This window comes from Hyaena hyaena, unplaced genomic scaffold (assembly GCF_003009895.1).
Source record: "Hyaena hyaena isolate Hyena2069 unplaced genomic scaffold, ASM300989v1 scaffold_509, whole genome shotgun sequence".
Lineage (NCBI taxonomy): Eukaryota > Metazoa > Chordata > Mammalia > Carnivora > Hyaenidae > Hyaena > Hyaena hyaena.
Genome location: NW_024081142.1, coordinates 1,216,676 through 1,360,854, shown reverse-complemented (window position 1 = coordinate 1,360,854; position 144,179 = coordinate 1,216,676). Strand labels below are relative to the sequence as shown.

Below are 144,179 nucleotides of genomic sequence, written 5' to 3'. Positions count from 1 at the left end.
GGCTCTGAGCTATTAGCACAGAGCCCGATGTGGGGCTTGAACCCATGAAATGTGAGAACATGACCTGAGCCAAAGTTGGATGCTTAGCTGACTGAGCCACCCAGGCACCCCAGAAGTGATTTTTAAAAAGCATGTATTTCTTCCCACCCAAATCTGTTATTTAATTCGTTTTCCTGAACATGGGTATTTGGTGAAGAAAATACATTGTCACTTTTAGGAACATAATTTTTTATATTACATTATTCTCAGTAATGTGCTGTCTTGATCTTGAGACAAGTGTCAGAACACAAGATGAACCTAACAATAATAATAATGATAATAATGATAATGAAAATAGTAATATTTTTATTTTCTCCTTTTACCTCACTCTCTTAATGTGAAACCATGTCAGTACTGTTCTGTTTTTCCATTTTAATAATACAGAGGAATCTCAGAAGTCAATTAAACGTCCAAGAAGTCATTTTGTAATATCTGCTTGCCCTGATGGCAGGCGACTGAAATATTGGACAGGTGTTTTTCTTTCTATTAAGTACCATGGCCTAAGACTATATGCATCTAATCTTAAACAATTTTCTCTCATTGTTTTTGTGTTCCTTAGAGCACAAACCAGAAACAGTCTAATACTGTGGGTGAGAGTATCAGTTGATAAATTTGGAGGTTGATTTAACAATTTTTATCAACATTTTAAATGTGCATACTCTCTAATCCTGCAATGTCACTTTTAAGGATTTCCCCTGAAGCAGTATTTGCACACATACCCGAAACATATATACTAGGTTGTTCACTGTAATGAATGGAATAACACTATCCCCATCTCAAAAGCCAATTAGGAGAAGGGCTGGTTAAGTAAAATATAATACATTCAGAGAATAGACTACTATACAATTGTTAAAAACACAAGCTAAATATGCATGAAGAAATATTGAAGAATGGACACAAAACCACTAAAAGTGGTTATTTCTCTAGCAAAGCCATTATGGAGGATCTTTATTTTCTCCATTATATATTTTAGTAACAGTTGAATTTTCAAAATAACAATAAAGTGTTTCGTTAGCAAAAATGCACTCTCACCTAAGTATATCATAAATACATATAAAAGCTCAAAAGACAGTGGCAGGCAAACCACAGTGGTTCATTGAGGTAAAGCAGGAAGGGCATTGTGCCTCTAGACTTCAAGTCTAGTGTGCTTTTTAAAAAATAACACCACTTACATCTTTGTGCAAGCCACATGTGGCATCGGTGTGTATACCTATGAAAGGAGGAGGGCCATGAGATCTAGCCAACTCTGTTCTTTTAAAATTTGGCATTCTGTATGATCCCAGGATGACTCCTTCCTGTGCTCCTCCTGGTGCCTGCTTAGTGAGTCACTCCCTGGCCTCCAGCCTCTGGGCACCCTTGAGTAGCCTAAGGTGAATGAGCTTGTTCTCTTGAGGCAGATCCAAATGAAAGTTAGTGCTGCCTATAGAACTGCACTGAAAAGGATCCTGAGGACAAGTCCAGGACATAGCGACATGATCAAGTAGAGATGTTGGCCATGAGTGAGTGTGATACCACACATGTGGTATCTTGTGGTGGTACCTTGCATTTGCTAAATCAGACCATGAATACCACAATGAGTATCATCCAGAGAGCTACTACCACTTCCACAGCTTTTCCCCAGACTTAATGACTCAGGACATTAAGAAGTTGTTATTGTTGTTTTTTTTTAATGTTTATTCATTTTTGAGATACAGAGAGAGACAGAGACAGAGAGGCAGAGCGTGAGCTGAGAGCGAGGGAGACACAGAACTTGAAGCAGGCTCCAGGCTCTGAGCTGGCAGCAAGAGCCCAATGTGGGGTTCGAACTCATGAATCGTGAGATCATGACCTGAGCCGAAGTCAGACGCTTAACTGACTGAGCCACTCAGGCATCCCATTAAGAAGTTTTTGAAGGGCGCTTGGGTGGCTCAGTCAGTTGAGCATCCAACTTCTACTTTGGCTCAGATTATGATCTCATGGGAGTTTGAGCCCATCATTAGGCTCTCTGCTGTCAGTGCAGAGACGGTCTTCAGATCCTCTGTTTTCCTCTCTCTCTCTCTCTTTCTCTCTGCCCCTGCCCTGCCCCTCCTGCCTTCAGACTCTTGCGAGCTCATTTTCTCTCTCAAAAATGAATAAACATTAAAGAAGAAAAACAAAGAAGTTTTTGAAACCTGCCAAAACTGAAAGCAATCCTCCACATGTCATGTTCTGAGTAATCATTTGAGTTGCTGCCTATTTGGTTTCTCTGAGTGGCTTTGAAAAGTATGGGAGGATTATCAATTGCCCAGAATTGTTCTACTTTCTTTGAGTGGTTCATTTTTCCTTGGGTGTCAAGAATCTTTATAAGCTTATTTTCTGTATTGTCAAAATGTCTTGGAATAATAGAATCCTAGATCTATTTCATTCTCTTGCCACTGAGCATAACTATACTCAGAGCGACCCTGTTCTTACTCTTTTATCTTCAGGGGGCTCTATTGCTTTAAAATTTGTCACCCTTTCTTTCTATGCTTACTTCTCTCATAGGTGGATCTACTAACTTACTCAGTATTCCCTTATTTTAAAGTCTATCACACATCTTATTGAAGTTATCTTCCAAATTTAATTTCTGCATATTTTATCTTCTCAGTTGAATAAGTAAATGTTAAATGGTAATCAATCAGAAAGTATTAACATTCAGTATTACACTGAATCTAACTATTGATAAATATTGTCCTTTTAAAGATTCCTGAAAATGTGAATCTTATTTGCCCACGTCCTTATAACCAATGGAAATAGCTTTAAATAACTTCTTTCTTTCCTTCTTTCCTTTTTTCTTCCTTCCTTCCTCCCTCCCTCCCTCCCTCCTTTCCTTCCTTCCTTCCTTCCTTCCTTCCTTCCTTCCTTCCTTCCTTCCTTCCTTCCTTCCTTCCTTTTCTTAAGTAATCTCTATGCCCAACATGGAGCTTGAAATCATGGGGTGCCTGGGTGGCTCAGTCAGTTAAGCGCCAACTTCGGCTCAGGTCATGATCTCATGGTTCGTGGGTTTGAGCCCGGTGTCAGGCTCTGTGCTGACAGCCAGCTCAGAGCCTGGAGCCTGTTTCCAATTCTGTGTTTTCCTCTCTCTCTGACCTTCCCCTGCTCACGCTGTCTCTCTCAGAAATAAATAAAACATTAAAAAACATCAAAAAAAAAAAAGAAATCACAACCCCAAGGTCAAGAGTCGCATGCTCTACCAAGTAAGACAGCCAGACACCCCTTTACTTCAAATTTTTTACTAGGAGATTCTTACAAGTCTGCTCTTAAAAGTCTGATTCTTACAAACACTGTTTTGGGTTGATCTGGATCAATAAAAGACAAGACTTACCCATAAGGTTTCTGAACTTTCACTTGAACTGGTCCAAATCTGAAGCAGAAAGCTAGAAATGATTCCAAGGATTCTAGGGCACAAAGGCGAGGATGTTTGTGATAACACAGAGTGCTGCCCGTTTGAGGAACTGGTAAATTTACTGGATCCTAACCAATTATGTCCTAACCTATGTCATTCCCAATTAATGAACCCATGACTTCTAATCCAGTTCCTTACTCTTGGGGACTAGAACACTTTGTACAAGTCAAAGATTACTTGACATTTACTAATGCAGAAATGTGAAAAGATCACTCCCTTTAAAATTCACTTCACACAGGCCAGATTGTGCATAATGCCAAATTTACTAAGAATTAAGAACATTCATCTAACATTTTGCTTAACCTCACTCTAGGTCCAATGGAACCTTAAGAAATTCTAATTCTTTCTATTGCACACACGCGTGCACACACACACACACAGTGTGTGTATAAACTGAAGTTGCAAGGTATTTTTCATTTGACTTGAGTAAAATTATTCAATATTTTTACACGTCCCTAAAGGGAAATCCTTTTTCAAGAAGCTAATCCCATTTATGTCTGTGGGATTAGTAAAACCTTGAAGTACCTACAGTGGAGATGTCATAAATGCTACTCATTGCTGTTTCCCAAGGAATCCAAGCTCAAACCACAAGGTTGGTACACGGTCAAATCCCTGTACATTGTTGCCTTTGTTCAAAACTCCAAACTCCAAGCTTCACTGTGAAATATTTCTAAAGCAAACTGAGGCATGAAGTTACATGTGCTATTGCTGTCCTTATTACACTGAGGCCAGTGGTGTTTGATATGTTTTGGGGTGAAAAGGAACAGGAACTGTACTCTTAAGATTTTATCGTAAATCTGTCTAGCTCACTTTTTTTTTAATGTTTATTTATTTTTGAAGGAGAGAGAGAGAGGGAGAGCATGAGTGGGGGGTGGGGCAGAGAGAGAGGGAGACACAGAACTCAAAGCAGGCTCCAGGCTTCGAACTGTCAGCGCAGAGCCCGATGCAGGGCTTGAACCCATAAACTGTGAGATGATGACTTCAGCTGAAGTTGGATGCTTCACTGACGGAGCCACCCAGGCACCCCTGTCTAGCTCATTTCAAAAATTTTTAACACTGACATAAAATTAATATACCATAAAACTCACCCTTTTAACAAATAATTTGGTAGATTTGTGTATGTTCAGAGTTGTGCAACCATTACCACTATTTGGTTCTAAAACATTTTAATTCCCCCAAAAGGAAATCCCCAACCCATTGGCCATCACTGTCCCTCTCCTCTGAGTCCCTGGCAGCCACTAATCTGTTTTCTGTCTCTATAGATTTGCCTATTCTGGACATTTCACATATGCGGAATCATAGACTATGTGGCCTTTGATGTTTGGCTTATTTCACTTTGCACAATGTTTTCAAGGTTCATCCGTGTTGCTGGAGGTATTGGTACTTCTTCCTTTTGTAGTTAAATTTCATTGTATGGACATACCATATTTTGTTTATGCATTCATCCATTGATGGGCGTTTGGATTGTTTCCACCTGTTGGCTATTGTAAATAGTGCTGCTATGAATATTCATGTACAAGCACTTATTTGAGCGCTTGTATATACCTAGAAGTGGTATGGTAATTCTATGTTTAACTTTTTTATTTTAGTTTATTATTTATTTTTGAGAGTGGGGAGGGGCAGAGAGAGAGGGAGAGGAAGAATCTCAAGCAGGCTCTGTACTGTCAGCACAGAGCCCGATGTGGAGCTCTAACTCACAAACCATGAGATCATGACATGAGCCAAAACCAAGAGTCAGACACTTAACTGACTGAGCCACCCGGCCACCCCTCTATATTTAACTTTTTGAGGAACTAGTAAACTGTTTCCCACAGGGACTATACCATTTACCATCCATACTAGCAATGTGTGAAGATTTTAAGTTCCCCACATTCTTGCCAATACTTGTTAATTGTCTGTCTTTTTGAATACAACTATCCTAATGGGTAAGAAATCATATGTCTTTGTGATTTTGATTTCCATTTCTCTGATGACTAATGATGTTGACAATCTGTCCGTGTGTTTGTTGGCTATTTGCGTATCTTTTTTTTTTAATTTTAAATGTTTTTATTTATTTATGAGAGAGAGACAGCGTGGGCAGGGGAAGGTCAGAGAGAGAGGGAGATACAGAATCTGAAGCAGGCTCCAGGCTCTGAGCTGGCTGTCAGCACAGAGCCTGACGCGGGGCTCGAACCCACCAACCATGAGATCATGACCTTAGCCGAAGTCGGACGCTTAACCGACTGAGCCACCCAGGCGCCCCATTTGTATATCTTTTGAGAGAAATATTTATCCACATCCTTTGCTGTTTTTTTTTAACTTGTCTTTTTCATTGTTCTGATTTCTTTTTATGGGCTTGTCAAGAGCCAGTCATACAGACATACCCACCATCAATAGCTAAGAATAAAGGGAAACTACTATCAGATTTCAATAGGGGAAAAAACCCATATTTTCTTTGCTTCTATCATGGAAAGAGATACACTTAATAGATTTCCTCTTTAAACATGTAGTAAAAGGATCAAAGTATTAATAATTTTCTGTGGGTTAAACATATTTGGATAGTACAATTTTATTTGTAATATGTGAATTAACAATATCTAGCTTCCAGGGTTGTTGTAAGAATTAAATACATATTTAGTTCACCCTTATATCCCCTAGGCTTAGTGCAGTGCATGGTATATAATAGGAACTCAATAAATACATACTGAATGAATTAATAAAGTACTCAATGGAGTCCCACAAACATATCAATATGTATGAATTCACCCCCATCCTCTTCAGGAGACTCGAAGGAGCGAAGAATAGCCACACTCTCAGAACTAGAACCCTTTGAACTATGTGGATTATGCTACATTATGAAATACTACAAGATTTATGGACCCTCATGGTTTAAAGGCTGTGAATGCTAGAACTCCACCTGTCTTCAATGAAAAATGGGAGTTTGAAGGTGTTAGAAAGTGCTTGCGTTTGGGAAGGTAAAAAGACCCCCATAGTGTTCCTAGCTTTGTGATACTGAGTTGCTTCTGTCTGTATTTTTTGATTTGAGGTTCGGTATGTGAACCCCCAGCGAATTAGACCCCCAGTGACAAGGTACCCACCATCACGGTGCCATACATGGAGAGTGGAGAAGCTAGCATGTCAAGCAACTCAAGACAGTTAGGTGGCTTGAAGGCAAGGATGTTGTCCGACTTTTGGCAATGCTTGCAAAGCTGCTATCACAACTGATATTTCATAATTGAAATTTCAAATGCTAATTAAAATGTCAGATAATCTCTGTCTCCCAACCCCACTCATACAGCTGGTTTTATCTTCCAGATATATTGTGCATAAATCAGGAAATTTCATTACTCACCTTCTAATATTATTGTCAATGTGCATAGTCCAACATTACCAAAAGAAATCCTGCTTACGTACTTTATAAATAGTATTTGATATTCGACCTGAGAAAAAAAGCTACTTATTGTGAATTGAAATTTTCTTTCTCTGTGATATAAAATTGCCTGTTAGGGGCAAGACAGTTTGTAATACCTGGAAAGTAGAAATGACTTACTCATACAATTTAAATTAATGTAACATAAATAACTGAAGGCACAGATTAAGAAGCACTAGTTATTTTATATTTAAAATTAATTCAAAACATATTCTGATATATCAACAAACTTAATTTGCACTTTTTAAAAGAAGATCTTATGTTTTGAAAAGACTTAACATTGCTAAACACTTGAATAATAATCTTTGGAACAAAAGGAAATTTATCTCTTAAAACTTTTAGACACAGAGAAAACACTGTGAATCTACAAATCTCTTTTAGTTCCAAACGTAAACTGTAGTTAAGTTTTTTTAACATTTATTTATTTTTGAGAGAGAGATGGAGTGTGAGTGGAGAAGGGGCAGAGAGAGAGGGAGACAGAATCCAAATCAGGCTCAGGCTCTGAGCTGTCAGCAAAGGGCCCGATGCGGGGCTCGATCTCATGAACCGTGAGATCATGACCTGAGCTGAAATCAAGAGTCAGATGCTTAACCAACTGAGCCACCCAGGCACCCCTGTAGTTAATTTCTTTTCTTGAAGGTACACCAGGCAGAACTGAAAGATCAATATATTCTGGTAGTTTGGATGAGCTCCCCAAGGAATACATCTTCTAGCAATGACCCGAGGCTTAACTTCTGCTAATTCTAATGCTATTGGAAGAAAGTTCTTACCTTCTTGGGTCTGGAGAGCAGAATTTCCTTGCAACGTCTGGTATTTTTTAGCAGTTGCTGCCTGTGGTAGAATCACCCAATGATGCACTTTTAACCAGCGGTGTGTCTTCATTGGGCTTTGTCTGTCTTAAAAAGCATTCAAAGAAGAGGAATGGCTAGTTACATATTGGTGACTTTTTCTCGTGACCCAGAGATCAAGAGTCACATGGTCTACCTACTGAGCCAGTCAGGTACCCCTTATTGGCAATCTTGCTAGCTGAGATTTCAGGCAGATATAGAGCTAATGGAAAAGGATGTGCCTTGTGGAGTAGAAATAGATGTAATAATCTGAAAATCATTAGAAATAATAACATTGAAAATAATTTTTTATGAGAACAGTTAGGTGAATGGTTCTTTTAGCTAGTGGTCAAATTCTTGGAAACTGAAGCTAAGGATAATTACATGGCTTTGCAAGCACTCCATTACTCTGAAGTAGCAGAGGGTTTTGTCTAATAGGCTGTAGGTGCTGTGAGATGGTAGATGATGGCCATGGAAGGTCGTCCCTGGAAGAACTGGGGGCTGTAAGGGGCAGCCTGCATAGGCAGGCAGAAGCTGGCCATTGTTTAAACATGACTGGTCACACCATGGCTCCCAACATAGCTCATCCTAAATTGGATTTTGTGGGGCACCTGGGTGGCTCAGTCTGATAGGCATCCGACTTCGGCTCAGGTCATAATCTCACAGCTTGGGAGTTCCAGCACCACATCTGGCTCTGTGCGGACAGCTCAGCGCCTGGCGCCTGCTTCAGATTCTGTGTTTCCTTCTCTCTCTGCTGTTCTCCACTCGTATTTTGTCTCTCACTCAAAAATAAATAAACATTAAAAAATATATAAATAAAATAAGTTGGATTTTGTTTCTTGGTTATGTTTCTCACTTGGGAAATTCAAAACAAGATAAGCCAGGGAATTTATGGAATCAACATATTTTGAATACTATGCGGAATGAATAGAGTCCTAGGATTCAGGCATTTAAATTAATTCATCTGCTTTATTTTTCAAGCTCTATTATTATTATTATTATTATTACTACTATTATTATTATTTAAAGATTTATTTTATAAGGGCTCCCAGGTTGATTGTTTCCCACTCTTGGTTTTAGATCAAGTCATGATCACACGGCTCGTAGGTTTGAGCCCCATTGTGTGCTTTGAACCAATGGTGCAGAGCCTGAATGACTCTCTCTCCCTCTCTCTCTGCCCCTTCCCTGCTCATGCCAACTCTTTAAATAAACTTTAAGTTGTTTATTTAATTTATTTTGAAAGAGAGGGAAAGAGCAAGCAGAGAGAGGGAGAGAGAATCCCAAGCAGGCTCCCCACTATCAGCACACATCCTGATGCCGGGTCTCAAACTCAGGAACTGTGACATCATGATCTGGGCCAAAATCAAGAGTTGGATGCTTACCTGACTGTGCTTCCCAGGCACCCTAACTATTGTTATTTTATTTGAAGCCCATTCTGGGTTTGATTTCATGTACTGGGTTCTTCTGAAATTGTATGAGAATGTTACTCACATGGAGAGCACATGGATACTATAATAGTATCTTTCCTTTCGTATAGTGGATACCTAAGAATCTAGAAACATTTTTCCAAAAACCATGTTCTTAAAAATCATAGCATCCAGCAAGGATGATTATGCTTATTACACTTACAAGAGGCAGAAATGCAATTGTTGTTGAAACAATTTGTTCAAATGATATAACAACTTCACCATTGAGCTATAATTTATCCTGAATTGCTAAGGTCCTATCTTAATGATTCATGCTGCTGTTTGTTCAAATAGAAGGATATTGATTTTAAAGCAATCACAACTGAGATGTAGCTCATATTTCTAATAATTTTCTCAGCAATACTGTTTCATTTCTCAACCGGAAGTAGAAACAGGTATAAATGTATTGAAATTGTATATTTTGGTAGTACAGCCTCTACTTTTTCATAAATTAAAAAAAAAGTATAAGAGGAGCGCCTGGGTGGCTTAGTCGGTTAAGCGTCCGACTTTCCGACTTTCGCTTAGGTCATGATCTCGCGGTTTGTGGGTTCGAGCCCCGCGTCGGGCTCTGTGCTGACTGCCAGCTCGGAGCCTGGAGCCTGTTTCAGTCTGTGACTCCCTCTCTCTCTGACCCTCCCCTGCTCACGCTGTCTCTCTCTCCTAGAAATAAATAAAACATTAAAAAAAAAAAAAGTATAAGATGGGGGCTTAGTCAAGAGACAAAATAAGAAATGTAAGATAAGTTAATATATAATATCCTTCTTATACTTTTTATTTCTTGGAGAAATGGCAAGGTGAAGAAATCACAGAGTCTCAAAGAGGTAAAATATGTAATGATATTAAGGCTGAGATTGAAAGTAAAACAATACCTGTGTCTCTAGTAAATAAACAAAAACAATGGGATTTATTTAACTGGTTACTGAATTTTTAAACCCTGAATTTCCAGATGACATCTCCATGAGCTAGTTCCTTTGCTTCAGCTAACGCACTATTTATAGGCATAGATTATTATAGTGAATAATTACCTCATATTGATTTTCCTAAGATAAAGAGAGGATATAATAAATTATGCTCAATAACCTCCCTGGAATAATATAAAAATTACCAAAATTGTGGTCATAGGCTTTCATTTTTATGAAGCAAGTTGAAACAATTTTAAAAAATGACTAATTGAAATTAACACATCTTCTGAGACAAAAGTGAAACTGAGCACATTATTAAGCATGTATTATACAAAGAAGGGCTATCTTATTTAAGAATTCTAGGGGCACCCAGGTGGCTCTGCCGGTTAAGTGTCTGACTTCAGCTCAGGTCATGGTCTTGCAGTCTGTGGGTTCAAGCCCCACATTAGGCTCTGCGCTGACAGCCTGGATCCTGCTTCAGATTGTGTCTCTCCCTCTCTCTGCCTCTCCCCCACTTGTGCTCTGTCTCTCTGTGTCTCTAAAAAATAAATAAATGTTAAAAAAAAGAACTATAATAGAACAAGTAAACTTACATTGACTTTAATAGCAATGCCAGACATCTGTTTAAATATGTATTGCTGGGAGCCTGGGTGCCTCAGTTGGTTAAGCATCTGACTTTGGCTCAGGTCATGATCTCACAGCTCGTAAACTTGAGCCCCGTGTCGGGCTCTGTGCTAACAGCTCTGAGCCTGGCGTCTGCTTCAGATTCTCCCTCTCCCCTCTCTCTCTGCACCTCGCCCACTCTCACTCTGTCTCTCTCTCTCTCAAAAATAAATAAACATCCAAAAAATGTAAAATAAATACATAAATACGCATTGCTTATTATTGTCAGTAACCTACAACATCACATTAATGCTGACAGTTATGAATGATAGCCAGACGCGCATCCCAATGAAGGCAAAATACGTGGAAATGCACTTTGCAGTTGTATAGTTCTTTTTTTTTTATCATAGCGTCTCACATTTATTATACTATTTTATTCTCAACATGAACTATTTTGTACATTACACCTACTCGCATAATTAAAAATCTCTTTTCATTGAAGAAAGCCAACCAAATATCCGCCAACTCTTTCACCAGTTTCTTTTAACCTAAGTTGTTTTTCAAATGTTACTTTCTTTTTACTAAGTCCAGTTTCACTGTATCTACCTTCCCTTGTTTTATTCCATGGAATACTGCTACCTCAGGAAAATCTTCATCTTCATGATCAGGACTGTTTGTGTTTTCTTTCCTTTTCCCACTGAGTAGGACCACTTGAAGTCTTCTTTGGTAACTATGGCATATTCTTCTGTGTATTATAACATTATTCATTTGTTTTGTCACAGGATGTATTATACTACCCAAGCTAATTTGCACATTTTATTCAGAACATAACAATAGAACAGAGATAATAAAGATTAAAGGCTGTATTTTAAGACACCAGAAATACCATATTCCATGTTTTTGTGGTTTTATTACAAGCTCTCCTTGGTTGAAACAGCTATAAATGCATAACAGTATGCACTTAACAACTATTTGTTAGCATAGAAATGTCTTTAAGATATTATCTGAACTGTATTCACAACGTATCACCTGTCTACATGAAACTAGAGACTTACTAAGAAAACTTGTCTTATTTTTATGCTTCTTCATTTAACTTTTGCCTCTGCCAATACTGGTCTACTTATCTTTGTGATATTTTTATTGAGACAGTGGTATCAATGACTTTTCCAAAAATTATTGGCTCTATAAAATCTTAGAACATTTGTGTTGAGTCTGTTGGCTTACCGCTGTACAAGTTATCAGAACGTAAAATCTCATCAGTACTGTAATACTTGTATATTTTCTATTTGTATGTTCATTGTTAAGTTGTACTCAGAAATCAGATCTACTAGTTTATTCTCGAGGTCATCTTGTCTGGGAATTATTCACTTGTGAATTTCCATAGAAATTATTATTTTTTAATGTTTATTTTTTGAGAGAGAGACACACACAGAGGGTAGGGGCAGAGAGAGAAGGAGATACAGAAGAGTCCAAAGCAGACTCCAGGCTCTGAGCTGTTAGCACAGAGCCTGACACAGGGCTTGAACTCATAGACCACAATATCATGACTTGAGCTGAAGTCAGACCCCTAACCTAGGTGAGCCACCCAGGAACCCTTCCATAGAAATTATTTTTGGCGGCGCCTGGGTGGCTCAGTCAGTTAAACGTCTGACTTCGGCTCAGGTCATGATCTCACAGTTCATGGGTTCAAGCCCCTCATCGGGCTCTGTGCTGACAGCCAGCTCAGAGCTGGAGCCTGTTCCGGATTCTGTGTCTCCCTCTCTCTCTGGCCCTCCCCTATTCACACTGTCTCTCTCTCTCTCTCAGAAATAAATAAAACATTAAAAAAAAAAAGGAATTATTTTTGGCAAGTGATCAACTTATATCTTCTAGAGACTTTTGCTTCTACTGCCCCTGGTAGCACTTGCGTGTCTCATGATGGCGGTCATGTCCACGCCGAAGAATTGTGTGAATGGCCGTGAATGAAACAATCCCAGTGTCATTTTTAATTGTTTTGTTTTTTTAATTTGGACTCTGAATGAATCGCTAAACATATGTGGATTGCTAGCTAGACTGTCAGAAGTTACGTTGTTGACCCTTTCACACTGAATTTTCTTAACAAGCTGTAGGAGTAGGCTAGGGGATGATTTTTAAGAGATAGTAATAGTTGCAAGGGTAGCCTTCACAGTATTATAAACTTCTTGCATGTCTTTATATGCTACAGTAAGAGACTATATTTGAACTTAATCCATCACCATTTCCATCTGGCTCGAATAAGAAAATGGCTCTCGTGGGAATTCTTTTGACTCTGTCCACCTGCTACGGGGTATTAGCAGATTAGAACAACATTGGGAAGAGCCTCGTGTCATCTAAGTGAACAACAACACATTTGTTTGTCTTTCCACCTTCAAGGATATCTGAAGGTCGAATTTTGAAGAGAGTGTTTTGTGAACATAAAGTAGCCATGTGCTTGTGTAGAAGAAGACCGATGCTTGATTACAAGGAGGGTCTTCCAACTACATAGCTACGGATAAGAAAGAAAGCCCAAAATGGCAGACCAGTCTTCCTTGTGCCCACTGTTCCAGAATGCTGAGGGTTTCATTCACCCCTAGACATCCCCTGCTCAGGGGGTCCCTGTCTTCAAGATGACCACAATCACACCAGAGTGTAAACAGTGATCAGCAGTCCTGTGCTATGTTAGCCCAGGAGAATACCCAAAGGGGAGGTGGTGAGAGAGGTGTTTTTCCTTTCCACAATGTCCATTCCATAAAGGATCGAAATGTGCAGATTTCTTGATGCTATTCCTGCACTGAAAGAGAACAGTGTAAGAGCAGTTAAATCCCCTGTGGGGTAGTATTGCAGGAATTTCTCATATCCCCACTGCAGGGTAGGAGTCCCAGGAATCAAGCAACTGGCCTTTATTTCCTTTTCTATAAAATAGAGTAATGGGTGCCTCATTCTTATGTAGTAGGATGTTTTATACGTACTTAAGAAATGTTCATTTGAGAAATAAACTCTATGAGCAGACTGTTTTTAAGATCCAGTAAGTATCTTATTATTTTTGACATCTGTAGTGGTAAATGAAAGAAAATGCTTTTCTGTTTTACTTCTGATTTAAGAAAACAATGGTATTTTTAAAAGGTTGATATGCCATGACAAGGGGCAGAAGACATTCAAAACAGTGGTCTGTGAGGATTAGTATCGCAGTACACAGTCAGCAGAAAATTGAAAGAGTGATTAGTCTGGCTTGTCAACAGGTAATGTGGGAGATAGAAGAACTAATATCCAAGGCATGTGGCTAATTCCATATGCCTCCGGAAAAGGGAAACCGCACTGGGCTTCAGTTATTGAAGGAGAAATTATTTTTAACAGTGTGTCGTGCCTCATTTTATAGTTCATTTAAAAAAAGCTCAAGCTGAAAACTGGCGAAGCCTGAGGAATAAAATCTCCATCTGTACGCGCATTCGAACACGTGCAGACACAAGGGACTCTGGTGACCAGCGTCGTGCATTCTCATCAAGGAGAGTTTTCCAGAGGTCGGAGAGGAGATGCGGCCACGTGTCACCCGGACGCAGGTGCAGGTGCAGCCCCTCTTCTGCAGAGAAGACACAGTGTCTGGAGTCAGCCGGTACTGGTTTGTCGTCTCCTGTGGCGCCTGCCAGTCGTTCGCAGGCTTTTGTCTATGCTTTGTGTACTCCTTGACTCAGCTTGAGCCCAAAGAATCAGCAGCCGAGGCCGGAGTCTACCTTTCCGCAGAGAGCGCGATGTTTGATGTTTCTGGACATTTTTGCAAACACGCAACCCCCACCCTGAGCTCCTGCAGCCTTACAAGCTCTTCTCACATGAAAGTACAAGACTCCAAAACGGCACCTTCCCCACACTCTCCTCCCATTTAGGAGGCAAGCACACGGTGTGTTCTGACAGCTGGCTGTCCATCTGCTGTTTGATGTGTGGCAGAAAAGCACCGTGGGGGTAATAAGGGAGATGGATGTTTCTCTAGGTGACTACCGGGCATTCCTGAGAGCTGACTCCCCTGGGCTCTCTGCCCTTGTGCCTTGAACACCGCCTCTCCCCACAGGACCACAGGCCCTGCCTTCTTGTGCAGTGCAGCTCAGCTCGCCCTACGTACCTCCCTGGCGTTTCATTGATTCGCAATATCCTGATCACAACAAACATGTCTAGCGCTTCGTTCCGGGGCTGCCAGCAGGAATGCATTGGTAGAGGTTTGCAACAGCTTCCATTCTGTTCTTTTTCAATTCGTATTCACGCCTGAAATTCTCCTTCATTGTTATCCATTCGTGAACCTTTCCTCGTCTCTGTTCTATAACAGGAGGAGGAACATTTAGGCCAGACAAAAAGCTATCACCTTGCAAACTGTATCAAGCCAAAGATAATTTTTTTTTTATGTGGCTAATCTTCAGTTTGCTATGTTTGAAGTTTATAAATAGTTTAAATGTCTGTATACACGTTGCTGCAGTATGCGTATCCAGTTTAAGAATTATTTGGACAGTTAGCTCCCAAAACGACTCCATTTTTTAAAAATTGCACTTGGTGTCTACAAAGATGTCTTGCACTTTTCACAGATAAATGCCTTACAAGTAATACAATGTAAAAAAAGGAAGCATGAATTGTTTAAATGTCAGAACTGTCTCAATTCCCTTGTTAACAGATAAAAGGACTGCTTTTTAAAACAACATAAATAGCACACTTGGAAAAACCAATCGTGTACACAGTTTAAAGCATAGAAAATATTTAAAAATTCATTCTCAGTCTCAGTATTATCTTTAAAACAATTTTTTTAAACATTTATTCGTTTCTGAGAGACAGAGACAGAGTGCAAGTGGGGGAGGGCAGAGAGAGAGGGAGACACAGAATCCAAAGCAGTGAGAATGAGGCCGTCATGATTAGCCTGGCATCTAGTCTCAGGAATCCTTTAGTTCACGAGATGGGAGAAAACAGCCCAGGGATGGCCGCAGTCAGCCAGGCCCATCTGGGCATTGCTCCCACCTCCTGGATTGGAAAGCCAAGTGTTTCTGTCCTCCCCTAGGAGACAGAAGAAAACAATGGATTGAATTTTCTCGCTGGTTGTGGGGCCAGGTTGGCTGGATGTAGAGCATAACACAAATGGAAATCTTTGCTATGAAATTTAGGGTTTCAAATAAGTGAATCAAGGAGTTCTTCTGAGGATTAGGACATAGTTCTTTGTCTTATTTAAAATGGAAAAGAAAATCTCTTTTAAAATAACATTTATTTATTTTTGAGGGAGAGAGACTGAGTGCGAGCTGGAGAGGGGCCGAGAGAGAGGGAGACACAGAATCCGAAGCAGGCTCCAGGCTCTGAGCTGTCAACCCAGAGCCCGATGCGGGGCTTGAACCCACGAGTCGTGAGATTATGACCTGAGCTGAAGTTGGATGCTTAACCAATTGAGCCACCCAGGTACTCAAGAAAAATCTCTTGTTTTAAGGAGCCTAAGGAGGTATCAACATTTGCAGTTAAGTGGACTAAAACTAGTACCATACTGTCTTGAAGGTGGACTAAAAGGTAAATCAAGAAGAGGCAAAGAATAAAAAGATGCCAAAACAATGTAACAACAAAATTTGTTTCAAGAAATGTATAATCGGTATTCCCAGTTTTGTAGTTTCTGTTCTTCAAGCAAAATGAAAAGATAGAAAGAAAGAAAAAGCAAAAAAAGAGAAACTCTTTAGTGAAAGGGAAAAAAAATGTTTGGAAACCTAAGCTTGGTTTTAGATATTATATTTTTTAATCTAAAACATGATATTTTAATATGCTTTCAGATTTTAATTTTTTTCTGAGCTGGCCATCCTGCAGAAAATGTTGCTCACTCCTATCTAGAGACAAAGACAGAAGGAGAGAGAGTAAACAGCAGGAAATGGCAAGGTCAGGGGAAAGACAGTGTAATCAGAAGTGAAGACACAGGAGGGCCTCTGTCTCGCTCTCACCAAAGCTGAGGTAGGACCTTGTTTCCCTGGAGCAAGTACATGCCACAAAGCATCAGAGAGTTTTACAGTTTGCATTGAATTTCACGCAATATGGAGGTGGGGGCTCTTTTGTAAGACCGCAGATTTTATTCACAATTAGTCAGTGAATGCCTCGTTTTCATCTTTCTATTTAGCCATCAACTGGCAGATATCAAAACTCCTTCTCCTCCATGGCCTCTTCCACCATCTTTACCTTTGGTTTTCTGCGTTTGGGATGATGTCTGGACATGGTTTTCTTTGAATTTATCCTGTTTTGCATTCACTGAGCTTCTTGAAATCTGTAAATCTGTATCCTTCACCAAATTTGGGAACTCTTCAGCCGTTATATCTTCAAGTACTTTTTCTGCACCAATCACTTTCTCCTTTCCTTCAGCAACTCCAATACCATGAGTGTTGCGCCTTCCATTTTGTCCCTCAGGTCCCTGAAGCTTGGTTTTGTTTTGTTATTTTATCTCTTTCAAATGGATCATTTATATTGATCTATCTTCAGGCATATTGACTCTTTGCTCTACCATCTCTATTCTGCTACAGAACTCATCCAGTGAGGTTATTTTTTTTTTTAATTTCAGATATTTTTTCAGTTTCAAAATTTCCACTTGGTTCCTTTTTTTTTTTATACTTTCTATTTCTCTGCTAAAATAATTTATCCTTCCATTCATGATTTCAGTAATCTTTACTTTGTCTCCTAGACATTCATTACAAAATTTCTTTAAAGTCTTTGTATTTTAATTCCAACATCTGAATGATTTTGGAGATGCATTGATTGATTGTCTTTCTCTTGTGAATTGGTCAGAGTTCAAGGTTCTTTATATGTTAAATACTTTAGGATTGTATCCTAGATGAACACCTAAAATATTGCACTGTGATTCTCTGGGTCCTGTTAAAATGTCTAGAAAGTGTTGAACTTATTTTTCCAGCAGGTGATCAGCTTGCCTAGTTTGAATCATAAGTTCTAGCCCACCTGTGGGCAATGGTTCCAATGTCAGTTCAGTTCTCAAAGCCTTCACTATGCTCGTAGGAGAGCCTGGGATTTGTGTCCGTTCACTTACACAGTTCATTCCTCAGATCTCTTTTCTCGGAGATTTTCTTCATACTCTTCAGTTCCCATGAGTCTTTTCTCCAGGCTTCTCTGGGCATTGGGATGGTTTTCTTTCAGAGTTTTAGCCTTCTGGGGCACCTGGGTGGCTTACACAACTCTAGATTTTGGCTCAGGTCAATGATCTCACAGTCTGTGAGATGGAGCCTCAAGTCAGGGTCCATGTTGACAGCATGAAACCTGCTTGAGATTTTCTCTCTCCCTCTCTCTGCCCTTTTGCTGTTTGCGCTCTCTCTCTCTCAAAATAAATAAGTAAACATTTAAAAAAATGATTCAAAAAAGAGTTTCAGCCTCCTGTGTTAAAGGAGATCCCAGGTCCACACAACTGACCCATCTTCAGAGTGAAGCAGTGAGAAAAAAATGAGAGAAAAATAATGGGGCTTTCTCTATACCTTTTACATAACAGGAGCCCCTTTTCCTGCAATGACAGTGCCTCAGATTACAGCTGGCGGAGGAAATAGAAAAATAAGACTCCTCCCTGTCCTGCAGCTTGCTAGGATCCTTCTTCCCAGTCCTCTGGTCTGAAAGTGTTTGCTGTCTGTATCTACTCAGCATTTCCCTGATTTGGCCCACCCTCCAGGAAACGCTAAGAGATTAAGAAGCAAGAAAGCCAAAAACCAAAAAATGGCTTCAACCCCCACAAAAATCTCAGTAGAAAAACTGCCACCACCACAGTGGGTATTTTTTCCCTTCTGAAGTTTGAATTCCTGCTTTAATCTGCCCTGTTTCGTTTTGTTTTATTTTTCAGAGTCTCCACGTGGTTGCTTCTTGTCCTTTGTCCAGTGATTTTTTTTTTTATATTCAATGAGAGGGAAAATTAAATATATAGTTTGATTACATTATGTAAAAATATATGTGATAATATGTAAAACTTTTTAAAAAAATGTTTATTTTGAGAGATAGAGTGTGTGTGGGAGGAGCAGAGAGAGAGAGGGAGAGAGAGAATGCCAAGCAGGCTCAGCACTGTCAGTGCAGAGCCCAATATGGGACTTGAATCCAGAACCATGAGAATCATGACCTGAGTCAAAATCAAGAGTCGGATGCTTAACTGACTGAGACACCTAGGTGCCTTTTTTTTTTTAAAAGACCAGAAGGTCAAAATTATGATCTTGGTCATTTTGTACTGGTAAGATTATGGTTTATTCCCCTCATTTTATATTTTCTAAATGTTTTATAACACACCTTTCTCAACTTTTCATATTTAATTCTGTTTCTCCCAAATATTTGGTTAGCTAAGTCTTTGCTGAAGGAGCCTGTAGCTTACAATCATTAGAAACCATTAAACTCTGTACCAGCTAGATTGCTTTCAGCTTCAAGAACCAGATCACCAACTCAGTGACTTAAACAATAATGAGAATATTTTCTCACACAATAGAAAATCCACAGGAATGGTTGGAGGGTTGGTTGACTCTGTAGCTCTGTCTTACCACCTGCCATTCTTATGTTTGGCCTAGGCTTCAGGCTTAGTTCCTTCATGGTTGCACAATGGCTGCAGTGGCTCCAGACATCACATCTAGACATGACAACATTTAGAGGCTGAAAATAGGCCATCTTTCTTTTTTAAGTTAAAAACATTTTTGTTCTATTTAGAGAGAAAGAGAGAGTACAAGTGGAGGAGAGGGGCAGAGGGAGAAAAAGAGTATTTTAAACAGGCTCCACACAGCTCAGAGCCAACTGTGGGGCTCGATCCTATGACCCTGAGATCATGACCTGAGCTGAAATCAAGAGTCAGATGTTCAACCCACTGAGCCACCTAGGCGCCCCTGTCTCTTTCTTTGAATTAGTATGTGATTTTATTGTAAATGACAGAACACCCAAAATAACAGTGGCTTAGGTGTGGCTTCTTTTTTTGCTGCTGTTGTTCTTCTTCTCATGGTCTCCATCCCCAAGGTTGTCCACAGTCCCTAGTGATTGTTTTACCTCCAGCAATCATATCTACATTCCATACAGGCCAAAGAAAGGAGAAAAGAAGATAAAGGGCACATGTCAGTGTCTAATAAGGAAGATTCTCAGGAGTTGCCACACCTCACTTCTGCTTTTATCCTATTGGTCAGAACTTATCAGGCCACAATGAGCTGCAAAAGAGGGTCAGGAATGTATTCTTCAATCTGGATGTCCGTGTCCTCAGCTAGCATTCAACTACTACGGACTAAGTGAAGCATGCATAGGGGCAACAAAAAGCGACACTGCCACTTTCTTGTACCTCTCAGCTACCTTTCTCACAAGCCACCAGCAGACTTCCCCTTATGTCTTATTGGACAGAAAAGCATTGCAAGACCATGCCTAGGTCAATCCTGGCAAAGGAAGAGTACCATCATAATTAGCTGTATAGTCAGGATTCACCACCTAAGTTTGGGGCTAGGGTTATCGTCTCCCAAAAGATATGGCTTCCAGAAAGAGAGCAGACACCTGACAGAAGTTAGAACTCATAAGAGGTTGGAAGAGGCACAGGAAAAGGAGGGGCCCAGGGTGGATGTGGTAGGCAAGGTCACCTTCACACTCTTCTCCTTCTTCTTCTCCTCCTCCTCCTCCTTTAACATTTATTTATTTTTGAGACAGAGAAAATGCAGGTAGGGGGAAGGGTCAGAGACAGGGGAACAGAGAATCCAAAGCAGGTTCTGCACTGACAACAGCAAGCCCAACGCAGGGCTAGAACTCACAAACTGTGAGATCATGACCTGATTGGAAGTCGGACACTCAACCGACTAAGCCACCCAGGTGTCCCCCTTCTGTATGTAGTACAACAGTGTTCACATTTCTGATTTTAAGTGCAGTGGAAATATCTATCTGTGATGGCTCTTATTACAGTTTCATCTCTTCACAGCTTCCCAAATAAAGAGTGAATTTATTGTGTATTTGTGGGGAGAGGAACAAAGTTCAATCAAACCCAGTTACTGCTAACAGCTCCCCCATATGTATTCTCTCCTTCTACTTAAGAGTTAATTTGAGGGGTACCTGGGTGGCTCAGTCAGTTGAGCGTCCAACTTCGGCTCAGGTCATGATCTCACAGTTTGTGGGTTCGAGCCCTGCGTCGGGCTCTGTGCTGACAGCTCAGAGCCTGAAGCCTGTTTCGGATTCTGTGTCTCCCTCTCTCTCTCTGCTCCTCCCCCACTCATGCTGTGTTTCTCTCTGTCTCAATAATAATAAACATTAAAACAATTTAAAAAAAGAGTTAATTTGAATTAAATTCTGAATATTAAAACTATTTCCATTAGATAGGCTTCCCAGGAAAAATATAGAATGTTCCTTACTTAGGGTTAATGAGGAGGATCCCTGCAGAATATAAAACAGAGAAAACAAAGTTGGCATTTAGAATTTAGGGCATTTTGATTAGTCACATGGACTCTTTTTATTTTGCCATACATAAACTTTTTGGGGAAGAAGGAACCAATATATGAAAAAGGGTGAAAAAAAATGATGGAAGAAAATGGCAATGAATGAAAGTAGATGAGAAAGAAACAATAAGAAGGCACATATGTGAGAGGGAGAGAAAGGGCTGTGTGCTTTTGTCACAATTATGTTGCTATGGCAATGAAGCAAAATTGGGCTGATGTCGCTCTGTTGGTTCTGTTTTGAATGAAGGACCAAATATGTGCAGGCAGAATGACAAATTAAGTCTTCAGTAAACCGAAGAGATAGTCTAACTGTATTTTCTCTAAAAATTCAACATAAGAGCTTCTACATTCTCAAAATAATAAAATCTAAAGAAGATTCTGTAGACTTAATACAATAATATTGAAGTCTCTTCTTAGGAATTAATAGGGAAAGAAAATGTCTCAATTATAAAATATATGTTCTCCGTAGAAAAAATTTAAATGCTTCAAAGAACAAAGCAGATTATTAAAAAAGACACCTGATTCTGTCTGTTGTTGTGTGGATGCAGAGCTCTTCAGTCTCTTCATTTATGTTTTTACCACCTGGGGTCACATTCTATTATTGCATGTTGAATGTCTAAGTTAAGTTCTTCACTGTCTTAGTTAGCTTGGGCTGCTATAATAAATTACCAAAGACTTAACAAATATTATTTCTCACAGTTGTGGGAGTTGGGACGTCCACTATCAAAATGTCCACAGACCAAGCGTCTGGTGAGAGCCTAGTCCTTTCTCACAAGGACTCCATCCTTATGACCTATTCACCTCCCAGAGGCTCCACCTCCAAATACCATTGCACCCCTGATTAGGGTTTCAACATTAGAATTTTGGAAAGACAAACATTCAGTTTGTCAAACAGCACATTGTTACAAATAACATTTCATGGAATTTTGCATACATTTTTTTTTTTGTACCTCCATGAAGTACTTAGAGCTACTCTTGACACACATCGCCACATTAATACAAAATTTCTGATTGGCAACGAGAAATATAACTGCTAGGAAGATGGTGGGTTTTTAGCTACAAAACTAGTACATTCTCTTCTAATAGTCAAATGAGCAGGTAAAATGTAAGTGTGTATGGAGCCTTGGTATTCACAGAGGTCACTTTCTTTCCTAAACAGTTGATACACTCTATTTCCAGTTCTGATACCATATAATGAATTCACTGTACAAGTTTATCCCTTCCAAACACAATTTCCAGATGACCTTGATTGGAATTGTAGTGGTTCCTAACTGTGGGGATTTAGGTCACATATTTACAATACCTTGGTTTATTTCCTTCGATAGCTGTTCATGTTCATTTTATGTAGATGTGACGTACTTAACTCTAGGAGTAACTGGGTCACTTCATCATCACCATCTTCTTCAATGGTCCCTGTTGGTTGGGCATTTTGTCAAGAGAGGATTAAAAGGTTTCAGTCTATTTATTAAAATGCTTACAGAAAGAGAATTTAAAGGCTATGGATGTCTGTTGAAAATATCATTTGCCTGACAAATATTTATTGAATACTAAATCAGTGGACTGGGGAACATTTGTTGCAACATTTGTTGCTTTGCACAGTACTCTTATACCCTTTGGGAAATAATCCTTCCAAGGAAATGGCCCCAATAGAGGCTGTCAATCAAGTCAACCTACCCTCTTGGGCATAGGGTTGGACTATGGCCAATCAGAATCCTTCCACAAGATTTTTCAGTATTTAATTGGGCAAGTGGGTGGCGGAAGGACGAAAACAGATACATTATGCTGGACAAAGCTTCAGACAACTCCCAAATCTTTATCTCTGACTCTAATCTCTTCTTTATCCCATAGAAGTTTTATAGACATCTCCATCTGAATTCGTCATCAACCAGTGGCCCAGATAGAATTCTTCACCCCCCCCATCCCACTTACCTCCTGCCCAAATCGATTATTCAGCATTGTTGTTGGTGTTCAGCCATCCAAGCCAGAAATATGGAAGTCATCCTCAACACCTCCCTCTCTCTCACCCCCAACACAATCGGTCACTAAACCCTATTAATTCTACTTTATAAAGACTTGCAAATTTCTTCTCTTCTATTTCTGTTGCTGTGGCCTTGGGGCAATTCTTTATCACAAACTCTTAACTGGTCTTCTTGCAGCCAGTCTTAAAAGAGCCTCCAATCTGTTCCATCCAGTCCCTATGCCCACCCTCACCCCAGGCGGAATGAGCTTTCTCCTTCAGCACCTTAGGGACATTTCCACTCCCTCTGCAGCCCCTTCTCTGAACACATTCTTGCCTCCAGCCACATTGAACAGCCTGCAGTTGCCTGAACTGTGTTCTCTCCATGCTCTAGGCTGTTCATTTTGCTTAAAATACCTTTAAATACTTCCCCACCCCCACCCCATGGCTAACGCCTGTTCACAGTTTAAGGTGGGAATTGGGTGTTGTTGCTCCACACATCCTTGGGTGACCGTTTTCACCCATGACTGCCCGGTTGAGAGCCCCCAGACACGTTCTCACAGCACTGTGGTCTATGGTAGTGAAGGACTCGCCATGCTATGCTGTGAAAATACATCTATTTGTCTTTTTTCCTTACTAAGCTGCAAGTTCTTTGAGGAAAGAGATGGGATCTTGTTCAGATTTGTATTCCATTCCCTGATTTGGAGTCTGACACATAGTAGACCCTTAAAAAATACCTATTGAAGAATAAATAAATGAAGGAGTGAACCCAGGGAAGACGCACCATTAACTGTAGTTCTTCGATGCTGTGAACCGATTGTCTTCTTGACCGATGATGAGTCTATGAAGTGCTGCTAGATCAAGTCTTGTGTGAATGAACACTGTACCCTCATGAAAATTTCTTTTGCAATGAAAGCTGGGAAACAGAGGTCTTCATTTTGACAGATGAAGAAACTAAGGCACAGAGAGGTTAAACGACACTCAAGGGCACACAGCAGGGCCAAGCTGGGTTAGGATTCTGGGCTCCTCTGTCCTGACTCCTGTTTTTTTCCAACTACTAAGCTGCTTCCCTCAGTCACCTGTAATTTCATATACTTCTGATTTTGTGTTTTTGAGAAATGTGTTGAGTGCCTCTTGCCTCAGAAAATGAACATTCCCATCTGCAGATAACTCCCAATTGACACTTAACTCCTTTCTGAAACGAATTTACTCCATATTTCAGGCAGGAAAATTAAACGGAGCACCTTCCACGTCAGCTGCCCCTGGCCTCCTCCACACACTTCAAAAATTCTGAGGAGAGCAAAGTCACCTCGTTTGTCTGGGGGCATGAACACGGTCTCTGAGATAGGATCGCTTTGGTTGGGGTATGCGCCTCTCTGATAGGTTTTTATAAACAGAATTCACAGGTTAGTCATGGAACTAAAGCATTTGGTTCTGGAGGTGGTGGGGTGGGTGTTCAAAAAATAAAATGCAAAGATGAGAGTTGTTTCCATGATCATTTTTCATAATACTTTAGGCTTCTTTTCAAGCCAAACCTGGTGTTAGTGCTCGCTTCTGTTTCCTTTTTTTCCCTAGTTACTCTGTGTATCTGCTCCCATCTGCTAACATGATTTCCCCTGATTTGTCTTCAGTTTGTCTGATTTCTGTACTTACTGCTTATGGCATTTAAACATGTTTAGCAAGTCAGCTTGACTGAGGTGTCCTTTAATTATACAACATAACCTAGTTTAAAAATATTTGATTTATTTGAATTGTTGAACTCAAAATACGTGTTGGGTATTTTACATTAATTTAATTTTATTTTTAAAAAATTTTTAATGTTTACTTTTGAGAGAGAGAGAGAGAGCAGCGAGCATGAGTGGGGGAGGGGCAAAGACAGAGAGAGGAGACAGAATTTGAAGCAGGCTCCAGGCTCTGAGCTGTCAGCAGGGAGCCTGAAGCGGGACTTGAACCCGTGCACTGCAAGATCATGACCTGAGCCGAAGTCAGACGCTCAACCAACTGAGCCACCCAGGCCCTCCTACACTAATTTTAAAAAGAGTATGTTTTATATATGGCTAGTCTGTTTGTCAAATGTTGCCTTTTATTATTCTCAGAAGTTTTCATATTTCTTGCCATCGCTAAGGATGTTTACTCACCCAAAGAATAACATAGAAAAAAAGCTGTAAACCTGAACCCTAAAGGACAAATTGATGGTGAAAGGTTGCCATCTTACCAAGGCCTCTCTAGGGTCCACTTTGAACCACAGATTTCACGCAGTGTGTGTGTGTGCATGCGTGTGTGTATATACATACTGTATGTGTACATATGTATTTGTATACATGCGTGTATATATACATGTATATTTGTACACATATTACATGTGCTATATGTACACATGTATATATACACATGTGTATTTATATACATGTGTATATGGATACTGTATGTGTGTATGTATATATATATATGCTGTATGTGTGTACATATGTATTTGTATACATGCGTGTATATATACATGTATATTTGTACACATATTACATGTGCTATATGTACACATGTATATATACACATGTGTATTTATATACATGTGTATATGGATACTGTATGTGTGTATGTATATATATATATGCTGTATGTGTGTACATATGTATTTGTATTTGTATAAAGATATATTAAGTATAGCCACCACACATTAGATCAAGGCACCCTATGAAACATTCTCTACTAAGGACAGGAATAATTTTGAGCACTGTGGGGGAAATCCTAAAGAAGCCTAATTAAAATCACCCATGAACAGATATTGCTTTTTCATATCAAGTATTTATCACAGAATTTGAGCTTTCTTTAAAAAAAAGGCACTCTAAATATTTACTAATAAAACCTTCAGAATCAATTTCCTGCCGACTTGTAGATGAGAAATAATAAAAATTCTAGGTGATATATGTAAGGTTTGTGACCACACAACAGAGAAGAAATGATTCTGAGACTGATGATGCCTCCACCTGCCAGGTCTGGAGGTCTGAGCGACCTCCCTGATTCCTTGGCCCCTGCCTGTCTTCCCCTGCAGCCTCCAGGAATGGCTGGCCAGACAGCCTCGGGCTTCCGGTAGGGGCTGCTGTTGTCTAATACAAGGCCTATTGTTCTCAATACAATTGGGTTATCCCTTCAAATCATTTCTAACCTTTGCCCTTTCCCAGGATTTAATCTATTTAAATTGATATGGGTTATTTGCTCTTGAGTTTAATGTGAATTTAATCTTACCTTACTGTCTAATACACGGAAGTGCTATTTTGGTTGCTGATTAGCATTCATTTTCCCCAGAATGTGTTCTGAATATCAGTGAGCTCGTTCAGGAGAATGAATGAGAATTTTGTTTTAAAAACAGTGAAATATCTGATTACTTTCTAAAAACACGTGGAACTGAATCTTGAGGTGATCAATTCTGGAATCAAAGGAAGCCTTTCAGAGGAATTGAAATACCAGCCTTAAGAGACAAAGTTCTGCCTTAAAATTTTTATTTTTCTGCTGTAGAGATGCATTATATTTGCATTTTTGAGCCTGAGTAATTTTAATTCCATTTTTATTGCACAAACCCAAGAGGAACATTTACTTTGTTTTCATTGATTGGTTATACAATTATTCTTTTCAGATACTACAAGAACCATGAACCATAATATTATATTCCTTGCTAATACATTTTGGCAAAAGTATTTACATGAAAACACAATACATAAATGTAATGACTTTCTCAAATGAGTACATTGTTGCCATGAAGCAATCACGTTTATTTTAATGCAAGTAAAATTCATTAAACTTTTCTCAATTAGCAAAGCGACTTTTCCAAATGAACTAGTGAAGGAAAAACACTGCCTGTTTTATCCTAACCCAGTTGATTGGCCTTTTATTACCAGATGCCTATTTAAGGAGGAGGGAAAAAAAAGTAGTTTTCAATTTTAATACACTTGATGCAATGCTGACTTCTAGGAGATTAGGTATGCTTCTGATACACTTAGTTTCTTTTTGGTTAGTTTCAAAGTAAAAGTTAGATGCGAAAGCAAAAGCCTTTCAAGCAATGATTCTACCTTCAAGACTCTCTCATGTTGAAAGAAGGAACTTGAAGGCCCAAATGAACAAATCCTTTGAATTGCAAAACTTAATTTAAACAAAAGAATGTCGTATTTGTCCCCTTTCACTAAAATGTTTAAATCCCTCCATAAGCCCAATAACCAGATTAAGTCATTTGACACACACAGTTGAGTTGAGCCTTATATCTGTAAGTGCAAATGTAGCTTTTTGGGAAAAGAATACAATTACCTTTGAATTCACATTTATATAGTATAGATTTCAGATTAATTGAACTGCCTCTTTCTAAAGTAATTTTTCAATTCTAATGTTGGTTATTCATTTTATGTATAGACTGAAAACACCTTTTTCTTTTTTTCGGTATAAAGAAAAATAAAAGGACACTAGCTGTGCACACACTGAATGACTCAGAGTATGGGATTTATAAAATCTGTTAGATATTCCTAATAAAAATGCGAAGACTAAGAAGTTCACTATCCCATGTATTGATGGGATTCCTGCTCTTAAAATACTTCATATCATGGAATCTAATTCTGGGAATATCTGTTTAGCATTCTTTGGATGGACTGTAAAATGTTAGTTAAATAACATTTCTGAGGATATAAGGTTAATAATGAAAATTCCAATTTCTAATACTGTTCTTTTACAATAAGGGACAATTGATATAGTCTCTGTGTTGTAAGGAGCTAGAGTGAGGTGTAAAAGTCTACCTTAATACTGAGGAAACTTATCAAAATCTTTGTCTCTCTCTCATATTCCCAATAGCTCTTAAATTGACAGGGGGTAGAGTCCGAAAGGAAAAAGAAAAAAAATGAATCACAGCAATAAATTAGGAGCATATGATATTCTCTAATAAAAGGAACAAGACTCCTTGGGAAAATGGCTGATTATAGAGCTGAGGGAGAAAATATTCCAGATGAACTCAGAGAATCCTGTAATGCCAGCGAGTAGAGAAGTACTCAGAAAACAGAAAATGAGGCATATCAAAGGGAAACAGGATCCAACCTAACAGAGCACCAATGGACAAATCTGGAAAAATTTAGGCAACAAAATAAATAAGGTAGTATTAGATTATAATCCAAAATATGAAATAAATGACAAAGAAGATGCAATTGAACAAATAAAAAATAAATAAGGGAGAAGGGTATAATTCTAAATGATTTATATAGATACTCATCACCTGTCTCAGTTCTTCACCCCTGCATGTGGGTCATGCTTCCAGACTTGCTTCTGAAGAGTAGAGTATGGGAAGGAGAAATGATAAGTAACTTTACATGATAAATACAGCAAATGCTACCTGGGCCACATCATTCTGGTTCACAGCATCAGTAATGTGACATTCATAGCATGTATCCCTTATATGATGTGACAAGAATGATACCTCACCTCCATGGTCTTCTTCTCAAATACCCCTAACCCCAGTCTAACCATGGAAATAAACATCAGACAAACCCATATTTAGGGATACTTAATGAAATATTTTATCAACACTCTTCACATTGGCCAAAGTTATCAAAAACAAGAAAAACCCTAGAAACTGTCACAAGCCAGAGGAGGTTAAGGAGACATGGTGACTAAATGTAAGGTGATATCCTGAAATGTGACCCTGGGACAGGGAAAAATTGATGAAACAGACTAAACTATGGGGTTCACTTAATGGTAAAGTACTGATGTTGATTCGCTAGTTGTGACAAATGAATCACTATACACTGTTAACTGTAGGGGACACTGAATGAGGTGTTTTCAGAGAACTCTGGGCTATTTTTGCAACTTTTCTGTAAGTTAAAAATATTCCAAAATAAAGAGGTTATTAAAAACAAACAAAAGGTATTTAAGATCTTACTTCTGTTACATAGGTCTTGACAGGTTTGGGGGAAGTTGGGAGTGGGGAAACAGGAAAATGTGACCCAAGGATTAATCCTTCCTTTAAACAGCATAAGTGTTTTAAATCATTGTATGGTAAAATGGACTTTTTTTTTTTTAAGAAAAAGCATAAATAATTTGTGAAAAATACTCCCATGTTGCACGCATACCCCAACCTTTTCACCTTTCTGGGTATTAGTGACCATAATGCAAATTGGGTGTGAAGAAGTCCATGGTTTGTATTTAGGTAATGATTGACATGGTGGATATGCCTGACTGTATGAAATACAGGCTAGAACTGTGATTTGGACATAACAAAAACAGGGCAACTGTTTTTATACTGAGGACTCCCTTTGCCTCTTGAATGTGTAGATCCCCAGTCTAGTGGACTCCAAGTTTTTAAAATTGTCCCTTACCCCCCTTTTTTTGAGAGAAGATCTTCTCCAGTAATTACATGAAAAAAGATACATAGGAAACACATTTTGGACAACATGAATCTCTGAAAATGTCTCAGTGAAGTGATAGTTTGACTGAGCCTAGAATTCTAGAAGGAAAACTATTTTCTCTCAGAATTTTGTAGGAAATACACCATTTTCATCTAGCTTCTTGTGTTTTCTAGAGAAGTCTTAATCTGCTTCTCAGTCTTGATTGTTTATATTTAATCTGACGTCTTTCTTTGGAAACACTGTGAATCTTCTCATTGTCCTTTGCGTTCTGAAATCTCATATTTAGGAGCTGATTATAAGTATATTTTCACTAATTGTGTTGGACATATTCAATGTAGAGATTCATGTCTTCATTTAATTTTGGGAAATTTTTATGAATGTTTTTATTGGTGATTTCTACCTCTTCATTTTCCTTGTCACCCTGTTATTTAGGTATCGGATCCTCCTGTGTTGCTCTAATTTTCTTAAGCCTACTCTTCCATTTTCTATTTGTCTTTTAATCTGATTTCAGGGAGAGTTTCTCAGTTTCTCTTCCAGTCTATTTACTGAATTTCTCATTTCTATTATCATACTTCTAAATTCCAAGAATTCTTTTTCTTTTACATTTTTCTGAATGTTCCTTTTTAATAGGACATGTTTCATGGATGCAATATCATCTTTTATTTCCTTGAAGATTTAATGATAGCTTTTTAAAAAGTTTTCATCTCCCCCTGTAGTCTTTGTTTTCGCCAAGCTGCATCTTATTAACTTTTTTCCCTTGGTCCATTTTGTACTGTATCTTTTATTTTGGAAGTTTCCCTCAGATATCTAAGAATTCTTAGCTGCTTGATAATGATTACACGTGGATTACTTAAAAGCTCAGTGAAAGTTCTCTGGTTAGCCCAGGAGGCTTGATGACTAAGGTCTCACTGTAGAGTGATCAGGCTGTTGATGAGAGCTCCCAGCCCACAGCAGTATTTCTAGGTCATCTTTCCCTGGTGGGGTCAGATTTCTGAAGAAGAACCTTTATCATTCCTCCCTGAATGATATAAAGATAACTATCTGCTTTCTGGAAGCTAAGTTGGGAGGCATGCTGGCAGTAGTTTCAACACTGAGTATGGATCCATATTTCACTTTGTCCTTTCCTTTTCAATGTAAGGTCAACACCATTAATGGCTCTAGCACTTCCCAGTCCAGGGACCCTCTTTCTCCTCGCTCTCTAAGGGAATCAGGTACGGGTTCTCTGGCAGGTAGAAGGGATGGGATCCAGTTATAACCTTCTACCACTCCTCCTGTTTTCTGTTCTTCATATACATTTTCTTAAGTATCTGGGGCCATCAATTCCTGAGGCTTTAGAAATTCATTGTGCAAATCATGCTGTTTTTTTGCTTTCTGGTTTACTAGGCTAGATACCTGCTGTCCTGCTTTCCAGCTTCCAACATTGTGTTGCTATCATGTTCTTTCCCATTGTCTTTGAGACTTTACCACTCTAAAACAACAACAACAACAACAAAACCTCCTCAAACCCAACCTAATATGATATTTTATGTGAGTTTTGGTTAGGGTGTCAAAGGAAATGTGTGTGCTTAACCTGCCATCTTTAGATGGAAGTCCTGCACGCCTTTATTGAGCACCTGCCCAGAACCTGCTATAGAGCTTTAGCCTGCTATTGCCTTGTGGAAATGAGCTGTCCAAGTTGTCCAGGGAAACTGGAAGTCTGTGTTTAATATGAAATAGTGAAATGAGATATTATTAATTAAATATTAAAATACTAACATGAAATAGCCCAATATACACTATTAGCAAGTAGTTAAAAAAAATTTAAACATTGTACATAGAAGACATTTGTGAACCAGACTGAACTGCAGATTTCCAACCTCTGCCACAGATCTATTCATCCTGGTTTCATTTCTCGAGATTATATAGTGTCACTCAAAATTTTCATGGCCCATGTCACCGGAAATTTGGATGTTAATTTCTGGGGAACAGTAAGCTTGTTAACATGTGGGGGGAAAAGGAAATTTGGGTCCATTAAGAAAGGAGCCCAGAAATTCTGTATGTTCTTTGCCATGGAGAAGCACTATTTTTTCATATAGAGTTGACCCTACTCCTCAAAACCAACCTGATTTTCCAAGGTCTTTCTGATCAAAATGGATCCTGTAATAGTATCTAGCTGCATAAAGGATGAAGCTCTCTACCTATTGATAGGAAAAGATTGACAAGATACCTTGTTAGGCGAAATAAAGCACATTAGAAAAGAGTATATCTCATTTGAGACTTCCTGTGTTAGAGAAAATGGGGATGTATTTTTATAGTTGCTTATATATTCATGAAGAAAATCTTTAAGATTACATATAAAAAATGAAGAATGACTGTTAACCTATGGGGTGGGAACAGGGCAGATGAGACAATCTGGAGAAGAGGCTTTTGCTTTATACCATTTCCCTCAGGTATGATATCACGTTTTGAAAAATTAAATTAAAAAATATATCCTATTTTAAACACAAATCCGTATCCATCTAACTTCAATTTTGTAAAGGGTGTTTTGCCGGCTTATGTACTGGAAAGGTCCAGGGGCTAGGTAGATGGGCAAGGCATGGATGAATAAACCAGACTTTCTTACTTTTGTTCTCTGTCAACCCTCAGCTCCTCAGTGTTGGCTGCATTCTCTCTTGCAGCAGATGGCTGCCTGCAAAGGTTCAGTAAAAATCGCCACAAGATGCCTGAGTCAGAGGCTTATATTACTCCAATACCTTCCCAAAGCGGAAGAGAAAACATCTTTCCTTCTCTGGCCATAAAGGCCCAAGAACTCTGTGCCATCCTTCCTGATCCCTGAACCAATTACTGTGGTCTGGAGATACCATACTGTATTCTGATTGGCTAAGCCCAGGTCACATGGGGATGGCTAGGTTGCCTTCCTTTGTGTTACCACACAGAAAGGGGAAGAGTATTTCCCCACACTAGGGGAGATGGGTAATGAACACATATCTACTATAGAACCAAATGTGCTTTAAAACCAGAACAAACCTAAAGACTCAGACCTTTATATCTAGACTTGCTGCAGAACCCCGGGAACCATAATACTAGGGACATGGAAAAAGACCATTACCTCTCCAAAAGTGTGCTCTCCATTTCAGTGGGCTCTGAAGTTGAGACTGGAATAGGACATCTTTCTCTAAGACCCTACCTGATTGAAGTTACTGTTGCAAACTGAGAAACACATTAAGCCCCTTCCCCTCACAGACTGTTTATTCCCTCCTGCTCTAGCTTTTGAATCTAAACATTTTTTCTTTTTTCTTTTTTTTTTGAATCTAAACTTAAATGGTGAGATAAAGGAAGACGTTTGCCAAAAGAGAGAGCAATACAGGAAGCTCTGGTTTCAGAAATGCTGAATTACTCTTCACAAAACTGCCAACTTTTTAGAAAAGAAAAAACAGCTAAGCTCATTAAAAAGTCATCTAACATGACTGAAGACAGAAGGGTGGATGTGCAGTTAGCGAATTACCTAACTCCTGCATCTTCTTTTTTTTTTTTTTTTTTATTTCTAGGAGAGAGAGAGAGACAGCGTGAGCAGGGGAGGGTCAGAGAGAGAGGGGGAGATACAGACTCTGAAATTGGCTCCATGCTCTGAGCTGGCAGTCAGCACAGAGCCCGACGCGGGGCTCGAACCCACGAACCGCGAGATCATGACCTAAGCGAAAGTCGGACGCTTAACCGACTAAGCCACCCAGGCGCCCCCTAACTGCTGCATCTTGCAGCTTTCTCGGAACCCTGGGAGAACCCATCTGCTTCAAGAGTGTACACAGGTACACTCAAAAATAGCTACACCCCATGAACTAGGAGAGGAAGCAGGGTGAGCTAAACCACTTGGGTCCCTGAAATATCAGTTTCCTCATCTGCAAAATGGGGATAAGCCTGTTTTATAAGATTGTGGAGAGTTATATAATGCCCTGTTGCTACTATAACAAATTACCACAGATTTAGTGGCTTAAAAGGACACAGACTTCTCTTTACGGTTCTGGTGGTCAGAAGTCGTAAATGGGCTGTCAGGACTGCATTCTTTCCAGAGTATCTAGGGGAATAATCCATTTCCTTGCCTTCTTTAGACTCCAGAGGCTGCCCACATTCCTGGGCTCCTGGCCACATCACTCCAACTCCTGCTTCGGTGGTCATTTTCTTTTCTGACTCTGACCCTCTTTCTTTCCTTTTATAATGATCCTTATGATTACATTGGTCCACCCAGAGACTCCAGGTTAATTATCCAATATCATTTTCCTTAATCACACCCACAAAGTCTCTTTTTCCATGGAAGGTAAGAGACTTACAGGCATCATGGGTTAGGACATAGACATGTTTAGATGCCATTATTCTTCCCTTCTACAGGAACACAAAATGAAACAATATCGGTGAAGATTTGCAATGTGGTGTTTGCCACATAATAGCTACTTGACCAAGTGCCAATTTGCAGATTTTAAGCTTTAACAATTCAGATATCTGACTATGCATTCAGTCCACCACTCAATTCTTAGATATTCAATAGTCTAGTGGGGGTTGGAATACATAACTCTATTTTCTCATGGATGCCATCCTAATTTGTTTATATTTATGAGCTCTGGATACTGACCTTAGAAGATACTTTCTGTTCAGAAGTAAAGGGCAGTCTTTGAATGGAAATATTTTAAACAGCAAAACAGTTAACATGCTAGTTCTCTTCAGTGACTCTTTAATGAAAGCCAAATGGAACACATAGGTTGTGGAGAATTTTCAGAGGATACTCAGTGTCCTAAAAAATGTTACATCTTGTAAAAATTAAACGGTTATTTCATCAAAGTGTGTTGTAGGAGGTCAAGATTTGACAATACAGATGTTTGTGCCTCAGAAGACCTCCTTATTTGTATTTGGACCAACAGGTTCCCAAGGCATCCCCTTGGGATACCCTTTGGGGAGGGTCCTGCTGGCCCTAAACTGTACTCTGCACCTAGCAGGGCCCTGAATCAGGGTGGTGGATACTAAATACTGATGTGTTTCACATGGCCCATTGCACTCCAAGGACCTCAATGGCCAAATAAAACTCCTTACCACTTTGAAGATACGCAGTACCTTTTGAGAGCCTCCCAAAAAGATTCATGAAACTTTATTCATACATCTAAAGAAAGAAAGAGATGATGGCTTCATTAATTTTAGTGAAACAAATAAACACCCATGATACCCAGAAGGGTCCATCTTTGCAGTAATGAAGTTTATATTTGGTATGATGGGCCATCCCTCATATGTGTTCTTCCTGGTTAATAATAGTCTTTGTTTGGTAGGCACTCTCCTAGGAGGGAATGCTAATGTAATACTCACTGAGTTTTTCTGCTACTGGCTGGGAATTATCAATAGGTCATAAATAAACTACCAGTACATAGGAAAGACAATAAGATTATATATACTCCTACTACCTACAATTACAGTAAGAGCAACAATTATAAGGTTGCACTCCTACAGCCACCCTAGGGAGAAAATGAAAGGAAAATGTTCCATTAGCTTAATGAAGAGAGCACAGCAGAGCTACAGTCAAATTTTCTCACTATTAGCACCTATGGTGTGCCCTAGCACACAAGGGAAGCTCAATACACAGGGTAACAATTAAATTTCCTGACAATTAGCCCCTACCACGTACATTCCCTGAACCCAAAGGAGACATTTCAAAGCATCACATTGACATTCTCCACCTTTTGACGATGGAATTTGAGTGAGTCACTTGCTTGTGGAAATGGAGTCGGGACTAAAAGTTTATTTTATCGAGAACAGCAAAGTGTCATTGGCAGACTTTCTGGAGAGTACACAGAAACTGAATGGTGGGTTTGTAAAAGGGGGAACTGTGAAAGATGAAAGAAATGTTCACGCCAACCTAATTAGAGCAAAGATGGACTGGATCCATGTTGGTAATTTCAGTGTTCAGAGTAACTTCACTGCTACCTGTGTTAGGAAGGAGACCAGTTGTGGGGGAGGTGCTGGAAATAGATATGAGGTCTCTCATTCCAAATGCCAAAGAACCAGGTTTGCTTCCTGGAAGGCACTGTATAGAGAAGGAGGCTCCTGAGACTGGCTCCCTTGTGTCCAGATTCTGGTCTACCCCTTCACCTCACCGAACTCCGATTTCCTTCTTCTGCAAAATGGAGGTGGCAAATGTCCATGGGTTATCAGGAGGATTAAAAGAGAAAAGGCCTAGGGATCTATCAACAGTAAGTGCTTAACAAATGTTGGTTATTATGAGAGACTCTTGAATGCTGAGAACAAACTGAGCACTGATGGGTGTGGGGGGGGGGAAGAGGGAGATGGGCATGGAGGAGGGCACTTGTGGGGCTGAGCACTGGGTGTTATATGGAAACCAACTTGACAATAAACTTTGTAATAAATAAATAAATAAATAAAATAAAAGTAAAAAACCCCCCAAATGTTGGTTATTATGATCTATATTCAGAACCAGCCTAGAACAGTATGCATTTGGATGGCCTAAGTACATATTTGTGTGCAAAGAATATTCTCAAAATTTCCTTCTGGAGACCAAGGTTTAAACTTTACTTGGGCAGTAGACAGTGAGCAGTTCACTTTGTTTCGTCTCAATTTAAGAAGTAAACGATGTTTTTGCAGTTTGGAGATGCAACTATCTGAACTGCTCTACAAATCATCCATAGATATTATGGACAAATACAGGCAAACAATGGGAATCCCCACCCCCATTATCTAGAGCACAAGAGGCTTTTGCTTGGTCCAGCTTCTGCACCCCATGAAGTGGAATACTGACCTTGACCACACCAATCCACTACAGCGATTGCTTCTTGTTGCCATGTGGAGTTGCTGTTGAAAAATGGGTGCTCCACCGTCCAACAGGCCTGACACAGAGTGCCAGGAAGTCTCTGGGCAGCACAAAGCAGTTCTTAAATGAAGACCAATACCTCTTCGTTGGAGCCAGCTTTGATCAAAGGTGCGCCTCCAGCATAAGCCTTTAACCTGCCTTGTACCCCATGACCTCCAGGGCACAATTTGGCCTCAGTAACTCTGGATCGGAGTGGGTTCAACCCAGAAGGCTCTCTCAACCTTCCTTGTAGTTCACACCTCCAGGAATCAGGTCACTTCTCAGTTTAAATCCTCAAAACACGCTCAGGATGGTTTCCTGGATTGCAGTTTCCCAACTTTGACTTCTTCTTTTTTCTTAGTTTATTGTCAAGTTGGTTTCCATATAACACCCAGTGCTCATCCCAACAAGTGCCCTCCTCCATACCCACCCCTCCGCTTCCCCTCTCCCCCACCCCCATCAGCCCTCAGTTTGTTCTAAGCATTTAAGAGTCTCTCATGGTAGTAGTTACTGATAGAAAGCTGAAAAGAAAAATGGCACGTCAAGTAGCAGACTTTATCTTATTGAGAAACCATGTTCCCGAGGATAGTGTGTCAAACATTATTATCCTTAGTGTCTGTGGATTGTGCTGGTGTTTCAGAAGGTAGTTTGCAACTGCAGTTAGAATTTAGATGTTTCCTGAAATTGCCACAGTAGTTTTAACATCATTTAGTTTGTATGAAGATACTGAGTTTGAAAAGTGAAAGCACTTCTCAGTTACACCTTCACCTGTCCTTGTGATACCTGCCATTTTGTGACAAGCAAGGTCACTTCTTTCCTGAATGGTGTGGAAGCTGCTTTTCACGGCACTTGCTGCTCTCTTCCTGATTACCAGAAGGTTCTCTCTTGCCCTCTGCCTCGCCTGCCCTCAGTTTCTCTGACAGTTGTCCATTAGGTTGTAAAAATCAGATCCTGCTTCCATCCCCCAGAACTCTTCATCCTTTTCTTTCCCTTTTTTTTTTTTACCTCTAAAGAATTTATCACTACTCACATACTACATATTTTACTTATTGCTGTAATTTTGTTAACATTTGTTAAGTAGAGCCCCAGGGTGTCGGAGGGTGGCCCACGATTCAACAAAACCACAAGGGAAAGTGAAACAGCAAAGCTTATTACTCACAGATTCCGGAGGAAGTACGTGGCATGCCTCAAGGGGCCCTGACGGTGGTCGAGGCAAGGTGCCAGGGGAGACAGTAAGGTAAGTCTGCAGGTATACCTGGGGGTTCCTGGCCAGATTGGCCAATTCAAACCAAAAAAACAAAAAACAAAAAACAACCAAGGTTTTCATCTCATTTAAGCGGTGCAGAAGGAGAAGGCCCAGGGAGATGGGGGAGAGTGCTTATCCCAAAGGTCGTATCAGGAACGTAGATTTACTTGTGACTGTGGGCATGTGTTCAAGGGAGGGGCTGATGTGGGTTCGACACCCCAGCAGGCAGCTTGGCCACACAAAATAGATGCTAAGGCAGCACCCTTGTGGTGTAGTTTAGCTACACTCTCAACACCTAGTTATGTCTTTATTTTCTGTTTCTCCTTATCTATAAGTTCCATGAAGATAGTGGTTTTGTTTTATTCATTGTTGAATCCCTCATGATTAATTTAGTGCCTGAACATAGTACATGCTGTATATATACGCTGTTGAATTAAAAGAGAATCTGTAGGTTTACAAAGTTGTGTGTGTGTGTGTTTGTGTGTATGTGTGGGTGTGTGTGTGTGTGTGAGAGAGAGAGAGAGAGAGACCCAATCAAGGAACTTCCATAAGGGAAAAATGTTCTTCTTAATTTTCTTTTTTATTTTAGAAAAAGAGCAAAATTGGGGGAGAGGGGCAGAAGGAGAGAGAGAGAAAAAGAGAGAGAGAGAGAGAGAATCTTAAGCGGGCTCCTCACTCAGTGTGGAGCCAGACACGGGGCTTCATCCCATGACCCTAGGATCATGACCGGAGCTGAAATCAAGAGTCAGACACTCAACTGACTGAGCCACCCAGGCACCGCAGGGGAAGTTTTCTGTAATTCCACAACTTGCTTTCCTCACCATGTGCCCTATGATCATTGTCACCACTATCACTTTTTCCTTTTGTCTCTTCTCTTTTCCCAAAATAATGTGCCTACCAAAGATAAAATTTGGCTTATGCGAAATGTAGATGTACAAGAGAAACATAGAAAGTGATGGAGACCTCAGAGATTATGCAGTCATCTTGCCTTGTTCCTACATTTTTTGGATGAAAGAACTGACAACAAATGATATGGTCACAATTGCATAACCACCAGCACTGCCTTTTGTTTTAGTTTTGGGATAGATAAGTCTTGTGACTTCATAAAAAGATTTGAAAACCTGTCCTTATCAGGATAGAAGCTCCCATAAGCTCATGAGCCCTCATGCACCATTTGGGACCTTGAAGTAATGACACGGGCTAAGTCACTGTGTCAGGCAGGCCATGGGAGTAAGATGAGCAGAATGGTTGACGTGGTGTGATCTGATCTGAGAGGTGGTATGGAGGCCCTATAACCCAGGATACAGAACACTCCCCACGTCAGAAACTTCACCTTTTGTCTTTGTGTGAAGCTTTACTCACGCCACAATCCTGTTTGAAAAGTGAATCCTCTGAATGGTGTAACACGCAAGGTTCCTTATACTTCAGTGGGGGACCCAGAAACTTTGAAGTGATCTTAGATTATTGGGATTTCACAGGAGTACTGAGATTCTAGGATTGGGGAAAGAACCGAGTGGAAACTAGGATGTGCTCAAAGATGAAACAAACATGCTGAGAGCTCGGAGAACTTAAGTTCTGAGTTGCTTCTCCAGTTTAACGGGTTAAAAAACAAAGGCTTTATAGTGTTAACGGTGGGATATGATGTAGAACTAATCACGTCGTATAGTGGTCCAGGCAAGCAGTGATACACAGTTACTTAACAACTGTTAATTTTACTAATTAGCCCTTGATTCTCACTGAGTAGTGATGAACGTGTAAAGATGGGTGCAGGGTATCTCTGGATGTTCTCTGCAGCTCGTGTACCTGGCATGAAACAAAGCATGTTTTGTGGACAGTGATGAAATGAAAGTATGCAGTCTTGTGTTGAGGGCAGGGTGGTCCCCTCCTGACGTAGGCATTGTCTGCGGAGAAGCCTAAACACAATAGTAAAACTGACCAAACATTGGTCTGCTTTTTATTGTCATGTGCCAATAAATCTGAATTATTATAATGTTAGTGACAAAATAGTCCTCTCCCAAACGATCTCTTGCTTGTCTAAATTCTAAATCATTACTGTGGCTATTGCAGAGTTGAAATAAAATATATGTAAATTTCAGATTAGCACATTTTGATAACTTATCCTTTAATAAACAATGCATCCTGCATGGAAGTTAATTTGGAGAATTCCCAATTATACCATCAGCCCGCGCACATGGATTTGGCTGCATCCATTTCTTTCCATAGTAATAGCAGTTGGGGATTGGTTGGGTTTTTTCTTAATTATTTTTTAATGTTTACTTTTGAGAGAGAGAGAGAGACAGACAGACAGAGCACAAACAGGGGAGGGGCAGAGAGAAAGAGGGAGACACAGAACCTGAAGCAGGCTCTAGGCTCTGAGCTGTCAGCACAGAACCCGACATGGGGCTTGAACCCATGAACCGTGAGATCATGACCTGAGCTGAAGTCAGGCACTTAACCTACAGAGCCACCCATGTGCCCCAGTTGCAGACGGTTAAAGCCTGCTTTGCAAGGAATTTCTATCTCCAAACTTTATGGTTGTACATGATCCTATGTTTAAATAGTATACTTGAAATTAATAATTTAGCTCAGCGATTTTAAAGATTGGAAACAGAACTTGAGTCATTTCGATCCAGTCATTCTGGGACGTTTTATTACAACAGTGAGACAGCATGCTAAATCTGAAGTGTGAACTTTTTGTTTGAGAAGTGTAAATCTTATTTCAAACATCAAATCTTATACAAAATTTGAATAATACTTCTTTTTATTGTTAATCATTTGTTTTCAACTAGAGTAACTCAAGAAAATAGAGGGCTGCATCATGGTGGTATGATTTAGTTGTCTAAATTTTTTAGACATTTTGATTTTATTAAAATTTACATCAGTTACTCTAATGCTATTATGCGTTACTGTGACAGGCCAAAATGTAGAGATAAATTCACCTTTAATAGACATTAATGTAATTAAGGGGCACCTGGGTGGCTCAGTTGGTTGAGTGTCTTACTGGATTTTGGCACAGGTCATGATGTTCGAGCCCCACATCTGTACCATCAGTGCAGAGCCTGCTTGGCATTCCTTCCTCCTGCCTCTCCCCACCCCCTCTCAAAATAAATAAATAGGCATTAAAAAATACATTAATGTAATTAAAAGTATTAGTATTTTTTCTTTACTTATTCTGCACTAAATATTTCATTTATCCCCCCACTGGCATGATTATTATGCCAATAAAAAAACCCAAAATATCTATACATAAGTGTTCAGTAGAAGACAGTGTTCACTACGTGCATTCCTTTTCTGGCCATCATTCTTATTCCTTTCATGATTAGCACCGAAAACCACATGGAGGGGATAGGCATTAAAAATAATCCACTCCAGGTGTCGAATGCCCTAGTATGCCACTAATATCTACCCTGATTCTATACCGAGATCTTCAACTCGGATCTCCAGTAACTAGTTGCAGCTTTGCAAGTAGCCTTTGTATTTTGGTTGACTTGCTAGGGATTACTAGGCCAATATGCTGTATAAGAACAATCTGAGTTCCATTTTTAACTTCGTTGAAAGAAAGGAATTCTTATTATTGCAATTACTTTGTCTTTACTGGTTAAATTAACATTCAGCTATTGAGGCTGCCGTGCAATAGACGATATTATTTCACCTACTGTGTGTTCAAAGTAGTCTTGTCACAGAAACAGCGTGCTAGCATGAAAAGCCTTAGGACAAATAGGTAAATACATGTCTCTTGTGAATTAAAAAGGGGTAATTATGTCAGCCTCGCTGCATTGGTGTGTGAACAGCTAAAAATAATGGAAGTAAAAGTGTCAGGTAATATTTAACACTAAATACAAATAATCACAAGGTTGTTATAAGAAAGAGAAGGACCTATAAAACATAATTTTCAGTTTCTCTTGAGAGAGTATCCAAATTAGAATATGAAAACGCATGCATGAATACTCGTTTATTTTCCCTTCTTTTTAGGCACCCCCACTCCTACACACCACAGGTTCGATGGCTGCAATTTTCCTGTCAAAATAGATCTTTGCTATAAAAGGCCCTCAAATTATTATTTTTATTTAAAAATTTTATCTTTACGTTTTATACAAACAAAACTCAAAGAAATCCTGATACTGAAAATATTTTGGCTTCCTAGAAACAAGTAGAATTATGCTGTATGGGGTGTGCTTATGACTGAGATGCATTTAAAGACAAACACACCTAAACTCGCAACAGCTCCAAAGCCGTCTCTTTGGTTAACTCCACACTTATTCCAGCGATTCTGTCATCGTACCAAACCTTTCCGGAAATCTCTTTTTCTTTGTGAATGACCTCCAAATCATGTGGCATATTCTTCCAAATATTTGACTTCTTATAAATTGAATCCTATGAATATAAGACGGTTGATTAAGCTAGATAAAGTGGGTTTTATTTAAAGAGGCAATCATAAAGTTCATTTTTCCTTCTGCAGCTTCTAAATTAGCTTTGAAGGCTTTTGCAAAGAGAAGTCTCATTTTTCTAGCTATGATGGATTCACTAGAATCATCTCTCGAGGAGACTAATTTGAAAGACAACATGTATTTGAATACATAAGCTGGTAGAGCTAGTGAAGTGAGTCTCATTTTTTAAAAAATAGTCAAAAAGATTCTAATGGCTTTTGATGTAAAACCATGATTGGTGGAATAACTAAGTTCACTGTGTTTTAGCAAGAATGAACTGCTTGAAGTTAGAAGTCACCAGGGGACTGGCTGACATGATCAGTTTCAGCATCATATTAAATTCTCTCCAATCTTTTTCTTTTAAATTTTGCCTAGAGCTTTATCAGTGGTAGATTAATAACACTATTTTGCATATAACTATTAAACAATTATATCATTAAGTAATTATATAATTATTCTAACCTTATTCTAAAAATGATTTGAGAAAACTAAAATAAAGGATATGATGGCAATAAAGATGGATTAATAAAGATCAATATAATAGTATAAGGTAGTTATAATAGAACAAAAATAGATGCATCGAAACAAAAAACAGAGAATAGTGAAAGGAATACAATACAAAAATAATAACCAACAATATATTTTAAACACTCTGGAAAAGGTCAAATAAAGGCCAACATTTCAGCTCTTAGCTCTTTAAAAAATGTTTTTTAATGTTTATTTTTGAAAGAGAGAAAGACAGAGCATGAGCAGGAGGGGCAGACAGAGAGGGCATAGAACCTGAAGCCGACTCCAGGCTCTGAGCTGTCAGCACAGAGCCCCAAGTGGGGCTTGGATCCACAAACCCTGAGATCATGACCTGATCTGAAGCCAGATGCCTAACTGACTGAGCCACCCAGGTGCCCCCAGCTCTCAGCTTTTAGTTACCAAGGCAGAGAGGATAATTGTCTGTTACAAGAATGAGCATGTGTGTAAGCACTGTGTGTACGGAAGGGGAAACAGTGAGGCTGGTTAGCTCCACTAGATGAAAATCTACATCTGGCTTTGCCACTAACGCAAACTTTTAATTTTTCTGTGCTGCACTAAATGTGGGAATTCAATATATTGCTTTCCTTTATTTTGTTAGGACATTACCAAAAAAATTGGAATGGAAATAATTGTGACCCACTTCCAGTTTACAAGTCATTAATAAAATAGAAAAAGCTCACATTATTTGAGGGTGAGTCAAAAGGAATGAATGAGCATCACCTATGCAATATTCTCTTTCGATGTGTCATGTCATTTAATTCATACACCAATCTTATGAGGTAAGATTTCTATTTTACAAATGAGGACCCCAGGATCAAGGTTTACTTACACTGAGATGGCATTTGAATTGTGTGTACCACCCCAAAGCCAGGGTATATTCTCCGCAGACTACACTGCTTATCACTGAGCCCCTCTGAGGATTTTACTGAAAAATGATCTCAAGTAGCATAATGAAGAGTTATTCCTATATTAGATTCCCTAAGTGTCAAACTTTGATTTTCCAAGAGCTCCTAAATAAATTTTGTGCACTCATCTGTGTCTCCACCTTTCTGTTCACGGTTTACCACCTGAACTATTACTTACTCAATATTTTTCTTTATATATATTCATTTTTAATTATTTATTAAATTTGATTTTAATTCCAGCACAGTTAATACTGCTATATATTCATTTTTTTATCTGAACTTAAGGAGGAAACTTTATATCACTATTAAAGATGTAAAACCAGTGTATTTGCTAGAAATAGAAACAAAGAGAAATACCTATGAGACCTGTAGGTTCGAGCAGCCCCTGGGAAGTTCTCAGGCGCCACCAGCCAGGCAACCGTATGGAACTCTCCTGTGCAGGACCAGGAAGTTCGGAAGCCCCGCCCCTCCGTGGGCGTAGGGGCGTGGTCTTCAACGGGCTGTTCCCTCAGGGTCGCATAGGCCTCCATGTTACCCTGTCGCTCACTTTTCCACTTTCAGACAACAGCGAGACTCAGACCTTGGGAAGTAGAAGGAATATGCCCATTGCTGTTAGTACTCTGCAGCCACAGCTTACTGTACTTTATTCAATAGAGCTAATTTGGGCAAGAGGGCCGGTAAAACAAAACAAAATGTCCCTATTCTGTGTGGAAAGAACAAACTATTTTCAACTCTTTTTAGCATTACTAAGATTTAAGTGCCCTGTAACTTCTGATTTCCAGCTAAATTTGACAACTCAAATGGTGCTTTATTAAATCAATAAATCAAGCAATTTGACATTAAAAAAATATGTTGTCAACTAAATCAATTTTTTCTCTTATTTATTTTAAAAAGTTTCAAGAAAATCCAAAAGGTAACAGCTTAAAGCATTTGTATATCTTAGATTATAAATTCTGGGAAAGCAAGCACTTAATTTTTTCCTGTAGCCTAGTACAGGATACATTAAATGTGTGCTTCAGAATATTCTGAATGTATTCATTTCCTTATCAGACATTAGACTCAGGTTTGATCAGTGGTTCACTTTATGAAGAAATGACTTTCACATGTTACAATTCGTTATGAATGGCACAGACTAATCTTGGATGATATACAGAAAAGTCTTCCAGACAGAATTAAGCTCTATCAATAGTTTGTGGGCTATTACTGCATTTGTTCAATGTTCCTGTGGATAGGTTTTATTTTCATTCAGTCTCACTTTTGGCAGAGTGCTATTTTTTCACACCTTATAATATGTAAATTTTGAGTGAATGTCCTTCCATGAGACAAGTTGTTAAACTTTAGCGAGCTTTAGAAAACTTACACCCACTCAATTCTACAGCCGTTTTATTAATTCCAAGCACCCAGCCAAGCAATGGAATAGGCATTCCTGTAATATAACCTAAAGCTGAATGTTTAAAACCAAGGCCAAAAAAAGGGTGCTTGGCTGGCTTAGTCGATACAGCAACTCTTGATCTCCAGGTTGTGAACTCAAGCCCCACATTGGGCATACAGCTTACTTAAAAAACAAAACAAAACAAAACAAAACAAAACAAAACCAGCGAGGCCAAATGCTATCCCAAATGGACAATTCATACAACTTGGGAGAATCTGAAGGTATAACCATCTAACTATAGGTAGAGACAATGGCATGAAAAGGCCATTCTGAACATTTGCTACAGAAGGGAAAAGCATTGATTGAATACCCATGCAGAGGACTTGGTGTCATTTAATGCTCACAATAACCCTATGAGGCTAGGAGGAAAGTGAAGATCACAGAAGTAAATTTATCCAGGACCACACAGTTTGTAAATAGTAGCGCTGGGTTTTGGAATCAACTGTGTATGACTTCAGAGATCACATATTTCCTCTACACCACTTAATTATATGGATATGTTCCATATATGTTAATGGCTATGTTCAAGATAGTCACTTGGGATTCTTGGATACTGGTGACTCTGTTTCATCAGTATGTGTGAATCACTGAAAGCTGTAGCTTTATGGGATGAGAGGAGTCGTAGCAGATCAGGGCATATCTATTGAATAAAATCAGGATCAACTCTGTTGAATAGTGGGGAACTCACAAAGCTATTGTAGAATGAGTTCCAGAAGGGAAGATGGAAATGCCAAGTGCTTTAATGTTCACTGAAGCAGAACTGCAGAGAATGTGTCCTACGATGGGCAGCGACTGCAGGCCTCAGCTGTTGCTGGCCCAACAGGCGGAGCCAAAGCTCTGCACAGTCTGCCTGAAGTGTCATAAATGGTGGCCATTTCTCTCACTAGTGCTACAGATGGCAGTCACGGGGCAGAAATCACCTATGCTGAATGTGGACTGAACCACCTTTTGCACAATGAACTTTTTATATACAGATGCAAAACCATAATCACTCAAACATCATTAAGGGGAAAGACAGTCTGCTTTATTACATACTAATATTTTGCTACTTCATTGAATCAAGACTAAGCTTCTTTTGTTTCTGGTGGCATGGGGAATACAGATGGGAAGATAAATGTCATTGTCCTCAAGAAGTTCAAAATATTGGTATGGGAAGTCGGGGAAAGGTTTGCAAACTAGTATGTGAGACCAGTGCTTGAGAGCTTGTATTCTTCTTCTTTTACTTTTACACATGTGTATGTGTGCACGTTTATTTACTCAAATGAAACATGGCTAAGAATGTGTTCCAAAGGTACAAGTTCTACTATAGGTGAACTAGAGAAAAAATTCGCTAATTGACTATAACATATATTATCATATCAAGTTATATAAATTCTTTACTTATATTTTCTTTATAATTCTATTTATACATCATCCTATTTTCTTGATAATAGAGGCAAATCTCAAACTATGCATTCAAAATTATCAAGGAAGGGGAGATAGGATAGGGTAATGTATATTTAGTATGTAGAAGTGCTTTCATAAATTGTGTATGTTAGGGTGGAAGTTAAATATTGCAATAATTACTTTTCTTAGGAATTTGTATTTATCCAAATTTCAGACATTTGGAAGCAAAAAATATTCCTTTACATGTAGACACTATGTTAGATGTTCAGGTTTCTGGAATTCTGTTTTGTCAGATAGACTTGCACAAGTATGATGTTGCCCTTCTGATGCCCTTGTTTGCCTGATGAATGTCTACTATCACTTCTTTGAACAATTTCTTCAATAATTTCTGTATTAACAAATGTATAGTCTTCCATATTACAATGCTAATACATTGTGGGAGTTATAAGGTATCATTCAAAATCAGATACTATCTGTCTTTGTGTCTAATTCTAGAGTGGCATTTAGTAAGAGTACAATAAAAGTTTCACACTAAGGTTTTATGGATTAAATTAAGACCTCCATTTCAACTAGATTAGTCAGCAGTTTTTAGTTCCAAGTCATACCTTATGTTCAATTTTGTTTAGGCCTTTAATGTTAAATTCAATGGCTTGTCCTTTTAATATGAAGGAAATTCATATTATGGGCATGAAGCCACTGATATCCACATGAGTTAAAAAGCCCTCTTGTGGGGCGCCTGGGTGGCTCAGTCATTTAAGTGTCTAACTTCAGCTCAGGTCGTGATCTCACAGTTTAGTAGGAGTTCGAGCCCTACATCAGGCTCTGTGAAACCTGCTCGGGATTCTCTCTCCCTCTCTCTCAAAATAAATAAACAAACTTAAAAAAAAAAAAAGCCCTCTTGCCACTACTAATTAAGCTATGCACATTACTAACCACTTTTCCTGGTTACTTCCTTAGTAAAATCAGAGAGGCTTGGCATTTGCTTTATTTCAGAAAAAAATTTTTTTCCATAGATTATGGACAAAGATAGAAGTTCTTTAGAAACATGTTAAATAAAATTGATTTAAAATATAAACATATATAGTAATTGATGACCTTTAAGTAATTTTTATCAATTCTTTCTGAATTTTAAAGCATACATTGTAGAAATGGTAAATAATAAAATATCTGGCTAAGAGGTCCTCAATAGCCTACAGTATAGGCTAATGAAAGATCTTTGCTAATTGTGATAGATAAATTTTTTAGGCTGAAACGTAGAAGACTGACAACCTGTCCTATTAGTGAATCTAAGAAAAAATTATTCAAAAATTGGTCAATCTACAAGAGGCTACAGAATACTGAATTACACTCAACACTTACTAAGGTACCAAGTAAAATATATTTTAATCCCTGGTAAATACTATAAGTTTTCCTACTTCTAAAGTATAGAAGTGATTTCGGTTCTTCATTTTAGACAGGTGAAAGGCTAAAATGATTTCTGAACTTTTAATTATTAATTTCCCATTTTACCAGTACATATAATACTTCTTAAATTTTTATTTTTTAAATGTTTATTTATTTTTGAGAGAGAGGCAGAGACACAGAACCTGAAACAGGCTCCAGGCTCTGAGCTGTCAGCACAAAGCCTGACACGGGCCTTGAACCATGAGAAATGACCTGAGCTGAAGTTGGATGTTTAACTGACTGAGCCACCCAGGCACCCATTTACTTCTTAAATTTTTAAATGTCAGACTGACATGTTATCATTTGCTGTCTTGTCTATTCTCAGGTTAGTTTTTATGAAGTAGTTCAAGACAACTGCAGCTCACAAAAGCTCTCACAATTATCATGCTATTTCTCCAATGCACATATTACGTACTGTTACACACTCACTTCGATAATTTCACAACTGTTTTCATTCTTTTGGTTTATTTTTAGCTCATTATTTCTTGTGCATTGTTGTTTCTGGGAGGAAAGTTTTACCAAGCGTTTAGAAGTAATTGGAAAGTATATTCAAGCAAATGAGTCTTTCTTATGGGATACATTTCTCAGGAGGAAATCTTCAAAAAAGAAAGTATTAAAGTCTGATACTTAAATATTTTGAAGATAGGTCAGACACATTTTAAGTTAAATGTCAGGTTGTTTTTCTAAAATAAGCACAAAATTTATTTTTATTATGACTCATGCACTAGACTAGAGAACAGCAGGTTGAAGACACAAAAATATTCTTTGAACACTTCAATAAACACAATGTAAACATTCACTTTAATAATGTTTCCTTTGTTAATACAAAACAGCGGCATTTTTCCCTTGCCTCTGGCTAAGCCATGACTAGCTGAGTAGCAACAGCAGAGCGCTGAAAGAATTTTTCAACAGTAATTTGCTTGTTCTAATTTACTTTTCAAGGTTGATGATCAGGAGCATTATGTTGCTTGCAAAAAGATCTATTTCTATTAATTTGATCTAGTCATTCCTCTTGTTCTCATCATATTTAGTTTCCCTGGCAGCATTAAGTGAATCAGAAAGCCACTGGAACTTGCCTGTACAAAAGGAACTTCTATATCCTTAGGAACAGAACTGTCATACCTGTTGAGAAAGTATGGGTACACTGAAATAAGGGACTCGATGAAACCTTTGCTGTTTGCCCTTCCAATAGAAATGCTCCTTCTAGTTGCACAATAATACAACGAAGCATCATCTATTCAATCCTTTCTTTAAAGAAATTCTAAGTAGCCTCGGTTTTTGACTTGAACACACTCATTGCTCATCAATAAGATCAATACATAGAACGCATATGTTATTTTAAAATTTTACATGGTGCATATTGAAAAAGGCCTTATACCAAATGTATAATATTCTAAAAATGTAATGGGAACTAATCAAGTTATTCTTCACATCTCCAATAGATTTGGAAATCGCTAAATGTTTTCCTGATCTCCTTTTTTTGAGGGAATGTGTATCATTAGTTCCAATGTGTAGAGTTCCAACATTTAAAGAGCCCCAGCTAAGTAATTTGGAAAATTCAGTGGTAATATTCTTCACATTACTGGCAAAGAAAAACTCTGGCTTCAATCAGTGACAAATGAACAGAGTTAACAATATGAATAAAATGGATCACACTTAATCCAGGCTATGCTTCTAAAAGGGAAGTCACAGGGTTTAAATATAGTCATTAATTATCTCTTTATAGCCTGCAGAGGGCACTCAAGTCCTTTGAAAGAAAAAGTAAAAATTTTAAGAGGGATAATAATTTTTTTATTTTTCATTTCTATTATTAGCATATTAACTAAAGAATATTGTTTTTACAGAAACTATGATTTAAAAAGAAGACATTTAAAGGAAACATACAGTTTGACCTCAAACATTTAACGGATTATTAAGACATAATAAATTTCCACACATCTTACTGGAAAAAACAATTCAGCAGGTGGTTTCCATCCCAGGGTACCTGACAATCCGTAAATGCTGTGCATCATACATTAGCACCACACTGCCAACAATTACACAGATTAGTCAGGGCCTAGAGAAGTCAATCTGGATCTCAGAGTAAACTCATAATACAGATAAGGCATTGACTTCTCCAGGCTACACATAGACAATATTAGTATCTCCATAAAACAGTTGAAGAAAAAAATTAGAAGCTAGTTGAAAAGGCTTCAGTGCCTAAGAGAAAAGGTTTCAGTTCCTAAGGGATGTAACCATCTTTTGGAGTAATTGCATGAGTTCTATGGCAATTTTCATTTTAATGAACCTCTCCATTACTATTAATAAATATGTTTGGAGAGCAGATACTTGACTTCACATAGTCTTCCTTTGACATGATACATAGGGAAACCCACCAAGTCATATGTTAGTATATGTATATCCCTATACTATATATACACTAACATTTACATTACACAAATACATATGTGTACACGTTTTATGTAGATTCTTTCTCTGACAGCATACTTCAAAATATATGACATTTTATTAACTAAATATTGACTGCAGAGAGTAATTATTAAGAATACTAGTTTCTTAGCAATATAGCCAGGGTATCTTGACCTTACATGTTAAGTCTTTTTCTGCCTTTCAATTTTCCTCTGGTTAAGTAACTTGCTCTCAAAAGATATTTAGAAACAGACTGGTTACTAAATTGAAACCAGAGAGACTGGTTTGGCACCAGCATGAATTAGATATGCATAAGACATTGTTGCAGTTTAGAAATTGGATCACAAAATGTTTGGGTCAAAAAATGTAAGAAAGTTATTGTGTATATGTAACTTACACTGCGAACTGCTACTAGAATAATGAACAATTATAAAGCATTTAAAAAGTGCCATGTCAGTAATAATAAAGTTAACCAATAATAATTTAATATTCAAAAACACTTTTGTTACACACCATTGTTTCTTTTTTTAAGAGTCAGTCTTGAAACATATTTGAAATATTCTTGAAAATAAATCTCCAAATTTAATATCTTGGAAGATAAATACTGACATTGATGTTGATAATAGTTTCTAAAAGTGAACTCTTTGAGAAACCTAACATAAAACACATCTTAAGATTTTATTCTTAAAATATTGTGCAAAATTACATAATTATTTTAAAGTTAAGGTTATGGAAGAAGAGGTACCCAATTAAATAAGAAGGCAGAAAAAGTAGTGAGCAATACAGTGGAAAACAGTTATTTTGATAGCTTAAAAATAATCTGAATTATTTTTGTAAAGGCATCATTTTACCTTTCTTTATGGAAAAAAACATTCTGAAAAAGAGCGTGATTACCTTATCATAGCAATGTAACAAGCCCTTTTTCCTCAAGAAAGAACAAAGTTAACAAATAAAGCTTTGAAATCCTAAATCTTAAGATGAATAATTGTGTATTACACATTTCCCCATTGGATTTCTTTACCACATAGCATGACATTTTTTAATGGGGGGAGGGCGGGGAGAAACCATGCAGTTTAATAAAAATAGAAGCATTTTCTCAGCCCAAGTTGTAGCCGTTGCTTTGATTTGGGGTTTATCTCCGGGCCAGTATGTATACACTCTAGTACATGAAACAAAACTAGAAGATATACTTAGAATATACTCTTTGTTTCTTCTTTCTTCAAAGCCTATGTTTCCTAAAATCATTGTTAGTCAAAGCAAAAAGAAATGTTTGTTCTATTACGTAAGAAATAAACTTCATTTGGTATTCAATTGACTTTCTAACTTAGCAGACAGGACTTTACATCTTCAAATACTGAAAATAAATTGCATTCTTGGCCCTTCCTTTAAAAGGTTAGAGAGAATAAACGCACACCCTGGTAGTGTTCTAGTGATCTCCCTAATCTCAGTTGCACTTTGTCAGAACGAGGTAACTGGTAGTTAAGTGAAATACCCTAGATCAAAGGGGGATTAATCACCAACTGAATCCTTGCTGAATAAACCTGTCATTCAAGAAAATTATTTCCACTGAACTTAGCAGAGGATTGAAGGTATTTGCATAACAGGGACCAACGTACTTCAGCCAGGTTAAAAGGTTCAGAATTCATCCCATGTTTAGCTTTTTGCCTCCTCTTCCTTTCAGCAGCTGGGCACAATGGTTTCTAATCTGATAATACAGCTAACTATCTAAATGATGTCAGAACAGGAAAGTATTGCAAAGTTTGGATGAGGGATGGATCAATTTCACTTTCAGTAACTCCTAAATCTGATTTGTTGGAATTTAAGATGTAATCCTAAAAAAGTCCCTTAAACCTGAGGGCTGTTTATTAACATCCCTTTTCTGACCTTTGTCTTAGAAACAACCGTTCTGCTGTAGCAGCAGTCCCCGCAGAGGCTCTGGACGACGATAACTCGACCTACCTGCCTCTCGGGGAGAGAGTAGGGGTATATGAGTATCTATAAAGCAGTTTGAAATACTATAATACAAAATGAAAGAAAATATTAGTTGTTACTGTACATAGAATTGTGCTTGGAAAGATCTTCAGTCACACAATATAAAGAAACCACAATAATTTTAACTGAGAAATACTGAGTTTGTGTGAAAAAATTAGTTTAGGAGACAGACTGTTTAATCAAAAAAGCCTTTTTATACAAATAATTCTCTTAAGAATTCCTGACAAGGCCATTTACTTCAAACCTGACATTCAAATTGGTTATCTAAAAAGGGAAAGTAAAAGTGCCCACCAGTGTAAAGGTATTACCTTACACTCTAAGAATATTGCTGGCTTTACAAAGTTTTAAAAACATTGCTTAGTAAAAAATGAAGAAGGGGGTTTTATGAAAACCATGAACTAGTTTTTTGAGTGCATTTTCAGAAATTTAACACTTTTTGTACCTTTGGGGTCTATGGAAGAATAATTACCCTTACGATAGACATCAGATTTCATAATCATATTTTGGCACTGAAAGGGAATTTAGCAATTCTGCATCTAGAGTATGTCTGACACCATCCAAATCTTTAACTAGAAGTAGATGCTCATATTCACCACAAACGCAAAGCATCTTTCAAGTTTAAAAATGCAAAGAATAGTTATCAAAGAAATGAATAAAATCCATAGTGAGATAATTTTTTAGAAAATGATTGAAGTTTTAACCCAAGAAAGGACTCTTAGAGTGTCTTATAGCTTAGAATAAGAACATGTCAATCACGATTAAGCTTCTGGAATCGGAATCCCTTTGAAATGCAGCTGTTTCTTCTTTAATTGTGGCAGCGGACTCTGAAGAAAAGAAAGGTCCAGCCTTAAAGATGAGTAAGGAATACAAAATAGCTCAGGATTAGTTGTGGAGTTCAAAGGTCGCTAATTACACTAAGGAGTTCCCAGACACAGGGAAAACATTAAACAGGTCACCTACCAAACGGGAAACAGACTTTGTCTTCAAAAATTATCCTGAAGTGACAGGTTTCTAGACAAAATCAAAAGCATCACAGTGTGCCCAGCTGATCTCAACAGGATGAAAACATGAGTTGGTTTTAGTTCTGTAGCATTATGTTAGAATGGAATGGCAACAGATGGCATCAGGTTCCCCTTCGCCCTATACTTTTCCAGGACTCCCTAGATTTTCCTCAGGCTTCTAGAAACTGTCAAATCAAAGATTCACTGGTTTTTCTGACTGCTTATAAGGAAAGTTTTCCCTGGGGGATTATAATATTGAATATCTATGTACTTACTAGATAAATGCCTCTTGCCCATCTTATGTACGCTACTCAACATTTATACAATAATCAAGATGTCCAAATGGCTCCGTTAATATTAACATAAGTTAAACGTTATGCTTTCCTTGAGTTTAAGAGAGATCAAATAACTTAAGGGAAGTGGCTTTTTCCTTCTTTCAAAAGAAAAGTTTTTACTACTGATTATCTATGATTAAGCTAGAATAATAAGTTAAAGTCCTGGTCAGGCAGTTATTCTATTTTCTTTGTTACTTGGAATAATTTTGAACACAGAGCATTCTACCATGATAATGCCTTGAGAAAATGAGAATTTATAATGAGTGAGATTGACCCCAATTAAAAAATCATATTTTAAATCCTAAATTTATATGCAATAACCCTTCAAACTATCATAGCTCTCTTTCAAGGAGTTAGAAGCTTTCTTTAAGCTTTTCCTTAGGAGGCTCATTAAGAAATAGAAACCAAGAGATCATTTAATTAAATGAATCTGTAATGCATATTTTTTATAATGCTTCTAATTCTGTTCTGTAAAAAGAAACCTGACATGGATTAAGTTTTAAGGATCTTGAGATTTCATCTTTTCTTGAATGATCACTTAAAGTCCAACTTGACAATGAACTGCTGTGAAAATAGAATGAGACATATAATTGTAAAGACAGGTAGAAAATTAAGAGTAGGGGTGGTTCCTAAAGAAATCAAGAGAATGCTAACGAGAAAGCAGGAGTGACAAAATATGCTACATGAGACTGAAATAAGATTACATAATACTCTCTACTCACAGAACAGCTTTTGGATTTTTACCTGAATTCATTAAGAACTTTCATACAAAACATGAAAAACAGTTAATATTCCCAAACTTATTTTTTTAAAAATTTGACTGCAGGCATTAAGTGATCACAAGACACTAAGCTCATTTTCTGAAGTTGCCCCACTCACTCCTCTTGGTATGTTTACTGACATACTGAGCAAAAGGTTCTGTGGCAGATGAAGAAGTTTACCTAAAAAGTAAAGTAACTCTAGAACGGAGATAAACACCTCATATAGAATTATCCAGATCCTTTATTAGTCAATACAATAGTTCTGATTAAGAACAGGTTACTATTTAAACAATATTCCTTTGTTTTCATTGATTGTTTCTCCCCCCTGCAAAAGATTTACAGTGGTTCTGATGTGGTATCTGGTATTTCATAACAACACATTGAAATAGCAGCTGACTACTCAGGTTTGAAAGGGCAAAGAGTTTTTTTATCTTGCACATCATCTGCAATCCCTTAGGAGTGGCTGCCTGCACCTCTGCAATGAGGAGCCTCAGCCCACATCCAGGAAAGCTCAGTGGAGGAAGAAGGCTACAACTGATTGGTCATGTCCGCCACAGGGACAAAAAAGAACATGTATGGTAAGGTGACACAGGAACAGTCTAAAATAAGCCTAAAGTGAATCACAACTGTTTTATGCTCTGAATCTCATTTGAGTAAAATCAAAGGGTAACAAAATAGAGGAGATATTAGCTTTTAAAATGTTCTTTCAAACTATGTCTAAAAACATTAAACAAGAGCATTTTATAATTAAATCACTCAATGATTTTTTTTTCGTTCATAGGTTATATGCATACACATTAAAAATAAAAGATGAATGATTTAAGCTATGTTACCATCATATAAATCCTATTTAAACCTGAGATAATTACAGTAGTAATGATCCATATGTTACTGGAGCAGGAGCTTTAGAATTCCAGATGTAATAGTCAGAAGATACTAGTTTCCGGTCTACAGAAAAAGGAAATAAATGATAAGACTGTATTATCTTAACAAAAATTCAATGAGAGAGCAAAGTCATGATATTTTAGAATTGTGGAACACAATTATTTCAAGAAAGGCAACACTCTGAAATATTCACTTTAATTTCACTTTATCAAGGCATTACAATTTTTACAACTTTAAAAATACGGGCTTATTAAATACATAAATCCATCTTTGAGCTTATTTATGCCAAATTTATGCCAATATCCCTCACTCATACCACTTTTATCAATTTTCTCATGGTTTCCCTAAATTATTTCTTATGGACCATATGTCAACTACAAAAAATTAAAAAAATTTTTTATTGGTTTCCCTTCTGTAACCTCTTCACCATGGTCCTAATTCTGATCTTACTATTCTTTACCCTTTCAAAGTTTCAGAGATAGAAATAAACATCCAACTTTCTAGCAATATTCTTAAAGAGTTGCTTCAATGGTTTCTTAAAGTTCTGATCAAATTTACGCTTTTTGTTTTAATAGCTTTAGAGCTTTGAACAAATGACAATCTCTCTGCACTCAAGTTTTCTGATATGCAAACTTGAGATAATAATGCCCATTTGGAGCTAGACCCATATAAAATCTAGTTATGACACACATCACTACATATCTAATTCTGCCTTTTCTACCGTCCTTCTTCATAATGAAAAAGATATGGGTAGGATGTGTTACCTTGTTATTCATTTATCTCTTTCAGTCTGAGAACCTAGTAACGTCAAAAGGCAACACAGCATACTGGTGAAACAGGCCGGCTCCAGAGCCAGCCTGCTTGGTTTGTTTCCCAGCCCTGCCGTCTACTACAATCTGACCCTAAGCCCTGTGCTGCATCAGCATCCTCATCTGTAAAGTGAAGATCATTCTTACACAGGGTACCGCGAGGTTTAATGAGTTAACACGCACAAAATACTTAGAACTGTGCCTGGCACACAGCAGTAACTGTTAGCTATTGTTATTTAAATAAACATTATTATTGTCATTGTTTCAGAACCAAGTTGTATATTATAAAAATAGATTTTATCGTCAAGATGATGGCAAAATAAAGGTCTTACATAGTTGCACAAAGTGGTAGCCATGTTTTGAAATTAACAGAGGAAGGAAATAAAAAACTGGTCATAATTATGCATTTAAAATGACCTTTTATTCAACATATTAATTATTATATTAATATTTTAGTTTAGTTTATATTAAAATTTTACACTACAAAGCAGGTATACTACTGAAACATCTCATCCTGTATGATGTTTTCTGAGAATTACTACGACATGCTTAGTTAATATTAATAAGATACTTAAAATATTTTAGATATTACCTAAAGAGACAACATAGACAACTTAAATATTGTCCCATAGACAGTCTAAAATTTAGTCTGTTTGTATGCAGTAACCCATAGATAGAATCCAAAATATTTGTGTTTAGACAAAACCACTGGTTTGTCTAAGCTAATATAACTCATATTTTGCCCTCATTAAAAAAATGCATTATGAAGATTCTTTCATGTTTATGCATTTCTTTAAAATACAACCGAAAGAATGATACATGAGAAAACAGGTAAATGCTAGGGAGGTAAAGAATATGACTTATTCTGGTTACATTACATAGAATGTATTATTGCCATTCACAATTGCTTAGAATTCTATAGTTCTAAGTTTTGAAACTTTCAAGAACAGAGTCCTGTCTTATCCTACCTACTTGGGAGACTATAGTCCTTAGTTTAAGAAATACATATCTGATTTTAATACCTTTATTCTTCTTAATACATGAGGCAAAGGGGTCTGCTTACATCTAGCCTCATTCTAGCTACTTTTCTGTTCTATGCTAGTATAAATATTTGATCTGAATTAAATAATTGATTCATTTATAAATGAATCATCTTTCTGTCTCACTGTATTTTCACATACAGTATATATATTTATTATAACCAACAAACTCACTGAAGGCTAGAAACCTTCTTTCTATTGCCCTCCCATTTGTAAAATGCAAAGGGTGCTAAATAATGCTCATTGACTATAGCATTTGCTAAAAATATTTAACAACTTAAATAATCATCATATCTAACATTTATTGAATCCATGCTACATGCTATAAGCATCACACTATGTACTTGGTCAATACAATTTTATCAAATAACAATCCTGAGGTAAACAGTACTATTATTTCCATATTATAGATGAGGAAACTAAAACTTCGAGTTTACTAACTTGCCCAAACTTACACAGGTAATAAACTGTCTGAGCCAGACTCAAACTTTTGTCTGTCCAACACCAAAGCCCCTGTGAACAACTTCTGAATAAAAGAGTATATTATATCCATAGCAAAACAAATCCAACTTTATACTAGAGCTTGCCTCTCTGCCAGTCCTTGCTTATCCAGACCATTTTATAAATAAGAGAAGGCAGAGGGAAATGTCAAATACACATTACTGGGGCAACTGGGTGGCTCAGTTGGTTAAGCATCTGACTTTGGCTCAGGTCATGATCTCACGGTTCGTGAGTTCAAGCCCTGCATCAGGCTCTGTGCTCTCAGCTCAGAGCTTAGAGCCTGCTTCAGATTCTGTGTCTCCCTCTCTCTCTGTCCCTGCCCCGTTCACATTCTGTCTCTCTCTCTCTCTCTCAAAAGTAAATATTTTTTAAAAAGTACACACTTGTTACGTAGGATAGGATCAGGTCAGAATTTTTATAAATTGGCATTATTCTCTAATCTCTTTCTGTTACATTTTATCTTAGGTAATTAATTCCATAGCACCATTTTATTCCCTCAAGTTCATGTGAATCTCTACAACTTACGTGTACTTATTTTTGGTTTTCCTGATGCAAAAACTTGCACTGAATGCTGATCCGCATAACAACCAGTGAGCGTATAATCTAAGATCCTAAAATGAAGCTAGTAAAAGAAGAGAAATATACCAAATTGGTAAAAGTGATGGCTATATTTTCCCCCTTGATACAATCTTAGGATACAGTTCACAAAGTAAAAATGTATATGCACATGCATGCATACATACATGCGTACGTACGTGTGCATGCATGCACACCTTTTCCCCTTTGCACTAAGACCATTTCTTTGTAAGGTTGTCATTATGAAGTGCTGAGCACACACCAGACACTTCACTAATATGGACACTAATCTATACTGCAAAGCATCCTTATTTTATAAATGAGGCAATGAGGTTCAGAGATGGGAAAAATTAGCATCCCAGAGTGTAAGGAGCAGAGCTGGCATTTGAACTCTGACCCAAATGTCAACAAAAGCTGGTGCTTCTTCCCCTAGGGTGTCTGGTGTTCTGTATATCCTCTCTAGCTATATGACTGTGATATATTCCAGGGCATAATTCTTTTACAGGCAGGAATGTAAATATACACTTTTCTAACAAAACCCAAGAATGCAATTACTAAAACTGGAACAGTTTATCTGGTGTTTGGAGGGAAGGAGACGTTCTGCTTAATTTTCCAGAAAGCTGAAATTTAATTTTTATAGAATTAAGCTTAAAAATCATCCTTTCCCTCACCTATAAAACCTTTCTAAAATGCAATCCATATTTCTGGAGTTAATTGATAGTGTGGCATCATCAGCATAAATGCCAATTGACTATACCGTAGAAAGGGCCATTATCACCTTCTCTGAAGGACCGTGGTGGGGTGCCTGAGTCACAATGATACTCACATGAACCATGAAAGGTCTATGTCTTACGGAGGGAGCGCCAGTCTCCTTTTCCTGCGGTTCTCACATTTCCTGCTCAAACCTCCCCATTTTGCAATATGCTGGTATCTTTTCTGTGTTTTTTTTCCTTCTAGCTCCCATCCCTCCAACTGTCTCCCATTTCCTAAATTTTTCCTTTTGATTGCCAAACTAACTGATCCACATACATAGAATGTAAACTTTCAGCATTCCTAAGCAATTTTTTTCCTATCGCATCTCAAATTCTAATAGGAAAGGGCATTTTCTTGCTTGTTCGGTATAACTCTAGATGCTGGAAGTTATGACAAGACTGATTTCCACATAACTAGATATTATAAAAGAAGTCTATTCAGTAAACATAAATATGTATTATATGTTTGCAAAAAAAATTATAACCGAGTAGGTGATGGAAATATATTACGAAAGTCAGAATCCCTACCTCTGCATGACCTATAATGTAGTAACATCCTACATTTTTTCTGAAAAATATCTAGAAGTAGGAATTTTTATAATAATCTTTGAAATAAAGCTTGTGGGGATAGCTGAAGCCAAGGTGGAAGAAATGAATATCACTAGTATACTTCAGACTTCATTACCGTTTCCTCTAATTATCTTTATATACAGATTTCAATCTCCTTTGAAAACCATTCGATTTAGATTTTTGTGTTACTTTTCTGATCCCCCCCTTGGATTCTTCTCACTGGTTCTTCTAAATCATCCTCTTATTTTCTCTTTTTCTTATCTTATTCATTTCCACTGCCTCAACTATTTTTTCTCTTAAGCCATTATATACTGTTAAGCTCTCTCTCAAAACTACCTACTGACACTTACCCTGGGTTATGTTGCTGTTACCAGCAACATACATGATATGAAACCCATTTCCTCCCAAATTTCTCCATATAGTACTTTCTTCTAAATATATTCTTCCTTCATCAGATATTTTTCTGGTAGGTAATGAACTAGATGTTGGTGATAAAACAATGACTGTATGACACTCACGTGGTCTCTGCCCTCTTGGAGTTTGAAGTGTGGCTTAAGCTACATTTTTCTTTTTTTAATCTTGGGCTTAAAACCATGTCTTGTTTCTATATTTAATTAGTGACCGATGGTTTACCTTTATCCCAGCTTGTCCAGCAGTCTTTCTTTCTGTGACCCTCAGCATCATTAACTTACTACCTTTCATCAGGAATACTCACATAGCTAAAAAATAGTTCCTCTGTCTCAAGTTTCATTATTTTTTTTCTACCCACCTTCTCACATCCATTCCAAATTGATCTGTGTAAAGAATTGTTTTCTGAAAGACCACTCCCATACTCAAAAAAAGTATAACATTTTCTAACAAAAGAAGTAAAGTCAGAACGCAAACCGTCCAACCCTATAATCTAGATCTAAATCACTTATCCAGCCTTATGTGTTACTACTATTTCTAGCACTGGTCCCTAAGCATGCTTTATTACCCTTCATTCTTTTGATTAAGTCATTTATTAACCTATATAAATGTTCATCAATCTTCAAAGCTTCATTTTCATGTTTATCTGGGCCTCAGAGTTTTGCTTAAATTCCATTACTACTGCAAAGTTTTCCTTGACCACTTGGTCAGAAGTGCTCACTATTTCCTTCAAATACCAAAAGCAGTTAGCGCTGATCAATTATTGACATGCATCAGTGGAAAATCCCTAGAGGTTAAGGGCTACATCTTCTATTTTTTGTATACAAATGTTGAATGTGATAACTAAGAGCTGGGTAGATAGAACTTAGTTAATTTGATGTGTTAAGGTTATAGTTAAGTGTTTCACCTTAAAATTTTTTTAAGTATTAAGTGAAACAGTGACTAACATTAAACAGAAATCTCACAAAAAAAAAACTAAAAAAGGACTTAGCACCGACAAGAAGTTTCCCCAACAGAAAACAGCTAGGAAACATTAAAAATGAATTAGATGTATCCAATTTAAAAATAAAGTTTTATAATGTAGTGGCCATAAAATGTATTTACCTTTAAATATGCTGTACCTCCTATGCAAATCTCATCGAATGGCTGCTTCTCATGACTCTTGGCTCCAAAAGTTATAGTTCCAGAAAGACTAATTTCCATTGATTTGGGGAACTTCTGTCCTGAAAACACAAATGCACCAATCGACTATTTTATAATTTATTTTTATTAAAAAAATTTTAATATTTATTTTTGAAGGAGAGAAAGTATGAGCAGGGGAGGGGCAGAGAGAGAGGGAGACAGAGAATCTGAAGCAGACTTCAGGCTCTAAACGGTCAGCACAGAGCCCAATGCGGAGCTTGAACTCACAAACTGAGATCATGACCTGAGCCGAAGTCAGATGCTTAATCAACCACCGAGCCACCCAGCTGCTCCTACCAATCAACTATTTTTAACTATTTTATTCTACAACAAATACATGAAAAAAAGTTAATAAACAAAATCTCACCAATAACCCAGATCAATGAGCTTTTCTCTCGAAATACTTCAAGCTGGCCAAAACTAACTTTGTATTCCACATGTGTGATTGGACCCCTTTAAAAAAGAAAAGGACACAATTGAACGAACAAGTAATCATAAACAGAAAAGTTTTAAGAGATCTAAGTCAAATCTTGCTACTCTTATTTAATATAAGGATTACATAAAGCAGATCTGTATTCAAGTTTGCAGAATAAAAGAGAATAATGAATATTCTATCTCAAAAAAACACCAGAAACACAATAAACATTTTTGGTGATGATAGCATTTCATTATTAATTCTAAAGACAATAAAATCACATAGCATGTTTTAATACAGTTATATGGATTGACAGAACATTAAAACTATGATTTTGGCATCCTGTGAAAAGAATTATGCTGTAGAACAAATTTAAAAACAGAACTGATGAAAAAGTAACCTTATGATATAATTGGCTTAATTCACCAGGTAGGTGATAGTTGGGTTGACTTGTATGTACAGCACAGAGAAACTGCTAGAAATAAAGCCAGGAATGAAATAATCCCTAAAGAAGCTATATTGGTTTAAGTTTATATTTACCAGCAAGTTTAACTAGAAAAATGAAGGACATTTAAAGGTTAAAGAGATTATTTTTTTGTTTAGATTATTATTAGCATTCCCAGTGATTTTTTTTTTTACACATAGTTAATCGTCAAGTTGGTTTCCATATAACACCCAGTGCTCATCCCCACAAGTGCCCTCCTCCATGCCCATTTCCCCCTTCCCCCTCAAAGAGATTATTTTTATGACTAAGTTTTGGTTCAGAATCAGGATTCATTTGAATAAAATAAAATTTTTAGATCTTAAAAATAAGGTAAAAAACAAAGACAATTTATTGTAGGGCAGTGGGAAGGTACTAAGAAAGGCAGAAATTATGGCATCATATTGTTTTATTCCTACCTATTATAAAAAGGTATATGAGCTTCACAGAATTCAAAGTTATTTTTCACACTTTCATGAAGTTTTAAATTAACTGTTATTTTTACTTGTACATCTTCCTCTTTCATTTGATAAAAACCCAAAATCGGTGGCACAGGGACCTGGAAACAAGCATAAACAAATTTTTGTATAATTCTTAGGTTAATGGGTCTAAAATGCCAATGATGATTGAGAAAAAGGCCTGAAAGTAAGGTAGTGATTATATACAGATTATTCCAAACTGTTTTGGTAATAAATGATGGAGCTACACTTGTTCTAAAGGCAAGAATTTTTCCTGTTTCCAGAGATGAGAAATATTTCCAGGTTCTCTATGACCTGCAACATAAGACATGCATCTGTCCAAATGTATCCTTAACTTACCCACCCCTTAGCTCAGCAGTAGCTTACTCAGTTGATTACCAGTAACTGATTGGGGGAGAAACTATCTGTAGGCTGAAGTGAGCCAATCACTCTTCTCGTACGTTTGAAATAATAAAGTATTAAATAGACTCTATTTATGTAGTATACCCTAGAGTAGAGAATTCAAGTTGGAAGAGGTAACTAAGACAGAGATGAGACAGATAGTGTAGACCTTGTTGAATTTTAAGTTTCTGGTTCTCTTCCTAGTATAGGCTGGGTATACTTTTTACCCTTGAATGACAAGACTGCCTCTTGCATTATCGAAATAAATACCTTTTAGGTAAACTACCTTAAGTAGGATTTTTTAATTTACTGATTCACAATTAGGACAAGAGACAAATGGTATAGTAAAAAAAAAGAAGGTTGGGTTTTGGAGTGTGGAAAGTCTGGGTTCAAATCTAGGCTTTGTTACTTATAAGTTATATGACCCTGGACATGTCATTTAACTTCTCTGAGACCCTCCTCATCTGTGAAATGGGGCTAGTAATACCTATAACAAAGCTTTTTTTAAAAATACTGGAGAAAACACATGTAATGTGCCTAGGACAATGTCTGACACAGTAGTTATTCAATAAATAATATTTAAAAATAATATTATGTATTTGTAACCACAGTCGCCTGAGATCACAGGTATTTTATGTTCATGACTCAAACCATGACTAAATCATACTAGGATCGATTCTATGACCATGGAATCCTTATGAGGGAGCATTAAGAAAAAAAAAAAAAGAACTTCCATGGCTTTGAAAACAATTCAATGCTTTAACAGATGCCAGAGAAAAGAGGCATCCTGTTCCAAGAACTGACTCTTCATCTTCATTCATCAATTATTGTCTGGTAAATAAATGATAAAAAGTTTTCATGTGGGCCAAAAGTATGAATGATTTGTTTACAACAGAATTCATAAACATGAAGATTTGCAGTCACAACTTTGCCAAGATTGTTTACCTGGGAAGTGTAGTAGCATAAGTTAAATGACTCTAATGGAGGTGTGAGTGGAAATTTGTAAGGTCCGCTAAATGCAGAATCATCCATCGCATCAATGCTACTAGAAGTCAGGATGGCAGAGTCAAGAGAAGTCACGCAAGGATGAACGAGAATATCCTGAAGTGGAGATCCATTGGTGGGGAGACTCAAGCTGATGGTAACATTTGGCATGATCCCTTCTAAATCACACTGCAATAAAAACAGAAACAGATTACCAAGATCTTAGAAGCATACATCTTCTGGGTGAGGCTTTTCTGAATTTACCTGAGTCCTAGCTCCCTTTTCTTTCCAGGTATTGCTCTTGGCTTCTGTACTCTGGTTAGTGGTTCTATCATACTCTCAGATTCCAAGTCAGAGACTAGGAGAGACTCCCTAAAGCCCTCCAAACCCTTAAAAAGCTATTTTAAGTCCACTGACTTCTCTCCATTCCTGTTGCAAACACAATGGTACAGGCGCCAGCAATTTCTGTCACAGCTCTCCAAATGTATCTAGATTTGCTTTCCTCTAATCAATCCATCCTCCTGAACTTTTTTTTTTAATGTTTATTTCTGAGAGAGAGACAGACGGACAGACAGTGTGAGCAGGAGAGGGTCAAATAGAGAGGGAGATACAGAATCTGAAACAGTCTCCAGGCTCTGAGCTAGCTGTCAGCACAGAGCCCGACACGGGGCTTGAACCCACGAACCATGAGATCATGATCTGAGCCAAAGTCGGACACTTAAGCTGACCCACCCAGGCGTCCCTGAACTGTCTTAACAAAACAGAATTCTAAATATACCGTATTCATGCCCAAGGTGTTTCAATAGTTCCACCTCAGTTTTCCATTACTTTTAAGCCTTTCATTGTTTGGCTCCCATCTACCTCTTTAATCATTCTCTACCCTGCAGCTGAGAAGCCAGTGTTCTTGGGAGGTTATAGAAGCCAGACATGATAGCTTCACAGACCACTCTCTGAGCTCCTGCTTTAAGGCTGTGGTGGTCAGATATAGCACTTTTCAGACCTTTCCATGAATTTCTTTGAGGCTGTAACATGGTGGCATCTCAGAATTCTCTGCGAATTTTGGCTTCTCGGACCACAGTCATTAGTGACTGTTTTTGGAAGGCTGCAATCAGAAGATCAGAAACTCTTCTTCTCTCAACTCCTCTTCCATCTGGTATGAGCTTCACAGAATTCAAAATCATTTTTCATGCTTTCATGATGTTTTAAATTAACTGTTATTTTTAGTATGCTCTAAATCCTATATTAAATAACTTTACTCCCTTAAAACTTGTAGCTTTTTTTTTTTTTTTGAGAAAGAGAGGATTCGAGTGCATGAGAGGGAGTGTGAGTGGGAGAGGGAGAGAGAGAATTTTAGGCAAACTCCATGCTCAACATGGAGCTTGATGTGGGGCTTGATCTCAGGGCTGTGAGATCACGAACTAAGCTGAAAAAATCAAGAATTCGATGCTTAACTGAATGAGCCACCTAGGTACCCCTAATGGCTCTTTTTTTGAACCAACCAGAATGATACACCTTACTTGTGTGTTCATGGTAATCAGGTTCTTCCTTTCTACTTCAACTCTAACTTGACATTTACCTCTATTAAAGCCCCCAGTTAAAACTAGCCAATTGAGCCATAAAGGCTTATTGATATGTTGTCTGGCTAGCTCTGAACAAATACTTTAAGAGTTAATAGAACCTAGGAGTTATAAAACTCAGCTCCAAATGCAAGCAGCTACTTCTTCTATCATATACATAGTCTGCATCGTGCAATAACTGTCCACTCCCTATAAGTATTTGTGCCCTATTTGTTTCCCTCTTGAAGGTTTAAGTTCTTTGAAAGCAAAAATTGTTACATTTTTCTTTGTATTTCTAGTGCCTAGCACATTGCTATGTACAAGAGACATTCAAAAAATGTTTACTGAACAAGTATCTTTTTCTAATTGTGGACCCCACCTTTATTTTTCATTCTAATACAACATGCTTCCCTTTTTTTTTAATGTTTTTATCTACTACTTGACATGTCTGTATTCAAGAATATATCTGCTATACAATGTAAGCACTTAGAGAGCCGGCAGGCATTATGAACAGCATCACATGTAATTAGTACCTCATGAAGGTCTTTTGGTAACAATTATAATAATGTCTATTTGAAAATAAAAATGCCCAATAACCTTACCACAAAACTTAAAAAAATTTTAGTGTTTTGACTTTCAAACCATCTGCTACTTCACTCTCTATATGTGAACTAGCAAAAACCAGAAAAAATGTTTTTTGATATTTATGGAGATAATAAAATGAGCAAATATTAACACCAAATACTATTACAATGTTTAAAAATTCAGTTTATACTTATTAAATTAGTCTAATAACCTAACAATATAATATTCTTTTTTTTTAAAAAATTTTTAAATGTTTATTTTTGAGAGAGAGCACAAGCAGGAGGGGCAGGGAGAGATGGAGACAGAATCTGAGGCAGGCTCCAGGCTCTGAGCTGTCAGCACAGAGCCCGTTGCAGGGCTCAAATAAACAAAACATGACATCATGACCTGAGCTGAAGTCTGACGCTTAACCAACTGAGCCACCTAGGTGCCCCCTAACAGTCTAATATTCTTAGAGGGGTTGCAAAATTGTAACCATTACAGAAACCACCAATGGATTATCTGCCACCTAGTCATTTAAAATATCAGATCATCAGTCATTTACTATAGAATGAGGACATTCTAGATGAAACCTGGCCCTTTTAAACAAATCTGGCATATGTAAATTTGGACTTTAAACCAGGAATAAGGAAAAAAAACCCAGAAGGGACCTAGAACTTACCTGATTTTTTTTTTTTTTTTTTTTTTGAGAGAGCAAAAAAGCAAGCGTAAGCAGGGAAGGGGCAGAAGGAGAGGGAGAGGGAGAACCTTCAGCAGGCTCCACGCCCAGTGGTACCCAATATGGGGCTGGATATCCTAACTGTGAGATCATGACCTCAGCCAAAATCAAGAGTTGAGACACTTAACTGGACTGAGCCACCCAGGGGTCCCAAAGTGAGAATAGTATTATTTCTATCATCATTTCCAATTTTCTTACCTTTAGCCAGAGAATCCTATATTAACCTACCAACTTGTTTAAATAACACGAGACCTTCTAAATAAATATCTAATAATTAGATATCTAGTAATATCTAATAAATGGTTTTAGATATTAAGTCAGAAATTTGTCAATGTCACCCTTTCAGAGAAAATGGAAAATAGGTATGATGGTTTTAAAATATTTTCACAAATTCTTTGACATTATTCTTCAAAAGATGGAGCTTAATTCTAGTCCCCTTGAATGTGGACCGGACTTGGTTACCTCTTTCTAATGAACAAAGTGGTGGAAGTGATGTCATCTGACCTCAGCTTAGGTAATAAAAAGAATGCTTCTACCTGTACCTTCTTTCTCTTTCTCTCTCCTTCATCTGATCTCTCATTCGATCTACAGGAAGCCAGTTACCAAGTTGTGAGGAGATTTTTAAACAGCCTACTGAGAAGTCCACATGGAGAGGAGCAGAGCCCTCCCACCAACAACTTGCTAGCCATGTGACTGAGCCACCTTGCAAGTAAGCTTTTCCAGCCCCGATCAAACCTTCAGGTGACGATAGCTCCAGCTGCAATCTTGACTGTGATCTCATGATGGAATCCACACTAGAAGTTCCCAGCTATGTTGCTCCTGAAGTCTTAACCCACAGAACACTATGAGGATAATAAATGTTTATTTGGGGGATAGCAAACCAATACGCAGCAATATATAACTAACACAATTCATAGGAATGCACAAAGGTAATGTTACAAAATTTCACACGAATCTAACATTATGATTGCCGTTTATGAGAAAAATCAAGAATGTCCTATAATGATGTAAAATAAAGTTAGAAAATTTTACTTTTCTCCATAAGTGTTAAATGGTATGATAAAACAAGTACCGGAGAAAATCTCACCTTGCAAGTGACAGTTCCAACGACCTGCCACGTATCTGCTATATCTTGTTTATCATATTGCATGGATTTTACCTTTTCAGTGATAGAAATAGAAACTTGTGGCTTTCCTTTGTATGCTCCAACTTTCCAGGCTGGCTGTTTTTGTGAATGCATCACAGAAGCAAAATTAATACTATCCAATGAATTCTGTAAGTTGGCGTCCAACAAAGTTCCAAATGGACAAGCTTGTAGAAGCAAATCAGGCAACTGGTTCAATTTTGTATTTAGCTCAGTGTCATTTTTTTGACTCAAGGAAAGAAAGTCCTGTATCCCAAAAAGAAGTTCAAAGCCTTGTGAAATTCCACTAATGCTAATTAATGGTGGATGAGGGGATAAAGTTTGTTCAACTAGTGGAACACAAGCATATATCATGCTATTCTTCAGAAAAGCAACAACTGGCCAGAGTTCTCTACCTCCAATGAGGAGTCCATAGACGGAAGTTTTATTGATGTGTGAACAGCTATCACGACTCTCTATGAAGTCCTTATCATCATCTAATAATCTAAGTTCAAAGAGTAGTGCTTTAAGAAAGGGCCCATCTTCAGGAATAGGCACATAACTTGCTCCATTGAAGACTTTAGCTCGTTTTTCAACAGTTGGATACCGTCTGAATTATGGAAACAAAAATATTATAAATGGTTCTTCTAAGGAAAATAAAAATAGAAAAAAAACACCGCTAAAACACAAGGCTAACAGTAATAACAGCAAAACACACAATAACAAATACATAAACACATCCACAAAAATCATAACCAAAAAAAATGTATTACATGTCAAATTTCTACTGTAGCAATTAACTGTTGTATAGCAGTTACATAACTGCATATTATCTCAAATTATAAAGTCATTATTTACTACTGAAAATAATTCGATTTAATTTTTTTTTTTAATGTTTTATTTATTTCTAGGAGAGAGAAAGAGACAGCGTGAGCAGGGGAGGGTCAGAGAGAGAGGGAGTCACAGATTGAAACAGGCTCCAGGCTCTGAGCTGGCAGTCAGCACAGAGCCCGACGTGGGGCTCGAACCCACGAACTGCGAGATCATGACCTAAGCGAAAGTTGGACGCTTAACCGACTAAGCCACCCAGGCGCCCCATCGATTTAATTTTTTAAATAGGTAGAGCCCATGGTTCTAATTCAAAATTCAAGTCTCTTGGCCACTTAGATTCCTGCTTGGTAGTGTAAGAAGGTATACTTGGACACATTTGACACATTCTACTCTATACCAGAGCAGAATCAAAAAAAATGGTTCAATTTATTCCTCTATAATTTTGGATTCACTAGCTGAAATAAATGCAAATGTAAAAGGAATGTGCTATTCTACTCAACTAATAGTAAATAGCAAAATACCCGGTGTCTTCTTGCCAACTCCTTAAAATGTAAGAACATTTTAGTAATAAACCTGCTTGCCTCTATGGCCCTGAAAGATAGTATGAGGTAATAAAAATAATAAAATCTGAATAATCTTTTATGGTTTGCATGTCCTAGACTTAACAGTAAGTTACTAATATATCCTTTTCAGGGGCAAAAGACTAGAAGATGATTTTGCTCAATTACAAAATGATATGTTACATTTTAAAAGAAAATGTACTTTTCTTATTCTTTTTCTCTCCACTCTTATGTCCAGAATAAAGTCATTTATTGGCTATTAATTTCTGTGTAAATCACCTACTTCTCTAAATCTATTTTCTTATTTGTAAAATAAAGAGGTGTCTAAAGAATGTATCAGCAATTCTCACCAAGAATCAAGAACACACCTAGCCAAAATAATTTTTTCACTAATACCATTAATAAGTTACTGATGTTTACTAATAATTTTTAAGAAAATAGGAATGCATTCAAAGTTATCTATATATTAATGAACTTCACTCACTTATATTCTGATGCACTTTTTTGATTGAGAAAGGAAAAGAATTAGCTAGTCCTCCAGTAATGGCTGAGCAGCTAAATGCCATTTCTTTCTCTGGATAAGAATTGTTGAGAATTCTGTCATATGTTTGCACGTATAGGAGGACTAGGAGGAACTTAACTGAGGAACAAGGGGGAGAAGAAGGGGGGAAATGGTGGGGGAGAGGGAGAGAGGCAAACCATGAGAGACTCTTGAATGCTGACAAAAACTGAGGACTGATGGATGTGGGGGAGGGGGGATGGGCATGGAGGAGGACACTTGTGGGGATGAGCAATGGGTGTTATGTGGAAACTAATTTGACAATAAACTATTTGTAAAAAAAAAAAAAAAAAAGAATTGTTGAGAATTCTGGACCCAACTCTAGCCCAGTGTCTTATCCTGTGGTTAGAGGATAACTAAAGTTGTTCTTAAGTGTAAGAATCTCATTATTGAACGTAAAGATAAGTTACTCTGGGACTGTATACAATGCCTTGATACGTGCTCAATAAATATTTTTGTTGGATAACTCAACCTATCATTTCAGATTTACTCTATACCTTTCCAAAATAGGACTTAGACTTTGGCCTTATAATCATGGAGTACAACAACAACCTAAGCCATACTTAAGCTGATACTATTACTATATATCTGGTCAGTAAACTTCTAAATCAGAATTTAAACCAAGTTTCATTTGGAGAAAAAATAACGACATACAGGAAAAATCATCTGCTTTTAAAATCTTAAATGATGGCCATTACCCTTTGGCATATATATGGGTAATATGCCGGAGCATTTATGTTTACCCCTTACATCAGTCCCAAGAAATCAGAAAACTGAAAATAATAAAACTTAACTAATTTATTTAATGATACAGAATTAGTAAGTGGCAGATGAGTTATTTGAACCCAATTTGCTGCCTCCACAGAGATGTTGAAAAGCCCACCCAAACATACCTGAACTTTTCTTCTGAAATTCCTAAGTACAATGAGAAAATACTTCTGAAAACAACTACGACTTCTTCAAGGAACTTATTTTTATAGGCAGTAAAAAAATCTCAACTGTGTGAGATATTAAGATAAACTACAAAGCCACAGATAGAAATACAGTATGTACTGGTGCAAGAACAGGCAAATAAAGTCACAGAACTGAAACAGACCAATATTTATGTGGGAGACACATCAACTATCAAGTCCCAGAAATCAACGAAAAATATATACACTGAAAAAATGTACTAAACATAGACAGTAAAACTGGCCCACACAATAGAGAAAGGTATAATTGGATTCCCCTATTAACACCACATCTGAAGACGAGTAAAGACCTAAACATGACAAACAAAATGATAAAATTATGAGAAGATAACTTAAGAATACAGCTTGGGAAATAAGGGTAGAGAAAGACTTCTACAAATCCCCCAAAGTACTAACTACTTCGATTGTGATAAAATTAGCGGTTTCTATTTAACCAAGGGATAAAGTTGAAAATGACAAAATGAGAGAAAATTTCTATCGTAGCTAAAAATGACATAGGCCAAATGTCACGAATATGCAATGAACTCATGCAAATGAACAGGAAAACAAACAGCAACTCTCAAAGATAAAATGGACAAAGGATATGTACAAGCAATGCACAGAAGAGGAAATCCAAAGGGCTAACAATCACTGCCACACAGAGAAATGCAAATGAAAATAAGATATCCCTTACACCAATATTGGCAAAAACTGGAATAAATGGTAGGATGGAGATACAGGAAGCTTTGCTCACTGCTGATGAGAAGAGTGTTGACTGGTTAAAGTATTCTGAGGAGCTAATTATTTGGCAATATTTAGTCAAAATCAGCAAAGATATGCCCTATGGACCTTTTGAGGATATCTACTGCATCACTATTTTGATGGCTGAGTTGAAGGCAACCTAAGATATCATCACTAAGGGAAGAGTATAGGTAAAATATGGAGGATGTAAATAAAGCACAGGGCACAACAGGGCAATGGGCTAAATCTGCACTGTCCAAAACAGAGCCACTAGCCACATGTGACGATTTAAACTTATATTAAAATTAAACAAGACTGGATTCCTCAGTTACAACAGCCACATTTCCAATGGACAATAGCTACATGTAGCATGGATTTAGAACATTTCCCATGTCCATTACTGCAGAGAATTCTATTGGACAGTGCTGCTCTGGATGAACACAAAGTAATGTGGACGTTTCTTTAAAATAGTGCTGAGAAGTCTGGCAAATGCAGAACAGGAAATGAAGTCTATAGCACACTTAATTGTGTCATTTGAAAAACACATAGACAAACACAGAAATTAAAAGAGTAGCAACAAACATATAAGAGTTAGCTGAGAGGAGAAGGAGAGTGGCAGAAATAAGGACACTCTAAGTAATATATAAGTACCTGGATGAACCAATGAGGCTGATTAACCATACCAAAGATTATTATTAAACTCCTTACTTGAGGTACAGCAACAACAAACTAAGCCAGGTATATTAGGAGAAAATGGTTAACTTTAACTCTGATACCCTTAGAAACAAAAATGTTTTGGTTGTGAGGAGGGAATTTTTCATATCCACATTGCCAACCACTTTCATTTAAAATCACACTCAATTCTTTAAAAATTTTTAAATGTTTTTATTTATTTTTGAGAGAGACTGAGCATAAGCCGTGGAGGGGTAGAAAGAGAGGGAGACACAGAATCCGAAGCAGGCTCCAGGCTGTGAGCTGTCAGCACAGAGCTGGATGCGGGGCCCATGAAATCATGAGCTGAGCCACCCTGGCGCCCCTAAAATCACACACATTTTTATATGCAATTCAGAGCTATGCTACCTCCCTACAGAGCTTTCCCCAGGGAAGAAAAACAATGTTGGCCAAGAAAGAACTGTCAATAGCCACTGAGAATAAAAAGCAAGAGGTCACAGAATTGCCGCCTACATTTTACAACGAGTTACTGTATAATTCTCATCACAGAGCTATTCTGATAAAATGTGACAAATTCTAAAAGTGGAGCCAGATCAGCTTACACCATCTAAGAAAAAGCGAATACGATTCCATTTTTTGTACTTTTTCAGTTTTCTTCCATAATTAAAATTTTATTTTTATTTTTTTTATTTCTAGGAGAGAGAGAGAGAGACAGCGTGAGCAGGGGAGGGTCAGAGAGAGAGGGAGTCACAGTCTCTGAAACAGGCTCCAGGCTCTGAGCTGGCAGTCAGCAAAGAGCCCGACACGGGGCTCGAACCCACCAACACTGAGATCATGACCTGAGCCGAAGTCGGACGCCCAACCGACTGAGCCACCCAGGCGCCCCCATAATTAGGATTTTAAAGTAATCCATCTGAAAGTTTCTAAAAATGAAACATAATATGAAAATAACAGACTTTTGTTATTTATCAGCAAAGATTTTCCGGAAGTATGGGTAAAAATGTCCTTGAATGATCTTTATAAACGAAAGAAAAATTTTAAACATGCTTAGTGCTCAGTTAAGTTTCCTTTCTTTCCTTTGGTCATCTCCATCTCAATCCAAAACAGGTGGAATTAATTTTAAAATAAAGTAGTAATATTGCAAAACACCCGTTTAACGTGTGCCCAACATCAACTCATTTGGTTCACACACACTATTTAGTAGTAGTATTAAAATCTTCATTTAACAGATGAAACGGAAGTTAAGTAACTTGCCCAAGGTGGCGGACTAAAGACACATCCCCAAACTACAGTACATCATCCATCCCTCCGATCCAACACCCCTGAGAATTCAGACCTGCATTTACCTGGAGAATCTAACGGTGCCACACAATGGAGTTCCCGGCTCGTGGCTTATGAGCCACACTGCCCGCTGGGCCATGATAAGCCACTAAAGCATCAGCTCATCCCTGAGGTCTCCAAGGAAAAAGGACTGGCTTTCTCAGATGGACTTCTACCAGAAGACCAGGGGCTCACTCAACCTGAGCCACCTTCGGCCCAACCACAAACAGGTCGGGCTCTGCAGAGACGCTCGCTCCTCGGGTAAAGTGACTAAGATCTCTGGAGTTCGTCCTATCAACACACGCCACAGAAGTTCCGCGAATCCTCATCTAGAATCTCGAGAAATATTCCTCCCCAGCAATCCCGGTACGTTCTTCCTCTACAGTCCACTTCCGGGACGGTGGCCCGCAAGGATCATGATTCCTCACTCGCCACAGCAACGAGCCTCTCTGCGGTTCGTTGGCTGCCGGCTTCCCTCGCCGGCCCCGCCCGACAGCCGACCGGGCGCGCGCAGCTCCACTTCCGGCGTACGAGGCGGTGACAATGGGAGCGGCGCGGGCGGCGCCGGGAGGCAGCTGACAGGCGTCTGCGCCTTCGCTTCATGGCCGCCCTCCCGCCCCGCCTGGGCTCTGTGGGGAGCGGGAGAGCCCGCGGCGGCCCGGAGTCAGAGCTGGCGAGCCGAGCGGGGAGCTGTGCGCGGCGCCGCTGAGGCGCAGCATGTGAAGAGGAGACGGCTTCTACTGCGCGGCGAGCCTCTCAGCCGGCCGGGATGGCTACGACGGCCGAGCTCTTCGAGGTGAGTCCCGGCCGCTCCTCGGGGAGTGGCAGGCCCGGGGCGCGGGCAGCGAGGTGGGCGGGCGGCGGCGCGGGCGCAGCCCTGGGCGGCCAGGTGGGAAAGGCGAGGGGTGGGGTGGCGGCTCTGGTGGCCGCGCGGGCGGAGCGTGAAATGGGGGAGGGGTGGCTGGGGGAACCCGGGTGGGGAGGTGGGCAGGGAAGGGGGCCCGGACTCGCACAGGAGGAGGGTGGGTTTTGTCCGCAGGGCTGGAGGGGAGCGTCGGAGGTTTGGGCGTTTGGAAGATGCACTGGGGGTGAGAAGTGGGAAAGGCTGACTCAGGGCGCGGAGAGAGGAGCCAGGAGCCCCAGGTTGGGCGAGCCACGTCTTGGCGCTTGGATCCTCGCGTAATATTCTAAGGGGGCCCCCTGGGATTGGGACGATTGGGGGCCTCTCGCTGTTGAGTAATTAACATTAGTCCATTAGTGAACGTTACAAGTGGCACTCAGGTGCCTGTCAGTTTCCCCTCAGATTCGAAAAGGCAGAACTGTGTTTTAGGACAATAAAGGCCCACTTAGCCCTTCAAACGGAAGGGGGAGGCGAAACTAAACATTCACGTTCGGGTCTCCAGGAATTTAAATGTATTGTAAAACCACCTAACTGCTAGCCGGAGAATCGTTAGTGCCTGAGACAATGAGCATCCCAAGGTGTTTCCTTGAGCGTTTTCACTCTCTGAAACTTAACATTTAATTTAGCGAAATCCCACGTAAGAAGCTGTGGTGGTTGCGATGAATAGACCAGGAAAATTCTAACTAGACCACCAAACAATGGAACATGATAAAGGCTCTCCTTTTGTGAAAGAAGTGAAAACAGATGTGAAAAAGGAAGGAAAGACCCTTTTTGTGAGTGCGTGTGCTTCATAGCCGAAGTACAATAATTGAGAAGACTACAGTTGACAATAGAGGATTTCTCCACAAGTGAAGATTGGATTCTTTTTGTGCTTAAGAGCCAGCAGTTTTGGCGTAAAATTTGGCCACGGTTTTTACAATTGGGAACTTTTCATATGTTACTGCTGCTGTAGTTTGGATTTCTTTCAGCTCCTGGATAGATCATGCTTTTGTTGAGAGGGATAACATATACCATTGTTATAATAGCTAATAATCAAATAGTAACTTGTGAGTGAAGGATTATGATTACAAGAAAGAATTTGGAAATAGTAATTGTGTGTTCTCAGATATAAGTGTTGGGAGGTGTATTTATTATATTAACTTCTCATATTTGATAATTGTGCCATCTGTTTATTGATTGATTCAGGAGCAGGAAGACACTCCTTTGCTAAAAGCTTTTACTGTATGTTCCTGGGCAAGATACCAAATAGTTTTGTAGTTTTTTGGTTTATCTTCCTCGTCTTATAAAGGTAGGAAACTGTTCATGAAGTTGAGATCTTTAATTTACTTAATGAAATATATAACCAGCCAGCTATTAATAGGAAGCTATTAGTTTGTTATTTGATTCATAAGGCATTAACCTGTGGCTTAATGAATCCTGCTTGACATTTCCAGTTGTGTTTTGGACCATATTATATCTCTTTTTCTTTAGTGTTTGACCACATGAGTCCATCTAACTTACTTGAAAATATACCTGATTTCTGCCCTTCTTCCCCCCCACCCCGTGTAAAGGGGAGGAGATAGAGAAATACATATATATGTAGTTTTTGAGAAGAAAATATATATATTTGCTCTCTAGGGTCATGCTATTTAGTAAAGTAGTTAAACCAAATTCGGATTTAACGTAACTGAGTGACTCCTTATGTGTAGCTGGTAATATTCACTTATCAGTGATGGCAGACTAGTCCTGTGGCCACAGGGTTCATAGGACAACCTTAAACATGCATAGATCTTAATTCATGTGACTTTCTCTTCTTGCTTCCTCAAAATTAAAAGCATATTACATTAAAAGTTACAGTTAAATGTTAATAGTTAACGATTAAGAAATGGATTTATCTTTTCAGCCCTACAGTGGACTCTATTCTTGACTAAGCTTTCATCCCTAAGTGAAAAGTTGGTCTCTTTGCTTTTGAGTGAGGAGGAAAACAGAAAACAAACCTCAGTTGTCGCTGCTGTTTCCTGTTGCTACTACCATAGGATCTGTAGGACATGTTAGGGAGTGTCTTTTTCTCTTCCCTTTTTTAGACACAGCTAGAGAACTGTAGGAAACAGGTCAGGATGTAGTCAGGATATTTTGTTTTTATGCATCCTGCTTTTAATACACTATTAAGCTGAGGGGCGCCTGGGTGGATTAGTCGGTTAAGCGTCCGACTTTCGCTTAGGTCATGATCTCGCGGTTCGTGGGTTTGAGCCCGCGTCGGGCTCTGTGCTGACTGCCAGCTCAGAGCCTGGAGCCTGTTTCAGAGTCTGTCACTCCCTCTCTCTCTGAGCCTCCCCTGCTCACGCTGTCTCTCTCTCTCCTAGAAATAAATAAAACATTTTTTAAAAAAATTAAAAAAAAATACACTATTAAGTTGAATTCTTTCATTTTTCCATATTGAAGATGAGATTAAATCAATACAAAATTATGCCCTGAATCCATGAAATTTCATAAAGTGTTCACTGTCTTTCTTTTAAAGTCTTCTTGATCCTATGAGACTTCCTCTTTCATGTAAACACCCTCATACAACAAAATAAAACTCCAGGATATGATTTAATAAGGTTGATTCAGTTATTTTAATAACGTGTTCTGGACATTGACCAGAATATCTTCATAGTTTCAACCCTTTTTGACAGATATGCTGAAAAATTCTGTCTCCATGAATATCTCAAAATGGACATTGTAAACAGGAATTCCTGTGTGGTTTGGATTATGTCCTCTGCATATGAAAAGTGGCTGAGGTAGTAAATTCTTTTGTCACAGGTATCCCTCTCTTTTCTTACTGCATTATGGAGGACCTTGTACTCACCTCTTACTGTTTTTTCTCTACTGTCATTCTTGGAGTTTTCTTTTTGGGCAGGCTACCTTTATGGGAGAGCTCTTTGTTAACCATTGATTCAATTACCCATTCATTCAACAAATGTTTGTTGAGTACCTATTCAGTTCAAGATAAGATGCCAAGATTAATGAGGCTGCATGTCTCAAAGGCATGCCATAGAAATATTAATCCTATGAGATGTGCTGCAAAAAACCCCAAATGGTTTAAAGGCCAAATAAGTTTTGGAAATGGGCATACTTTATTTCATTAGAGTTTACAACATACCTTAGTATATTAAAGATTGTTATATTTTATACTGCTTGTTAATTTTGTGAATTCCATGGAGCATACTTCGGGAAATATTTAATTACATATAGAATTTGCCTTTATTATTTAATATGGGGTGAGAATATAACTATGTACACTTGAAATGAAGTTGCAGATGGTGTCAAAGCTAAAGTGCTGGGGACGCCTGGGTGGCTCAATTGGTTGGGCTTCCGACTTCGGCTCAGGTCATGATCACATGGTTCATGGGTTCGAGCCCCGCGTCGGGCACTGTGCTGCCGGCCAGCTCAGCCTGGAGCCTGCTTCGGATTCTGTGTCTCCTTCTCTCTCTGGCCCTCTCCTCGCGCAGTCTTTCTCTCTCTCTCTCTCTCACAGAAATAAATAGAAAACATTAAAAATTTTTTTAAAAAGATAAAGTGCTGTAGGAGTGGAGAAGATGGAAAGATTACCTCTAGAAGTGGGAAAGGATTAAGAGGTGACGTTTGAATGATATATAAAGGATTTATTAGATTTGAGTTTGCGCAACTGTGTGGAGGGACTTTCTAATAAAGTAGACAATAAAAGCCAAGGGAGGCAGGTATAGATAGTTCATTGAGGCAAGGTGAAGAGTTCCACTTTGGCTGGAGTATAGAATGCATGTAGAAGAGGAGTGGCTTGTAAGGTAAATTGGGGTTTAATTGTGGAGGTCCTAAATGCCAGGATTAGGAATTTGAGTTTTTCTTTCCTGTGAATGTAGGCGTCTTGATAATTGTATTTGAGGTCAAGTAATTTAACTGTGGTAACAATGGCTGTTTTGACCTCCAGATTAGAATTTAAATAGCCAACAACACATTTTTGCACATGAACACGGTTATGTTTCTTGGATTTTCAAACTAAGTTACAAAAGCTATTTAAGTGAACTGAAAAATCTTGTTCGGTTAAATGGCTAAATATGAGTCACCATGAGATATATACTCCTTTACCTTCTAGCGGCTGAAATGCTACTTGTTTTATTTAGCCATATTAGCTGTTAGATAAGTGTTTGTGGAACGTGGCTACCAATTAATTAGTTATCATGTATTTGAGAAAATGCATTTATTCCCCAAACACTTATTGAGTACTAGGACAGAAGTCATTTCAAGTACTGGAGTTAAGAGATGATTTGAGTTAAAAACCTACTTGGGGTAGTGAACGGAAAAGAACTCTGTTCTCTCAACGCTATCACTAGTCTCAGTTCTTCATTTCTGACCCCAGATGGCAGATTTTACCCACAGCAGTTCAGTTTTCCAGCAGACAGTGACTGGATGTGCTACAATTCAGTTCAGTTCTGACATTGTCTACCTGGGAGTTAGCATCAGATCCCACAAGTTAAAGGCTCAGTACCACAAGAATGCCGCCACTTCAGATACCAGTGGCAGTCCAGGTTGTCACCTGTGCTTCTGACACACTAGCTGTAAATTAGAGGTTCTCATGACCACCTACTCAGATTTGATAATTGGCTAGAACAGGTCACAGACCTCATGAAAACAGTTTACTAACTAGATTACTAGTTTAGTATAAGGAATGTGACTCGGGAACAACCAGATAGAAGAGATGCATAGGGCCAGGTATAGAGGAAAGAGCATAGCACTTTCATGGATTCCCTGGGTGCAACACCCTCCCAGCACTTTGATGTATTCAGCAACCTGGAAGCTGTCTGAACCCCATACTTTAGAGATTTTTTTAGAGGCTTTATCACATAGGAATAATCAATTATTAACTCAGTTCATTCAGAAGTAGAGAGGCTTCTAATCATGCTTGGTCTTTCTGGTGACCAGCCCCCATACAGGAGCCCTGTTGCTTCAGTAGAACAAAAGACACTTCTGTCACTCAGGAAATTCCAAGATTTAGGAGCTCTATGTCAGATGATCCTATCAACCACATCATTCAGGAAATTACGAGGGTTTTAGGAGCTCTGTGTCTGGAACCAGGGTCAAAGACCAAATATTAGAACAAAGGATGCTCCTAGCACATTTTTCACTAGGGAAAAAAGAAAGGTTTTAGGAGCTGTAGTCAGCTAAGCACAAAGACTAAATTGTATATTTCTTTAAAAATATATATGTATATATATTCTAGCAGCACTCTCAACAACAGCCAAAACATGGAAAGAGCCTAAGTGTCCATCAACGGATGAATGGATCAAGAAGATGTGGTTTATTTATACGATGGACTACTACATGGCAGTGAGAAAGAATGAAATCTGGCCATGTGTAACAACATGGTTGGACCTTGAGGGTGTTATGCTGAGCGAAATAAGTCAGCAGAGAAGGACAAATACCATATGTTTGCATGTATAGGAGGATTAGGAGGAACCTAATGGAGGACCATGGGGGAGAAGAAGGGGGTAAATAGTGGGGGAGAGGGAGAGAGGCAAACCATGAGAGACTCTTGAATGTTGAGAACAAACTGAGGACTGATGGGTGTCGGTGGGGAGGGGGGAGATGGGCATGAAGGAGGGCACTTGTGGGGATGAGCACTGGGTGTTATATGGAAACCAACTTGACAATAAACTATTTGTAAAAAAAACATATATGTATATATACTTTATTATATTACAGGAAGACCTGTATTAACAGACACACAGTATAGTGCAAGTACAGAATCTCTTCCTAGGATAATTAGTAAAACTTTCATATAGTAATGACATATAAATATTGTCATTGATATGCATATTGATAGATGACTAGAAACTTTTCAAGCAGAAGAAGGGCATTCCAAGGCAGAGAAAGAAGTGACTAATTTTTAAGGTGAGCTATATTCAGGAAAACATATTGAGTTGAGAAGAGATCGGGTCTAGTTATGCATGTTTTAGGCATGTGGAGTGGTGGTTCATAGCAAGGCATTCGGACCACAGAGACCATTTGGGGAGATCTTTGAGAAAGCCTTATAGGCCATGCTTATGGGTGCTGACATGACTTTTATGGGAGGGGAGTAGGAGTGGAGAGGCAGATAATTTAATGTTACTGTGGGGAATGGACTTCAATGAGGAAGAGATTGTTAGCTGGGAAAATAGAGGTCGTACCCTACCAGGCATAGTTCTTGTCTAGGCATGTGAAATTCTGACCTAATTCAGTAGGGACAGAGAAAACAAAAATTTGGGAAGACATTTTGGAAGAAGAATAAAAAGATTTTGATTACTGAGTAGTTAATCCCAAATTTATGAAGTTGGAAAAGTAGGTGGTTGGTGATTCATTAACTGTGACAGAGAAAATAGGAAGGACTCTTTCAGGGGGAAGAGATCATGTACTTGTTTTTTAAACCTATATTTTAAGTTTTTAGTAAGACATCCTGGTAAAGAAGAACAGAAGGCAGTTGGAAATATGAATTAGTATCCCAGGAAGAGACCACAGGTAGAGATAACAAATTATTATGGGAATCTTCATCTTTTATAGGTGGCAGTTTAGACCCGGGAATGGATGACATCTTTGTCCCTTTTTATTTTATGATCTTGGACAAGTTACCTGACCTTTCTGTACCTGTTTTCTTACCTATAAAATGAGGATAGTAATTGTACCTACCTTAGAGAGTTATTTCGAAGATTAAATAAATTGATGTTTGAACTGCTTAGAAGAATGCCATTAGAAGAGTAGTAGTTTTTTAAAATTAATATTGGTAAGTGGATTGAGAAGAGGACTAGATTGAGAATAAATAGGTCAGGGAGAAAAAGCCTTCAAAGGAGACTAAGAAGAAATAATCCTGGAGGTAGGAGATCACAGTAGGGGGAGAATTATAAAAAGGTGGTGTGGAGAGTTGTATTTTCCAGGATGGCCACAATTTGCTATCCTATAATGAGATGTTGACACTCCTGTTGAGAGATAGGGTCAATGCTGCCTTCTTGAATCTAGGCAGGCCTGTAACTATAGTAGAAGTGATACTATGTGATTTCCAGGGTAAGGTCATAAAAGGCAATATGCTTGACCTTCTTTGGATTCCCCCTCTTAGAACCCGGCACTTATGCCACATAGCCCAATGAGAGAACCAAGGCTTTCAGCTCTGACTGAACTCCTGGCTCATAGTCAATATCAACTTGCTAGCTTGAAAGTAGACCTTCTAGCCCCAAGTTGAACTGATTCAGCAGATGTGACATGGAACAGAGATGAGATTTCCCTGCTGAGCCATGCCCAAATAGCAGATTTGTGAACACAATAATCATCATTGTTATTTTAAGCCATTAATTTATTGGAGTGGTTATTGTACTGTAATAGATGATTGGAACCGGGGCTGATCAACTCCTTATCTACATCAAGATTTAGTAGGCTTCTGCCACTCTGAATAGAGTGGTGAAGGTAGAGGCAGACGCTTAAACAGTAAGAATGGGTTTATATTTAAGTATTTTGTAGTCTGAATTCTCCAGTCAAACCAACCTGGTAGTGAACTTTTGAAATGAACAAGCTGTTAAATGGAAGATCATTTATTGACTGTGTAAGTGTAATTAATGTAAAATGTTGAGTTTCCTGGTGTGTTCAGGAGTTGAATGGTATATAGTTTAAAAGCTTTTATTGCTAAAAGTTTACGTATATAAGATATTTTAAAAACTTGTACTATTCTGATGCTGTTTTCTTTCTTTGGAATGGAAATATGAAAATAGTAATAACAATATAGTTAATTATATCATATGTATACATTTTTGTTAAGAATATAATGAATCAAAAAAGTGAACAATTCCTTGGATCCACTTGCTTAATTTTATCCCAGAGGCATTTATTAAGTGCCTGTAATATATTAAATGTGTAAATTGGTAAATGTGTTTACTTCGATTTGAAATGCTAATGTAAGATTTTGTTAGATACTTTAGATGATAATTTTTGTGGTCTTTATATAATTTTAAAAGACACCATAATAGAATGGAAAAATCTCTGGTTAGAATACTGGGCTAATAATTTAAGACTTAAATTTCATTGCCTCAGTTACTTATATATAAAAAGGAGTTGAAGGGACTAGGGTAAGATGATATTTAATGACCATTCTAGCTTAAACATTTTTAAACCTAATTCTGTGATTCATTTGAGACTGGTGTAAAAAAATGTAATGTTTTGTTACCTTTCTCTTTTAGGCATGGAAACCAGATATTACTTTACTGTCAGAAGTGAGATATAGTCTATTCTGAAGAGAGATTTTGTGTAAGAGAAACTAAAATATTTCATAGAAGTCTAAAGTACCACCATATATAATTGTCTTCAAAACAGTTCTACTAATATGATTAATTGGATAGTTTTATCATAGTTTAAAGAGCTGCCATCTCCTTCAAGATAAATATTAAAAAATGACTTAAAAAAATAAAACTAGTGAAATAAGTCAGCCAGAGAAAGACAGATAACATATGTTTTCACTCATATGTGGAACAGGAGAAACTTAACACAGGACCATAGGGGAGGGGAAGTGGAAAAAATAGTGGGGGAGAGGGAGGGAGGCAAACCATAAGAGACTCTTAAATACTGGGAACAAACTGAGGGTTGATGGGGATGGGGGAGAGGGGAAAATGGGTTATGGGCATGGAGGAGGGTACTTGTTGGGATGAGCACTGGGTGTTGTATGGAAACCAACTTGATAATAAACTATAATTAAAAAATAAAATAACACTATTCATCTCAAAGTGTTGCAGGTAGTTTTCAAACTTAACTTTTACAAAGTTTGCCTTAGTTGTATTTAAGTGTCTTTTTAAAAAAATGTTTTTAATGTTTATTTTTGAGAGAGAGACAGAGCACAAGTGGGGGAGGGGTGGAGAGAGGGAAACACAGAATCTGTAGCAGGCTTCAGGCTCTGAGCTAGCTGTCAGCACAGAGCCCGATGCAGGGCTTGAACTCATGGACTGCGAGATCACGACCTGAGCTGAAGTCCAGCACTTAACCGACTGAGCCACCCAGGCGCCCCTGTGTTTATAAGTGTCTTAATATGCTTTGTCTTCCTACCTTTCCATGGATAGAATGAATCCATTTTGCCAGCCTGACACAAAATAAAACATTTTGTAGTGCTTTAAAAAAAAAATCAGTACTCAGTAAATGTAATTCATTTATTATTCTATCATAAAACACATAGAGTCTCATGAAAACCAAATCAAATAGAGTTAAAAAGGAGAGGCTAAGTGTAGTAAAACTTATTTAGTTCCAGTGCTAGAATTGCATAAGGCTTATATTTGGTTTTTGATAAAACTTTGGATTTACATTACCATAGAATGCCTATTCTTTATTTTTGGGGTGTGGGTGGTAGTACTGCTTTTCTGATTTTGTATGTACGGATCAGAGCTTGATTTTCAAGATCCTCTGCAGGGGATTTGGCAATAGTCCTAACTAGCAAGTGTTTTTGATTTATTATGCATCTGTGGTGCTCAACATTATTCTATTGACCACAGTTGGAAAGCAAGAAATGTGTGACAGATGCTGCCTCTGCTTTCAATTTAAGTGTGGAGAAGAGTGAAACTTACAAAAGTTATTGTAAAACAATAAATGATAGTATATTCTGTGTTGAGGTTTGAATTTCTAAGCCTCTTAGGGGTTTAAAGAGTGAAGAAATCAGTGGAGGTCATGTAGGGAAGGAACTCTTCAAGGAAGAAACGGGAGTTGAGCCAGACTTTGAGTAATTCTATAAAGGTGTTTAAATTGTTGGAGGAGAGAGTGGCCTTGTGGGATGAGTTACCTGGCCACATGTAAGGAAGCTGAAATAGGCTGATGCTAGTGTGGCTGTTCATTTTGGGGAGCAAAGAAATTGGGTAGGAAATGTAAGTTAAGACTCTTAAAGGGTAGATAGAAGAGCGTGAACTTGAATAGTTTAGGAATTGCATAGGGAAGTTTCTGAATAAAAAAGCAGTGCCTTTTTTTTTTAATTTTGAGAGATAGAGAGAGAATATGAGCAGGGGAGGGGCAGAGAGACAGGGAGACACAGAATCCAAAGCAGGCTTCAGGCTCTGAGCTGTCAGCACAGAGCCTCACTCGGGGCTTGAACTCGTCAACCACGAGATTATGACGTGAACTGAAGTTGGATGCCTAAGCAACTGAGCCACCCAGGTGCCCCAGAAGACAGTGTTTTAAGGATTAGTTTGGCATGGTATGCACAATAAATTTAAGAAAAATACCTTGTAGGTAGTACTTGAACCCATGGATTTGTTGGCTAAATAGAATACAGAAATACTTCTGAAATCCTTTGAGCCATATTTTTTAACTAATTAATTTTAATTTTTTTTTTTACCTAGGCTAGGGCAAAATGTTACAGTTTCTTTGACTTTATGGTTGATTGCAACACATTGTATTGGATTTGTTTTGGGAAAGGATGCTGTAAGAAAATATAAAAGTTCAGTTTTCTCAAAAAATGTTAAATTAGGGATTTATGTTCCTGTCCAAGGGCTTGATGTCTTAGTGTTTAATAGAAATAACCACAAACTCCATGTCTTTCTTACAATTGGTAGCATTTGTTAAAAAAATAAATAAAAAAAGACCAACACAATAATGAATTATGTAAAGTTGAATTTAATATAATAGCCCTTTAGCCGGTAGTGCATACTTCTTAGCTTTTTGTTTTTGTTGGGACAATTTTTGCTTTTAGTTACTATAGTGAAATAGAAGGTAGGTTTGTTAGGTTTGTGAAATTCTAAAAGGTTTTGGGGGGATTATTTACTGTGTTTTTGAGAATCCTTTGGGATGACTTGGTCATTTGGAGGTCTTAGAATCTGTTAATTTGGCTATCTTATTTGCAAATGCCTTTGCAGCAAGATAAAGTATTAGCAAGTTATTGGGATTCATTTGGTTTTATAAGCAGAAAAGGTTTTGTTTGGTTTTGCTTTTTGCTTTTTTGGAACTTCCATTGGAGCGGTAGCTGATTTATCTTAAAACTCTAGTGATACTTTGATTGCCTCTGAGATAAAACTTGCCTTTGCTTCCAGGATACTCTTCACTCCTGAGTCTTCCTTCTCCTTCTCTAGTTCCTCCTACTTTGTCTCTTTTGTTGGATCTTTTCCTTCATCTGTCTCTGAATGTTGTTGGCATCCTCTTCTCCTTCCTAAATTTCATCTAGTTCTGAGATTTTAAATAACTCTAATTTTATATCTAGCTCTAGTTTCTTCCCTATAATACAAACTTATTTTTCTAATCATGTGTTCTGTATTTGGACTTACTGTATATCTAACAGTAAGTGCAAATATAACAGGCATCTGCAACAGAACTCATTTCCTCACTCCCTCTTCCATCTCTTTCCAGTCTTAGTAAATGACATCACCCACCATTCACACAGTTGTTCAGGCTGCATTCCTCCGTGAATAATCATGATGTCCTTTTTAAATTTGTTTCCACATTCAATCCAGCACTTTGTTTGAATACATCCTTTAAAATGTCATGAACCTGATCATTCCTTAGCACCTTCACCACTGTCACTTCTGTTTGAGCTATTATCATCATCTGTCCATTGGACTACTACAGTGTTCCAGGTTGAATTCTCTGAGAAGCAGACTTTGAGACAGAGTTTAGTGTGCAGAATATTTATTAGGAGGTACCCTTGGGATGAATATCTGTGAAGAGGCAGGGTAAAGGATGCAAGATTGGGCGCATGGAGAAAGAGTTCCAGTGCTGGCCCAATAAGAGTGTTTTTGGCCCCTGGCCTGAGTTCTGAAACAAAAATGAACTGTCGGAGTTGTCCTGCTTTAGACCAAAATTGTCCGTATCTGACAAAATTGTCCTAACCACACTGGGAAAGGTATGATATTGAATGAATTGGTTCTCTGCAGTTGAGGTGATCCCTGAAAATACTGCCAGCTGAAGGCTCTCTACTGACAGCACAGCACTGCTAGCAGCTAGAACAAGTCCCTTCTTGAAGGGAAATTTGTATGTCAGTGTGTCCACCACAGATCACTCCTCTGCCACTAGACTCCACTTTTTCATACACATTTGGGGAGCAGCTCTTTTGGCATTCCAGTCGGGAAAAAAATTAGAAGATTAGTGGGATGAACTGTGGTTCCCACTAGTGTGACTGGTTTCCAGTTGCAACTGATACTCAGTTCTCTATGTGTCCCTTCTCTGTTCTCCATTTTAATACCCCCTTTCAGCTAGTGCCTCCACTACTCTTGGTGACTTAACTGGTTACCATACCCATCTTAGGCCAGGGTTGCTACACTTGTTTGTGTACTTTGAGAATTGGTCAAAGGAGTACCAAGAGATCTCCATGAAGATATCTGTGTGTCACAAATATTGTTCTTGTACCTATTATGTAATAGCAGCCCTGCCTCCTGGTGATCAGAATCCATAGCCTCTGCCAAGATGGTCACTCTTCTTCTTGCCTTTTATCCTCTGGATATAAGCAGTCAGAGTGCCCAGGCAGCACTTGTAGCTATAGTTTAATGGGGCTCTTACTATATTCCCATATTCCCAGGCAAGGAAATCTTTGCCTTTGGAGATCAAGACTTCTAACCCTGTAGACTCCAGAATTGTGGGAATAGCGAGCACAAATTGAGAGTCATTATAATCAGGACCACTTCTGCTTTTATACTTTGTTCTCAGACTCCTGTTTTTCCTGTGGGAACACAGCATCATATAAAGGTTTTTTGTTTTTTTTTTAAGTTTATTTATTTATTTTGAAAGAGAGAGAGAGAGCGCATGAGTGCACAAGTGGGCAAAGAGAGAGGGAGAGAATTCCAAGCAGGCTCTTTATAATCAGCACAGAGCCTGACATGAGTCTCGAACTCCTGAACCGTGAGATCATGACCTAGCAGAGATCAAGAGTTGGATGCTTAACTGAGCCACCCAGGCACCCCTCATATAAAGGTTTTAAATTCAGAATATATACTGCATCTTGAAGAAGAGTGCTCCATCTTTATTGAGTTGTTGTCTCTGAACTGGCACTTCAGCTATGCCTTCAGCAGACTGTTCCAGGGCCCTATTAGACTGGCAGCTTCTGGGTGGTGTGGTTTGTAAGATGACCAGTGGATCCATGGTTCCCTCGTTTGCTGTAAAATAGGTCTTTTGCTCTGTTGTGATATGCGGGATCCAGTGCCACAGGAACAAACACTCCCTCTGAGGAGAGCGAGACCCATCTTGAATGTTTTTATTCTTGTCAGAATGAATTACTCATCCAAAATGGAAAGGAACCAAGTAATCAGCTTGCCACCACGTGGTTGATTAGTAGTCTTCTTGAAGGATGGGTTATTTCAGGGGCTCAGAGTTGGTTTCTGACACTGTTAGGCTAGAAATTCAGCTTTGACAGTACCTGGATCAGTCTCGGTAAGTAGGACCTCATGCTGTTGGGGCCATGTTGTCTTTGTACTGTGATCTTTCTGTTCATGTCCCCCCAGTGTGCCAGTGCTGGCCAAAGGCTGGCTGATGTCAACTGACAGAATCATTTTGTCTGCATGATTGTTTGATTGACCTTCCATGATGGATGTCTGCTGGTGGATGTTAACATGTGATACAATGATCTTCACACTCTGTGCCCACTTTCATGTATCCATGCACATGCCTCTATACCACATTCTTCCATCTTCAGTCTTCCAGTCTTTGTCCTCTCATAGCCAGGCCCTTTGCCATTATCTGTGAGTCCATATGTATTCTAACCTAAGGTCAGTTCTCCATCTACCTAGGATGATGGCCAGTTGTATTTACCAAATGTTGCCTATTGAGAGGATTTTTTCTTGCCACTGAATTTTAAGGCCTCCCCTGAATGAAGTTTTCATTGCAGCTGCTATCCATTGTTAGTTGGCACCTACATGCCTAGCCAACTCTCCAAGGCTGTTTCCTTCTCCATCAGCAGGTTCTAAGGGGTGCCTCATAAGGCTATACATGTAAATTGAAGGAGAGAAGCTATAGACCAAGGACCCACTGCGGGAGTTATGTCAGCCATCAAGTATGTCTGTCCCTCTTACATGTTTGCAGACTGGGGAAATGGCCAGTAGTTGGGCTAATGGACCCGTTGGATCAGTGACGAGCTGGATCTTGGCTCTCATATATCCTCACTCTCCTGAGTCGATGATGCTTAGAGTCCATCAAGTATCGGTATCAGCTAGGACTCTGTATACAATAGACCTCAAACTTTTGAGTATTCCCCTTGCCCTCATGTACTGTATTTCAGAGGGTCAAAATTTTTCCTTTGCAGGATATCTAATTCATCATTAGGATTTAATTCTCGAACATGTCAGCACATGGATGAACTGTTTTTTGGTTTTTTTTTTAAGTAGCTAACAATATGCTTTGCTTTCTATGCCTTCGTTGTATCAAATAGCTTTCCTATAATGGAAATCTTACAAGAGAAAATGGATTAATATGACTGCTGTTTTTCAGTTATTTGACTACTATAAAAGAGCCTTTTATAGGTAAAATATAAAAAGTCTTCAATTTTTTTAATGCCCAGTAATATTGTTTTGTGCACCTACTGCTTAGTGTTTACCTTTTTTTTTTTAGCAGTCTGTGATATTAATGGTCATAAAGGCTATATGGTTTTCTTATAAAATATCCAGTTTGAAAGTGGATATTGGATCTTATGTATAGATAGGCATGTGACAGTTTATCAGTTTTCTGAGAAAATTATTAGTTTGCATTATTGACGGATCATACAATTAGAATGTTTATAAATTTAAGTATAAATTTTAAAAGACATGATCAGTGGTGTGTGTGTGTGTGTGTGTGTGTGTCGTGTGTATGTGTGCACGCGCGCCATCGTGTAATAATTTTTTCCTTTTTAGCTTCACCTGTTACCCTTACCACCTAACTTTAGGTACAAGGAGCTACTTGTAGTTTCCCAAATTTGCCATTCAGTTTTACCTAGTAATAGATAAATCTCAGCTCAGCTTGTGTTGTCTTGAATTAACCTCTCTTACTCTCAACTTCCTCATCATAAAGTGGGGATTAAATAAGACCTCCCTTCCAGGTCTTATGAAGAGAGTAGTAAATGAGGTAATCCATGTAAACTGTTTACGTGATCCATCTGTGATCTGTCTATCTTCTCAGTTCTACAACTAGGTTAAGGTCTGTCTTCTTTTTCCCTAATGATGTGAAAAAAATATTTGTTCCATTTTTGTCTGGCTGATTTTTCTTCTTTCTTCTGGTTTCAACTTAAGTTCTCAGAAAGTTTATCAGTTGTAATTCCTGTGTCTTATCAGTCTTCTATCCCTTACTGTCTTCCTGTCATCTCTGTTCTTATATAGTTTTAGATCCAGGACTTTTTTTCTCCTTAGATTTATCACAGTTGTAACTAGTTATTTCTGTGATTGTTTAATGTTGGCATCCTTTCCTAGAAAATCATTTCTATGAGGAAATGTCTATTGAATTAAGATCTATATTCTTAGTACCTACCTTTGTGCCCAGCACATAGCAGTTGCTCAGCAAAATTTGCTGAATTAATAAATATCTGTTTCTTTTGCCCAGTTACCTGTTGAGGTAATAACTTACTCAGCAGTGTTAATATTAAAGTTTGTGCACACATTCTTTTTTTTTTTTTTTTTTGTTACAAATAGTTTATTGTCAAATTGGTTTCCACATAACACCGAGTGCTCATCCCAGGTGCCCTCCTCCATGCCCATCCCACCTCCCCCTCCCCACATCCATCAGTCCTCAGTTTTTGTCAGCATTCAAGAGTCTCTCATGGTTTGCCTCTGTGCACACATTCTTACTTTTACTTGTCACATGCTTTCGCATTCTTTATAATTTCTTCTCTTTTAGGTTGTGAGTTTCCTGAGGTTGAGGTTTTTAATACATCTTTTTATTCCAAAGCCTAACAGAGTGCTTGGCAATTTTATTGTTTAATGAATGTTTATCAATGATAATATGTTTTTAAGATATCATTAACAAATAGAAAATTTTGTAGATATAAGAATTCAAACTGGAATCACCAGCAAATGGTACCAGTCTAAGTTACATGCTAAGTGGGAGGCAATACAAGATACTCATTTATGTGAAAGAAGATAGTATGAAAAATATGTAAACTAGTGTGTATTAATCTAAAAAATTCATTGTCAGCTGCTAATGGTGAACATTTGAATGTTTATTTTCTTGATTGGATCATCTGCTCTAATATTCTTTTTTTTCATAATTAATGCTTTTTTTCTGATAAAATTTAGAAAATTTTGTATCCTGCTTTTTCCATTAATATTGTATATGAACTTTTTTTCTCATTGCATGATTTTAATAGGAACATTTTAATTTTAAATTTATTTTAATAGGAACATAGTTTTCATCCTGGAAATTTCTCATAAGTTTTCAATAATGATTTTATTAATAAGTATTTATATGAACATTTTTTCAGTATTTTACATGATACTCAGTGAACATTCTGCAAAAAATTTTGTGTTCATATCTGCTTTTAAAAGTAGAATTATGGGTTAAAGGATAGGAGCATTTGTAATACTGTTTATGTTACTAAATCATTATTTATTGTCCTCCAGAAATATTGTACCTCTTAGATGAGGGTGTGAATTTCAATTTACCCTCCCCTGTATTGCATATTATAATTACGAAAAAACAAAAATACTCACTTTGCCAGTGTGTGAAGTTAAAATCAAAAGTGATAATTTGACCTCATTTGATTACTAGTGAAGCCACATATATTTTCATGGTTCTTGTATTTCTTCCATAAATTGTGTCCTTTGCTCATTTTTCCATTGGGATGTTCTCACCAGTCATGATATTGTTCTAATATTTTAATACCCTAATTTTTATTAATCTGATTTTTTAATTGAAAAAGCCTTGTACGTTTTACTAATGCAGATGTATTTAAATGGTAATTTAAATGTATTTTAAGTTCTCACGTAGTAGAACCTGTTTCATTTTTGCATGTAGCATTGTTATCTTCTCTGAAACTTTTTAAAAGAACATTTCTTTTGTATACTAGGAGCCTTTTGTGGCAGATGAGTATATTGAACGACTTGTGTGGAGAACCCCAGGAGGAGGCTCTAGAGGGGGACCTGAAGCTTTTGATCCCAAAAGGTGAAGTAAAAATGGTTTTTTCCCCACAGATCCAATCTCGTACAAGTTTGTATTTGGAATAGAGATGACTATTGAAATTCCTTTCAATGTTTATACAAAGGGATTTTAGTTAACAGTTGGACAATAAATACACAAGCATTATAATTCAGGGATTGATTTATTTTCTTTTATTTCTTTTATTTTAGAGAAGGACTTTAACTAGATGAGGGAAGGAATTTTACTGTGTTATAAGAATTTAATATTTTCTTCAATTAGTAATAAATTAGAAAAGGTTGGTTCTACCTCTAAAATAAAAACGTTGAATATGTTGTTTTAAGTATAGTTATAAATCAGAGGAACAGAAAGTCATTGTTCCCTGGAATGCACAATATTATTTTTATATAGAACCTTTATCTTTCTGTTTTCTATAAAATTGGTTTCTATTATGGCAGAGATTCTGAGTGAGGTTTTCATTCATGTTAAAGATAACTCCTAAGATGCTACAGAGAAAATTAACCTACCTCAAGAAATGCTTATTAATATTTTGTTATGGGTGAATTGGTCAGTTCCTAATGGTTAATCATAGATGGATTGATACATGCTTCCTCTGTTAGGTTATTAGAAGAATTTGTAAATCATATTCAAGAACTCCAGATAATGGATGAAAGGATTCAAAGGAAAGTAGAGAAACTAGAGCAGCAGTGTCAGAAAGAAGCCAAGGAATTTGCCAAGAAGGTACAAGAGCTCCAGAAAAGCAATCAGGTAAACACCAACTAACAATGAGTAGTTTATGCAGATTCTAATATTTTTATTCCCTTCCACTATTAGGTTCTTAAAGAACTTTAGTCAGGTAATAGTAACCATTGAGGTTTCTCTCAACTGTTCCCATCCCTGAGGAAAAATGTCAATGAATTGTTATGAGGCACTCTTAGCACAGACTTGCTGGTGATCCGTGGTTTGAGATCACAGTATTCCCTCCTAGGTTGGAGTGGTATCCAGTACAGTCACAGTGCATTCTTTGAAGAATGACGCTTTAGCTGACTTGCATTTTTAGGGGCTCATGATTACTTTGGATTTTTAGGTAGTTGTTTGCATTCTTATGTAAGCATAAAAAAAAGTAATAGAACAGTATTGCCTGGATCACCTTTTTCCCGGATCTGGGAAGTTTTACAGAAGTCATGGAGTATGTGACCCCATGAGAATTGTAGTATAATCATGGGGAAAGTGAATGCAGTACTCTTCCTCAATCCATTTTGAAGTAAAATCAAATCATAACCTGGCCCTGGGGTAAGTAGGCCAAATTTCTTAGCCATTCTTAGGTCCTAAACTGAATCTGGAATCTGTGAACCCCTTTTACATCATGAGCCTGATCTGGAACTTGATTGCCCTTTATAAGTGTAGTTCATGGAGCATTGTATAGCATTGCTGCCTCCCAGGAGCTGTTGGTTCTTTAGTGTTAGGGATAGCAAACTGATTTCTACTGAGATTTTATTTAGTTAGATTCCTTCACTTAAGCATATGGCTGTGAGAGCACATTTAATAAAGTCAGTAATTTACATAAGGTAGAGGATGTGTTTTTACGTAATCAAAGTGATAGATTCCACATACTTCTAATGCTCTTTTCTCTTGCTAATAATAATGGTATAAATAGTTAGGAGTGCCTGGGTGGCTCAGTCAGTTAAGCATCCGACTTCGGCTCAGGTCAAGATCTCGTGGTCCGTGAGTTCAAGCCCCACATTCGGCTCTGTGCTGACAGCTCAGAGCCTGGAGCCTGCTTCAGATTCTGTGTCTCCATCTCTCTGTGCCCCTCCCCTACTTTCATTCTGTCTCTCAAAAATAAATAAATAATAAACATTAATAAAATAAATTTTTAAAAAAGTATTAATAGTTAATCTAACAAGCTCTGGAGATAGTCTGTTCTGCTGCTTACCTGCAACTTACCATCCCTGTGCCTCAGTTCTTTTCATCTATGAAAATAGGGTGATATAAAGATTAAATAAGTTAATACATATAATATGCTTAGAACAGTGTCTGGCCCAGAAGTCCTTAGTGAATGTTTGCTGCTCTCCCCCCGTCTTTACTTAAAGTTAGAACAATAGTGTCATTCTGAATTATCAGCAATTTTTTTACTGGTGACCCTGCAGCATTCATTGTATAGAATTTTTATATACCACAGGACCATCTCTCTACTCTGGGAAAAGAGGAAGAATATGTTAGGAAGTGTTGTACTTTTACTTCATTTAAATAATTCTTATAGCCTTTTCTGTTTTCAAAACTGAGCAAGAACCATCTTACCTTATTTCTAATACTGGCATTGCTCTTCAATCAAATATTTAAAATAAATGTTAAATACTCTATTTTGAGAGAGAAAAAGCTCGAGCAGTGGAGGGGCAGAGACAGAGAGAGAGAGAGAGAGAGAGAGAGAGAATCATAAACAGACTCTGTGTTGTCAGTGCAGAACCGAACATAGGCCTCAATCACACAAACCGTGAGATCATGACCAGAGCCAAAATCAAGAGTTGGACACTTAACCAAATGAGCCACCCCGGTGCCCCAATATTCTATTTTTAATTAGTGTTTTTGCTTCTGACATATTTTTGACTCCATGTAATAGCAAGCAAACTGTCCAGGTCACAAGTCCCTTTGTACTTAGTTCATTGTTTTCAGAATCATTTTTTAGGACTAAATGGTACTGGGAAATGTTATTAAAGGATACTGTTTTGTTTCTAAACAAATGTTTGTGATAAAATGTTGTTTTAATAAAGGTATAAAAGTGTACAAGTTTGTTAAAAAGCTTTGAGATCATGTAATACTGCTAATGGGCATAAGTTTTTTTTGTAGTTTACCTCCTATAAAACTTGTATGTTATCTTTAGTTACCTAAGTTAGAGAGTAGGGATGAAATTGGTGGTCTAGTTCTGATATGAATGAACTTAAAAAAACTGGCTTTTCTGATCATATTTCATGCTTGTACACATTTTTCCTAGGTTGCCTTCCAACATTTCCAAGAACTAGATGAGCATATCAGCTATGTAGCAACCAAGGTCTGTCACCTTGGAGACCAGTTGGAAGGGGTAAACACACCTAGACAACGGGCAGTAGAGGCTCAGAAATTGATGAAATATTTTAATGAATTTCTAGATGGAGAATTGAAATCTGATGTTTTTACAAATTCTGAAAAGGTGAGCACTATCAGAGGGATAGAAGCAAACTGCATCATTAACAACAGTGCCCTGATTATTACTTTCAAATCACTGAGTAGCTGATTTATTGAAACTTTGTTTTGTTCTGAAATGTGTATTGGTACACTTGCCTGCAGATTCCTGATGAAGTATGTATATTCAGATTTTTAATTGGGAGGATTGTCTTGGTATTTTTGTTTATAAAATTATGTATAGTTTGGAAATGCTGAGGTAACGATGTTAATATGTCCTGTTTCCTATTTCCTAATTGACTTTTAACATTAACAGAATTTAATAGTTATATTCCATTGGGTTTAGGAGGTGGTATAACCTAAATCGTTGATAAGTTGACATATCTTTCTGCACAAGGAATTCAGAGTTTCTGGTTTCTGTTACTTGAATAAAGAGCTCTAGTTTGGACCAAAGAGAATTGAAAAATCTGAATTGTTTATGTTAATCCTTTTCATGGCACTAGTCTGAGGGTACATAGTATTCAGTGTTCTGCAGTCTTGAAGGAAGGTTATTTAGCTGATTTTCTTCACCCTGAGGGAGAAGAAATCAAAATGCATGAAGAAATAAACATTCTTATAGATAGTCTATGCACAAGGTAACATTGTCTGCTAATATATTGAATACACTCTTCCTGCATTATTCCAAGTTTACTCCATGGGATATTTATGATGGCAGAATGTTAAAAGGTAAGTATTGTTGAAGTTTACTTAGAATTAAGCAACACTTTTTTGCAAGTAGGAACTATATAGGCTTACAGAATTTACAATTTTTAGAGATCTTTGAAAAAACGGTTACATACTATACATAATTCCTCTAAAGAAAAGACAATATTTTACATAATGAGTTTAAGAAATTACACTTATTGTATAAAGGTAGAATTGACAAGATTACGTTAAGAATGTTGTCATGCTTAAACACTTGTAAGACAGTGGCAATATCTAGCTTTTGTTACATTTATGTGATTTTTAAGTATAAAAGTAAATATATACACACTCAGACACACACCCTAAAGCTTGAGCAATGAACTGTTTTTCAGGATAGTTTATGGAATGCTTTTATTTTGTTTCTTTTTTTTTTAAATTTATTTTTAATGTTTTATTTATTTCTGAGAGAGAGAGAGAGAGAGACAGCACGAGCAGGGGAGGGTCAGAGAGAGAGGGAGACACAGAACCTGAAGCAGGCTCCAGACTCTGAGCTAGCTGTCAGCACAGAGCCCGACGCGGGGCCCAAACCCACAAACCATGAAATCATGACCTGAGCTGAAGTCGGACGCTTAACTGACTGAGCCACCCAGGCGCCTCTATTTTTTTTTCTTAACTATAAACATATAGTTATAATATAAAAGTACATATTTACGCATATTATACATATGTTTTATACATGAAAAATTGTATATAGATTGAATTTTATAACTTGGATTAGCTTCTATTATACCTGTTGGATTGTGTAATCTGTTTATGCTGTTATAAACCAAATGCAGATATTTTACCCAATGTGAATTGGCCTGTTTATTTGAATACAGCTCAAAGCAACCATTTAGAATCAAGAGAAAAAAATATTTCAGAATTGACCGATCATACATATTTTTAATCTGATTTGTATTGCTTGTAATGTTTTACATCATGAAATTAAGTTCTGTATATGTTTATTTAAACATTTAAATTATCCTCAGGTCATTGTGTAGTTCTTCGTATTATCTCTTTATGTTTTAATTGAAAGAAAAATTCTTCATATTACTAATTCATTCGCTTGTTCACTCATTTTAATTTTTGGGGTGCAAGTATAGACTAACAGTTTTTTGTTCTTGTTTTTTTAGACTAATAATTTTTAAGTCCATTCCTCTGCTTTAGTGTCTTCTATTTTCTATTGTTTTCCATCTTTGTGTTCTTTTATCTTATATTTTATTCCTTTTTTCTCTAATCTTGTTTTTCTCTCCATGTCTTCCATAAGTTTGGGGTTACTGTTTGCTAATTGTGAAATCATTTTTGGCTTGGTATTATCACAGTTAACTCCACTTAAGAACTTATATTTGGTATTAGATTGCTAATTATCAGATAAACTTGTAGCTATCTCATTTTCTGCATTCTTGCCAGCTCTCCCTTCCCAATGGAAAGAAAAGGCAAATCACCCACAGCTAGGGAGATGTGAGTGAGTGCAGAAGGAATTGGAATGGGAGAAGATAACACATCTTCTTCTTGCTCCACAGTCATTTTTATTTTTTTAAACTTTACTTTAAAAAACCCATTTTCTGTCCATGCCATATATATTCCCTTTTATCTCAATTCTTACAAAATATGTTAGTTGTTTTTCTCCCTAGACTCACAGCTTATTGTTCTTCATATAGATAATGCCTAATAATGATTTGATTATCTTTTTTTTTTTTTAATATTTTATTTATTTTTGAGAGAGAGATAGAGACAGCATGAGCAGGGGAGGATCAGAGAGAGAGAGGGAGGCACAGAATCTGAAACAGGCTCCAGGCTCTGAGCTGTCAGCACAGAGCCCGATGTGGGGCTCGAACCCATGAACCGTGAGACCATGACCTGAGCCGAAGTCGGACGCTCAACAGACAGAGCCACCCAGGCGCCCCGATTTGATTATCTTTAACACTGTTTGCTAGCGTGGGTGGCCTCTCACCTCACTTTAGATGTAGGCAAATTATTAGATGGTGGATTTGACAACTTCTGTACTTAACTGTTATAGTATACTGTAACTGAGCGATACCCTTAAGAACTATTGTGCTTTAAATGATTTTTATAAAATAATCACTTGTGGAAATTGAATAAAGTCAAGTGTTATTTACTGACATATTCCTTCTACATTAAGCAAAGTTTGCAAACAACACGTAATGGGGACTTCTGTCTCTTAAAATAATAAGGGCAAATTCCTGGTGGAAACGTAGAACTGGCAGTGGACCAGGCAGGTCTTTTCTGAAGGGGATATTGGTGAGGAGAAGAGGATGGACACTGCCAGTCCAACTAAATGGCGTGGTGAAAAGTGATATTGCAGTGGTACATGTGCTACTGGATGGAGTGAGTGTTTGATAACTGAAAATCACAGTGACATACTGATGAGGAGAGAAGAGATAACTAAAATCAAAATGCTCTATTCACTTTTGTTTGGCAATAGTTTGTTTGGCCATGCTGTTCTCCACTTTGCTTGCCAGACTTCACATGAGTGTTTGGTTAGAAAGATCTATATTACTGTTTTTAGCTCTTGCTTCATTTGTAAGAGTCTCTTTATTTTTTAGTGTAAAGGTGAGTGATCATAAAATCAGTTACTGAAGGTGTGCCAAAACTCAGTACTTAAGTGAAACTTAAAGTGAATATTGTATAGTTTTCTTACACATTAGTGTAAGCATGGTCAAATATTTGCATTTTAAGAACTTTAGACCTTTGGCCTGAGTCCTTTAGTTCCATCAGTTAAAGAAGTATACCTCTATACCATACTTCATTCAAGAGACTTCATATTAAACTCTATCTTTGCTTTTAGAACAAGTTTTATAAATTTATGTGTTTATTAAATGATACTTATTGTAGTTGTTTTATTCAGTTATATTCATTCAGTTCAGCTTAATGTGGGATATATGTAGCAATATGATCTGAATTATTTTCATAAATCTTGTTCTTCTTTTTTGGGTTCTTAAACCGGAAGAGACAGTTATGCTTTCAGCAAGCAATGATTTTAAGTTTTTCAGAGTAAACTTGAACTGCAAGTTTTACTGGGCAGGGATTATGGCATTATAAAATCACAAAATTTCAATACCAGAAAGACAAAGGTTTATGTTTTATTGACTCATTTGTTGGTGATATTTCAAATGTATTTCTGTTGCTCACACGGTTCATATGGATTTTAAAAGACAATTATTGGAGTGAGGGTCTATTGGCATACATAGGGGATTATTACTCTTTTGAAATATAAAAATATATTTGGTATGTAGAGGGTTTTTTTTTATTTTTTAATAATTACTGCTTTCATTTATTTTTGAATAGATAAAGGAGGCAGCAGACATCATTCAGAAGTTGCACCTAATTGCTCAGGAGTTACCTTTTGACAGGCAAGTTCATTTCTCAAGAGCTAATTTGGATATAGGCTGCAGTTTATAGATAAAGTTGTATTCTTCCCTATATGTATTTGCTTATTCAACAAGAATTTATTGAGTACCTCATTTGTGTAGACCTAGTATATAATAGTCGATTAAAAAATACGGTTTCTTAATATCTAAATTTAATGATACACCTTGAAATACTGTTAATCCTTTGTTTTTGTTTTGTTTTGTTTTTTTTTAAGTTTATTTTATTTTGAGAGGGAGCACATGTGTGCTCAAATGGGTCCGGGGTAGGGAGAGAGGGAGAGAGAATCTCAAGCAGTTTCCATGCTGCCAGCAGAGTCCCAGACACAAGACTTGATATCATGAACCCATGAACCATGAGATCATGACCTGAGCCAAGATTAAGAGTTGGACACTTAACTGATGGAGTCACCCAGGTGCTCCTCTTTGTCTTTCTTCTGGGGGAAAAAATTGCTGAAGAATTTTGAAATTTCCTAAAGTGGTATTTTGAATTTTCATTTCATTGGACTCTGATAAGCTGGATGGGAAGAGACGGGGAAAGTTTAAACATGGTGCTATTCAGCTGCTTTTTCTTATATCTAGATGAGAGTTCTTAAACTTTATGGGGTTTTAGACACCTTAAAAGCTGATGAAAGCAATAAAGTTTCTTCAGAAAATTCAGATACAGACAGATTGTTATAAGCCACTTCATGGAATTTTAGACTCTTTAGCCTAGCCACAGAATCCTCCCTAGGGACTTCGGGTTAAGCAACCCTGCTTTAGATGCAAAGCCCTAGAGCCATTGCTAAGTCAGGTATTAATGAGCTTCATTTTAAAAGAAACTTCACTGAGGAGTTTTTTTCATGATTTCTTTTAGTCTATAGAATGTTAGAGTTTTAAATAAAATCCTGGTGGTAGTAGTTTTCCTGTGTGAATGACTGAAAAAATTAAATCTTTTCATGTAACAGACAATATATCTGTTACTATTTTGGCAATACTGGAAGATCCTTGGGTACAGGTGGAATATAAACATATTGCTATTCTTTAAGCTTGCAGTACATAGAATGAGAATGAATTCCCTCTTCTGAAAACACGTCTTATTTTACTTTCAACTCTAAATCCTCATAAAGGATCCTCATTAGTCATGGTCATCTATCATTTAGCTATTGCTAATAATCTCATATTTTTCCAGAATTATGAATAATGATTTTTAAAGTTTAAGTAATCTCTTCACCCAACGTGGAGCTCAAACTCATGGCTTCAAGATCAAGAGCCATATGCTCTCCTGACTGAGCCAGCCAGGTGCCCCAGGAATAATGATTTTTAAAGTCACCCACAAAAACCTCTATCTTATTTCAGAATTGGACCATTTCCTTAAATGGGTAAAATGTGTAGGTCACAATAGGTTGCCTGATAATTGTTGGATAATCTCTCCATTCTATTCAGCATATACTCATCTCCTATTTCTCAGTTATGTATTTCTCTTAAAATTTTGTTTAGCCTCTCTGCTAAGCCTTGGAGTAGAATATATATCCTAATTAGATTTAATTTTTTCACAAAGGTCAGTATGGCCTTACATGCACTCTGTTCCACCATGACTTTGATACATCAGTTTTGTATAACTCTACATTTTTATCACCTTCTTTACTCTTTGCCATCTCTTTTGCCAGTCATCCTGTTCTCTCTCCAAACTGATTGCATAGGATCTCTCAACAGTAACTTTCCATAATGTACATTCTCCCTTGATATTTAAGATTTAAAAAAATTCTAGTGTATGGTAGTATGTGATATTTTAAGTTTTGTATTTGCAAAGATTGAATGATTAGTCTTTAACGCACATTGATGGGTCCTTTTTATAGTTTCAATTTTATTTTTCATATGTTGTACCTATTGTTTTTCTTTTAAGTAACAGTAATGGAATTTTATATGAAAAAAAATCTCAACAGAAGGGGCAAATAAACAAATAGGAATTAAAATGTTAGTGAATAGGGAAGCCTGGGTCGCTCAGTTGGTTAAGCATCCGACTTCGGCTCAGGTCATGATTTCAGGACTCAGGAGTTTGAGTTCCAAATTGCATGAGCTCGAGCCCCACTTTGGGTGAACTTGAGCCTCACTCTGAGCCCCACACTGATAGTGTGAAGCCCCTTCTCTCTGTAGATGCCCCTTGTGGAATTCTTTCTCTCTCTCTCTCCCCCTCTCTCTCTGTCCCTTGCTCACTTACACTCTCTCAAAAATAAATAAATTTTTAAAAATCTTTTAAAAAATTGTTAGTGAATATAAGCAGACACAATAACTCAGTGTTGCGGCTGGTAGAGTTGTTAATACTTCATATAGAACTCCTCCCTCTTTAACAAGTTATTGGTTATTCAGTGTGAATTTCATAAAGGAGGACCAGTTACCCCATTTGAATTGCCCAAATTCCATTTTGTTACCTGGCATGCTTACTATCAGTACTCTTTCGCTTCTGGCTGGCTGACTGGCTGGCTTGTTTGCTTTCCTTCCTCCCTCCTTTCCTCCTTCCTTCCCTCCCTCCCTCCCTTCCTTGATGATGACCTTTAGTACAAAGGTTTCCCTTATACTCCCAGACTCTGTTTCCCCTTTTATTAACATCTTAAATTACTATGATACGTTTTTCACTAGTATTAACCTCATCATTGACTTTTATCTTTCAGATTTTCAGAAGTAAAATCCAAAATTGCGAGTAAGTGGAGTTTGATTTATTTAATAGTTTTGAATAGGTGATAAAAATACTTCTGTAAAAGAAAAATAGTAAAAGGAGAGATAGTGGGAACCATGTTATTCTCTCACCTCATCTCTGAGTTTGACTCCCCTTCCTTGAAACAATCATTTTCAGTTTCTTAGGTATTCTTCCAGAATGTCCTATGGATATACAAACATAGGACATAAATCACATATGTATGTGTGTAGAATTTAGTCCTACTGCCCCTGGTTATTTTAAAATAATTGGTAGCATCCTATACAAATAGCTTTTATACTTGTGTTTTTTATTTAACAGTGTATCTTGGAGATTGTTTTGTATCCATGCATATATCTCTAAAGTAGGTTCTTTTTCTTAAAAGCAAAGCTTATGTGAGCATTTCAGTATCAATATAACTCCTCACATGATTAGTTTTATTCTTTCTAATCTTTGGATTACATTTTAAGCAGATCATTCTAGGTCTCTGGAAAAGCCATTATATTTTCAGGCTCCCATGGTAACTTGAGTCACGTTTGGGGAGACCATTGCATAGAAGGTTCAAAGAGCCACCTTTTTTCCCAAAAGTGTTACGATAAGAATGACATAGATAGTTGGACTTCTTGACAGTGTTTCTGATTACTATAGATTAACACAACGTTCAGGTTTTCACACAGAACATTAGTAGCCTCAATAATGTAGTCAGTCAGACACCATATATTAAGGTGATATTTGGTGTTGAATCCACCATACTTCATGGTAAAGACATCTGAATTCTAGTAAAGAGTTCTGTAGTCTTCTTCACCCTTTCTGTAGCTTTATGTTAAAGATTTTTCTTATCTCATACTATCAGAAATGACATCCAGAGGTTTATCTCAGTCAGCTGCGTTTTTAAGCAATAGTTGTAAGTGGTAGTCAGACCAAGGGAGTTCATCTGTTTCCCTGGTTGGTAAGATTTCTTTGTCTTGAAAATATAGATTTATATATCACTGTGCATTATAGGGGCTAGACTTACTGCCTGTAATCTCATATTGTTTATGTAATTCTTTTCAAAAGAAGGCTAGATCCATAGTCATTATATTTGTAAATAATTCATGTGCTTGTGAATAATTTGGATACCTTGTCTGTCCCATTGTAGCTACATGACTTTCTTTTTATTTTTAGGTAAATACCATGATTTAGAATGCCAACTGATTCAGGAGTTTACCAGTGCTCAAAGAAGAGGTGAAATTTCCAGAATGAGAGAAGTAGCAGCAGTTTTGCTTCATTTTAAGGTAAGTAGTAATTATTAATAATGAAGATTAGTCTTCAAGATTGTGGAGATGATATAAATTCTATATATTATAGTCTCTGATTTTCCTGTTGTATGACTATATCACAGTGATAACTTTTATTGTTTTGAACAATTTAAATGTATATTTATATCTCTTCCATAAGTGATGTTAAATTTTAAGTATTATATTTAATAATGTTTATCAATGACTTTTTATATAGGTTGACATAGAAAATCATATGTCTTCTTGTTTTTTAATTCGTTTTTCCAAACATGTTATGAAATAGGTCAAAAGTAAAAAGATTTAGCTTTAAATATGGGGAGGAACATAGGAGCCAGAGAGTAGTTGGAATATAACTAGTAAAAGACTTAGATCCAGAGAATCTTAGGTGGTAGTACAAAGAAATATTATCTTCTTGGATTTTGAATTAGGGAGAGAATCCCTATAAAGAAATTACTTAAAGAAATAGTGCTTACTTCAATTTGTTTTTCTTTTTTTTTCTTTTTTTTTTTTTTTTTAGAGAGAGACAGAGAGTACAAATGGGGGAGAGGGACAGAGGAAGAGGGTGGGAGAGAGAGGCTCCAGGCTCAGTGCAGAGCTTGATATGAGGCTAGATCCCATGAGCCTGAGATCATGTACTAAGCCAAAATCAAGAGTCAGACGCTCAGTCATCTGAGCTACCCAGGCATCCCGAATCTGTTTATATTTGTATCTGAGTAGGAAATAGGAGGTTTTTGTTGGACTTTTCACTTAAATATTATATTGAGTACTGAGAATGGCTCTTGAGACAGTAATGTACTTTGACATTGCTTACTTTACTTGTTTTTATGTATGGCTTGTTAATGGACAAAAATCATTATAGGGAGCTTAATATGACACAGTATTTTGTTTGAATACATTCTGCTAAAATAGATTTAATTTTAAGAGTAAATTTCCAGAATGCCAGTTAAATATAGCTCTGTTCTGGGTCTTGCAAAGGGACACAAGTTCTTTGAATCCAAGGGTAGAAACAAAGAAATATGTATATTAATATATTAATATGTAATGTATAACATATTAAAAACTATTGTTATTAAACAATAACAGAATTAATTATGTTATTATTAATTATTAAATGTGATAATGCATTTCTTTCTTCTTTGTAGGGTTATTCCCATTGTGTTGATGTTTATATAAAGCAGTGCCAGGAGGTAACGTAACAGTACAGTTTTCTGGATCTTATTTTATTTTATGCTTATTTGTGTTTTAAAAAACATTTTAAAATTATATATTAACTATGTAAAATGCCTCTGTTTAGGGTGCTTACTTGAGAAGCGATATATTTGAAGATGCAGCAATACTCTGTCACCGGGTAAACAAACAAGTTGGTGATATCTTTAGTAATCCAGAAACAGTACTGGCTAAACTTATTCAAAATGTATTTGAAATCAAACTACAGGTAATTTTAAATAATGACTAAGTAATTCTTAAGGGAATAAGTGATTTTTTTCCTCTGTTTTAAAAGTTTTTATGTTTTTGGTTTTTTTTGGTTTACTCACATAATGCCCTTTGGAATAGTAATCTTCTTATTCACTGAATTGGAAAAGAATGACAGTGTCATGCTTTTTTTGTTTTTAAAGAAAAATATTGTTCACCAAGATAAAAGGTACTAATCACTAAGCATCATCAGAGCACATTTGAAATTTGTGTAGTGGCAGTAGAAATTGAAACAGGTTATAGAGGGATAGCCTCAGATTTTTTTTTTTTTTTTTTTGAGAGAGAGGCGTGCTGGTGGGGAAGGACAGAGAGAGTGGGGGTACAGAGGATCCAAAGTGCATTCTGCACTGACAGCAGAGAGCCCCATGTGGGGCTTGAACTCTTGAACTGTGAGTTCATGACCTGAGCCAAAGTCAGACGCTCCACCGACTGAGCCACATAGGTGCCCTGGTAGCCTCAGATTTTTATTTTTATTGGATCTTCACTTTGACCAATGGATGGTATTTGTGAAATTAGTAATTACAAGTGCAGTCTGTAGAATTTTCATATGATACTAATACGAAAAGAAACATAGTAATTTAATGTACAACCTGGACTCCCATAGCACTATGCATTAAGGCAACATTTCCTAAACTATGTATTCTACTGGATTAAACAACCTAAAAGAAGTTTTTGTTTCTAAGACACAATTCAGGACTTTTTATAGCCTGTAAAGTACTAATGCATACTGTGATTAGGAGAAATGTAAAGTACAGCATCTCTCAGTTTTAGAGTAATGCCTGTTAATCTTAGGAGACACTAATGTTACCCAGGCCATAGTTTGGGAAATGCAGCTTTAAGGAATTGACTATATCGATAAAGCATCAGGTTTTATTTTTTGGGTTTTTTGGTTTTTTTGTTTCTTGTTTTTTTTGTAAATGTTTATTTATTTATTTTGAGAGAGAGGGAGCATGAGCAGGGGAGGGGCAGAGGGAGAATCCCAAGCAGGTGCTACTCCATCAGCACAGAGCCTGATTGATATAGGGCCTGATCCCAGGAACTGTGGGATGACCGGAGCCCAAATCAACAGTTGGATGCTTAACAGACTGAGCCACCCAGGTGCTCCTGGGTTTTGTTTTTTAAATGTACTTTATAAGGCAAGATAGGCCAGTTTCAAAAGAAGTTTTGAAATTCTTAATACTTATTCCTAAGACTGCTATAGATGAACATGTAAATATGAGAGGCATTAAAAAATTAAAAGCCTATTTTTTTTATATTGGTATATTTATTATGCATTGTCTTTTCCGTTGTCTTTTAAGTAAGAACAGCTCCAGAATGTGGAGTAGAGAAAAAAATTATATTTACTTGACATAATGTTGGCCTTTTTCTTTCCTTCAGAGTTTTGTGAAAGACCAGTTAGAAGAATGTAGGAAGTCTGATGCAGAGCAGTATCTCAAAAATCTCTATGATTTATATACAAGGTATGTTTTTAATTACCAGAAAATAGTAACATCTCAGATTTTCTTTCTTTCTTTTTTTTTTTTTAGAAAATGGTGACGTATTCAGGTATTTTTGAGTAAAAGTTTGTCAGCAGTAAACCTTTCAGCATTAAATACTTAGTTATATAGACTACTGTTGTAGAAAGCGCAGCATTCTTAACACATTAAGGAATCAGATATTCTTTATAGTCATGTACTTTAATGAAACTTTGTTTATGTTGTTTAAGACTCAGCAATTTTGCTTCGAATCTTAATTGTAAGCTAGTTCACTTTTTTTTTTCCTACAAAGTAGCATGATTGTGTTTATCTGCAGTTAAAACTATAGAAATCGAGAAAGTCACAAATTCTTAACAAATGAGTTTCAGCCTTAAGTTTGATATGAAAATTTACCTTGGGCTTTTATAAATGAAAGTGTTATACTTAGTAATATTATATCAGAAGCTTCTTATGGAGTTTTTTTCCAGTCCTGTTGCTGTCGGTCAGTGTTCCTCCTGTTGGGAGGAGGGTTTTCAAAAGTAACTATAATCAGGAAGTCCATCCCAGCAACGTTCAGTGCAAAATACAGAAAATTAGAGGAAAGTCCACATGGACAAAGACAAAAGAGAGAATGAACAGAGTGGATCTTTTAGTATTCTGACATGGGTACCATGTTGTGAGTGCCATTAGAGCACAATGGAAGTCATTCTGCCACTGTTGCCACTTCTGGACTGGTTGGTTACTTTCATCTTCTCTTAAGTCCTTCATCCCTAGGAGATTATCCTTAGTTAGTTTTTAAAACCAAAATGTTGTTTGTGAGGTCAACCTACTTTATATATAGCCCTGTGCAGCTTCTCTCTGTATCCTAAGTATCTTCCCAAGGTTTAAGAAGTGGTGGTTAAAAATATGTTATTAAAATTACATTGTAGAAGTATATATTCCTCAGTGTTGTTACTATACCTAAAATATACATTAATCTTTTTTTCCCCCTTTTCCATGAAAAGAACCACAAATCTTTCCAGCAAGTTGATGGAGTTTAACTTAGGTACTGATAAACAGACTTTCTTGTCTAAGCTTATCAAATCCATTTTCATTTCCTATTTGGAGAACTATATTGAGGTGGAGACTGGATATTTGAAAAGCAGAAGTGCTATGATCCTACAGCGCTATTATGACTCAAAAAACCATCAAAAGAGATCCATTGGCACAGGAGGGTGAGTGTTTTTGTTAAATGTTACAGTTAAAACTAAAGATGTTAGGAATTTTATTGTATTTGGACAAACTTGTCAAATATTGACAGTCACTGGAATTTTCTGTAAAGAACTCATTTAATCCAGCTTATTTACACTATTGATCAAATCCTGTCTCTTGAACCATGTGTTGAAATGACCTATAATGTAACTAAAATGTAAAGCAGAATATCAGCACTATAATGAGTTCTATAGTCTAATTTTTCTTTTTTCGTAGACTGAGTAAATTATTCCAGGTTATTAACTAGGAAGCACATCATTTTTGTTGTTCCAGGTGTGGGAAAAAAATAGAAATAGTTTATATTTTAGATACATTGAGTTTTTTAATGACTTGGGCATAAAATTACTTGGTTAATACCTAAAACCTGGGATTATTCACATACTAGAAGAAAATGGTTTGTTCTAAGAATTGGTGGCACCTCAGTTATTAAGATCTCAACTATCTGGAACCCAGTCATTTCTAGGATGAAACAGAATGACTTATGTAGAGACATATAATTAGAGTCCAGAGTACACTTCAAATCAGTTTTTTGATTCCCAGGTTTGTCATATACTACATAATGATCAGGGAGAGGTTATAGTTATGAATAAGAAGTGACATCTTGGGGGCATCTGGGTGGCTCAGTTTGTTAAGTGTCCAACTATTGATTTCAGTTCCAAGTCATAATCTCGTAGTTGTGAGATCAAGCCCTGTGTTGGACTCTGCATGGAGTGTAGAGCCTGCTTGGGATTCTTTCTCTCCTCTCTCTCTCTGCCCCTCTCCTGCTTGTGCTCGTGTGCACATGTGTGTGCACGTGTGTTCTCTCTCTCTCAAATAAATAAACTTAAAAAGTAACATCTGAAAGGCAGCAACAACAAATAAGGAAAGGAAAAAAGACTAAAGAACAATCATGAGAAATAAAAACATATATTTGGGGGATCCTGGCTGGCTCAGTTGGTGGAACATGCAACTTTTGATCTCAAGGTGGTAAGTTCAAGCCCTACGTTGCATGTAGAGATTACTAAAAAAATAAAATAAGTAAAATCTTTTTTAAAAAGTTCACAATAGTCTAGAGTTAGGTATTCTAGGAGCAAAAGGAAGTCTAACCTAAAGATACCACCATATAATGTTCAAAGTAACCCTCGGTCATTAGGAAAAGCTAAATTATGTTTAATATATCTAATAATGATGAAATATGCAGTATGTTCAAGTGGTTAGATGTATTTAAAAAGCATTAAATTCTTAAAGTTTATTTTAAGAAAGACCATTTAGTTATATTAACTAATTTGTAATAGTCCACTTCCTAAGGAAACCAAACAAGAAGCTTTTGGCTATTGAGTCAGAATTATAGAGCTGAAAAAGACTTTAAAGGTCCTAACTCCAAATACACTAATTTTTCAGATGACAGTCTATATAGAGGTTAAAGCTTGTTTTACTTTATAGAACTAGAATTTATTAGAATTAGAACTTTTAGGTCTCCTGGTGATTAGTCCATTTTTCTTTGTTAATGCATACTAAGTTGAACAGCATTTGAAATATAAATCTGTGTGTAATAAAGTATTCTCTTTTCATTTGTTGCTATGATGCATTAGTATTCAAGATTTGAAAGAGAGAATTAGACAACGTACTAACTTACCACTGGGGCCAAGTATCGATACTCATGGGGAAACTTTCCTATCTCAAGAAGTGGTGGTTAATCTTTTACAAGAAACCAAACAAGCCTTTGAAAGATGTCATAGGGTAAGAGTTATTATAAATGTACTTATATATAGTTGTGTATTTTAATTTTTGCCTTGTAATAAGATATAAATCTGCTCTCTGGTTAGGTACAATTATTTTTTGTAATAAAAAAGACAGTGTTTGTTTTAGAGAACAGAATTATTTTAAAAATTATTTAGAAGCTCGTTTTAATATAATTTTACAAGTTGAATATGCCAAATTTTTGGTAAGGTATTAAATCAATACATGAAAGGGAGGTTAAGAACTATCTCATAAAAAAATAGAGCATTGGGGGAGAAGGATGTTTTAAGAACCCAGTTATCAAAGGAAAAGAATGAAAAGTTGATGCCATTAAAATTTAGAATTTCGGTCCAGCAAATACACTTTAACAAAGTAAACAGATAAGTCACACCCTGCAAGAAAGTATTTATAGCTAGTATTACTAGCAGAAGATGATGTGAAACAAATAATAGTGGCAAATAATTGTATAGCACATACTATGTTCAGAGTGCTTTAGGTATATACTACATATTTAATCATTGTAACAACCTTGTGAAGCTTTTATTCCATTTTACAGATGAAGAAACTGAGATATGTACCTCTTAAGCAGTGGAATTGAGACTTGAGATAACTCTTAATTTTTTGTTTGTATTGATATATATAGTTTACATATTTTATATTGATGGATGGTAAATCAATATAAATTATACAAATAAACAAATCAATAGAAAACAAAGGCTACACATAAACAGAGAAAATGCAGATTACCAATAATATTCAATCTCACTAATAGGAAAATGAAACTTAAAATAGGGAAAATAATATCTCACTCAGTCTGCAAAAATTAGGTCTGATGATATCAAGTGTTGGTAAGGATGGGGAGCAATAGATATTTTCATACACTGTCATTGGAAGTAAAAATTGGTATCATTACTTTGGATAGTAACTTGAGAATTCCTTAGGGAAATTCACAGGTGTATGTGCCATGTGTAACATCAAAGCATTTTTTATAATGGTGAAAAATTAGAAGCAAATTGTGTCTCAAAAAGATAATTGATAAAGACATGTTGATACACTAGAAAAATCTTTTAACAATTTAAATGACTAGAGTTACGTGTATCAACATGAGTAAATCTCAGAAATACAATGTTGAATGAAGACAACAAGATGAGGAAAAGATATTCAGTATAATACCGCTTTATATAAAGTTTTAAAAAGGTAAAACAACGGCTTATATTGTTTAGGGATGTGCACAAGCATAGGCATGATAAATTCAGGATAGTGGTGGTCATGAGAGAGGAGTACCTAAGGGACTTTATCCATATTTATAATGTAGGTTCCCCCCCCCCATCTGAAGTACATTTGGAAAAATGTTACGATATGACACATCTGGGTGGTTATGGATATATTTGGTAAATTACCATCTCTAGTTTTCTGAATGCTGGAAATAGGTTAAAATATTTCTAAAGATTATCAAACTTGAAGCTGTCAACATTATATTGTTTGAATCATAGTAACTAGCTCTAAATCATGACCTTTGTCTGGAAACTTACAAGATAGAAATTTAGTTCAATTCAGTGCAATCTGACCCAACAACATTATGTGTTTACTTTGTACCAGCTGCCATGTTAGACATTAAAGATATAAATGAAAGACATATACATTAAATTCGAATAGTATGGTGAAAGAAGGTGGCATATAAAGAATCCGTGCAAAGTAAGTATATCCTGCTGGGACCAAAGAAGATGCAACTAGCTCTGCCTGGTGAAAGACTTGAGGAAGAGTATTTTTTTAGAAAAGATTACAAGAAGGGAACTTTTGAGGCCCGAGTCTTGAGAGCTACATAGTATATCTACAAGAAGGTAATTCTTGCAGAGAGAATACTACATATAAAAAGACATACATAGGAGCGCCTGGGTGGCTCAGTCAGTTGAGCATCTGACTTCAGCTCAGCTCATGATCTCATAGTTTGATGGGTTTGAGCCCAGCTTCGGGCTCTGTGCTTACTCTTCAGAGTCTGGAGCCTGCTTTGGATTCTGTGTCTCCTTCTCTTTCTGTCCCTCCTCAGCTTGCACTCTCTCTCTCTGTCTCTCAAAAATAAATTAAAATGTTAAAAAATTTAAAAAAAAATCCTTGGTGGATGTCATAGTTTTCTTCCTATAAGAAAAAAAAAATACACTAAGATTAGTTGTGTAGGATAAAATGCTTGAAATAAAAATGTTCATGGGAGAGTAATAAGGGATATTGAAAAGGTAGACAAAAACTTTTTGTGTACCATGCTTAGAAATTTAGACTTGACCTTGTAGTTGATGATGGAAGCTTTAAAGGATTATTAAAAAGGGCAGTGTAACTTCTGCACTGTTGATGGGAATACAAGCTGGTGCAGCCACTCTGGAGAATGGTATGGAGTTTCCTCAAAAACTTAAAAATAAAGCTACCCTACTGCCCAGCAGTTAACACTACTGGGTATTTACCCAAAGGATACAGAAATGCCCAATGTTTATAGCAGTACCATCAACAATAGCCAAATTATGGAAGGAGTCAAATGTCCATTCACTGGTGAATGGATAAAGAATATGTAGTATATATACAGTGAAATACTACTTGGTGATCAAGACAATAACATCTTGCCATTTACAGCAACATGGATGGAACTAGAGAGTATTTTTGCTAAGCAAAATAAGTTAGTCAAAGACAAATAATATGATTTCACTCATATGAAATTTAAGAAACAATAGATGAAGCTAGGGGAAAGGAAGGAAAAATAAGATTAAAGCAGAGACCATAAGAAACTTTTAAAGAGAACAAACTGAAGCTTGCTGGAGGGGTGTTGGGTGGGGGGAGGGTGGGCTAAATGGACTAAATGTATATTTCACATAGTTGAATTTTTAAAAATTTTTTACGTGTTTTTTTTTTTTTTTTTTTTTTTCTGAGAGAGACAGCGTGAGCAGGGGAGGGTCAGAGAGAGAGGGAGATACAGAAACAGAATCCAAAACAGGCTCCAGGCTCTGAGCTAGCTGTCAGCACAGAGCCTGATGCGGGGCTCGAACCCACGAACTGTGAGATCATGACCTGAGCCGAAGTCAGACGCTTAACTGACTGACCCACCCAGGTGCCCCTCACATAGTTGAATTTATTGAGATTAAGTGTTCATGATAGTTCCTTATTATGCTTTTATTATCTATAGAATCTGTACTGGTGTCACCTTTTCATTCTTGATATTGGTAATTTGTATCTATTTCCTGATCGTTCTAGCTAGAGGTTTATCAGTTTTATTGATTTTCCCAGAGAATCAGTTGGTATCTTTGATTTTTCTCTATTTTGTGTTTCATCAGTTTCCACTCTTTATTTTTTTGCTGCCTACTTCTGTTTCATTTGCCCTTCTTTGTTTAGTTTTTTAAGGTGGAAACTGAGGTCATTGATTTGAGACCTTTCTTCTCTAATATAAGCATTTCCTCTTATAAATTTCCCCCTAAGGTACAGCTTTAGCTGCATACCACAAATTTTGGTGTGTTATGTTTATTTTCATTTAGTTCAAAATACTTTTAAATTTCCCTTTTGATTTCTTTTGGCCCAAGAGTGATTTAGAATTATATTATTTAGTTCCACATTTGAGGTATTTTTTAGTTCTTTGAATCTTTTAGATTCAGATTTGATTTTATTGTGGTTAGAGGGCATACTTTGTGTATGATGTGAATCTATTTTACATTTATTGAGCCCTATTTTCTAGCCCAGAATATGGTCTGTCTTCGTGAATGTTCTGTGTAACCTTGAAAAGAATGCATATCCTGATGTTAGATGGAGCATTCTATAAATGTCAGGTCCAGTTGATTGACAGTGTTGTTTACATCCTCTGTCCCCCTACCAGTTTTCTGTCTACCTGTTCTATCGATTATGCATGGATATATGAATGTGAACAGGAGGAGAATGAAAAGTTTGTTAAGGGCATCTGCTGAGCATCAGTGAGCAAAGAAGAGAGGTGAAGGTTGTGGTAGAGTGATTAGTGAAGATAAACTTTGGGGGGCGGTATTAAGATTAGGAAGGGAATTGAGTAATATCAAATCAGTATTTATAATAGATCTTTTTAAGTAGGCTATGTACTTCAACTCCCACCTCTTTATATCAGATGATTATCATTACTCTGAGAAAGGTACATGAATGGAGACTACAAAAAGGTAACAATCGATAAATAATACAGGAAGCAATTATAAGAAGTTCGGAGGTAATTTTTTCACTTTTTAAGGAGAGGTTTCATTTTGTCACCATAATTTTAATAATTCTTTACTGAGTAGTTTAATCATCAGCAACATTAACAGCAAAATGAACATTTGTTATTGTGAGTGTACTGTGTGCCAAACACTGTGCTAAAAATACTTCATGTGCATTTTCATATTTTGTTCTCACCTCTGGACTAGGATGTAAGTACTGCTGATATCATTCCCACCTTACAGATGAAGAAATTAAGCCTTGTGAGGTTAAATAATATCTTAAGGGTGTACTCAACCAGGGATTGATGAAGCTGGGATTTGAGCCTGTCATATTTTAGTGCATCTGTCACTTATTCTCCATCTCCATCCCCAATAGAATAAAGAACCTTTTTTATTCTGAGCTTTGCTAGAATAGCTTTTGTTAAAGTTAGTGGCTCTGGAACTTTGACCACAACCTACGATAAGAAATGGATTTTATAGGGGCGCCTGGGTGGCTTAGTCGGTTAAGCGTCCAACTTTCACTTAGGTCATGATCTCGCGGTTTGTGGGTTTGAGCCCCGCGTCGGGCTCTGTGCTGACTGCCAGCTCAGAGCCTGGAGCCTGTTTCAGTCTGTGACTCTCTCTCTCTGACCCTCCCCTGCTCATGCTGTCTCTCTCTCTCTCTCTCTCTCTCTCTCTCCTAGAAATAAATAAAACATTAAAAAAAAAAAAAAGAAATGGATTTTATAGGGGCACCTGGGTGGCTTAGTCAGTTAAAGCATCTGGCTTTGGCTCAGGTCATGATCTCGTGGTTCATAAGTTCGAGCCCCACATTGGGCTCTTTGCTCTCATCATGGAGCCTGCTTCGGATCCTCTATCCCCCTCTGCCCCCCGATCCTTCCCCACTCACTCTGTCTCTCTCAAAAATTAAATAAACACTAAAAACAAAAAGAAGAAGAAGAAGAAAACAAATGGATTTTATGTAGCAGCCCAAGGGACATTTGTTATATGTATGTTTGTGTATGTGTTATGTTCTGTGTTTATGTGTATTTCATGAAACTATTTTTGGTTTTATTATATACATTGTACTTTACTTTCTATTGATTCTCTCTTCTTTCTTTCTTGTTACAATCCACTAATGGATTGTAATCCAGGTGAGAGAAACATTGATCTAGTCTAAGCGAGGAGAATTGTAGAGAAATATGGAACGTTGTAACTATATGACTTTGTATGTGAGAGAGGCATTGGGGGTGGGAATGGAGATATAAGTTATTTTGGTATCTGAATACTGCAGTGCTACATCTTAGACAAAATTGATTACTTAAAAAAAAGTTACCTTTTTTTTTTTTAAAGATAGACTTGAGTAATGTGTTTCATTTTTCTTTTTAAAGCTTTCTGATCCTTCTGATTTACCAAGGAATGCCTTTAGAATTTTTACCATTCTTGTGGAATTTTTATGTATTGAGCATATTGATTATGCTTTGGAAACAGGACTTGCTGGTAAGTATATTTATTTGTCTTAGAATTTGCATTAAATTCCTTTAGTCATTCTTTGTTAACTGTATGCATAATAATTGTTTTACATATATTCAACTCTGTCGAATTTAGTTCAATGCAGTGAATAATGCTGCTTGAGCTTCTGTAATTTAGCAAGGGTTTTGCAGGTGCTGAAAGTTACACAAAGATAAAGTTCTCTTATATTGCTTACATCAAGCAGGGCAGGCCAAGCTACATAAGTTACTGCAGTGTATGGCAGATTGTAGGACAATGCTACAAGTTATAAAATGTCCAAAGAGCAGAAATAAAGGTGACAGAAATTCTAGTTGAGGCAATTGAGTAATATAAGGTGTAGAAGGAAAAATATACCAAAATAAGCCTGGAAAGGAATAGATTCATATGAAAAGTTTTTCTTTTGCTTTTGGTCTTTTGGGTTTACTGGTACTCATAGGATAATAATAACTTCTTCCCTAAATTCCAATCCCTTTAATCCAGTTGCCTTTCTGAACTTTCCACCTGTTCAGTGTGCATTTCAAATTTAACATATACCTAATGAAGCTCTTTATCTTCCATCTAAACCTGTTCCATTCCCATTTTTCTCCATGTCTTTAAAAGGCATTACTATTATGGGTTGCTCAGGCCCCAAACATAGGAGTTGCCATAATTTTTCCATTTGTTCAATGCCGATAGCCAGTGTATCAGCAAATCCCTAAGTATACTTACTTGCAAACATAACTCAAATTCACCTACTTGTCTCAAGGTGCACTGATACCATTCTAATTTAAATACCATCATCGCTGTCTACTCCAACTGGTCTTTCTATGTACATTCTCACTTCTGCACAGTACTGACTCCACGTAACAGTCAGTTTATTATTTCCTTGCTTAAGACCCATTGGTGATTTCCTATTACTTTCGGGAGAAAATAATAACAAACTTCACAAAGGCATGGCTGTGATCTGATCTGATCTGTCCTCCTCTTATATATTCATCCACATCGCTTATTGCACTTCCTCTCACTACCTCAGCCCCTCTGGCCTTCATTCTTTTTTCCCACTCAGGCTTTTTGCACTTTGTGTTTCCCTATCCTTCAAACCCTTTTCCTTCAGCTCTTCAATGCCTTCCTTTTCAACCCCTGATCTCAACCAAGAGGTCGCCTTCTCAAAGAGGCCTTTGATGATCACCCTAGCCAATGTAACCCACCTTTCCCAGCCCAGTGCCTCATTATTTTGTCACTGAATTAATGTTTTTCATAGCACTTCTCACAGTGAAATTTTCATCTGTTAACATCTGCCTCCACTCAACAGAATTCATAAATTCAACACATACCTTTTAAGTGCCCGCTCCTGCACTCATGGAACTTTCAATCTTAGGGGAAAGGTAGACAAATGACTTAGAAGTGCAATGAAGAAAACAAATCGAGTAAGAGCTAATGAGAAGTGTTGGGAAGTTGGGATGGGGAATTCAGGAGCAGAGGGCTTTTTTTTTTTTTTTTTTTTTTTTTAAATAAAGGAAAGACAGTCAGAGAATGCCTCTCTGAGGAGACATGAACCACAGAGCTGAATGTAGTAAGGAGTAAACTGAGTATTTGGAGAAAGTATTTTAAGAGAACAGTATGTTCTTGTGGCTAGGAATCTTAATCTGTTTTATTTAACATTATTGTCTGGCACCTAGAAAGCACATAGCAGATGCTCAAAAATGTTTATTGACTGTATGTCACATCGTTTCATAAAGCTTTTAACATTGAAGCACATTTACCCATAATTCAGTAACCTTGTGGTTTATTCTTACCCATTTTTTTATTTGTTCTCATGATATAGATAAACATTTGTAGTGTGCTTTTTTTTTTTTAACTTAATTACAGCAGTCTCTTTTTTTAAAGTTTATTTATTTTCTTAAATAATCTCTACATCCAATGTAGGGCTCAAACTCACAACCCCAAGATCAAGAGTCGCATGCTTTGAGCTAGCCAGGTGCCACAATTACAGTAGACTCTTCACATCGAATATTTAACATTTGCCATTTGCAAATGACTTAATGTGGCAATTTGTATTGAATAATAATACCTCAAAGGTATGAAGATTAAAGAAGATAATGAAAAAAGTAATATGAATTTGAATCCATATGGTATGAAGGATCTGTTATTAAGGTCATATGGAAATCTAGCATCTTCATTTTACTAATTTTATGTATTCACAATTTAGAAGGGTGTAGGGGTGAGAATGTTTCTAATTTTCGTAAGCTTTCTTCCATGCAGCCATTTATTTAGTACTTACTGCCATTATTTCTAATGATAGTATAAAATCCTGTCATGCAGAATATTATATATTATAAAGCTAAATAAACTTAACTATCCGTTATTTCTAGACATCTTGGATCTTTTTAGTGATATAAATAATGCTGCAGTGAACATTGTAGAGCTTAAAGTGTTTTCCTTACTTTGAATTATTTTCTTTGGATAAAATCCCAGAAGTGAAATTAGCAGTTCAGACTGTGGTACCTGGGGCCCCTGGCTGGTGCATTTGGTAGGGCATGTGACTGTTGATCTCTGGGTTATGAGTTCGAGCCCCATGTTGAGAGCAGAGTTTACTTAAACACACACACGCGCGCACGCGCAAAGTATGTTACCAGTTTTAAAATTTCTATACAACCCTTTTGCAAAAGGGTTTTTTTTTTTTGCAGTAACTTACACTGCTATTGACCTTTATGATTGTACTAATTCTTCGCATATTATTGAATTTTTTTTTAGAATAAAGGGAAATTTTTTTCTTAATTATAGAGAGAGTGCACGCGTGAGTGCGGGAGAGGAGCAGAGGAGAATCTTATGCAGTGGCTCGAGGCAGGTCTCAATCCCACGCTGTTGGGCTCATGATGTGAGATGAAATCTAGAGTCAGACGCTCAACCCACTGAGCCCACCCTGGTGCCACTGGATATCTTTAAAAACCTTTAATTTAGTGGTTGAAAACACATAAATATTACCTTAATTTTTGTATCTTTCATTAGTAATAAGCATTAGTATTTTCTCCATGTATACTGGCTTAATTTTCTTTCTAAGTTTGTGTTGGAGTCTTTAGTTTTCTTACTAGTTGGTGATTTTGTCTTTTTTTTTGAGAGAGAGAGAGGGAGAGTGCGCATGCACAGGCATGTGCAAAAGCAGGGGAAGAGCAAAGGGAGAGGAAGAAAGAGAATCTTAAGCAGGCTCCACGCAGCCAGCACAGGGCTCTGTCTCACAACCATGAGATCGTGACCTTAGGCAAAATCAGGAGTCAGATTCTTAACCAACTCAACCACCCAGGCACCCACTTCATTTTCATTTTTAAAATTTTGAAAAAAAAAAATCATCCCATGAAGAATTCTAGGTAAAACTTTTATTTTCTCATGTATGAATATTTTCCTTAGCCCATTATGCTTCTTAATTTTAGCTAGAAACATAAACATCTAAGGTTAGAATGGACTTTAGAGTTTATCTATTGCTCTTTTGCAAAAAAGGATGAAACTGAAATCTGGAGAGGTCAGCTCTCTTTTGGACTCAGCATGTGGAGTCCCCTGAATACCATGCTGAAAATCAAGAATTTACTTTTTAGTTAGTGAGGAGACTGAATATTTTTGAAGAAATAATAGAGAGCAAGATGAGTGAAATGTCAAAGTTTAAGTACATTACTCTGACAACAATATATTAATAGAAAAGACAAACCGATTTGAACCCAGGAAACTAATGAAAATTATTTTAACTGAGATAATGAAGCCTTGTTATAAGAAAAATGGTGGAAGTGATTTATGGCTTATCTGAACCACTGGGCATGAGAGAGTAGGAAAGGAAAGGAGAAGATATAGACCAAGATGATTCATTTATTGATGTATTTTTTGGTTTACCTCAGCAAATAATGAAGATTGGTGTGTAAAAAGTTTAGATTAATTTTATTAAGTTATTAAGCTTAATTTTACTTTTCTGTCCACAAAAATCATTGCTGATTTATTAAAATAGCAGTTGCTTTTATTCATAATGCCACATTCTTTTTTCTGTTACCAAGATAAATTTCTTCAAGTATGATTCTAATATATATATGCCTTCCAATTTTAGGAATTCCTTCTTCAGATTCTAGGAATGCAAATCTCTATTTTTTGGATGTTGTACAACAGGCCAATACTATTTTTCATCTTTTTGACAAGCAGTTTAATGATCACCTTATGCCACTAATAAGGTTAGTCAAACTGATTTTTGTTAGTGTTTCAATGAATGTTATAATGCACTACATATAAAGACGTACAACAAAAATTTTGTGAGATTAATAGGACAGATTTTAATATAAGGCATTAAATGAGGTTCGGTTTATATTTTCTTATCCATTTATGTGAACTTTTAAAGCATGTGAGGATTAAATAGGTGGAGTATATGTGAACATGCCTTATAAAATTGTATGTGTACTATTAAAAGAGGAACAATATATAAAAGAAAGTTTTAAACATTTTATTGTAAACATTGATATGCCAAGAAATTAGTCTAGAAACAGTTTCAGAGATAAAAGTCAGTTGTGATCTCTAAAGCACACTTTGCAAGGATGTGTACTGATTTAAGAACCATAGTGCCACATAGCAAAGAATTCACATAACTATTAGAGTTGCATATTCCTTAATATTTTGGGTGTTTTTGACATTTAGGTAGCATTCAGAAGGCAGATATGATTGTCAAAATTGTTATTTTTTAGTGTAGGAAAGCTACATCAACTGGACTGGCTGTTAGTCTCCAAATTTTAATTAGTATAATTTACTGTATTCTTAAGATATCCTATGGGGTTTTTTTGGTTTTGTTTTTTCCTATTATTTAATTAAAAAGGAAACAAACACAAAACAAAATGAAAACCAAACATTCCCAAAATTTCGAAATCACATATATTTATATTTTTAAGGGACATCTTCTCTGAGATGAAAGTAATGAATCTAAATCTTCCTCTTCCTTCTCTTTTAAATGGTTAATTTTTCCTAGTGTGACTTAGGCATAGTAATACTACATAATTTCCTAGTTTGAATTGGGCACAGTAATTACTGTTTATGTGCTGCTTGGATTTGCGAGCAAATTAAAATAATACATATGTATGTGTATTTATAAATTTTTATAGGTATACATATGCATATGAAAAACTTTCAGAGTTATAAAGCTTCTAATGTGATTCCCTCCCCCTTTTAAACTTTGAATAGCTCTTCTCCTAAGTTATCTGAATGCCTTCAGAAGAAGAAAGAAATAATTGAACAAATGGAGATGAAATTGGATACTGGCATTGATAGGCAAGTTGTTAGTTTTATCTTTTATATATATTTTTTAAGATTTTATTATTTTTTTAAATGTTTATTTTTGAAGGAGCGTGTGCGAGGTGGGGGAGGGCCAAAGAGAGAGGGAGACAGGATTGGAAGGAAGCAGGCTCTGTGCTGACAGTAGACCCCTTTCCTCTTAATATTTATTAAACTGTAAAAACACCATTATAAATGCAGCATGAAAATGAGTTTCAGTATGTTTAGGTTTTCTTAAACTAGATTCATTTGAAAACTTCTTGGAAGCCACCATTTTCTCCTCCTCTTCCTTTCTTCCACTCTTTCAAAACTCCTTGAAAATGGTATGTAACATAGAGGATTTTATTTTCATTTAGAATTATCAGGCTTATGGGGCGCCTGGGTGGCTTAGTCGGTTGAGCGTCCGACTTTCGCTTGGGTCATGATCTCGCGGTTCGTGGGTTCAAGCCCCGCGTCGGGCTCTGTGCTGACTGCCAGCTCAGAGCCTGGAGCCTGTTTCAGTCTGTGACTCCCTCTCTCTCTGACCCTCCCCTGCTCACGCTGTCTCTCTCTCTCTCTCTCCTAGAAATAAATAAAACATTAAAAAAAAAAAAATTTTTAGAATTTTCAGGCTTATATCTGAAATGCTTTCAATAAATATACTAATTTTCTGTAAGTAAATTTCATTAAGTGGATGCAGACTCTATGTTCAAAAATTTTTGTAACAGTTTTTGTAGTTAATTATCTCTTTGTGGTATAGAGCGGGGGGTCTCTTCTTGAGGTGATGTGGGCATATACTAGTGAAGATGATAGTTACCACTTATCAAGCTTTTGCTGTGTGCCAGGCACAGTGTAAGGACCTTCACTGGGAAAAGAGCATGTTACAGAATTAATTACTGAGCCTAATTTACTGATTATATGCTTAGAATAATCCTAAAAACTAGTCTCTACCTTTTGTTTTCAGTCAGGAGATCATACATACACAGTATTTCACTTAATATAATTATAATATGCATATATATATTATCATCATCCCTTCAAGAAGTATGTGTTTTCTGAATCTAAATCCCTCATATTAACTTACTTTGTTTCTTCTTGGTTTGCTTCAGAATACCTAAAAATCAATTTGGGACGGGGCAGGTTGGATACATTAAGCTTTCAGAGGTACAGGAAAGATGTATTTCTTAGGTATCTTCTTAATATCTTTCCATATAAGCTTTAGTCTCAAAGTCTTTGTACTAGCTGACCAGTTGAAGGCATGGTGATCTATAGTGGTCTCATGAATGTGAACTTCTAATTTTTTACCCATTTTCCATGGAGCTAAGAGGTGAGCAGAGCATTCACCTGGTCCTTTCTTGTATTTTCAGACCAGTATCCGTCTATAGGTATTAGGTCAGAACCTCTTTGCTTTTGAAGCTCACATCATCTTTTCTTACTGCTGTTGCCTCTCCATCATTTATGTTAGTCCCCTACATTTATTGAGGATTTGGGCAACAGGCTCACAATTTTTCTTTTAATCTTAGTATAGGTCACTTCCCCTTCCATGTGTCTGATCCATTCATTTTCTTGATCATCTTCACTTTAGCTACCTACTCTCATATCCTACTGAGCCTTGTTATCATTGGTAACAAAAACCTCAAACTTGGAGATCTCACTCATTGCTCACATTCTCCTGTTCTTCCAACTCCATAACCTGCTTTCTGACCTCAGCAGAAACTCTAGCCCTTTATTTATTCATCTTTTGTCAATCTATCACCCTTTTCCTAGCTTTGGTGTATTCATTATTATGCTTAGTCCCTTCTAATTCCCCTAAAATATATTTTCATTAACCATAACTATCTTACAGATCCTAAGTTTTGGATCAGTGCAGTCTCTTTTATTACCATAACGGGGTGACTGATTGCTTTTGGAGAATATCACATAACTTAAATGTTATTGGTGCCACTACAAACCCATGCTCTCATTTCTCAGCTGGGTCTCAGCTGCTTCCCTTAGAGTATAAATTCATATTCTTCTCATCTCTCCTTCCAAATGTTGGCCATTTGTCTTAAACTCTCTATCTTTCCTCTTGCTAACCATTCTCTGTGTATGATTATTAAGGAAGTAAGTTAGTGACAGGTTTCTAAGATCTTTAATATTACTTAAGTAAAGTATTGGGCAAGAGTAGGAATCTAATAGGGGCGCCTGGGTGGCTTAGTCAGTTAAGCGTCCGACTTTCGCTTAGGTCATGATCTCGTGGTTTGTGGGTTTGAGCCCCGCGTCGGGCTCTGTGCTGACTGCCAGCTCAGAGCCTGGAGCCTGCTTCAGAGTCTGTATCTCCCTCTCTCTCTGACCCTCCCCTGCTCACGCTGTCTCTCTCTCTCTCTCTCTCTCCCCTAGAAATAAATAAAAATATTAAAAAAAAAAAGTAGGAATCTAATAAACCCAAGAGTTCATTGATAGCAAGACCTAGAATTCATTTTTTTAAAAAATCTAAAGTCTACTAATAGTAAATAATTTTATGGAGCTATGTAATTAAATAATTTCAATTTAGTATAAATAATATAAAGTAAATATAAAATAAATGGATCAAATATATGGTGTTCTCAATTCTCTAGGACATTAAATTGTATGATTGGACAGATGAAGCATATCTTGGCTGCAGAACAGAAGAAAACAGATTTTAAGCCAGAAGATGAAAACAATGTTTTGATTCAATATACTAATGTGAGTAAAATGATTTAGTATACTAGTAAGATCTGCTTTGCTTAATAATTTCGTTAACATTTTCATTGGTGCATCTTACTGTGCTCTAAGTTTTTTTCTTTTATACTTAGAAATTAATGAGACACTATATGTATTTCTCCTTAGCTAAGCTGATATCCATTTCTGTGTAATAAGTGTAGAAAAAATTTTACAGGCCTGTGTTAAAGTCTGTGCTTATGTAAGAAAGCAAGTGGAAAAGATAAAAAATTCCATGGACGGGAAGAATGTGGATACAGTTTTGATGGAACTTGGAGTACGTTTTCATCGACTTATTTATGAGCATCTGCAACAATATTCCTATAGTTGTATGGGTGGCATGTTAGCAATTTGTGATGTAGCTGAATATAGGAAGTGTGCCAAAGACTTCAAGGTATGTATTCACAAATATGAAGCTTGTAAATAGGCTCAAGAACATAAGTCCGACCATTAAGAACGCATGCTGACTTACTAACATTACTTAAAAGCTTACACCTTGATGTTTAACGAGACAGATCTCACATTTCCTAACTGAAACAGTTTTGTTCCAATCATATTTTCATATATCACACATCAGGAAAATATGTTTTTTCTTCATGTACATCTCTCTGAAATCAGTTTTCCTTAAGGTTTAAATTATTTAAGAAAAGTGTTATATTAATGATAACTAATTCTAATCCACATAAGTATAAATGATTGTTAACTGTTGAAGAAAATTGGCATACTATCTTTTCAGAAGGATTATACCAGGTTTATGTAATGTCTGAAATATATGCATTTATACTTTCCAGGAGCTTTTAAAATTTTTGATATATTGAATTCTCCCACATTAGTAACTACTGAATAACAATAAGTGAGAAGAATTAAAAACTAATTGTAAAAATAGAAATTGTTTTGTTTCAATGTTGTTTTTTTTTCTTCTCTTAATTCAGATCTCACTGGTATTACAGCTTTTTGATACTCTGCATGCCCTTTGCAATCTTCTGGTAGTCGCCCCAGATAATTTAAAGCAAGTCTGCTCAGGAGAACAACTTGCTAATCTGGACAAGAACATTCTTCACTCCTTCGTACAACTTCGTGCTGACTATAGATCTGCCCGCCTTGCTCGACATTTCAGCTGAGGTTGAATTTACAAGGGAAACATGTTGTACTTCAGCAGGTCTTGGTTGATAGAAAGCACAGGAGATTTCTTATGACACAGCCAACATTTTATGAAAAAATGACTGTTTAGAAAAACAGCAGCCATACTTACTCTTGAGATTTTATTTGAAATTTGGACACTACCAGCCATATTTTGCTTTTTCCCCTTAAGTTAAATTTTAATTCCATTCTTGAACTTAACAAATTTCAAATTCTAAATTTCACATTCTGTGAAGCTACATGTCGCTCTTTTCATCCTGGAAAATGTTGATGTCAGAAGACAAATGAGATGCTATCAGTGTTCAGTTTGTGTTCTGTGACATATTCCGTCGGGAAGTTTCACCATCCTATTTTGCATTAATGGTAAAATACGGCAAAACTGCATTTATTATTTACCAATTTTTAATGACCTTTTCAGCACTTGGTAATTGTTAATCAGTTGTTATTTTAGGTTTTCCTAGAGAATTTTTGCCTCTTTCAAAAGGTTAATTAACAATTGAGCATAATTTCTGTAGTTGGTTAATTGGATTTTCTCCTGAGGTACAATAATATTCCAAGAAAATGTTATAGACTAAACTAAAATGATGAAATGTTTTATGTAGATATTAGGAGTGGATCAGAATACATCTGCTTTCTGGGTAAAAAAACTTAAAGTTTACTATTTCTTATTTCATGAACAGATTTTAAGCCAGTGCTAGCAAGAAATAATAAGTCTACCTTATTTTATATTTCACTTAAGGTAAGGTGGAGGACCTTAACTAAAGGATCCATATTTATTCATTATTTTAATATTATAAGGGAAGTAAAGTTGAGGTATAGTCTAAATGGTGAATATGAGAAATACTGACAGTGTTTAGCAACACTGCAGCCCTTTAAGATTTCTTTCTCAATGCTAAACTGGAATAAGATGGGATGGCTAAACATTGGTAATGGGTAATCTATTTTAAGGGGAATCAGTAATTGATAGATAGCGTTATATATTCTAAGTCTGGAGATGAGCTTTGTAAAGACTGATTGCTTTTCAGATCTATAGTTTCTGTCATCTTTTTCAAGGCATTTCTGAAGCAATTCTTATTGAATGGAGTTAATTGAATTGGCTTAATATGGTGACATTATAAATCACTTATAAAATTTTAAACATCAAGTGGAAATTTAGCAAGGCTATTACTTTACAATCTCTCTAAACTTGCTTTGCAAGAATTCATTCTTATCTGTATTTAGTGTTTCAGCTCCCTTTGTATTGTTTGTAATCTCCTAGGAAGAGATAAACTTTAAAGTTCAGTTCATTCTTGGCATTTTTTTTCTTTAATGTAGGCTTTTTGGCCTAATTGTGGCAAACTACTTATCTTTTAAGACTATGTTTCTGAATAGTTATCAATTTTACGAGAACTTCCAGATCCAGCACTAGCTACTGTTTAAGTTACTATTGACCGAATTTTCTTAATTTTCTGTTTAGCCCAGTGTTATCAAGGTAAGCAAAAGAAACAAAGTATGCCAACTTTTGTCAAAGCATTTTAGAAAATTGTGGCAGCTTTAGAAGGCTGCCTAGTTTTCTATTCCCTAGCCAAAGGGAGAGCCAGAACAGATTTTGGATACCAGAGAAAGTCATATGCTTGTACTATTGCCATTTTAGAAAGCTCTGATGTGAATTCAAATTATACCTCTGTTACTTAAAGCCAACAATTTTAAAGCAGTAGTTTTACTGGCCATTTGAATTCTTTGTACACAGTGTCAATTTGTAAAAAAAAAAAAAAGAAAAAAAAAAAAGCGAAAACAAAATCTTAAATAAACATGAGAGCATTAAGACTTCCAGATCAGAGAAATGCTTCAAATTATTTTGTTTGGATTAATTTTTTTAAATGTAAAGCATAAATATGTTGCTTAAATATTTTGTTATTATTTCCATGCTTGAGTTTTGTGCAATATTTTCCATAATGTCCATTGAGCAAGACAGTGACAAAGAAAACTCATAAGTGAATACTTAATTTAGAAATGTTAACATTAATGCTTAATAAACAAATTCCCGGCAGTTGTTTTTTTTATTTCACTCCATTTTTTTACATCTTAAAGATATTCGCACTTACTTTTTAAATTATTGCTATTTAAGTTTTTAAGATGTTTCTTATTTTTTATAGGGTAGGTCTTCTCACTTCCTTTTTTTAGAAGAAAAATACTTTTTTTCCTAAGGTTAGAAATTTAAACTGTTTAGCTTTCTCTAAAAAATTTTTTCGTTGTTGTATAAAGCCCTCTGCGTTCCTTCCATTCTTTGTATTCCAGTTTTTAGAGTACTTTTTATATTTATGGCCACTACAAAATTTTGCCCACAATTTATGACTCAAAAGAGATCAATAAGTAAGATGTTTTTCAAATGCACATGATAAAATTTTAAGTAGCAATAACGGAACTTTGAATATTAGTAACATTAGACACATATGATTAAGGAGAATCCGTACAGTTTTTTGCATTTCCACATGAGCTAACAGACGATATTTAGGTAATGTTTTGAAATTGAAAATAGGCTCCAAAACTGCAAATTATTTTTCTGAAACTTAAGTATATGATGTTTATGTAAAATGATACAGAAAGTTAAAATACAGGACACAAGTTTTAGCTTCTCTAAGTTATGATAATGAAAATGACAGTCGGCCAGAGTAAATGAATAGTCCTTATGAAGAATTATTAAGTAACAGTTGGATGGATCTTTAGACAGTTGACTCTATTTCAAGATAAGTATTAACCTCATTTTGAGCATAACCATGGTTGCAAGTCTCTAGCACCTTCCTTTTTTAAAAAGAACTAAATACATTAACTTATGATATACTTAGATGATTTTCTTTTCCTCTTTCACTTTAGATTTTCACTGAATATCAGCCTTCTGGCTTACGGTGAAATAATTTATTAGATTGATTCAAAATGGAGAATGTACTGCTTCCTTAAAATGCCTTTTTCTCATCTATGATGGTGCATATTTACAGGTATCCAGATAAAGAGATTTTGGTTCCTGAAAAGCCACAAACCCTTTAAGTGGTCATGTTTATAAGGTAGTGCCTAAAGCATGCTTGAACATCTGTTATGTGAGAGTTAGCAAGGTTCACTCAGCATAGTTTGTTACTGACTTACAGAGCTCACATCTGGGAATTTAACCTCTTTTTTATTACTACAAAATTAGGCTGCATATTACCCCTATATTATTCATTGACTCAGACGTGTGAGGTACCTTCTAGAAATGTACTGAATTCTCCTGATTTCTGTTGGAGAATTTGACATTGAAAGCACTTTATGCTTTCATCCGATTAGTTTAATCGTACTCAATTCCTATAATACTTCTTTCTGCTTGAGAAACTCTGTCCTGAAATACATCGTGTGCTTTGCAGGAAAAGACCAGTCTATATTGTTAGAGTAAATAATTCTGCATAAAGTAAAACAACAATTTTTAAATATTGATGCATAATAAAGATAATTATAGCTACATTTATTGATTCAAATTCAATGCACTATGCTAATCATTTGTATACATGTTGTCATTTGATTCCAGAACAGCCTTAAGAGTTGGATAGTATTATCTCCATTTGACAGATGAAACATCTAAGCCACAAAAACATTAAGTAGATCTGCTCAAGGTCTGTAGGTAATAAAAGGCTCAGATTGAAACCTAAATCTTTTTCACTCTTGTTCTGTGTACTATTCTATTCTCCTTATGTGACATTAAATAGGTCCTTTATTTTGTTTCATTCATTAGTTTTCCTTAGTCTAATTTTCTTCTTATTCAGTGTTTGGTTCCTACTGTAGCGTTTAGGCTATGAAGTTGATACACAGGGTCAGTATTTCATTTGCTGTTAGATTTTTTAATGTTCCCAATGTGTGGTCATACTTTCTAAATTTGGTTTTTAAAATTTTATAAGTGGTCATGAAATTTTAATTTAATATTAAGTTTGTACTTAATAGAAATCTTTCTGTCAAAAAGTTCTCTGTAGTATTATTTCACATAATTACAGTACTATATCGCTTAATAATTTTTACAGAAGAAAGAGGCCAGGCATTTTATAACATAGGAGTAAATTACAAGTCTACCTTGGAAAATATGGGGAAATCAGTATTTCTGCCTTCAAAAACACACTATTTTAATGTCATAAGTTTGCCAGTTCTGTTAATTACTTAATGCATAATTAAATCGGTAGTTTTTAAATCGCTAATGCTGGACTGAAAATATAGGGGGAAACATACTCAGTGTATCAGCAGTAGGTACTCATTTCATGTAATCAGAAATTGCATGTTTAATATTTTAAAAATTGCCTTAACTCCTAACTTTTATTCTTAACCACTGACCAGCCCTTTCTCTTTCCAAATTTAGGGGGGAAACAACTCCTCAAGGGTATATGGGAGAGAAACCTGACCCATTAGATTGTAAGAATTTTAATTGGTGATTTGGAGCAGTTAGGTAATAACCCTGGTTTTTAACAAGACTGATACTTTTGACTATTTGGCCCTGAATACTTTTAACACTGATATTTGGGTGGTGACAGTAAACTTCAGTTCTTGAGATGAATATCACCTGTGGTGGGAGGGGAAAGTAATTAACCATACTTGTTCATTTTCTGAGTGTTTTACATGGTTGCAGTCTGCCTCACCATAAAAAGCCAATTTAAATATGAATATATCACATCATACTCCAAACAGCAAACAGCCTCAGAGGAAAGTCATTTATTCAGAAGGCATAGATTTGTGCTAGACAGCAGTGATGCATTACAAATATATAATTATTTGCACTAATATTTGAGCAGGTGGAATGGATTAGAACATGGTCAACATTATGCTGCTGATAACATGTATTTTTCTATATTAATATGTACTGTGCAACATGTATTAAAATTGTCAATAATTCATTTTAGCCAAGATAGTAATATTTATATTACTATGTTGAAGAAACAGTATCCAACTGAGCCACTTTTAATTTAAAAGTCTGAAACTGGAATTAAGTTTACTTTGAAAAACCACTTAAGTTTATAATCACTAGAAGGTCAGTAAAACCTAGAATTATCAGTGATGGTAACTTAATTGGAAGAAATGTGAAAGGTTAAGATCAGGGGTAGGAATCTGAAATGAGTAAGTTAAGTTTCATTTATTTATAGCTCAGATGAGTGACTTTTCACTATTAGCAATCTTAAATGAAGGAAAAAGTCTTATCCCTTCCAGCATATCTTTATATTAATACTCTAAGTCTGAAGATGGGATGGAATCACTTGTAAGGAATTAATCTCCAATGGTGGATTTTCAAAATTTTTAGATTAAACTTTGAGAGGTAGGAAAGCCTTCATGGTGCCCCTGTAATCTTAAATAGGCAGGTGCCTTTAAGTGAAACGATCCGTTTTTACCTGCCTATCATATTAATCTTTATACTGTGGGTAAATTTGGTTCCTTTGAACTCTAGTATTTTGTTGTGGCAGTTTTATCAGGCCTGCAGCTTTTTGCTGTAGAGAATAGTATCCACACAGAATCTAGACACTGCTGACCTAAGAGAACTGTGAAACTACCTCTAAGTATATTGTTTGCAAATGTTGTGTGCTATTTAGAGGATTCACATGAATTTATATGAAAATACTTTAGAAGGAGTAATACTAAGTGCCTCTATATTAGGATTCTTCAGTAAAATGTATTTTCATTTTTTGCCACAAGGGGGAGATGTTATTTTTATAATAATACCTGCATTTTTGTTTGGTTTAAAAAAAAATAGAACTCACATTGTTTTTCCTCTACTGAACAGCACCAACAAACATTATCGCTATCCTAACTAATAGAAGTGTGTGTGTGTGTGTGTGTGTGTGTGTGTGTTGTAAGTAGGATTCTGAAAGTCATGTGAAAAATTTCTGGGTCAATTAATGACGAAACTTTTAAAACCGTTTTGAAGAACCTGTATGTGCACAGCGGACACAGGAATTGGGACAAACTTCATCATAATTAAAATTATGTTTTTTGGAGTTCTATATCTCATTGAATTACTTTACCAGCTCTTTAAGAATAATCTGTTGATTAGTTCACTGCATTCTGCTTTTTAAAGGAACAATTTTGAAACAATCTCAAACTTACAGAAAGGTTGTAAATACTGTACAAATAAAATATTTCTGCTTTGAGAGTAAGCTGCTGTCATGATGCCGCATCACCCTCCAGTACTTTTACATTTCCAAAAAGAGAGAAGTCTCCTATATAACCACAATGCAACCATCAAAAGTAGGAAATTAGAGAAAATAGCACTGGCATATTACTCCCTCAGACCCTATCCAATTTTCACTAGTTGTCCCAATAAATGTTTTATAAAGATCCAGTTCAAAATCACATGTAGCCTTACGTTGCAGAATCTCTTGTTTCTTTGGCTCTGGAACAGTTCCTTAGTCTTTCCTTGACTTTTGCTACTCTCGACTCTTGTAAATTACAGGCCAGTTAGTTTGTAAAATGTCCCTCAATTTGGATTTCTCTCTTTCCTTGTGATTAGATTCTAGTTGAATGTCTTTTGTTGTAATATTACTGAACTGATTCTGTGTTTTCATTGCCTTCTGTCAGGTAGTGCACAATTTCATTTTGCCCCATTTCTGATGATGTTCATTTTGATTACTTGCTTACCTTTCAGGCTTTTCCACTGTAAAGTTACTGGATTTTTCTTTGTAAATATTTTTTGGGGAAGTAGTTGAAGCTTTGTATATATCCTGCTCCTAATCAAACTTCCACTTTATTAATGTCAGTATGAATTCATGGTTTTATTTTTTATTTTTTAAATATTTTATCTTTTGAGAGAGAGAGCATGAGCAGGGGAGGGGCAGAGAAGGAGGGAGGAGAAGAGGATCCAGAGCAGGCTCTGCACTGACAGGCTGACAGCAGTGAGCCCTAGGCAGAGCTCAGACTCCCAAACTGCAAGATCATGACCTGAGCTGAAGTGGGGTGCCCAGCCAATTCAGTCAGCCAGGCACCCCCAATAGGTCAATCGGTTATAATCTGTTATTCCAAATTGTTCCACGTTTGGACAGTGTGAGCCCTTTCACATTGGCTCCTACGCCCTTTTGATATATTGCCATCATTTTTTAAAGCACTTTCTTACTTTTAGGCACACAGGTTTTCAAAACTCATCTTGTACTGCCTTTGCCCCAGCCTTAGAATCAGCTATCTCTCTACCATTTGGTGGGGATTGGTATTTAGAAGCCATGATTTGTGCGTGAGGTGTGCTTATCATGACTGAGGTGTCATTACTACTACTTCTCAGGAGACAATGCTCTGGGGCTTTGTGTTTATATCATCACATATTATGTTTTTTAAATTTACATACACTCTCCGTTGTGACACCTTTCTCCACCTGAGCTCCAACACCCCATACTGGGTTTCTCCTACTCAAGAGGAGGCCTACCTTACCCCATTCAGCCACCAAAGTTTTGGCTTTAGGACAAAGGGGAATGAAAAATGGTCACTACAGAAAGCATGTAAAGATTCTAAATAAAAATTACTCATAACTTCATCACTCAGAAACAGTTCTCTTTTGGTGTGTTTTCTTTTACTATAGTGAGCAAATTAGTAAGGCCAAATTGAGAAAGGTTAAAGTATTTATGCCAAAACGTGACACATTTTGAAGAAATTAAATTTGAAGTGCATGCATATGCTTATGTTTTTCTATATCTTTTGCTACTGTGAGTAGTTGCTAGTTAATAGAGTATATCAGAAAAACTGAATGCAAATTTGACCATTGATGACTGAATACCAGTGGGATATTTTTACAAATAAAATTCAGAGGAAAAATGATCATACAGTTGTCATTTCATAGGCCAAAATAAAAATACATTTAAGTAAGATAGACTTTATGTGAGAAAAGAGTTGATATCTGGGATGAATTTAATAGATGTTACAATAAACTTCATGTGAAATGGGAGTCTGTACATGAACAAATTAGCTCTCAGTTTCCTTGTTAGGTCTCTATGATTACTAAAATTCTATAATTCTAAATATAAGAAGACGCAAGCATTCTATTAAGAGCTTATAGTGATGTCAGAAATAGATTAGTTCAAGAAGTCACCTCTGCACCCAACAGAATATGTAAGATCCAAATCCTCCCCTAATGCTACCAGCATGCAATGACCATATACCGTTGTGATGAAGACCTAAGGCTCTTGATCAGACAAACAGCAGATAGCGTCTTGGCTTTGTTACTTATTAGTTCTGTGACCTTGTACAGATGTTGTGAAGTGGGGAGAAAAGACCTTTGTGATCATTTTTTAGTCTCACCATTTTTATGAGGCTTTTTAAGAAATTTTTTATGTCTTTATTTTGAGAGACAGAGAGCGAGTGGGGGAGGGGCAGTGAGAGAGGGAGACACAGAATCCAAAGCAGACTCCAGGCTCTGAGCTGTCAGCACGGAGCCTGATGCAGGGCTCGAACCCACAGACTGTGAGATCATGACCTGAGCCGAAGTTGGACACTTAACTGAGCCACCGAGGCGCCCCTGTGAGCCTTAAAGGGTTTTCTAATCCTTTGGGTGATCATTCATTCATTCTTCATCTGATGAACGTTGAAATTCTGTTTTTTGCCAGGTACTGCATTGGAAGGTAAAGGTGTTAAAATGAATAAAAAGATCCCGCCCTCAAGAGGCTAGCCCAGTGAGAGAACGTATGCAACCAGTCATAGTGTTCTGTAATAAGTACTGTAATAGTAGCATGAGACCAGGTGCTGCAAGAGCTCCGAGGAGCTGGTGATTAAGTTTGTGGGCTGGTAGGGAGGTGAGATAGGTCATTAAAGCTACGAAAGATACCATTTATTAAATACCTACTAAGTCAAGCACCTTGTTAATAAGCACATTTGTTATTTCACTTAATTCTCACACTGCAAAAGTGTTGTTATCCCTATTTTGCAAAAGAGGGAACTGAGAAGTTCGATAACTTGACCAAGGTTATCTATCTAAAATGCAATAGTCAGAATTCAACCTGTACCCACAAGCTTCCAGAGTCCATGCCTTAACCACTTTATTTCCTCTAAAAAGATTTCGCAAAAGAAAGTTAACATTTCAATTGAACTTTAAAAGACAAGGAACGTTTCAGGAAATGGGACATGGGAAGGGACATTCGAGGTAGAAGTGACTCGCAAGGGTGTAGCATGGGGGAGTCACTGGTATATTCACTGGAGAAGAAGACTTCCGTGAGTAGAGCTCAAGGTGTGTGGTCTGTCAACAAAAGGCAGGTAAAGCTGGAATACTTGGCTCAAGGTTACCTTATTAAGAATCTTAAATGTTATGCCGATGGTTCAGCTTTATCATGAAGATGACAAAATCAACCATGAATGAGTAAGTAGGTGAATGACATGAACAGCTCTAAAAGGATGACAGGAACGTGCACAGTGGTTCAGAAGGGTGAAGAGGATGTGATGGATTCAGGAAACACTTGGAAGATGAAACTAATAGAACCTATCTATTGTTGCTTATTGGATGTGGAGGGCAAGGAAGAGAAGGACTCAATGATGATCCCAAGATTCTTAGCTTACATATCTTGGTGAATGCTAACATTTGTAATTTACACAATAATGTATACTATTTTATACATTAGCAAAAGTAAGTGTGGGGGAGAGTAGAAGAGTGCTGGAAGAATATTCTTGCACCAGGAGAACTGGGTTAAGGTAGTATGAAAAATTTAAACTTTTTAATCTGCATTTTTTCAGAAATACTAGAAGTGGCAGAATTAAAAAAAAATCCTTTGGCTTTGAAACATAAGGGAATCATTTTGAAAACTGAACTTGTTTGATGATTGTATAGTTGTTGAGATTTTGGGTTTTACTTTGGGAAAAAAAAAGCATTTTAGTGTATAGATATATTGGGTAGAATTAACTGGAATGACACCTGTCCCCCACCCTCCCCACTGAAGGCAATGCTTCAGAAAGTTTAAATTGGCAAGTATGTAGATGACTTCCTGTGGTTGGACCACTTACATGTTCAGTAATGAACATGATCTGACCTCAAAAGGTAGGCCTAGTGTAGTAATTCCTTTGTAGATTGATTAGGACGTGTATATATAATAATTTTTTTCTTTTCTCATTTCTCAAGTGATGTTATATATATGTATAAGTACTCCAGACATTACAGAAATATACAGTGTCGTATAACCAGAAATGTATAGTGTAGTGCACTGCTTTACTGGCTTGGTCCACAAAAGGTCAATTTTTAAAAAACATTGAGATTCTAACAATTCCAATCTAAGACCTTGCATTCCCACCTAGACCTAAAGTTATGTTAATAAAGCTTTACTTCATGCTTGGGAGATAACCAAAGAACAGCTCCAAAAGTGATTTACTTTGCCATTGGCAGTGATTTTTCTCAGGTTCATGAGCCCCAAATTCAATATCAGGGACCCTGTGGAGTTTCTATCAGGCTCCCAGATGTTGAGGCCAATTTAACGCCCATCAAGAAACTCTCCAAGAACTTTCATGCTCCAAATCCAGACCCAAAGAGGCTCTTTCTGTCCCCCTCCTGCACTCCTAATTCCAAGGCCCCTTCATTTTTCTGCTTTAAAATGATTGAGAGAGGGAGTAGAAGGTCAGTTACAGTAGAGTGGATTTCTCAAAGCCCAAGTGAGTTCATTTTAAATAACCACACAGGAGCACTAAGAGCCCTCTATCTAAATCTATATATAGGGAAGCAGTTCTCCAATGTTTCAGGAGCCCAGCACAGTCAACCCCAATCACTTTCAGTTACTAAACAGAACTAATGAAAGCTAACACTCATGGAGCATTTACTTTGTACCATATACTATTTTTGAGTTTGCATTCAGTCTACACAAAAACTCAATGAATAGATTGATATCATCATCATTTCATAGATGAAGGGGTCAAGGCAAACCCAGTGCAAGTTTACCCGGGTAGGGGAAGGGAGAGGGAGTTAAACATAGACATTGGTACCCATACTCTCATTTCTACCATGTTACATTTCTTAGAAAAGCAGTTACTCAGATTACAACATCTAGATTTAGACTTCTGGTGACTTCACAGGTTTCTTCAAGATCAACTGATGAAGAGTTTATCCTAGATAATTTTTCCCCCAAACGGTACATCTCAGATTATAATGGACTTATCTACTGCCGGAAATCCAAACTATACAGCAACCTCCCAAAACTAGATCATTTACAAAACCAATGAATGAGAATATTGGAAAAGTGAAAATTCCCAGTAATTCTGCTCTGACCTCAACTCTGTTAACAGTCAAGCCATGGATTTTGATTGTTACTTTTAAAACTTGCTCTTACCCTTGAAGAAATCCATATTTTCCACACTTCAGTAGGCAGGAGATTGAACATTAATATGGCCCTTGATAGCATGCAGAGATTGGAAATACCTAAACCAACATGAGTTTAGAGAGTGAGCCTTTCCTCTTTCCTCTTTAGAAGAAAGAGCCAGTGGGTAAAAATTCATTGTTGATGATGTTGCCTAAATACTGGGCTAGGCCAGACCCCAGAGCTTGGTCCAGATTCGAAGATGGGCAGTAAAGACAACTTGGGCCCATTTTAAAGATACTTTTACCTAATTAACAAATCTGCAAATAAGTAGCAATACAAGTGTGTGAGTGGAGAGGTACCAGTGTCTCCTTTGCTCTTTGTGGAAGGATTCCCAACGTTCACAAGTTAACAAAGCACATTTCTAGTGAGTAATCATCACCAACTACCTCACAGTTTTACTAGCCTAAGATGGAGGCCCTATTAACACTCGAGGATTTACTATTCATTTCAGTAACTACTTAACGCCTGCCATATGCTAGGCAGTGTTCTAGGCACATGGGATACATCAGTGAACCAAATATTGTTGAGCTTAAATTCCAGCAGCAGAAACCAATCCATATAATTAATAAGTAAATTATTCAATACATTAGAAGGTGATGAGTGCTTTGGGGGAAAAATTGATCACGATATAGAGCAAAAGAAAACTTGGCAGGGAAGAACTTCCATTTTAAATATAGAAGTCAGGATGGCAGAGTCAGCTTCATATGTGTGCAATCTGCAATTGCACATGGCCTATGTTCAGAAAGGACTGAACTTTGATGTTCTAATGACATCCTGAAATTCTTAATTTTATGTTTGAATTTCTGTTTTTCTTTAAATTTTTTTAAAATTTATTTACTTTTGAGAGACAGAGACAGAGCACAAGTAGAGGAGGGGCAGAGAGAGAAAGAGACACAGAATCCAAAGCAGGCTCCAGGCTCCAAGCCATCAGCACAGAGCCCAACATGGGGCTCAAATCCATGAACTGTGAGATCATGACTTGAGCCGAAGTCGGACGCTAAACCGACTGAGCCACCCAGGTGCCCCTAAAAAAATTTTTTAAATATTTATTTACTTTTGAAAGAGCATGAATAGGGAAGGGGCAGAGAGAGAGGGAGACACAGAATCTGAAGCAGGCTCCAGGCTCTGAGCTGTCAGCACAGAGCCCAATACGGGTCTCGAAGTCATGAACCATGAGATCATGATCTGAGCTGAAGTCAGACACTTAGCCCAATGAGCCATGCAGGATCCCCTGAACTTACGTTAAAAAAATTTTTTTAATGTTTTTTATTTATTTCTGAGAGAGAGAGAGAGACAGCATGAGCAGGGGAGGGTCAGAGAGAGAGGGAGATACAGAATCTGAAGCAGGCTCCAGGCTCTAAGCTAGCTGTCAGCACAGAGCCTGATGCGGGGCTTGAACCCACAAACTGTGTGATCATGACCTGAGCCGAAGTCAGACGCTCAACTGACTGAGCCACCCAGGTGCTCCAGGACTTACATTTTCTAAGTGAAGTTTGTTGAGACAAGGGAGTTGTGTGTACAAGCAGAGGAGATATGCACAATTTTTATGTCTGTTGAGGTTCTACTTGAAACTATAGTACAGAAGCATATTAATTTAGGGAGGGTTTGTATTTTAAAATATTAAGTTCTTTCCATTCAGGAAGATGGTATGGTTTTCTATCTGGTTTTATGTCCTTCAGTGAAAATTCATAGGTATTTTCTGTTCAGGGTCAGCACATTTCTTTCTAATTTATTTAATTTAAATTGAATTTATCCCCAGGACTTTTTTGGGAGAACAGCAGTTTCAATGCAAGGACATCGTTTTCATATTAAAAATCCAGCATTTTGGGCACCTGGCTGGTTCAGTTGGGGCCGCTTTCAACTCTAGACCTTGGGGTTGTAAGTTCGAGCCCCATGTTGGGTAATAGAGATTACTTAAGTAAATAAACTTTAAAAAATCCTGTATTTTGTCCTTATAATCATAGGAGAAGAGAAAATTTTGGAGAAACATACAACTAGAAACATGTTTCCTGGCATGTTGTATTCCTAGCCGTCCTTTACTTGCAAGTTTATTATCAAACTTGTTGGAATTAGAGAAATAATCCCTTTAAGGGGAAAACAGATCAGTGAGCCTGAAAGTTAGAGTGATAGTGGACAAGACAAAGTCTGTATTGGCCATGAGAACAGACTGCTCTGTGCTTACTTGTTGGGATAGCCGTGGTTGTCAGCAAGACCAAAGAGAAGTAGCCGGAGAGGTCAATGACCCCATGACCTTTTGGGTGGGGTCTACATATGCATCGTTGATGCATCATTGACGCCAATGGCCAATGAGGACTGAATGCAAAGAGCAGCAAAAGCAAGAACCACAGGGGCTGATGTGATGTATGGTCCAGGCTTGATTTGTGGAAACCAGGAGAAATGGAGCTCATCCCAGATCGATAAGGCTATCATTCTTACTGTAAACCACAACAGATGCACTTAATCAGCGGAAATAGCTTCAGCAGTGTAGAACACGCAAACATACAGAGATGGAGTGGCTAGATGTGAAATGAGAGCAAAATCTGAAAAATAACAACTTCATGGCAGAAAGGGGTGGACATTCTAGACTAAAATTAAGTGGACCCGGGGGTACTCATAGACTGCGCCTGCCCGGAAGCATACATTGGGATTCACAGAAGGCAATCAGCCCAGCCAGGACAAGCATGGATCCAAGAGGAGATGAGGCAGAGAGAGGAAAAGATCCAAGACTAGGTCTGAGAATGCTTCTTGCTGCTTTGGGCTGTAGGAGAAGACCTAGCCATTAAGAAATTGTGTGGAGTATAGTGAATCAGTTGTGCTCAAACGAACCACTTTAATGGACCATATGCCATTTACTCGTATAGGTATAGTTTCTTACCAATTCATATTTCTTTGTTTGCAGTGGCCAAGGCAATCTTCATTCAGGTGCGAGAATAGAAACAAAAGCCTCTTCTGCACCCAGATAAATGTCAAGCCTTGATAGTGGTTTCTACCAGGACACTTAATAGTCAGGCCCCAGTTTCATAGGTCACCGCAATTTGCCACTTAGGGAAGGCAGGATGGGAGGCTGTTGTCTGGACCCAGAATGGCACCACCACTCTTAGCATTTGTTTTTCAGCTGAGCGTTGTATGAATCGCAGACAGGGTAAGAGTTACGTATGTCAAACTGCATATACAATATAAGAAAGAGGGAGAAAGAACGGTTACCAGCCTATTTTTAAACAAAAGATGTGAAAATGGAGGCTCTTGTGGGTATGAAAAAAAATTCTCCTTTTCATACATATTGATAGCCAGAGGGGGTTATTATTGAGAATATGGGTAAAGTTACTGCCAGTTTCTGCTGGTACTCATGTTTAAAAAGAAACTATGGAAACCAGGAGAAGGAATATTAATTAAGTTCAAATTTGGAATGTCTTTGCCAGGAGTACATGAATGAATTCAATGAAGCAACCTGTTGGGTTGTAATTCAGTGTTTTGTTAGCAATTTAATAGAATGCTGAACTCTTCATAAATTAACACTTTGTTTTAATAATCTTATTAAAAGGTTATTTTTTGGTAAGATTAGTCCTAGAATGCGATTTCATTTTACATTTAAAGAACCCGTATATATTTTTTGTCTTTTCACCATTTTAAATAACCATATTTTTGGTTATTAATAAAAAATGTTCAATGCATTTACATGTTAAAAATAAAAAGCACAAAATAATATAAACAAATAAATGTAGTTCCTGCTTTATTAGTCTTTCCCCACCCCTACATGAAGAAAACTGCTATTAGTGTCTTATGTATTTATTTAGAGAGATTATTTGCACTTCTGTTTCATATGCATTCATAGAACCTGTTGTTTTTTTAGACCTATTAAAATTCTTTTTAAAGGTTCCCCATTTTGTATATATATTTAAGACCCTTTGATGATTACATCTTTGGGGTGATTACTCATTAAGAACACACGCCTTTTAAAAGAATATTTTCTAATAGCGAAAGTCCTATGAATGTCTGGAGCGGGCGAGGCTAATGAGAAAATACAAAATGGGAAAATTATTCACCTGAATAAACCTGGAGAGTTTACAAGAAAAGCTTCACCGGTCACTGCAGGGTTTAAAGTTTCCACTTTACAATGTAAATATGTTGCAGTCGTCTTAGCTCTTAGCCTAATTTGCTTCTTTCTGCTGGGGAGGATAGGAATGCCGAGAAAGTACTGACTACACTGAAAATCAGCTCCATTGAATGTGAAGCTGCGTTCTAAACACGAGCACAGGCTGCTGAAGGGCTCTGCACACTAAGCTGTATGCCTTGCTGAGTTTTATTCCAAATAGACAACAGCAGATGGTAACAATGCACTTCTCATAGATGGTAGGAGGGAGGCAGTCTTGTTTCAAGTAATACTATTTCTGGGCGATAATCCAAAATGTGCAGTAGGCAGAAGTTAAAAGGAAGCGCTTGCTTTTAGGTTTTTAAAATATATCCCTTAATCCTGGGTGATGATTGACAATCATGATTTAGAGTACGAGGGGCCTCTCTTTAATCTGGCAAGTTTGATGTTATTTGCGTATCTAGTAGGGCTTTTATTCAACTAAAACTAAGTGGAAGCCTGTGCAATTGATGCCGCATTTCAGAATTGATTCCTGGCCTGGTACTCTATTTACAGATTAGTAAGTACACAGGATCTGTCCTCCTCATCATCTTTTTGAAATTTAAAGGCTCTAAAAGGCACATTTACAATTAAAATGTTTCTTGCTGTGTAAGACTATGACCAGGAGATGACGTTTTCCCCTTGTAATTTAATTTCTTGAGAAAAGAAGCAGCCTGTAAGATTATATTAATCCTGATTTCATTCTTAAAACATAATATTAGCCATTGGTATTTACAAGTGATGCAAATGTTGTCACGATTGACTTCGTGCAGTTTGCGGTAAGTTCTTGGGAGAAATTTTACTGAGTTACCTCCAAGCCTCCTGCTTCTATGTAAAGGTTTCCAGTAAAGCCTTCGTAAGAGATCAATCAATTTCAGCTTTGAAGTCCTATTGTTTTATCAGTTGTGATAATAAATTGATTTAAGAGCACACATTGTTAAAGTCTAATTAATTAAATTTTAAACTCCAAAACAAAATATAACTAAGAGAAGAAAATGCACAGGAATGAAGGTTAATGTAAAATGCCAAATTTTACAGCAGTAACAATAGAGTGATTGCCATCAAGGCCCTTAAGTACTAGCTTTAAGTTCCCTGTCATAGTTGCCTAAACAAAGGAAGATGAGCTTATAAGTGAGAAAGAACCGTATGTGAAGCCCAAGGGATTTAGTGTTTAACCTGTGTTCTCACTGTGATGTTTTCAATCATGACTTGGGGGAAAAGTTTTTAAGAAATAAACCCATTCATTACCCAAAAAATTGGAAAACAAAGAAAAGTTTAAAAAGAAAATAAATATTGCCCTCAATCCAGGTTTTCAGAGGCAATCACTATCATGTATAGTTGGCTTTTTTTTTTTTTTTTTCCTTAGTGCGTTGCAAAGATCCAGATTTCTGGGCTTAAAAGATACTTCCCAGGGGACCTCCTGGTTGTTGGGAACGTGCAGAGTTCAGAAAAGGTGCCTGGCAGCCTCTGGGGTGGGGGTGAAGGACAATGTGCTACAGGGCTGGTCTGTGCTTTGTAGCTGTTATCCGCAGAGCTTCCTTCCATAGAAACCTCAATGATGGGCTCCTTTGTGTTTTGAATATATTCTAACCTAATAAGTGAGTGTTGATAATACCTCGTTTTGTTAACATTTCAAAAGCCTGTTTTTACTGCAGAATCATGTGTTTGATATTTAAAGTCTAATAAAATAAATCCAAGTGATAGAAAATTCTACAAAAATTATATTGGGATATCCATTGCAAACAGTTATTAAACCCAAATGTCCTTTTTGCCCCTGGTCTTGGGGGTTCTTGCCAGTAAATGATTGAGCGATTGCAAAAATGAAAACACTGCTTACCTACAGCTTTGCTTACTGCAATCCTGAGAATTGCATAGGTAACTCATCAAAGCTTAATGAGGACCTTCTGAGAAGTGTCATAGGTAAACCTAAGTCTATAGGGTCAAAAATTAAATCTCAACTCCTCAGAATGCCAAAGCCAGGGGAAAGTCAAGGACCTTTCTCTCTGGTCAGCGATCGATGGCCATCATCCCAGAAACTCAACATGTCACATGACTTTCCCTCTGCGTGGCATCCTCTTCCCCTCCCTACCTCCCGCCCTCACATCACTGGCTGCACATTTCCTCCGAGATGCTGCTCTGAGGTCTCCTGGGCCATGAAACCGTTGCCTGTTGCCCTCAGCAAGGTCGCTGGCCCCTCCCTCGGCAAGGCTAGAGTGCGACACATACACACCTCCGCTGCAGCTCTCATCACTATTTATTTTTTGTCTGTTTCCCTTTCCTGTGAGCCCCCACGGCCTAGCACAGCATTAAAAAATGATTTGTTGACTGAATTACTAAATAGATGAATAAACAAATGGATGGGTGAACTTGCTCATGAGATAAAGGTGTCTAGCACCTAGTCTAGCAGCACAGTTCATACACATAGTAGCAATAATAAGTCTCTGATGCCTATTACTCTTACTGAAGAGTTCTCAGACATTGTGTTCAGTATTTTAATGAGTTACTCATTGCGGTGACATTACTATCCTTTTGTACATAGGAGAAAACTCTGAATAGAAGGAGTAAAATCACTTGTCCAGAGGCTCCAACCAGCAGCTCACAGAGCAGGAACTCAAGTTCAAGCTATATCATTCTAAAGTACTTACCATTATCAGATACTGCCTTTTTCTGCAAGAGGCAGTCAATACTTGTTAACTGAATGAATAAATCAATGAATGGTAGTCTGCCTATATGGGAGGAGTTTTAGTAAGAAGTTATGGTAAGATTTAGAACCAGAAGTGTGTTAAGTGCTTCATAAATGGTAGTGCTATTGGCTCTAATATTTTATCCTACAGTCTACTTGGAAACAACCAACCCAAACGGCATCAGTGAAGATCTGATGTGAGATTAGGACTGGATTGACCTATGTGGGTGTCAAAAATACATGTTGAACATTTGTTTAGTGATGTGGGTCAATCAATGTTGGCAAGAATGCTTTTCTTTTTTTTTTTTTTTTAATTTTTTTTAATGTTTTATTTATTTCCAGGAGAGAGAGAGAGAGAGAGAGAGAGAGACAGCGTGAGCAGGGGAGGGTCAGAGAGGGAGTCACAGACTGAAATAGGCTCCAGGCTCTGAGCCGGCAGTCAGCACAGAGCCCGACGCGGGGCTCGAACCCACGAACCGCGAGATCATGACCCAAGCGAAAGTCGGACGCTTAACCGACTAAGCCACCCAGGCGCCCCAGAATGCTTTTCTTTCTATTCCTTTCTTTTCCTTTCTCTCCTCTCCCCTCCTCTCCCCTTCCCTCTTCTCTCTTTTTCTTCCTTTTAACTTCTTCTGGAAGGTCATCTACTTCAGTAGAAATGGAACCATGTTACATTTTGCCCTTCATGTTAGGAGGTATATACAGAGACCTGAGTTCACTAGCAGCATCTTCTGTGGTATTTTTAACAGTTCTGCTATATTGCTACCAGGTGTCCGTCTGGATGGGACACTCCATAATCTGGCTCATATAACGATTGATATTATTATGACAAGTGACAAAAGATCTAAGTGATCTATGTGGTTCAGTGCTTCTCTCAGCCTCGGTTTTGAATCAGCTCACTTGGGGAGTTATAAAATCTTCAAATTGCCAGCACCCAATCTCAGAGTTTCTGCTTACGGAGACCTGGGGAGGGTCATGGCTGACATAATGTGTTTTTAGGAAGCTCAGCCCTGTGGATTAGAATGTGCAGCTTATGTTCAGAAGTAATGAGAGACTCTTGAACACTGAGAACAAACTGTGGGCTCATGGGGGTGGGGGAGAGGGGAAGGGGGGTGACGGGCATGGAGGAGGGCACTTGTTGGGGTGAGCACTGGGTGTTATATGGAATCCAACTGAACAATAAACTATGAAAAAAATTAAAGTTAAAAAAATAAGAAGAAAAAAAGGAGTAATGAGACAGCACATATAAAGGCCTCTTCAGTGTCTGCCATATAAATATAAACTTCCCTTACCCTGAACTCTCCTAAACAGGATGGCAGACAGAAAAAGGAAGTAGGGAGGTATTTCCAGCCTTGTCAAAGGAAGAAGGGCATCTGTGGAGATGCTAATCGGTTTAACCTAGGTCAGTGGTGCGTGGCTTTTCTGCGGGAGTTTAAAAATATACCCTGAGTTCACTGGAGACACATTTCTAAAGTATATTTAGCACCCCTGTCATGTTGATGTCCTGGGCTCCCACCCCCACGGATACTGGTCTAATTGGTCTGGAGTGTGCCTTAGGTGGCAGGAGGTTTTAAAGTTCCCGAGTGATTCTAATGTGCAGAAGAGTTTGAGAACCACCGGTCTGGCTGGAGAGACTACATCAGACATCTCTTTGGCAATATCCCTCAACAATGGTATTCTCTTGGACTGATCCTTCTGCCAGCCCCGAAGTCTGATTTTCAGAAAGCACATCTCTGTTTCAAAGGCAAGGAGAAAACGAGGCAGTGAGTATGGCTAAATGCTTTCTGGAATTTCCAGATGGAATCTCAGGAAGTACTTTGTTAGGTATTTTTGCAATATCGTTGTTCTCACTAACAAAGCCCTTGACCTTAATTTAATTTTCTAAGCTAAAGGATAGCCTGGACAATGGGAATAGTCCGTTTAGCAATCAAGTATCTCAATAAAAACGAGTCCCTTGGGATTCTGACTTGTGTGGTAAATTAGTATGAGCCACCTCTTGAAGCTGGATCGCTCTCAGGCACAGTAATGAAACCATGGTTCAGAGCCCACAAAGCTGAGACACAGATCATACTTCCTCCATGAGCTTACCAAATTGCCACCCCATGAGACCTGTCCAGGAAGTGACGGCCGGCTTTCATTGTTCTCTTTACAGAACCTACAGACCTGGGGAACATTGCCACGGCATCTACCATGTTTAATAAACTGGGGCCCCTTAGTCCAGCCAAATGCTGGAAATCATGGGCAGGTATTTGAATCAAGCCTACACAAGAAAATAAGCTGACAACATGGAGGAAATACTGAGATAACAGAAAGGTCTCTGAGTGTAGGCAACATGACCAGTCAGAGGGTGGTGTGTGTGAGAGAGGCAAACCATGAGATAGAACAACCCTAAGCCAAACACGCCTGTTGGAAGGACCTTCCAATGACCAGTCCCACAAAGCTCACTAGTGGAGATGACTATCATAGGTTACGGGAGTGATGTTACAGTAATACTTCTCCCCTCTCTCTAATTCTCCTATACTCTGTGTTAGTCTTAGGGGCTGCATGAAAATACCCCTAGTAAGGTTGTGTTACGTATAAAATACAAATCTCCAGAAAGACATATAATAAGCCTACCCATTTATGTATATACAGTGATCTTCAGCCTGGCTATACAGAATTGTTGGGGGTGGTTTTTTAAAAAATATATTTGAACATTAAACACTAAACCCAGAGTTCCATATCAGAAATTCTGATTCGATTAGTCCAGGCTGGAGCCCAGTAAAGCCTTGGTTTGTGAGCGCAATTCCATTAATTCATTCTAGAAACACGCTTGTAATCCAAAGCATTTGTGTATCAAAGCGAATTTCCCCATAATTCATTCCACAGATGATTCATTCCACAACCCAAAAATATTCATATAAAAATGATTACAATACTGTGGTATAATACAAAATAATAAAGAAAACATAAAATACAAAGAAAAATAAATAAATTAACCCACACTTACCTTGGAAAACCATCATGGCTGGTGTGAGGGAGACCAGAGAGAGGAGGGTTATTGTGTAAGATGACTTTCACTATCTCTAATGGAATCACTGCTATCTATTGGCTCAGTTTGAATCTTTTTCTGCA

General features: G+C 37.2%; 2 protein-coding genes and 1 non-coding gene across 4 annotated transcripts; 1 reads left to right on the top strand and 2 right to left on the bottom strand.

The window, feature by feature from the left end:
• Positions 1 to 24,946: 24,946 nt before the first annotated feature.
• On the bottom strand, positions 24,947 to 25,031 carry TRNAR-UCG. Its single transcript has one exon. It is a non-coding gene; the product is annotated as a tRNA-Arg (tRNA).
• A 23,323-nt stretch (positions 25,032 to 48,354) lies between these two features.
• AP5M1 (adaptor related protein complex 5 subunit mu 1) lies at positions 48,355 to 73,632 on the bottom strand. 2 transcript variants are annotated; one of them, XM_039255132.1, is made up of 8 exons: positions 73,179 to 73,630; positions 67,484 to 68,129; positions 63,499 to 63,726; positions 62,113 to 62,252; positions 61,165 to 61,250; positions 60,720 to 60,838; positions 57,835 to 57,931; positions 48,355 to 55,022 (listed from the first exon to the last, which is right to left on the bottom strand). In XM_039255132.1, the coding sequence occupies exons 1-8, from the start codon at positions 73,250 to 73,252 to the stop codon at positions 54,940 to 54,942; spliced, it is 1,473 nt and encodes a 490-aa protein (XP_039111063.1). In that variant the 5' UTR covers positions 73,253 to 73,630; the 3' UTR covers positions 48,355 to 54,939. The 2 variants fall into 2 exon arrangements, with proteins under 2 accessions (XP_039111063.1, XP_039111064.1); XM_039255133.1 differs by lacking the exon at positions 57,835 to 57,931 and having other exon boundaries at positions 73,179 to 73,632.
• A 61-nt stretch (positions 73,633 to 73,693) lies between these two features.
• EXOC5 (exocyst complex component 5) lies at positions 73,694 to 129,099 on the top strand. The gene is made up of 18 exons (XM_039255131.1): positions 73,694 to 73,948; positions 90,990 to 91,084; positions 91,678 to 91,825; positions 94,050 to 94,244; positions 98,249 to 98,313; positions 100,980 to 101,008; positions 102,167 to 102,276; positions 103,422 to 103,466; positions 103,574 to 103,714; positions 105,130 to 105,212; positions 106,211 to 106,420; positions 108,029 to 108,176; positions 113,734 to 113,842; positions 117,921 to 118,041; positions 119,036 to 119,122; positions 121,702 to 121,810; positions 122,004 to 122,219; positions 122,758 to 129,099. Exons 1-18 carry the CDS (start codon positions 73,922 to 73,924, stop codon positions 122,944 to 122,946), a joined length of 2,127 nt encoding a protein of 708 aa, XP_039111062.1. The 5' UTR covers positions 73,694 to 73,921; the 3' UTR covers positions 122,947 to 129,099.
• Positions 129,100 to 144,179: the final 15,080 nt, after the last annotated feature.

Excerpts from the sequence above, each read along its gene's own strand:
- AP5M1 (XM_039255132.1), bottom strand. The coding sequence starts at position 73,252 with ATGGCCCAGCGGGCAGTGTGGCTCATAAGCCACGAGCCGGGAACTCCA. Across the intron at positions 63,727-67,483 it reads TTGGAACTGTCACTTGCAAG|TGTGATTTAGAAGGGATCAT; the intron begins GTGAGATTTTCT and ends TTTTTATTGCAG. Across the intron at positions 57,932-60,719 it reads GAGGTACAGCATATTTAAAG|CTTCATTTTAGGATCTTAGA; the intron begins GTAAATACATTT and ends TTCTTTTACTAG.
- EXOC5 (XM_039255131.1), top strand. The coding sequence starts at position 73,922 with ATGGCTACGACGGCCGAGCTCTTCGAG. Across the intron at positions 102,277-103,421 it reads CAGTTTTGCTTCATTTTAAG|GGTTATTCCCATTGTGTTGA; the intron begins GTAAGTAGTAAT and ends TCTTCTTTGTAG. Across the intron at positions 118,042-119,035 it reads CACCTTATGCCACTAATAAG|CTCTTCTCCTAAGTTATCTG; the intron begins GTTAGTCAAACT and ends AACTTTGAATAG.